We start from the raw sequence: 144,179 nt of genomic DNA on the forward strand, positions 1-144,179 counted from the left end.
GCTTTATTTTGTTATATGTTATCGATCGGAATCATAAATAAAATATATTTAATTCTTCTAACTCAATGTAATGGAACAATACTAAGATTAAAAGAGATCTAAATCTGGATATAAATATTTGTTATAATAACCACTTCTACATATCAGCAATAGCTTCACAGAGCTTTCTAGGAATCGTCACGTATTATCCCATGAAGAAAACAGCTCTTAGAACGTGACCTTGAAACCACGCACCTGTGTGACGTCACGTTATTGACTTTCCGGTCACGTGACTGCTGAACCCTCGCGCTGCAGAGCCTTACGGTTCACGCGCACTGTGGGTGACATTCACCCCCAACCACTATATCGACCGTGTCATAATAACTAATTTATAAATGGGCCTCTTTTCCGGGGGTGCGAGACCTACCCTTTATTCCGGGCATGGCAACACGCAGCCCCCGACGCCTCTTGAAGGTCGCGTAAATTCCGATTGATCTAAAACTAAAAAGAAAAATAATATTATTATTATCATTCGATTTAAAAGCCCATTTGTAGATGTACGTAAACCGTAATATGGGTTATTCCGCAAAATGATATGAGATACGATTAAATGAAGTGTTTCAAATTGAATCAAATTTCCGGTTATGAAATTTATCATATTTGCGTAATACAGCTTTAATGACGTACACATTTTATTTATTTATACAATATTTAGGTTTTTAGTACATTGAAATTTCATAGTTAATATACTATGTTTTTTCTACTAAAGTAATACTATATACTTAATTGTACATAAATACGACTACTTGTTACTTGTATGTAAACAGAAAATCAAAATAAGGCTGCGATTATATGTAAAGTACTACTATTCATATCTTACTAAAAAATAATAAACTTTTATATGTAGATTTAGTGTTTTGTACTGAATTTTTTTCCTAAATTATATTTTTTGTGGAAGCTAGTTAATTATGTGTGCATAAGTGACTAAGATTAGATTTCAAGAAGTGAATTTAATTACATACATCGATAGACTGCTTCTTAGAAAGATTACGTAGCATTTGAATTAATGTGTTTAGGGTGTCCTATTATAAAATTTCCTATGATTTTAGCAGTGTCTTAAAGGGTAACTATGCAAAAATTAGGGTTTAAGTAATATATAATTTGTCTGCGCGGCTAATTTATCCTCAATATTTTATTTCAATAAAAAAATAGCTTTACATCTATTTTTGCGCTGTAGAGCTAATTAAACTATAGAACTTTCATTTTGCTTTGTGTAATTAAATCTCGACATCTTCTTTACTAAAAATGACCTTAAGTATTTTTTTTATATTTAGATCTATCATGGACTGCAATATTAAAAATTGTTGACTGATTTGAAAGTTGAAAGCTAGAAAAAAGGTCACATGTTGAAATTGTAATTACAGCCGACATGTGAAATCTAAAAAAACATCTAGTTGCAGTATTACTTTAATATAAATAATGAAAAAATTGTATATTTTTATTTCATATTATACATGATTATACAATATATTTATATTTATCAATAAGTAGTATTATGTATATGGCATATTTAATATTTTCTTTGATTATATGAATTTATGGAACAGCGAGGAGAGTAAGGATGCTCCATGAATAATACGACTGTATGATCTTGTAGTTCTAGCGATTGATTGATACTTTATTTATTTAATTATATTACAGTTGTGAATTACGCGCATATATAATGATAATTTGATTAATGTGTTAAACATATATGTAATGTGTTATTATAACATCCAGAGTATGTTACAATAACTATATAAATTATATTTCATTCAAATCACGAGCGTCTTGAACCTTACTGTTAGTTAATGATTTAGTTTTAAATCCCATTAAAACTTACTATCGTTTGCGTTGAATTTTTAGCGACTGACTCATTAAACTGATTCATCTTAAGTTTCTGCACACATTCGTATTATTATTTTTTTGTTAATGAATAAATATCGATCGCAACCAGTCGTAAGGTATTTTTCCAGAGAAGAAGGTGTAAGTTTTCCTTGTTCAGATTTTTTAAAACCTCTGCTAGTATTAAAATACGTCCGGTTGAGTTATTTTTCTTTGACATTTTTATAGCATATTCTACTTTAGACTTTGACATGAGCGGTCCCGTTTCAAGTTTATTTCCATTTGTTATGGCTTCTCCTTGGTCCCCAAATAATGATTTTATTTACTGTATCCATTATTATTTTTTTTGATACTTTTATTATATTTTACTATTTATTTAATTATATTATTGAATTACACGCGTATTTAATGATAATTTGATTAGTGTTTTAAACATATATGTTTAATTAATTTGTAGTTTGAATTAATTCAGAAAAATTGATAAAACATTTTAAATACATAATTTTGTCGAATTTATTGTATATATAGTACATATATACAATAATGTTTTTAACAAATTTGAAGTACGTAAAGAACAGATCCGTATCGAAATTTGTTTTGTGCGGATTTACATATAAATAAAATAACTAGAAAATAATTAACCGCGATCGAATTATTGAACTGATTGAAATAAAATATCTGCGCCTGAAACAAATACATAAACGAAACACAAATTTCACAAAAACTTGCGACGCACACCTATTTCTAAAATAAGCCTTTAACGATAATCAAAGGTGCGCCTTTCCAATATTTTATATCGTTCAACGGAGAAATTCTGCGAATTTCGGTCATAGTAAATACCGTCAGCATAGATTTTATTCACAAATGTTTTTCGTATGCATAAAAGCATTTTTTTTTTGTTGAGAATAAGTGTGTTATTGTTAATAAATAATGATTAGTATGTGAATCTATATAATAATACAAATAGAAATAAAAATATTTTCATCATAGATTCGACACTGTTTTTTTTATATTTTCTTTGAGTAATAAAACGAGAATTTCTGGTTTAGAATCAGAATCATTTCAGCTTTCTCTATAAAACCAAAAGCGATTGGAAGATCCTACTATGAATTTCACAGTAGCAGTAATTGATTTAGAATATCTGGAATTATAATTGTTCTAACTCCGAGATAATGTATGCGAAAATTCTGGTAAAATATCAACAAAAAAAGTTCAAAGTTTTAAACAATATAATATATTTGATTTTTGCTGTCGTGAAAATTTATCTCAATGACATTCAAGAAATATTCACATAATGAAAGTATTCGAAAAATGTAGGACAAAATAAGCCGGAGAGGGGGTGTAAGTAATATTTCATAATATAATTTCTTAAACAAATAATAATAGGTATGAGTTAACCCTTTTTACGCTACAACAAATATAAAAACTAGCCACCGTTGCGACATATTTTCTGAAATCATATTTTATGCGAAATATTTTAAATATGTATTAAGAATTATTCAAAATATATACTCATAATATTAACTTGATAATTATTAGTGTTTTCTTTGCTGCTTATTGTTGAATTATAATTAATTTCCTGTCCAGGTCAAAAACAATAAAATCATGGCATCGTTATCAAGCGTTTATATTAAGACTTTTTATAACAATATTACGAGTGAGAATCGAATAAAGTACATCTAAACCGAATGTTGCCCAATAAGAGAGCGAAAAAAACAATTATCCCTTCTCAGAAGTCAAAAATCCACGTCAAAAGCAATAAAATCGTGTCGTCGCAGTCGCAGTGGGAACGCTCGTTACCGAGCGTTCCCACTGCGACGGCGCCGACACGATTTTATTGCTTTTGACGTGAATTTTTGACTTCTGAGAAGTGATAATTGTTTTTGCGGTCTCCTTTAAACCAAAATTCGGTTTAAATATACTTTGATCAGCCCTCTTATATTAGAGGTCCATAGTAAGATCGGAAAGGATAGCTATCATATTTTTAAAACATAGTGTAAAATCGAAATGGAGACAAACTGTGGAGAAATATATGAGATGCGATGTCTGTCTTTACTTATTCTTCCGCGAATGCACGATTTTATTGCTATTGACCTGAACTAGAAATTCACTATATGGCAACACTGAGCAACAAAGAAAACACCACTAATAATCAGATTAATATAATGAGTAGATATTTTTAATATTTTGTAATGCCTTCTTAAAATATTCTGCATAAAATATGATTTCAGAAAATATGTTACAACGGTGGCTAATTTTTATATTTATTTGTAGCATAGAAAGGGTTAAATCGTACATATTATTATTTATTAAAGAAATTATATGACGAAGATTTTTATAGATATATTCTAGCTATGATTTTTTTCAGAGCCGGGCCCTGGGAATTTGTCCCTTCCCCCCCCCCCCCTCCCGGTAGGCCTTGGTGCACCGTAATATTTTTTATTGCTTTTTAGATGTTTAATTGTATAATTATTGTTTGTATAATGGCAAACATGACGCACTGAAGAAACCTGTCAAGTCATGATGGTCAGTAAAAGAAAATAAATTAATTTAAAAACTACGTATTATATGATTCTTTTACCCAACTTTTGATTAAAATGTATTCTACCAGGTAGTTGACAATTGTCTTCCACCTGGTGTTACGTTAACGTTAAATATTTTTTTGTGAGAAAAGTGTTTTTTTACTAAATAAATAATAATTAGCGGTAATTATACGGTAAGTCTGATTTCGTGTGCTGCAATCTAAAATATGTCATCGCGCAAAACAGAGCTTTCTCGGAGGCTTTCCCGCGCCCCGGTCTGACGTTTCCGCGCCCCCGGTCACGTGACGGCCGATGCAAGCGAAGGTCGCGCCCGCGATCAATAGCGCCACCCCTCCAGCATCGACCCGGCACGTACACGCCAGCCCGACTAACGACCCGCCAGCGACATGCCAACGGGAAAGCTCCGTACTAACGATTCCGTTACGGCGGGGGCGGACTCCGTGCAAGCGCCGCGCTCGTGACGTCACCGGTGACGTCACGCGGCGCTCACACTCCGTTACGCGCGTGACGTCACCGCTCGCTCGCATATATGTGATAGCGACCGGCCGCCGCGCTCAGTAGCGAGCCGGTCGGCGCCGCGGACGCTCAGTGACGGATCAGTGATAACTCGGTGTGTGTGAACACACAGCAGATAGGGATAGGCACGATGTGCGAGTGAGTCGGCCGTTCGATTTGATCGAAATCGCGACCGCATGAGGATTCTTCTGAGCGAGCTGGGGCTGTCTTCTGGCCTGTCGCTGGCCTCCGGAGCCGCCCCGCTGGAGGCGAAACCCGGCAACAGGAGCCCTCGCCCCCGGGACTCGCCAGGTGATCATAGTGAACCATAAACAGTGAACAACAAACAACACCCGATACAAACACTATTATTTCGTTCGATTATTTGAGTTTATGATTTATGGTTTATTTATGTAAATCGGTCGGACTTGAAAAATGTCATATATGGGAGAATGCGTACCAAGAACACGCCGATAACTAACTACAAATACGGAAAAGAGACTTTTCCGACGTTGTGCGTTCCGATTCAGGCTGAAGAGCTTTCGGTTCGGAGTTCAGGAGCGCCTGCGTTCGACTCCAACAATAACCATTCAGCTCCTTTCGACCAGACGACTTCTCCTGTCCGCTACCAATTTAGCAAGCGTACGTATTTTATTTTATTTTATTCATTTATTTATTACTTTGATTTTGTTTTGTTGTTTTTTTTTAAAACACGTACACGTTATGAAAAAATACATTTAAGCGCAAAAGCACTGTTATGACTAACAAACACGCACACACCAAGTAAGCTTTAGTGATATATATTTTATTTTCTCCACCATATTTACCTGATTTTATACTTATTCTAAAAGTAATTTTAGATAAATATAAAAACGCCATTATATTAGATAATAAATAAACAAAAGAATTTAAACTGCTTTACGAAAAAGTAATATTTTTACGATTGAGTTTTTTATCAAACATAAATATTTTTTATACTTTTATTGTACACACATATTAAATAAATATTAGTTTTGTGATTTAATACGCATTCTTAAAAAATCACGTATTATAAAATAAATATTTCAATGGTTGATTTAATTTAATATGATAAATCTCTTACATGGATATTTTAAATGTGTAGCAATGTGTGTAGTTTAAATTCAGTATTATATATTTACAGATGATACATTTTTTAATAAATATGAATTTAATATAATAAATATATTCTTTTTGTATTTAAATAGTATAAAAAGTTTAGCGATTTATTAATTTATAAAAATATTATATAGTAGATGATACTATTTTTTAATTGAAATATTAGTTTTGTAGAATAATAATTATAAAAAAAGTATTTTATAGAAATAGCGTGATATTCTAATATGTTTTATTAAATACTTTTTAATTAATATTATAGATAGGAAATAAACTTTAAAAAACTAATATATAATTTTTAAAAGCTTACTGTATTTATATGGTAAAAAATATAAGTTCTGCGATTTAATACTCGAAACCTTTGTTTAGTAAATAAAGTGAAAACTGATTTTTCAATTTAAAATATAGTTTTGTAAATTCATACTGTTATATAAAATATCGTGATATTCAAAAAAAAATAGTAAATATACAATTTTGTAATATAGATATAAAATAAAAGTAAAAAGACTCGTCTATATATTTTTTAATGTAAATTGTATTTTTATATTATTAGAAGTTTTGCGATTAAATACTTAAATATGTTGAATAAAAAACATTTTTTAATGAATAAAAATATTGAAAAACTTCTTTTGTAAATGAATATAAATATAAAAATCCACCATTTGAGAAATAAATTAATTTTATAATTTAGATAAAAAAATATATAAAACTCGTCTATAGATATTTTTAAGGATATATAGTACAAAAAGTTCTGCCATTTAATACCCAATATGTTTAAATAAAAACATAAAACAGAACAGATTCTTATTTATTTTTCAATTTAAAATACCGATTCTGTAAATTAATGTTATGAAAAAAACTGAAATGAAATAACGTGATATTCTAATATTTTTATTAAATATGAATTTTGTATTATATATACAAAATAAGTTAGAAGACCCGGCTTTAGATTTTTTATAGTATATATGAAAAATTCTGCGATTTAATATTTAGTATTTATCAGTAGAAAAAGCATTTTTTTATTAAATAAAAGTATTATATAATATATCGTGATATTCTAATATTTTTTATTAAATATGAATTTCATATTATAAATACAAAATTTAAGATTTTTTTTATAGTGATTTATATAGTATGAAAAATTTTGCGATTTAATATGTATTATTAAAATTTTTTTTTTTAATTAATTAAAGTATTATATAATAGATGAAAACTGATTTTTTAATTTATTCTATTATATTTAATTTGTATTTAACAGAAATAATAGAAATATTACGATTTTTTTAACGTTTAAAGTTTTATTAACAAAAATTACCTGTTGCATAATTATTTTAAGAAATAAAATATTATGCAACAGGTAAATTTTTTATTAATAATACTATTATACGTTAAATAAAAATCGTAATATATTGATTATTTTTATTAAATACAAATTCAATTTAATAGTTAAATTTTATATGACATTTTAAATATGAAATGTAATATAAAAATACTATAGCAGTTTTGCGATTCAAAAATGCATGTAATTTATAATAATGTATTTACTATAAAATACTATTATATTATCTGTTTAGTTTTTGTATTAAATATAAATTCTACATCATTTTTTTTCTATTGTGCATACGTATAATAAAACTAGTTTTGTAATGATATATTAATTTGTATTAAACATAAATTTTGTATGATAGATACTATATAACAAGTGGACAAGTATATCGTTTTATTAAACAACTGTATTCACGATTTATAAAAAATCTTAGTCTTGTAATTAAATACTTATTCTAAAAAAACTACATTCATCGATTTGCTTTATTTTTTTACGTATAACTTTTTAAGTTATATTATTGAGAAAATAGTGTAAAAACAAGTAATTGATAAATTTATTTTAAATTGTTAATTTAAAATATTATGGATTATAAAAACATATGCTTCTAATAATGTTCATTTTTTTATCATATAAACTCGTACATATTTAGTTTTTATAATAATGAATATTAAAATAATAAATTCATAATATATAGCGTGTTTATAGTATATTATAATACATAAGCATTATATATTTTTTTTAACTTTAAAATATCAGTAATGTATGTTTTATATTTCACACCCACTTTGATAATATTGTTTTAAGCAAAATATTTTTTGTTGTTGCAAATGTAATATATTTTTACAATATTACAAAAAATTGACATATATAATTTAATATTCCAAGAAACACTTGTTTAAGTATATATAAAACCTATATTATACTTTATTTCTATAACCTTATAATAAAATAACTTATCCTTTTTGCCTCTGCATATTATAAGTATTACTATAAAAAAATTAAATATATATAATATATACAATAATAATGGTTTTTGATGTACTAAGTTACCGGAATCCACCTGAAATGCCCCATCATACCCTAGAATATTTCCTCTGGAATTTTTCCGTGAAATTTTCACACCTTCCAGGTGCATGCTGGGGGTTTCACACGAAAATAAATCCCGTCCGGGTACGTAGTACAGTGCCGGTCTGTTAATAATAGTTACCGGGTCAGACCGAGAGATGCTGGAGCTCCAACAACAATGTCCGTCCGGACTGACGGACATATACATATGTTGTATTCTCTATCTCTATGTGTTTGTGCAAGTAGTATATAGGTATATAAATAATTCGACCGCATCGAGTATTCCGGATCGTACAAATATACTCGCGGGACAGATGCATCCAGATGCGGTTTGCACCAGACGCGTTATGCAACCACTACTGTAGTGAAATTTGACAGTTAAATTCGATCGATTGAGTTAATAAAACTAGAGATTGCTAACCCAGTGAATTAAGAGATACGTTTGATTCGGGAAAATCGATGGCAATGTTAAAGAAAAGTTTTATTAAAATAAATGTCTTGAAAAAAAATATTTACAATAAATCGAATAACCAATATAAAATATGTTGTAAGAGAGATTTAAATATGCGTTGCATAATTTTTATTATATATACCTTAGCATATAAATACTATACTAACACGTGCAACTTTTCCAAATAACAATATTACAGCACGTAGTAGAAAATATTCGCACGTGACGATTCCACCACGAGACATTTCTGGCATCCATACAAAAAGTCCATACCGATAATTCTCGTCGCTAATTTTAACAAACAAAATTCTCAGCTAACCAACACTAGATTTAATCAATAGCAAAATAAAACACAGCAAATTTTGCCATAGGCCTTGTAAAAAACGCCCACTCTTCTATTTTCTAATATATATTTATATATATATATATAAAACATTTTTAATCTTGAAACATTTGATGATGTCGATAGTCAGAGTTCTGCTAGATGTGTGTATCGAGCCTTCGAGCGACTCAGACAATTAGTGAAAGTTCTTCGGATGCTGCGGATGTACTCTTGCATGCATCCACGTGCATTTTTCTTATAAACAATGCCCCGAGAGTGTCTCATTAATATTCGGATAATTTTCATCGCCCCGGGGCAATACGAGACGAGATGACGGCACATCAAATATTTTGCTTTTCACTCTTCGTGAATGGCCACAGGCTGGTGCAGAAGTCGGAAACAGGGTCAATTTTAGCTCTTCTATACACACAAGAGCAACATTTTAATATTCAACATAGTTTTGTTGATAAAAAAATATTAAGCAACGCTTTAACGACGCATAAATGCAAATACTACATCGGACGACTTTGTACGGCTTAGGCGGCGAAAAAAAACGAGCTTTATTTTATTTTTATATTTATGGGAAAATTGGTAGAGCCGATTGTTTATTTATGCATATTATTATGAGGTATATAAAAATATATACACGGTTCGTGTAATACGTCAATTTGACATGTGCGCTACCACCTCATCCTTTTATTGCTATCTGATTCAAATGGGCGGTAATAAAATATATTTTAAGATTCACGAATATGTTATTAAAATATTTTTTTAATACAGTTAATAATATGTTACTTTATTTATTTGCGTGGTAGTTGAGTTGTCACATAATAAAATAGTAAGTTAAATAAATTTTAATGAGTATTAAAAATTGATTTATTAAAAACTATAGACACTAAATTATTAAGTATGTGTTAATAATACGATTTGGTTATTTAATGTGACATATTCAAAAGTAGATAATAAATTATATTTATTAAATTGTCATTTTTTATTAAAAAGTAATTATAATAGTTTTTTTAATTAAAATTAAGCACAAAGTTTATATAGTACATACATAAAAAAATGAAAAATCATATCAATGCTTTTATTTTTATTTATCAAATAAACGCGCATTTATAAGTAGCATGATATTATTTAATATTAAATAAAACGCTAACAATTGCAGTAAAATAAATATTTAATTAGTAGTAAAATATCATATATAAGTTTTATACATGAAATATACTCAAAGAAAAGTAAAATCACACCAGATATTTAAAAGTAGCCTATAATATATTATTTTATAAAAATATAAAGTGCTTATAATTTATGCTTTTATATATGAAATTCACTTAATATAATGCAAAATATAAATATCGACGCATTTAAAAGTAGCCTCTTTTATATTTCATATTTATTTAGAAAAATATTTATAAAATATACATACATACATAAATATATCTTTTATGTGAAATACACTTAAAATAGTACAAAAATCACAATGGTTTTCTATTAAAATTTAAATAGTGGAGCATTTAAAAGTAGCCTCTTTTATATTTTATAATAATTGAAGTAATTGTTAAAAAAAATATTTCATTGAAAGTATTACAAAATAGTAAATATATGTTTTTAATATATTATATATTTCCCTTAAATTAATGTAAAAATCATGCTAATGTTTTTATATCATTTTTTTAAATAGCGAATATAAAAGCTTTAATGATATTTTCTATTAAATAAAGCGCTAATGTTAGAAAATTAAATAATTTATTGGTAGTAAAATATCAAATATATTATATATATTTTTATAAAATACCACAATTTTGCATTTAAAAGTAGCTCCAATAATATTTTATATTAATTAAAGTGTTATTATATTATACTTCGTATATATAATATAAAATTCATATTTAATAAAAAATATGAGAATATCACGTCATTTCATTTCAGTTTTTTCATGTTATTTTTTAATTGAAAAATAAGTATGAGTCTGTTCTGTAATATTTTTATTTAATACAAAAATATTTTTTTGTTAACATATTGAGTATTAAATGGCAGAAATTTTTGTACTATATATCCTTAAAGATATATATAGATGAGTTTTATATTTTCTTATCTATAATATAAAATTAATTTATTAGTTGAGGATTTTTATAATTATAGTAATTTACAAAAGTAGTTTTTAAAATTAAAAAATAAATTATCATATGTTCTATAATATTTTTATTCATTAAAAATAGTTCAAAATATATTTTATATTTATTTAACCAGTAATATAGCAAATATATTTTTTTATATATATGAAATACACTTAAAATAATTTAAAAGTCACAGTAATGTTTTTATATTAAAATATAAATATTAGCGCATTTAAAAATAGCCTCTTAATATTTAATATTCTTTAAAGTGCTAATAAATATTTCAATAAAAGTAAAATAAAAAATATATGTTTTTATTATAAATACATATATGTAATTCAATCAAATTAATGGTAATATTATACTAATGGCTTAAATCATATTTTTTATAAATGGCACATTTATAAGTAGCTTCAATGATATTTTATATATTTAAAAAAGCGCTAATTGCTGAACACTAAATATTTTATTTGTAGTAAAATATTAAAAATATATTTCAATTTATTAATTACACTCAAAGGAATGCAAGGGTTTTATATTAATGGCGCATTTAAAAGCAGCCTTTTTATATTTTTAATTTACCATAAATTATTAAAAAATATAGTATCTAATATATGTTTATACATATGAAACATACTTAGAATAATGCAAAAATCCAGCATTGTTTTTTATCAATTTATAAATAATGGCGCATTTAATAGTAGCCTTCTTTTGATTTTACATAATAAATAAAGTGCTAACAATTGTTTAAAAATAAATATTTCATTGCTAGTCAAATATCAAATATTTAAATTAATGCAAAAAGCACTTTACCCTTTTTTATTTTTTTTCAGGGAGCTAATTTTAAAGTAGACCCAATATATTAAATGTACGTTTTTATTACGAAATTTTGAAAAAGGCATTTCAAATACACTGAAATTACTTAAAAAATAACATCAACAGTTTTATATAAATATATAAAAAAATAATGTATGTAAAAATATTTCCAATACTATTTTATATAAAATAAGGCATTAAAGAAGGGTACTTGATAGTGTTTATTAATATAAGTCAAATATAAAATTACTTAGTGGATATTTTTTAATATAAAATTAAACAATTTTTATTGTATATTATATTAATAAATGTTACTTTTAAATTTAATAAACCGTTTAAATGAAAAGAAAATATTTTATATTATTTTATGGTGAAGTAAAAATAGTTCTAATAAAATAAAATTATATTATATGCAAAAATAATATAAAACCAAAACATTCAGCCTAATCCAGAGATAGTAATACGCGCATTTGTTATCTTACTCACGCCATCGTGCAAAATATATATGACGAAAGCTCTCAATTTGATAATCCCACAATAAACTGATACAACGCCAAAATGACGTCGGATCGATCGAAATAAACCCGACTGTGTATAATATTATCGCATCGCGTAATTCGTCCGTATCTGTCCAGATACGGCCGAAAGCTCTAATCCACCGTGAAAGCTCCCGGCGCCGTTATCCGTCAGATTTACGACGTCACGCGACGTAACAGCTGACTTCTCGTGTGACGTCACAGTGTGAAAATCGGTTTGCATGCGGGATATCGCACAGCGTCGTGACAAACGGCCGTAAAGCCTTCCCGGGGCTAATCGAATTCCAACTCCGTTATTATACATATAGACCCACAAGGTCAACCATTTCAAAATAGACCCTAGGGGGCGGTTTTATCGCACCGCAATTAAAGTTTGGATTGCGAGAGAAAGGGGCGTAATAGTATTGATTCCACTTGGAGTGCCTTCTGTTTTTATGAATATATAACATGGAGAAGGAGCAACAATTCTATTGATTGAATGCCTATTGTTTTAGGCTGCTACAAATATTTTTTTAAATCAATAAGAAGCACTTGGTTAATTTATTTATAAAAATATATCATTTAAATATCGAATGCCTAGGTGCTAATACTTTAAATATATTGTATAAATATTTAAAAGCACATATTCTGAATCAGCTTACTATTTTTTTTGTAGTATATAATAATATACAAGGAAGCCTACTTATTTTAAGACTACATCTTCATACGCGAATTAAGCGATTGTTTATAAATAAAAGCTTTAAGCTCAGTTACAAATTAGTGAAATTAAACTTATTAACCACATTGTGTTCAAAACAAATCATGTGTATACGTGCCAAATAGTGTAGTTTCGTGCAACATGACGCCTCAGTCTCTCGCCTACGTACGAAAGCTTCTTTTCTGCAGAAAGTAAAATTGGAAAGTCTATTTTGGTCCGTTATTTATGTACTGGGAAAGCGAGCAATTCCCGACGCACTCTGACGTCATCTCGTGCTCTCGACGATCCTCCCTCGGATATGACGTCATTGCACTACCACAGTCAACCGCGACCCACCCTTTTGTGATACAGGAAATGTATGCCAAAAGGTGTTCCATAACAAAATAATATTATTCTGCTAGCATTATTTAATATCCGAAAATTGTTTGATACTTAATTATTATATTTTCTATAGAAAATGCTTATTGTTGTATATAATTTAATCATGTGCAATTTTAGTCAATAATAAATTTAAGAACTATCTGTAGTATATAAAAACATAACAATTTAACAGTTTCCAATTATCCAATCAATCTATTAGTTTATTAAAAAGCAACCAATAATTTTAAACGACTTGCGACGTTTGCATTAAAGCGCCAATTGCTTCACGTTTACAGTTACGTTATATACGTTTCGCATATTGCTAATTGAGCTGCAAAAAATTGACACGAAATGTTTACATCTTCATACAAATTGCACACATCGCATCTAATGTGTATGTGTTTTTAATTTACCAGCGTTGCATACGAAAAAAAGTAATATTGAGACGTCCATCACGCGTCTAATTAAATCTACGTGAGAATTGCTTTACCTTTATTGAATGAACACGAGCCGTTTTGAAGACTCAATTAAGATCCGTAAAAGTAGTACATATTTTAAAAAACAATAATAAAGCGCACGATCGCTAAGCGCTTATTATTAATTAAATAAATTATGTTGGAGTATCTTTTTCGCGTGCTTTGCATGCGTTCGCTTTACAGCTGTTGTATCGACCCAAAGCTCACAAAAAGCTCTCTCACACACGAACGCTTTTTCGTTGTGTTAGTCTCTCGTTTCAATGGTAATCTTAACAGCACGTGTTGCTATCGCTATAGCGTCACATGTATATAATATATATACCGAAAATTTTATTTCACGCGATTTTTATCGCTATAATTAAGTAAAACGTCACATGCGATCCTTTAATTTTTAATATTTAATAAACTTATAACCCTGACCTATTTGCGACGTAAACAATGATTTTTTTAAACATTATTATTATTTTATTTAATATTTTTATTAACACTTAACACAGTTATCACCTCATATTGCATAATAAAATATAAATATACGCAAAAAATAGAAAGTACGCCATAATAGTGCAGTTGAATTTACTCATCAAACAATTTTATTAAACAAATAGAAAACAGCATTTGAGCTACTTTAAAATATTTTTAAAGCTATTCAATTTTACATTTTTATAAAATTTTCCTTATTGAGTATATATTTTAATACATATTTTACTTAAATGAGTCAAATATACATACATATATTTTTTTATTGAATATTTTTTCAACACTAAATCAACAATAGCACTAAAGATAAAATAATCTCAGTTAAGCAATATTATGATTTATGTATTTCAACCCAATATTCATGCAAAATATATGTAATTGTAGGTAGTCTTTAGGGGTTGTTAGTGAGGATATTAGGACTGACATCAAAGCAAATCCGAGATTAACGATACAGAAGCTAACATAAAAGATCAAATTACTCGCCTACATTAGTTCACAGTCATTTAAAAAATTAGGAAATGTGTTAATTTTCATAATATGGGCTTCTCATAAATCGTCGCACAGCAAATTTCAATATGTCAATAATTAATGATTTATTTATTTTTAAATCGAATTATTACTAAAGAAGTGGATTCTTCACTTTAACACAAGATATAAAAGTCAGTGGCTAAATGGCAATCAACCCCCAATTCCAACCTTGAGAATAGGATTACACCCCAATAAGATAATGTTATGCATTTAATGGAATATTAGGAGCATAATTCTTTATAGGCAGATAATTACAATATAGACATAATGCACTCAGCTAATTAATTTAAAAGCGAATCAGATAAAAAATACCTTCCCTTATGAATTAAAAAAGGGTAATTTTACACTAAAACCGCGCTCCTGATTCTAAAAAATCAATGGATCATCTTGTGCACTTCTTTTTCATCCACCGAATCATTCAGATATTGCTTCAAACGATTATTTATTATATTCCTGCAACATTTTTTAAGTGAAAATTTTTTATTGCTTCTAAAAATATATTATTTTTCGAATCAGATTTAAAAAATAAATAATTTTATAAGAAGATCAAAAAAATATATTTTATTAAAAGTATTGCATTAGCACCTTTAAAAACGCAAAAGCTTATGGAACAACCTGATATATAATATATCTATTCAGTTTCTATAAACAAGCATCCACCATATTGAAAGCTTGTGTAAGCAGCTTAACCCAGTACGATATAAAGTCAAGTTCTAGACACATTTTCATCTGCATAATTCCCGCAAACGTGTCAAGGTCTTCTCCCAGCCTCTCGGGAAAACTCTTACCCGTCGACCGCTGCGCCATGACGTCACGCGCGCGTCTGACGTCATCCCACCCCGCCCACGTGTCTCCCGCCATCGATCCATCTCCCCATGTGCTTTTATCTCTCTCGTCTTTCCGAGTCTCCCAAGCTGACCACGTAGTCGGCGCCCACGTAGATAGGCCATCTTCTATTTCCGTACGTTCGATTTTACGTCAAGCGCTACGTTTGACGTGGTTGGCGGAAAAGCGCGTCACATTTCGTCGACGCTGTTTGTATCACGTTAAAACTACGTAGGTGTGACATCACGTGCGAGAGAATACGTTTGGCGTACGTATACGATTAAAGCTATTTTCGATTTAGATATAATGAGATAAGAAGCGGCCAGACAAAATTTATGTAAACAATAATAGGCACTAAAAGACTAATATAGACTAAAATAATTTAAATGCAATGCAACTATTTTTCTATATATTCTACAACAAATCAAACTAATGTTAAGATTGATAAAAGTGACTCTTGAAATAGAAACAGGCACAAAAGTAAATGATAACAAATTTTATACATGTTATTCTATAAAACCTTTTATACATACATATGTTTTGAAATAAATTAAAACCAATTACTGTAGTTTACTATCTAAATAGCAACATAAACAGTATTTTGCTCTTAAACAAATCCCTTAAAACCTAATAAAATATTTACAGTTCATTATTTATTATTGATTTTGGATACGGAAATTTTAGAATCTGTATGTAATAAAACATATAACAACGGTGTAAAAAAAACAGTGGTGTTCAAAAGTTTTTTAAAAATAGTAAATAGTAAATGAGTTTCAATAATGATAACTAGATCAATTCGAAGCGCATAGTCAAATTCAGCCGTCTTTTCAAGTTGTCTACATTGAGGAGTTTGTTGCCTCGATGTTGACGTGCTGTTTGAGCCTTGTTTCATGTTTAGCAGCGAAACGTTTTATAGCACTGGTATGTCTCTATTGACTCTAGCATACCATGCAGCATTTACAATGTTTTGTAGCACTTTATTTTGAAACTTTTTTACCATTAATTTCATGGTTGATACACAGTATATATGATTTTAATTTTAAATTTTGGTTTTGTTTCGGGCTTTAAATTTTCATTTATAAAACAGTTTAAAAATAAGCGAAATAACAATGTTTAATATTCTTATGTTTTATTAAACATAAACAACGTATTAATTAAATTTAATTGCGTCAAAAATTTTAGTTAAAGCTTTAGGGTATTACATAATATGTATAATAATTTTTAAGTTAAAAAAAACGACAAAAAAATAGATAAAGTTAAATTATCCAAATCTTAAAATATGTTTCAATTTCTCAAAAAGTTCAGATACACGTTTTTTTAAATTTGATCAGCTGCTTTAAAAAGTTAAAAGTGGTTATTAAAAAATTGAAATTTATCTAATCACAGTTTGTTTGTATCTTATGAGTGTGAAAATTGCGTGATGATTATTTAAATATTATATACATATATTTATACTTATGTATTAAACTGTAAGTGATATTTATATTTATTGCACTAATACAATACTACTATTTGTTGATACAGTTTTTTTATGCAAAATGTATACATTTTTATGGTATGCCACAAGTGTAGGATATTGTTGTTTATATGTACTATATTTTGTGGTAATAACTCATGGTTTATGACTTATACAATTTTTTTTATTTCAATGTGTCTGTGAGTTATAATTAATGTTATTATAATTACAAATTCGATTCTTTGCCAATTTGACAGATGAAATGGATTTTATTGAATTAAACATTCACTATAATAAACCTATACTGTAGTCAGAATCATTTTGAACCCTGACCTCTCCGAATCAATCAATCAATCGACGACGATACAGATCGATACAGATCGCTAGGGTCAAAAACCCTAACGATCTCCCGAGACGCGACCTTCGGCGTCCGTTAACTCTTCGGTCCACTCTCGATCCGAAAATGATGACCTCACCAAAGTGTTGCCAAAGACACATGATGCAACATCATCTCTCGCCAATTACGCCACACGTATTTTAATGGGCGCCCGAAGATTCGCCCGTCGGTGATTTATCGTATTTACATACATACACATGATGTTAAGTTATGAAACTTAAATTGTAGAAAAAGAACGTCTTACGTGTGTATGTATGGATGTGTGTAATGTGTGTTATTATTTTTGGGAATTTTAACCCTGCGGGTTATTCCACTGTCATATTGTGATTGATCGATGGATCATTTTTTCTGCAGTGTATTATGATTGTGTTTATATTATATTGAAATATGATCTTTGAGTGCATCAACTTTTTATATCGATCAGAAGATGCACTTTTATAGACGATCTTTAAAACGAGTTTGAATTCATGAGATGCATTCTACAAGTTTTATTAGATCATAAAACTATATGGCAAAAACATGAGCTTACTTTATAACTATTTTTTATATATTTATAATAATATATATTTATTACTCATTTAATTTTTTTTAAATCAGTTATTAAATATTAAACTTTAATTTATATTTAAAACAGACTATATTATTATTTAATTTTAATCATAAATTTCATTTGCGAATAATGTTACGCGTTACACACGGATTTGGTTGTTTCTTATTTTGAATAAATTACTGTGTATAAAACAATTTATATATAGTTAACCTAACTGACATAGAACTGTAAATTGACAGCGTAATGTCTATATACAGTTCTTTCATTAAATTCATTAAATCAAATCCAACGTCTTGTTAGTAAGTTAACAAGATAATCAATTATACATAAAGATAATAAATTTGAATATGTAGACTATCAAAACGCTTTAATGGGAATATAAAAATAAATATGATGAACTAGTTTCGTAAGTCAAACGTGTATGGTAATTTATTTAAATCGTGTTTTATGTGAAATTGTTTTAATTATCTATAGGTTTTAATTTATTTAAGGAAAAATATAAAATTAAATAAAAAGTTCGTTTTGATTAATTTTAACTAAAACAGCTGTAGAAATAAATGTAATGACTAATTATTTTATAAATGTATGTACTTTTGAAGCAGATCAATCCAAGTACCACGCCTTCCTATCCTGACATACTTGAGCTGTTAGTCTCACCCTTACTTGTCAATAAATCAAAATTAATTATTCTCCACTGCTATAGAAGCAATGTTTCATTCGTTCGTTGCGCATACCTGTTTCACGCTTACCTTTAGCCTCAACAGCCATAAAATTATAGTCTAAGGTCTGAAAAACTTCCAACACCATATATAAACGTAATTGATTGTGACGCCGTGCAAAATTAACCTTCGACGACAGATTGTTAATTTCAATCCGTTGCCATTAATTTAACTAGTTGTTTCTCGGTATGTTAAATAAGTGCATACTTTAACTAACTTACCGCCTAGTTGATAGAGTGCCTTGGTAATGATGATGATGATTAGTGATCGCTCATCTCGCCGAGTTGATTGACAAGATCAACGAGCTGCGAACATTACTAATCTAAACTACAAATCGAGATAATATCAACTATTTTTTATCGTAAATTATTTATAAAACACAATACGAGATGGTTCTTAAATTTACATATTGACAATACTTGCTCTTAGGTTGAGCCTGTGCACAAAGATGATCGTAAAATGTAAACGTACAACTAGGTAATAAGCGATAACTGTTAAAAAGTATTAAAACTTTAATGGTTAAATCATTAATATGTGCTATTTTGAAATACTCCGTTAGGAAGTGTAATTCGGTACAAAAAATGCATCGTTGCGAAATTTTCTTCATATTCGAATCAATCATTTCGAAAGGAGAAGCACTAATAAATTGTATAAAAAAAGTTGAACAAACGTGAGAAACTTAAAATTTGTATCACATCCGTTCAGAAACGATAAATATTTACGATTACATTTGACTGGTATTAGAGTTTTATTAATTGATAAAGTAATACATTAAGAACTAATCTTATATTACATTAAAATTATTGCATTTCCACAAAAAAAAAAAACATAGTTACTTTTACATTTAAAAGTGTATGAATTGAGAAGTAGTTATGTTTTTAATTACAAAAATTATTAATTTTAGATGTGTCTTTAAGGCAACTTTTAATAACATTATACATATATATTTATACAAAATTATTTTACACAAAAAAAATTGAGGCTATTTTTAAGTGCTTAAAATATCTATTTTATATCAATTATTTTAAATAACACATATACAAATCTACATTATTTTAGTGTGCCGTCACCTTTTTTAGATAAAAGCAACTTACTGTATTGCAGTCATAGTTACACAATAAAGTTTTTTTAATGCGTTATTTAAAAATAAGAATAAACATTGATTTTTTAAGAATTATGTTGATTATATTGCAATCAACACTATCATAAAAATAATTCTAAAAATCCAGTGTTTATTCTTTATCACTAGCTTATTTATAATATGTCGACTTTGCATTAACGAAAACACTAACTAAAGATAGTAGTCTTTGATTTACACTTAACGATAATAAGTAGTAACATGAACGTTTTATAACCACTAACAAGTAATATATTGAGATATAAATAAAATTACCAGATTTCCGCATAACCATTAAAGAACACCTGATTTCATCAGCCAATAAAACTGCTATTGATCTACCCGCAATCACACAACGGTATTTAAATAATATAATATTGCTTTTAAATATTTAATTTACTTTTTATTATAAAAATATTATTTAAGAAGCGGCTCTCATAAAAATTTAAAATCTGCGCGAATTGCTCACTGAAAAAAAAATAGATAGTTCAGACGCTGAAAGCATTCAAATACATGGAAACTATTTTTTTTAAATATATGCTATGATAATATTTAAAGTAATATGTTTACGTTTTAAACAATTTTTTACTCAAATCAATTATATTATTAATAGGTAATCAATATAGTAAGCTTTCAATCACTTTTGGGCGTATTACCCGTTGATATTTCAATGGTTACGATATCAATTTATTATTAACCGAATTTTCCGGGCAAATGTATCGACCTCGGTCACGCTCTAGTTGTGTGTTTAGTGAATGAAAAGGGCGTGCGTTACGTAACTCGGGCAACAAAATGGCGCCCCGTGACGTCACCTGGCTTCGTCTATGACGTCACGTTTCATTCGTCAGCTGTTACAGCGCAGCATCCCCGAGCATGACGCGCTTTTCCGCGAATCTCGAAGTGGGGGCGGATTTCCCAGCTGTTGTACGAAATGTACACGATAACCGAAGCTATTTTTGCACGGTTCTATATTTGCGAAGAGCGTGTGTAAAATGCGAATTCTAAAGTTATATCATGGGCGTGAGTGTATTATTTATACACGTGTATATTGGTATTATGGTAATATGGTTATACTTAATATAAATATTATCAAATATTTTTTATAAGTCAGAAATCAATTGTTCAATATTTTATAAATGTATTTATGCTTAATTTATATATTAAAAAATGTTTATCTTTAAAGTTAAAATAATATTAAAATACCAACGATTTAATGGAATTGATATTTTCACACCAAATGTTTCACCAGAAAATACTAATCCATTAATCTTAAGTATTAGATATTTATGTAACCATAACACATTTAAATGGTTTCAAATCTATAGCTAAATATATTCGAACTTTAATGAAAATTTTTAGAATTATTGTTATATTAAAATATATGATATTTAAGTTATTTATGTATTAAAAATGAGTCAGACTCTTATAATAAATAATTTGTAACATTCTGATAACAAAATAAAACAAATATTTTTTGACTAAATTTAATATTAATTTATGATGGCAAAATGAAAAAAATATATTTATTTAACTACTACATTATTACAAATTGTTCAAGATTTAATAAAATAGAAATAATATTGTTTTTTGCCACAAATATATGATAAACATATTTAAATATATTAAAAAGTTTTTCTTTATTGTGTCATTGTTATTATGGAAATATTTATGTATATTATATAATTACACATATATACCTAACCTAAGCTAATCCTAATTTATTACACTAGTTATTTATTATTGAATAGAAATATCGATATAAATTGTTTATGATTTTTATTTATAAAGGAAAAGTTTGTAGAATCCTCTAATTGTTCCCAGTGAATTTTAATATATAAATGCTTTACAGAAATAGCTTAATATTCAATCTAATTTTACATATTTTTCTTAGAATTACAGCTTAGAATTAAGTAGATTTCAATTAAAAACATATCAGATGAAAGCTTTTCTGAATAAATAAGCTTGTAAAATCTCAGCTAAGTTGAATTGTCAATTTGTTACATTTTTTTCAAAAACAGTATTAACAATCTTATTAGTCATAATTTTTCAAAAAATTGGGAAAATTAAAATAAAAAATAATTAAGTTTTATTTATGGAGAAAGGGGTTAAAAAATAATTTAAAGCAAATAGATTTTGATAATAAAAACTTTTATAAAACAGCTTTTCTAAGAAAATTATATTTTTAATATCTTAGCTAAGTTTAATAGTTTAGTGTTTTTTGCCATTTAAAAAATTACAAATTTGATATTTATTTATAAAGGAATATTTGTTAAAATTAATTTTGCAAAATTTATTATAGATAAAAAAGATTTTTTTTAAATTATCATATAAATATCTAAACCAAGTTAAATAGTTGATCTTACTAGCCATATGTGTTTAAAACTGCCGTTTTTGAAAATACCTTAAAATTCGTAATTTTTACATTTATTTATAAAAAAAAAGGTTAAAAAAACATTGTTTGAAAATTTGTATAAAATAGATTTTGATGAAATAAATAATATAAAATAGATAATTTAAAGCATTTATAAATAGCCCCAGATTTTTTTGTGTAATATAAAAAAATAGTGAAATAATTTTATATGAAAAAAATGATTATAAAAAAGTATTTTTGTAAGATTTTTGCCAATTTTCTGCAATAAAAAATTGCCAAGTTTTTTTTTAAATATTCAAAATATAGGATAATTTAATTTTTTTATTTTTATGGAAATTTGATGAAATATTCTTTGAAAATTTATATTAAGTAGTTTTTTTAAAAAAGTGTTTAATAAGTTTTCTGAAAAAGTTACCAAATAAAAAATAGCCTTATTCACGAACTTTTTTTTAAATTGGGGTTATCTATAATTATTGAACTGTTAATGCGAATTTTTATATAATGAGTTATATGAAAAACCCAAATAATAATGTTTATTCAAAAATCTTTACTACATTAAAATACAATACAATCCTAAAAAAAACTTAAATGAACATTTTGCATTTTCATAGCGAAATCTATTATAATCTGATATAATATATTTTTAAAACATTTTTGTATTATTTATTTTTGTAAACATTTTTTTTCACAAAATAGTTTAAAAAGATTAAATCGTACGAAATTTTTTTTAAATTGAAAAAATTAATTAAAATTTTTTTAAATTGTAGTACATTGGTATAATAATTATTACACTTTTTTTGTTACAATGATGAAATTTTTGTTGTATAATATATTTCATCTATAAAAACTTGCTTTTTACTGTTAATATTTCACAAGTCCTTGCAAATGCTTTATGAATATCAATATTAAATTCTGAAATATAAAACTAGTATTCTTTACTTCAGTTGACTAAATTTTTTTACTATCGTTAAATTGTGATTCAAAATTGACATTTTTTTTCATATAATCCTACTAATTTCTTTTAGATTACCTTAATGTAAATAAAAGTAAAAAAATATCATCTCAATTATATTTTATTGCCTTTTACGCACAAGTAAATACTTTCGTTTTTATCATTCACATCATGAATCATCTATCTTATAAAAAATCATTCCAACCGACAATACTTTATTAGCAAACCGTTTGCTTAGATTGGACATGCACGCTCATGTGTTTATATACTTTACATATCGTGTACACACACATAGTATCCAACACATACCGGTTTTGCGAAACTGTAATACGGACACACAACACACGATCATTACCGGCTATTTCGTTTCTTTCCTCCCGGCCGATTACCACGGGCGATCCGTTTTAGACGAGACCATATTGTTCTCTTGGGAAGATGGTCAATTATTATAAACCGCCATCGGGTATATCACTTACACAACACGAGAGAAATCATTTTTTTTCACCTCCGTCTCGAGATTTCACATGCAAACGAATCCAATTTTAAAAATTCGCATTTGACACTGTGTGCAATTTTTTTGTGTGTGCATTTTCGCAACGTATTGGCAAATAATCAAATATTAACACTTTCGCGTTTCATCGATTGCATCGAGTGTAGGTGGTTCAATATTGATTTTTTTTAAGAAAAAAAATTGCACTAGACATATGAAAATCTATGCAAAGATTAAATTGTGCAATTTTTAAGGAAAAGCGTTGCCATCTGACGGTGAAAATTCGGACTAAGCGCAGCGACCTACTTTATCCGTTTTCCCTACAATTTTCACGGATTCTCCTACGTGTATTGAATTAATTTTCGTATAACGTTACAGGTGGCATTCAGTTTATTTACATATTAACTTATGATAAACTACTATTTAAGAAAAACATATGATTGATTCAATACAAACACAAAAAGCTTATTAATAAATTAAGTGATGTTAATAAATAAATTATCATATTATTATAAATATTTTTGTATAATATAATATTTTCATATTTTTATATCTTTACCACAAAGAACAGTAAATTTACTTCTTTATTTAAAATAATATATGTACATTACAAGTAAGTTAATCAGATTGAATCAACCAATAAGATACAAAAGAAACTGTCTATATGTATCACTTTGTTTACTATAAAAAAACATATAAATATTTTTAAAAAACTCAGCTTTAAATAATTTGGTATATTAAGTGTGTCAATGTCTTTCTTAATAAATTATAAATATGCAATAAAAATTTAATCTGCGTATTTTATTGAAAAATATTTTTTTTTTAAATCGGTTGAATCTAAAATATTGTATAATATAGCAAAAATATTTTACAGTGTTATTTATGTATTCATATTTGCAATTTATGTTAGTTTTTTTTTATTTTAAGCTAGTTTCATAATCATTAAATTAATAGAAAAATAATTTTGTTCAAGCTAAAATTATCTAAAAAAATCGATTGCATCTACTGTATTAAATATATCAAAAAATCTTTGACATTTGTATTTATTAATACAAAAAAAGTGACGGTTAGTTGCTTTTTATAATGAAATTAATCTCTGATTTTTAAGTTTTGTTAATTATTAGCTCAAATGTATATAAAAATGATTAAAAATATATTTTATTTGATCAATCGTTTTATGTCTTTTGCTTTAACAAAATACTTAAATTTTTACTAATATTTATCAAAAATTATATGGCAAAAATCTTTAACAAAGCTATTTATTAATCCATATTAGAAAGTTAATTAATATATTTTTAATTTTAAGTAGTTTTATAACCATTAAATCGATGGATAAATAACACCAAATATCTAACAGTGTCTTAATTGACAATTTACTACTTAACTCAAGAGTTATGATGGTATCAGTAATATGTTACATATAAAAACATATTTTAGTAAAATGTTTTAAAAGCACAAATTTGCTTTAAATCAAATTTAATGTAATCTCACATGCGTTGATATAAAAATATAATACAGTAGACACTCAATAACACGGTAAATTTGGGGCGTGCTATTTGGGTGCGTGTAGTTGGGGGACAAGAAAATACTCAAACATTTTTTTGCAGTACGAATCAGGTGCGTGTGGTGAAATATCCTCTTTGGCTCGCTCACATAAAAAGTAACGGGCATCATATTTACCGTGTTATTGGGGGGTCTACTGTAAATACAAATTTAAACATGCATAACCTTCTAGACCTTTGAATTAAATTTATAAAAACTGACATTTTTTTACAAATTAAAATATATATTTTTAGAATGATATATGTGTATATGTAAGAATTGCTACAATTTTTTTTTTTCAACAAAATTATTTTAATAGGGTAATTTATGGATTTATCATTTTATTTTTTTGTTATAATTTACTTTATATGAAGCATAGGTATATGTAATATTTAGTTAATATTATAGTGTATTATTATTTCTATGATACACTATGTTAAAAAAATGATATGTAAATATAAATGTGCTGATATAAAATCTTTCGTTACAATAGTGTGTGTTATTGAATAAGGAACTTATTTTTTAATAAAAATACTTTATGTAACTAAACAATCAAGTAAAAAATATTGTCGATACCAAAACATCATTAGCGAGACAATAAGGCCCGAAAAATACTCCCACGGAACACTTTTCGCCTATAGATAAGATCGGTTCGCACGTTTACACGTAATAAAATTTACACTATTTAAAAATGTGTACTTTCGTCCGTCCCGTATATTATTTTGCCACGATTAAAATGATTAAATACCTTGTACTTCATTATATCTCACTCCGACCGTAAACAACTTGCACGGACCGCATCGTGTTGAACATTTCTCTTGGAAGCAAAACTTATTCCGTTGAATCGTGCGAACGCTGTCCGACTATCGTATTAAAATTGTATATTATATTATATTTTATATATTAATAACAATACGTAAGATTATTGTAACGGTGCGTTAAGGATTCGAACGCGAGTCTGATACAAAAATAAATTGAACGTTTCTTCCTGGTTTCTCAATATCAAAGTAATAGATAAGGCGGACCGTGCTTATAGTATCCAAGAAAGTGCGGTGTAAATTGTGAACTTTGAACCTGTGCGCTATAGTAATTTACTTAGGTACTGTATTAGACCATGTCGTAAAGAGAAAGGTGCATATATAGTCGCTTGCGTGAAATAAAATTATATATTTTACTATAAAATTGTTTACGGGTTCTTTTCATATCAATTGTATTAAAATATAAAGCACAGAGATGCTACTTTATTTTTATTAAAAAAATCAGTAAATGTTTACTTATATAGATTCTAGGGGTACTATTATTTTAACTTAAATCTCCATATAATATTTCTTTACTCGTACGATTAGCCACTCTTAAATTATTTTTTTATTTAATCATATTGCTATTATTTTATCAATTTGCTATGCTTCTACCAAAAAATGTGCACAAGCTCGTTAATTGATGTTTAATCTCACAAAATATTATGCCACATATATAAATACCGTTAAAGACTTTAAAGAGTAGCTGATATTAATATTATCATATTCGTATTATAAGGCTTAGAAATTATATGAATGTAGGAAATTTTATTCCTAGATTGAATTAATTCATAGACCGTTATAATATTATTATACAGAACGCAATATCGTATTCTGGAATTAATGGCATAACATTTTATTACAAGGCAAAACGAGAGACCCTCGTATCGGCAAGGTGCATCTTAATTATGTTCACCCCGTGAGAATGGGTCTTAATACGAGACGCGTTATACATAAGGTGACCATCCTTATTGAGCTTAATGGGACGCGCTTTTAGAAAGGATGTATTGAAATGTCACGTAATAAAGAGCCGGCAGCTTAAGGTTACATAAATCTGATTTATTGCATCGTGAATCTACCCGAAAAATATTGCACAAGATGTGCTTCACATAAGTATTGTTCACGCGTGCCTTGCATGCCCGCTTTGATTGAAATGCATACAATAAATAGGTCGCGGTTTAGATATTATTTACATTACATTAATGAAGACTTTTTCCAAGAAAATTTTATTCCTTAACCCATATTTCCTGTTTCCAAATGATAAACAAATAACTTGCACTTCTTTAATATTTAATAATAATGGTACTCAGTAATTTAAACAAACCACAAAATTGTTGTTTAAAAGTTTTGTATTGTACTTGATGATTTTTTAAGTATCACGTTTATAAATAGTTTTTTTTTAAATAGTAAAAAAACAAGAAGTTTGTACAAATATACAATATTATTTAAAATAGAAAAACTAATATTTTTGTAAATGGCCTTATTTAAAAAATGCTTTAAAAATACTTTTCATTAAATTTTCATATTTTTTTATAATAAACTATTATTACATTTATATAAAGCTGAGTTATGTTTTATCGATAATTATTAGTAGTAATAGTTTTTTGGTTAAAAAAATTAGTATTGTTTATGAACTTTTTAATTATTTAATAATAATTGCAATATTTTTTGCTATGAAAGTAATTTACTAATGCATATAGTTTTCTAAGCTTAACATATATTTGATTTGTTTTGTATAAAATCTTGTTTTCTAGACATTGTCGATTTTCTGTAAAATCCATGGCATATCACTTCTGTATTGAAAAATACTTAAAAACCACATTATAATTAATTATAATAAAGTGCAATCAGTGGCGTAGCTATGGTAGCCCGCCCCGAGCGGCACATGCTTGGGGGCGGTATATTCGCGATGGGATAGTCTAGTGTGGTTCTTAACCCTGAATGCACTAAAACATATATAAATCCACGAATAAAAAGAGCTTAATAATAACGAATTTATTATTTTAAGAAATGCTGATTTTATGACCCTGCAAAAATTGTATAGGGGGGGCGGCAATTTTAAGGATCGCTCTGGGCTACACCACTGACTGCAATACATAAGTTATAGTTGAGCTATTTAAATCTATGTTTAGGCTTTGAATTTTTAGATCAGAAAAAAATAGTACATTTTTAAACTTTTAACAAATTATTATTTCTGCTTGTACATTTTTTAAAATTAAAAATTATATAATTTTTATAAATAAATACAATATCAAAAATATTCATATTTATCAGTATAAATATTAATACTAATAGGTTAATAAGTAAATCCATATGATCCTAATTATATATTGAATTATTAACTATTTCAAAAAATACTTACGTGAACACAATTCCAAATGTTACGTTCGAAAGCTTTTTTCGGGATACTTTTAAGTGCCTTTATGCTCAAGTTTAATCAAATTGAAAGATTAAATCATAAGTTATGTCATATGTTAATCGAAGTTATCAACAAATTTGACGTCTGAGTAACGTTGAATAGTCCAAACTTTCATGTCGAAGATGATTAGTCAAAAAATTGACCTCTCGGTGAAAGCATGCGTCTCCAAGTCGCGGTCCCCCGCGGTTCAGCAAATAACCATCATCCCAAGACTAGGACAAGCGGTGTTGTGAAAACAAATGATCGGTTGCCTAGAACAGGAATGATGCATTGCCGTCGCTACGTGGCCATTAATCTCGCCAATTTTTCACGAATACCTCGGAAACTCACACCTTAAACATTGTTATTATATATCTCGTGGTCGTTGCCTCACACGATCCAATCTTGTTTACTTAAGCCAGAGGTGAATGCGTGCGATCAATCTTCCGAGGTGAATTTTTACCGATTTTCTTATATTATAGATAGATGCTTGCAACTCTTATCTTGCGCAAACTAAAGCACCGCGTAGACCTCCATAAAGAAACGTAATTGGTGTGACGGTTGAGAAACTAAGCATAAAGGATTTAAGTCTAAAAACATTCCAATCATTTGTATTATTAACCCATTACACGGAAAGGTCTCAAATAAAATCATTTATATCCTTGTTATGTTGAAATTGTCTTAAATTTTTCACTCAGTAATTGTCTGATAATTGTAATTTTTAGTCATAATATTAATTACTGTTGATCAGCTTCTTTATTCGTGATGCTGATACTTGAGGTCTTGATGTAGTTTTTAAGTTTAGTTACTGCACTGTTTTTACAAGCATCATACATCAAAGTTCAGCTTCATATTACTACTGATGATGAATGCCATATCTTCACCGTCGCTTATAGAAATTCAATTTCTAACTTTCTGACAGCCTCGGGTGATATATGTCTCTGCGTACAGATAATGATGACGGAATTGATACGGTAGAAAATTAATTTGTTACCAGCCAACAAAGAGCGAGAGTTATTAAATAATTCTTCTTCTTGAACAAAAGTGCTTCTTTAGTCATCACGTCCTTTGTTTCCTGAGCTCGTTTGTAGAACTCAAGTTTCACATATGGCAACGATGAAATTATAGCAATTTCCCATCGGTCGTATATCATTTCCTATTGTATCTACATCCGGATATGGGTAGTAGCACATCTCGCATCGTCATATCCATGTGGCACGTTTCGCCGCGGAGGCTTTGGAGCCGCCAAGGGTCAAAGACGTGTTCGGCGACAGGACCTCTGCACTCGAGGTCCGCAACTTTCGTCGTGAAATCCGATATGCCATTCTTAGAATCCTCGGAAAACGCTCCTCTCTCGCGCTGTGCGATCTTGTACCAACAATAACGTCCTTTTCGGAATGCTTGATCCGCTCGACCTCCTATTTCGTGCTCGTTCGCAAGCTACGTAACCTCAATATGCTCTTGAGAGAGTGATTATTAATAAAATGGCAATACATTATGGACAAACATACGTACAATATGATTGCATGTACACTATTGCCATTTAATAGACATTGCCAATATTCTGTGATTAAAAACTAATTGGATTAAAAAATTCAAAATTTTGCCATTGAGTTTTTTTACTGCACAATTATATTAAAATTAATATTGCACTTATTTAAGAATCAACAATAAGTGAATACAAAAAATATGAATTAACCAAAAGTTTTATATATGTATTACATGTCGTAAATTTAGTTTATTCATGAAAAAACTGTAGATACACCAAATTGATTATAATGCGCAAAAATATTATTTTTGTATTTTATAAAAATAAATATTGTATTATTATCGTACATATTATGCTCTAATATAAATATGTTTTTATATTATTAAGCAGTCAGAAAAAAATAGTGCCGATTCAGACTGCGTGCTTTTTAGGCATTAACCCTTTGAGGAGTATTGCCGTATATGTATGCTGGCCGCTGGTTATATCATATATATATATATATATATATATATATATATATATATATATATATATATATATATATATATATATATATATATATATATATATATATATATATATATATATATATATATATATATATATATATATATATATATATATATATTACCTCTAATCTTTATATATTTACATATACATATAACAAAAAAAATAATAAATAAAAAACATATGATAATTCCACAATATTTTTTTAATTTGAATTATTGTAAACTATTTCTAAAAAAAATGAAGTAAAACAACACAAAAAAATATTTTATATTAATTTCATAAAAATAATCAAAGTCTCTTTATTTATAAAAAAATTCAATATATAAAACAAATTAACGAAATTGAATAATATAATATATTATTTACCGATCTGTATTTTTTATAATAATATGTATAAGAAATCAATCGATATTTAATATTGTGATTTAATTATATATTTCCATCCGCTATCATGATAGTAAATTTTGGATTCTTAAGAAAACACTGTTTTCCTTTCCATTATCTAGCTAAGTATTAAAACGATCTGAATAAATAAAGTTTGAGATTAAAAAGAGCAAAGTCTATAAACATAGTGGATGTTTGATACCAATTGTATTTTTTTTAATTTTTGCTTGAATTTAAATGGTTGTGTATTTTTATTGTGCCATTTATTTTTATTTACTGCGTTTACGTTTAGCTCTATTCTTTAAATTTGATTCTAGTAACTGATATTAAACAATAAAATATGGTTTATATAATATTTGTCAATTTTTTAATTAAAAAATAAAACTTGAAAACCGATCTAACAACCCAAATTATTATAAAAAAATTAGGGACAAGTTTAATTACAAAAAAAAATTTGGTTGAATGATTAAAAATCACGAAAAATAAATTTAATAAAAGGTAAATTGGAAAGAGTTTTTCTATATTTATATTAATACAATTTCAGAGACTTAAATAAAAACTAGCTTTAAAGTTATTTATTAAACTTGTGCTTAGAAAATATACAAATAAATTTTGAATATATTATTTAAATATTGTTTTGAAGAGTCCTTAGAATTACATTAAATTTGAAGACACTATAGATTAAATTTTAGATATATTGATATCAACTGAAATAACAATAATGATAAAATATTTGCTGCCCTTAAAATGATAAAACTAATAATATTAAGATATCTAATTTTAAAGTAATTTTTATGTATTTCCTGACAAAAATTACTAATTAGTAATTTATATTTTTTATTGCTTTCAGCTACTAATGTTTATTTTATATTGTTTAGTTTATTTATTTGTATATTTATGGTTACATAAATTAAAAATAAACAGATTTTAACAATAAACATCACAATTCTACAACACAACAATGTCTTGGCTTAAGAAAATATTAGCGAAATCATTATTTCAGGACACAAAATAGACTTTAAAAACCATTAAATATTATTAAAAACCAAAAAAACTCACTCTAGAGACGTTTAAAAATACTAATAGCATAAGCATTGTTTGAACCACTCTTTGCAATTATCAGACGGTCGCCCTACGCCCCATTAAAATTAGAGATAGAGCCAAACACTTGCGCGATTGTCTCTTAAATTTTTACTTTCTCTTATTTTCCCAAGCATTCTCAAAGTACAATAATAAAATATTGGTTACGTTAAGAATCGCTTATAATCAATTACTCACTAACTGCCTAAAAAATCATGCTCTTTAAAATAAAAATAAATATTTTTGCTAGTAAAATAAAAACGAAATAGATCTTGGAGACACTGAAATTAAAAAGCTTGTTTTTTTAAATCTTCATAATTAAATAACCCCTTTTCAAGCATTTTAATTATTTTTTTATTAATCTTCTGTTGTAACTAGACAGGCGTAAGCCCAATGCGTTACATCGGGGTAAATTTATACAATCTGAGTAAGTCAATCAGATATAATGAATACCTATAATATATACTTTAAGAAACATGAATAATTCTTAACATTTCACAGGTTAAATGGAGTTATAAATAGAAATGTTTTATATAAAATAATAACCAAAGAATAGACGTTTGTTAAAATAATTTTAGAGATTTTTTGTTTGTCATTTATTAATATTAAAACTAAATAGCATATGCTTAAATAAATTTGATCTAGTTTAAGGTATTCTAGAATCGAATATTATTATAAAGTTATTAATACTGTACCCCTAACATCGAACTGCTTCACGCCCAATCGCACGTAGGAGTTGACAATAAATACTTTCATTCGCACAACAATTAATTTCATTAATAATATGACACTAATAAATGTCAGATATTGTGTGACAACGCGACAAACCGTAGTAATTGATATCGTTTGTAGTGATTTGCATAACCATAAATCGCAAATGAACATTACGAAACAAGGATGTGAAAAACGGTTATATTATTTTCGACTTACAATAACAACCCCTGGTGTATAAATTTCATATACACACTCATGATTAAGGCTAACTTGTTTCACCTCTGTTTGTTCCACACATCACGGTGAGATTTATCATCGGCCACGCTTTTCAACTGTATATAATACAAGTTTGAGTACAGATGAATAAATATATTTGAATTACGTTGGAATTATGGGTAATAATTTAATCAATATTAAATATTTGCAAATATTGATTATGATTAAATTCATAAGTGGGTTTATACGTGCGTATATTTACAAAATACCGTTTTATAGTTAACACTTAACAACAATGAATTATGAATCATGCTGTTGGGAAATTTTCCATGCCTCGTCAAAACCGATTGGACACCATGTACCATAAAATGGTCAGTAATGAGTAAGCGCATAAATTCTTGCTCACTTGCATTATTTTTATCTTCGACATAACTCAAGAGATGTAATGTGAAAAGATATCATATCCCGTAACTAACAATTTCGAAATTCCACTTAACCGTCTCGGTTAAATTTAACAATGAGCTATTATTTTTGCGGCCAGATTTTGCGGTTGGATGTACTTAAATAGCATATTATATGTATAGGATATCCCCAAGTGTAAATAATATAAATAAAAAGCTATTAATAATTAAATTCAACGTGTCGAAACCGCCAAACTAGTTATTGTATATGTACATTCAGTCGGATGATAAAAAAATAATTATTTACATTTTTTGCCATCTTCAACTTTCAACTTGGACATTGGCCAACCGTTATTAAAAACGAATTACGTCGAGAGCATATCATCACACAGCATCTTTTGCAAGATAAGCGGTATTTAAGTGTATGAAGATTATACGTCTTGTTGGTTTACTGCATTTTTAAATTTAATTTATATAGCAAATTAATTATGGATTCATATGATATATATAAATACATTTTAATTGTTTAACACGTCGTTAAAATAATGCAAATACAATTTGTCAATCAGAATTATAAAAAATATTTATAGGAGTCAATTTTTTGCATTCAGATGTGTGTATATTCATAAGCAACCCACACATGGTGGCCAGTATGAATTATTAGCGTTTGATCGATAAGATTTGCAATTAAAATCTACACTTGCGAAACCCACTGCGTGTAAAGCGAATTATGTGCGGCAATTAAACGCTCACTATGAGAAATGGTGAAATTGTATACTGGAACCATTTTATTTTCGTTAGAAAACGTCCGATAGTTTCCCACGGATGTATGACACGTTTTTTATATACACAAGCGAGTGTAATTATCTCAGGAACCGGCATCTCAAAAGTTTACCCTCGAGCTACGAGCGAATCTTCTCCGAGATAGTTGTGAATAAAGCATGTTTGATTAAAAATATATATATAATAGTAATAGAGAGTATTGCCTAAATATTATATTAAAAAATACAGAAAATCGTATTTCATTATTTACTATATTTTTGGGTACTAAAGATAACTGTCGAAAATAAATGTCTGATCTCTAAACTTGTCATCTGTCAAACTTCATCAGTATATTTTATTAACTATGTAACAAGTTTGACCGAAAAAATATATGTATCTAAAATGTAAATATTTCTTCTACGTGATGATTTATACTTGGTTAATTTTCAATTCATAAATTTGCCAATTTAAAAGCCTAGTCTATAATAAAATTCATCATCATCGGATTTGCATCGAAACGACCGCGATCTGCATGTGGAATTCTCCAACGCAATCTAGCTTATTCTATGTATAGAAAAAATCTTGTCACGCTCCATTATCTACAAAATACGACCGTGTATCGATGCGTCGCCTTCGTCTCGATATCTTCATCTCTGTCTAGATCTGCCAGGATAGCCTCTTTGTCGCCTTCGTGGCAACGGACTAGCACCAATATTATACATATAGAAGAAGTCGTGTGTCGTAATAACGGTCCACGTTAATAGACGGTGTCGCCTTGCGAAACAAACATAAATCAAACCGTATTAATATAATTAATTCCTGCACATTATGTAAATATACAGGACTTTTTTTTAATTAAATAAAATAAAATGCTTCTGATTAAATCATTGCTTCATTCGACATTACCACATTTTAAAAATTCTTAGACTTGAATCTAGAGATCGTCTATAACTGATTCCCTGTATTGCTTTCATTGGTTCTAGCTTCATAAACTGGCATGATAAAGTTGTTTGTTAGTGTTACAATGTAAATGTAAGTAGCAGGTGACGGCACCCTAAGAAAAATAAAAAAAACTATCCTTTAATGGCTCTTGGTTCACTACCCATGTCATTAGTCGGTATCTATTCGTGAGTTAATTGAATTCGTGTCTGTTTAGTAAGGCATTAGATTAGTTATCTCGTGGACCTGTTACGCTGGATGCTTGCCTCGAACGCCATTAAGAATCTTTAATCGAGTCCTTGAGGGACGAAATTGTAAATGACATTCGCGACGACTACGTGGATCGATGTGAAAATGCATTATTTAGATTTTTGGACGACCTCCGATTGATTGATATGCTTACTAGTTTAGAATTTTAAATAATTAAATACATACCTACACATATTTTGTTATAATGGCATATAAAAGTAGCCCTGAATATAATAAATAAAATATTAATAATATATAATTATCTTTAAAAGAATTGTAGAGCATTTAAAAGTAGCGTAAAACTTGTATATTTTAAGTACTTAAAGTAGCGTTTTTAATAAATTTATGTAAATTAACACAATTGTAACGAATACTGAATTAACGAAAATCCCAGTATAACGAATCTTCAATTTGTCCCCGAAAAACTTTCATACAAAATGTTTTCATTGTAACGAAGACTGATCTCAGTATAACGAAATATTTTGATTCGAATTTAAAAATCACGTTACAACTTCCGAATTCAATTCGTCCTTGAATGCCTGATGTGTTCACAAGCGACATTTTCTCAACAAATTTTATTGTTTTTATTACAGTATCATTAAAAATGGACAAAAAACAAGCTTTTAATATTGCAAGAGGTTATTTTAATGCTGTAGTAATATTATAATTAAAAATAAAATACCTTCCTTACATTCAATATAACGAATTTTTTTCTTCGGTCCCGCGAGATTCGCTATACTGAGATTACACGTATACACGTATAAACTAAATAATTTTCTTCATTAAATTACGTCACAAAAATAAATTAGTTATCTTATATTATTAACTATTAAACGTTAAAAAACAGTTTATTTATTTAATATAATGCGATAATATTTTATACATTATTATTATTAATATGAACTACAATTTTTTTAATAAAAATTTGCTATAATGTCTAAATAAAAAAATAATCAGATTATGCTTTTTTTAAATATTATTTTACACGTAATCAGTCAATAAACATTTCAATTTTTTATTGATTAACAAATGAATATTAAAATAATAACAATAAATACAAAATACAATTAAGCGTTACAAAACAGTTTTATTTATAAATATAACACGTTAAATTTTAAATATTACTATTATTATTAATAACTTTAATTTTAAGAACTAGTTTTTTCATAATAACTAAATAAAAACATTTTGAATATATTATTGCGAAATAACATTTCACAAATATTGTATAAACTGGCTAATAATTTACAACATCAATTATCTTATTTTACAAAAATTATTATATGTCAAAAAACAGTTTTATTTATAAATTAATGCAATAATTTTTTTAAATTACTTATGTTGAAAAAAACAATTTTTTCTAAAAATCAACTTTTTCTATAATATCTATATCAACTTCGGTAGCTTTTTATATGAATATTATTAAAAATGCTTACAAAAAATTTAAATTAACCCTTTTCAAGACTGTAAATAATAAAATGTAATTCACACTAAACTGTTAGGTGCAAAAATTAAAAAAAAAAAATGAGTAGAATAAAATTTCTCAAACTGTTATAGTACGTTTTTGAAAAATATTATAAATAGCTTATTGTCATATAACTGACTTTAAGTAATTATTAAATATAAACTAATTAAATTTGCTATATTATCATAAAAAAGTTTTATTTATAAATACGACGACTTATTATTTTACATATTAATATAAATAATAATAATAATAAGACGAAGAAAATAATAATAAAAACTTTTCTCAAAGCAAATTAATAACTCAAAATATTTATTACTAATAAGTTTTTATAATAAATATAATCTAACTGATAATTAACTCACAAATATATTGTTTTATTTATAAATAGACGTTTTAATTTTATTATAATAATATTAATATTGAGAACTTTTAAAATTCGAAATATAATTATTTAAAAGTTTAATGTCAAATATTATTTCACAAATTTAAATAAAAACTCAATATTAATTGTGCTACAATATTCATGTTGCAAAAAAATACGTGAAAATATATAGTATAAAAAATGTCAAAATATAAGTTTTATTTATAAATTGGATGCATTAGCTTTTTTTGTAAATTTAAAATAAAAATCACAAATATTTAAAATAACTAAATTAAAATCATATGAAGAACAAAATTTGTAAAATTTTAATAATCCATTGAAAACAAAAACTGTTTAGTTTTACAAAAATATTATTAATTCTAAGTTTAAAACCAATAACATTCGCAACTAACTTCATGCGCTCTATTTAGATAAACATATAGTGCGCCACCATAAATTTTTCATTGCTCATATAATTATAAAATATAAATTCAGTATTTTCTTAAAAAATTAGATTATAGATTTTTATGAATTTTCTGAGTTTTTATGGTATAAATTTTATTTAATAGATTTTTTATATACCATGTAGCTAATAAATTTATTTCATTTTTATCGATCCCAGAATATCGAGAATTTGCGAAAACACTTAATGTCCATCAAACACCATAAGCTTTACGTGGGAAGAAAACACGAACGCCATCGGCTTATATAGACAATAAATTAATATACAAACACTAAAAATATTATGTACAAAAAATGTAATAAATAAATAAAATAAACAAACGGGCGTAGCTGAGTTATTCTATAGAAAGCGAAATTTATTGTCTGTGTCAAGCGGAACACAACCCGTTTTTAACTTTATATTAGCATATGATCATAAGAAGAAGCCTAAACAGTTTAACCAATTAACAGATCCCACTCGCAATCTAAGAACAATATTAAAGTAATTATTTTCATCACGGTCGTGTGGGTGTTGAAATGTGTAACGATTCAACTTTTCATAGTCGAAAAAATGAGATTCGGCGACCTTGTCTAACATCAGGGTCTTGGACGTTAGATTTAATGAGATCTTCAAGGTCAATATGCATATGACAAAGACTTTATAAGAAGAAAATAAGTGTATTCGTTAGATAAAATAATTATATAAATTATGGAAGATGAGCATGAATGCTGTTTCATTACAGCTTATTAATCAATAGTGTGTAATGCAATATTCATTTATAATTTATACGTCCATTTGTAGGCTGTAAGTAGTTCTATACCTTGTTTGAAATTACTCAATGAACAAGATTCGCACTAAAGGCCTTTTGATTATATGTTTGAATGTATGCTTGGTACAAATAAATAGATTATAATGCTGCCACAGCAATAAAATTAGTAAAAATTTTAAGATATTCAAATGATTTAAAATAATACTTAATCTATAATACAAACTATAAAAAATGGGTTTATACGCACAAATACATATACATAGGTAGGTGTTTATCTGTATTTTTTATGTAATAGCCGGCAGCTTCACAAAAAAATTGTTATCCTTGAATGAAATAAAAAGCAGAGTTGGCCCAAAACGAAAGTGGAATGCCGTTACGGCGTCTGCCTACATTTGCTGTCAACCCGGTGGTCAAAAACCAGTTCCGTCCTCCAAAAACCATAGGTGTTAGATGTTGGAATATTCAATGGAGGAACATGTGAGAATACACACACATACAAAGTTAGATATACGATAAAAAATCTTGTCGAGACGAACGTGAATACGTTAACAACGTCTCGTTTATGGCTATTCGATTTAGTATACATGTGCAGAGACAAGCTAATAACAACAATGGTTTGTATTGCAGTTTTGCACATTGAGACTTTTTAACGCCTCAAAAATATTAATAGTATTTTTTTGTATACCATATATGTCATAAAAATATTTTTTATTTTTATAATAATGTTTTAAATATTTTTAACTTAAATTTTAGTATTGTCAATGTAGAAAATCAGTGTAAAAAAAATCTATGTATAAAATACTAATTTTGGGTATTTTTTGATATAATGTAGTTAGTTTTACATATGCAATTTTTATGCTATAATCTAGCAACTTATATTTGATGTATTATAGTTCAGCGAAGTAAGACGCTTGCAATATTTTAATATAAAATAAAAATTACTTAATTTATACATAAAATTATGAGTAGCTTTCAAAACTATCGTAAACTTTCTCTAACACGTATAGCATTTTTTACAAATAATATCTCGTTTTTCAGATATAATTTGTCAAAATAATAATTTTAAAATATTTTTAAATCTCATTTTAATGATTAATTATATTACACAATAATGTGTATTATATATTTTAATTAGTTTTTGCTAGTTATATGTATGTTAAAGACATTATTGTTATTTAACGACTTACTTATATTTTACTGAGGTTTAAATTGACTGCAATATCTTAAGCAAAAATACAATTACAATTTTAAATTACCGGTATTTTTTATCGCATACATTTAATAACAAATATAATATAAACTAAAATAAAAATACCATCGAGTATTTAAATACTGACAATTGATACAAAAAACAATTATTTAATTTAAATTTATTATTTATTTATTTTTATCAAATTTTTCGTTGTAACCTTACGGGCGTAAGCCCAATGCGTTACAATGGGCAAATCTGTACCAACTGAGTAAGTCAATCAGACATAATGAATACCTACAATAAGTATTAAAGTAATAGGTGATATTTATATTATTAATTATAAATTATTATATGCCATAAAATTTATAATCAATAAATGTCACTGCAGCTGGAGCCGTTTTTTTTTAATAATAGCGCATTTTTTATAAATAAATTTCGAGTGTCGCTGCTGGGGCTCGAACACGCAACCTCAGAGTTACTAGTCTAATGCTTCCTCCACACTCTCTGGAAGTAGGCCATGGTTGGGCAAGGACGGAAAATATAATGTGTTAATTCGGGGCTACTTCGGTCGAGCTCGGGTCTGCCCGCTCTAATGTCTCGGCGACCTCGACCATATTCGGTAGACCTTTGATTCGGTAACTTCCGGAGAGTGTAGAGGAAGCATAAGACGTTACGGGCTACGCTATTCCGTCCTTATGTATAATTATGTATTGTTTTTACAACTGTAATTATTTGATTTTTACATTTTATTTATCAAAATATTATAGAAAAAATTAAATAATGCATAGCACATATTTAACAAAAAATATGAACCTATGTGTAAAAAGTTAAAAAAAAAACAAAAATTAGATGTAAAAATTTGTAAAAATATTTTATTTTAACTACAGATTGTAACGACTTACTGTGACGTAGGTTTGATTGCAATTATTTCATTTATTTTGTTTTTAATACTGTTTTTTTTTTAATATTTTGCATTCTATATATTATTCGACAATAGCCATTAATCGAATTACAGCAATAGAATATTTCAATAGTAAAAATCAATTAATTAATACAATATAAATCTAGAACCCAAAACTATATCACAAGAAAAAAAAATTATTTAAGCATTTTAATAAAGCAAAAAGTACACGTAAACTTAAAACTATATATATATTGACCTCACTTTTCTTTTCATTGACATTCATTAACCATTACATCATTACAAAGAAAAACGTATAGAACATTTTGGCATCCATAACTCATTTATGCGAATATCCGCCTAGTCGCAGATTTTCTCTTCTATTCGCAGCATCTGGACCAGATATCCTTGAAATCCGTTCGGATCGTCTCGGACTATTTCGTCGAAACAACTTTTCTCTATACCACACCTATATGCGTACAGCAACGATTAAAAATAAATCTCGTCATTTAATTAACAAACGTCATAATCCTTTTGAAAGGACGATAATAAACCTTCGTCTTAACAAATCAGAGCATGTCAAAGATATTATCTCATATGTACATAAATATTAAACGCAAAGTCGATGACTGAAAAAGCGATAAGAAACCTACATTAAAATTGATTTTTTAGCGTCGAGCTTTCGTCGAAAGCTCAACGATCTCTATTGCTCACGTTTTACAATATTTCATTATTAACAACTCAGTTTTGTACGTCGTAAAATTATCGTGAAATTCAACAGTGATTTAGTGCGAGCTAAAATTTTAGCAGATTGTTTAAAATCGTCCTAGTTTTGACTTTCTAAATGTTAGTTATATTTTGAAGGTTTGCCACGATAAATCACAAGCTAACCTTTTGACCGCGCTCTTGACTGGCGTGGAAAATTTATTCAATTTTCAACTATGAGGAAACGAGCTTTTTAATAATAAATTGCTATAAACAACCATAACGGCGATGCAAGGATAACCGCTTTGGTCATACCTTTTAACCAAGGATATTGAATTTTAATGTGCATTTTTTTCGCATTAGATGCATGCTCGTATATCATAATGAAGAATTTCATTCGCAACCTATAAACAATAAGGCAATAAAGCATCTCCTAATGAAGTCATTTCATCTATCTCTCATACAAAATGGACTTAAAATTACATGGCCCTTGGCGTACGTTCGCCATTCTATCTCAATCTATCCTACGAATCACCATTATATCGTTTGCTTTATTTCTTCTTGCCTTATATGGCACACCAGCGGTCGCAAAACGATTACACATTAAATTACCGCAATAATAAATCCGACCAATTTGGCCCACTAAATAATTATATCACATAATGCATTAAATAATTTATGGCCGCCATATAGTATGAATATCGAAAGCCGAACGAGTTTAATTAAGCAACCGGGTACATTACCATACAATGAATACTCTAAATTGCCATTACCGATCCGGCGCTGGAATTTTCTATTATCCACACCATCCACAAACTGGGTATGCTAATGGGGACACCGTTTTATTTACGCGTACACAATCGCGATATTATCTTTGGTAATTTAATATACAATGAGAGTTTTAGGGGGGAGCTGAGAATTTACGTGTGTGTTTGTATTATGAACACAATGATGTTTCACATCCACAAAAAATACTATACCCGTTTTGTAATAGACTATTAAGATATTGCCTAATGAGATCTGAGAGGAATTAGACTACAGTGTACTGTAATCGTATAATGCAAATTTAACAACTTTTATTGACTATTAAGAACCACTTTTCAATGCTAAAAATTGCTACTCTAAACTTTTGTGTTTTATGTGTATTTTAAGCAAATCGTTTTCTAGTAATATTCACAATTTATATGATCTAATTTTATGTTTTTTTTTTTAATATTTTTTGTATATATTTTAAGATAAATATCAAACAGGTTAAAGGTCATAGCATTCTACGAAATAACATTACGGTTTATTTTTAAACTTTATTTTTAGAAATTATAAGCAAAGAATTATTTTTTAAGAAGAATGAAAAATACAAGACTTACATACATGTTTCTAATTATAAACATATATTAATATACCTTAAATATTATATTTTTAGCATTGCTTATGGTATCTAAAAATATATTATTTTAAGTCGTGTTACAACAAAAACAATATATATTAAATAACTTTGATAAAAAATTAAAATTTTAAGTAATTACATACATTTCAACGTAACTGACATTTAAAAAATAATATAATGTTCTTTACCTCTGATTTTATATTAAAAAAGTTAATCTCCTTGTTCCTATTTGATTAATTTAATTTAATTCGTAGCTTAAAACTTCATCGTTTCCTGATTTATACAAAAGTCACCCCGATCGATAAAAAGATTAATAATTCGTGTATCGATAACTTAACAGCGGTCGCTGTTTTTTCGGCACCTGCTAACACCTGGAAAAAAATATATGAGATAGTGCTTATGTGCACAATGACTGTTTTTTATTTTTATTTTAATGGCCATCATAACGCATTTGGAAAACCTGTCAAAATATGATGATCAGATTTGTTATAAAATTATACTAAAAATTGTATACCTTATATTTTAATTTCCATACACTTTTAAGCATCTCATCTATATATTTACCATATAAATTTATTGAAAAACCTAAACATTAATATATTTATATAATTATGCGATTTAGATCATTTATATTTAGTAATAAAAAATATACTAATATCATAATATATACATTTAAAAAATTATTTTTAATATTATTAAGCAATTATTTATCACATATTTATCTAGATTATGAATAACATTAAAAACTGATCGTTTATATTTGATTTAGGTTTACGTGGGACTATAATTTATAGGCCATGACCGAATTATTATAAACATATTTTTGGTGGTATCACGTGATCTAATTTATAACAGGTTTATTTAACAAAATCACGAGAAAATCCAACATTTTCCTGTCGATTGTAAATTTTATTTTCTAAATAATTTCTACTTTAGAGTCAATAAATTGGCTATTCGAATGTCCGTAGCGTATTTTATTATGCATAAGCACAAAGCGCAGACTGGCGTACAAAATAGCATGGCTAAGTATATAAGACATAATCTTATAAGGCGGCACCATCTTACCGAAGTGAAAGTTGGTCAAGATGCGATGCTGAGGGCTCGCCGAAAAATTCACAGATGGAACGCTTCGGCGGTGCTGTCATAACATAATAATAAGCGAAGATGAGATATTGTATCGAATTTTTAATAAGCACAAAATATAGCATACAAAAATCATTATCGGTTTACACAATTTTATTATATGAAAATATTTAAGAAATTGTGGTTTAATATCACAATTTAAATACAAATCTAATGAAGGAAGTTTCTGGTGTGATTTGCATCAAAAGATCGTTTGAAAATATATAACGAAGATTAGAAAATGGTGAAATTCGCGACAAAAATATGCAATGGAAAGTGTTTAGTGACTTGTTCGTGTATTTTTGTTAATAAATAATTCATATACATTAATTTAGAATCGTGTGAAGTGTTTTAGACTAAATTAAAGTGCTTTTAATGATATTGAAAGTAAAAGTTTTTATCTAAGGTGATATAAAATGATGGATGCAGTGTGCAACTCTCGACAAAAAAAGCCATTAGATGATTCGGCCGATTTTTCGTAACAACTTGTGCAATATGGCCAAAATAAGATAAAAATTGATATCGAAGACGCACATGACGTCTTGCTCGATGATCAATGATCATAATTGATGATTTAATGATCCGGTGGATTTTTTTTCGTCCGATTTCGTTCGCAACACTTGTTACCGGCGCGCGAAACAAATGTGTTTAATGAACGCTTCTTTCGCAATTGAGGAATTTTTCCATAAAATATATTACGGCCGGATTTCGTGTCGAAACCTTTCGTATGCATATACAAAGAAATGAGCATAAAACTGTTATTTGTCGGTGAAAAAAATAGAAATTTAAAGGAAGCCGTAAAGCGCGGAGAAATTTTAATGGGGGTTATTTTATTGGTGCAGTTAAGTGATTAATTGAATTTATTTGTATGCTAATTATTTTTACTAATGAACACATCGATGTTTTGATAAGAAACCAATCATTTATTTTAATTTGTTTATGTGTCATTGCTTCCGAAACTGGTACTGATTTTAGGTAAAATAATGAATATAATATTAACAATATATTTTATTTTTATTTTATAACAATTTTATAAAATATACCTTAAAATGATTTTATCTGTAAAAAATATTAGTAAATTTTATCGCAGTGATATAACATATATATGTAATTTTACATTAACTGATAAAAGTCAACTCTAATGCTAAAAATATATATATTTTGCTTAGCATTATTGCTATGACTAAATATATTTTTATCCTTAATTTCATTTTTTAATGTTAAAATAATTTAAATTTGTATCAATAGTTTCAATATAAATATAAATGAATAATAGTTGTATTAATTTATTTTATATATTTTTTTTTTTAGATTTTTAAATTAGATTTATACTGAACTATGTTAGTTTAACAAACAACAATAAAAAAGTTGCTCAATATTATGCAATATGAAATTATCCTAAAAAACTGTTTTTTGTTACTTTTAGTCAATAATTTAAATAAATTTTTATTACGAGTCAGTGGAAAAATACAAATACAAAAATAATTTACGTACCTATTAGGAACATTATTTTGTATTTATAAAACATTAATAAATAATAAAGCAATAAATTATTTCAATAACTGCTTTATTATCTAACTTTATTAAAACGTTTAAAACCAGATTTAAAATAATTTACAGTCCCTCCCTAGACTTTTTTAATTTAAAAATCTACAGCGATTTTAATACAAAACTAATCCGTGGTTGCAAAAGACAGTTAATGTTTTAAAAATAAAATTAAAGAGATGATAATCTCGATCACTGTACCTCAAAAATATTAAAATAATGGTGCCCTGTGTACTTACACGTACTAACACATCCCTCACGGCTTTCGACTAATCATAGTGCAGAATTTAAGTATCGCGTTATGATTACATTTTCAACGATGTTATTGTGCATTAATATTTTGCAGATGAATTATGATTAAATGTTGATTATATGCGTTTCTATTACACGAAAATGACATATAATTAATATTTAAAGTGCGTTATAAAAAATAGATATCGACTAAAACTGACAGGCGTACCTTAAGAACAATAAATGAATAGTTCTCTGTGTACTTATATGTAACGGTACACCCCTCATAGCGATTGATTAATCACAGGGCAGAAAATTTTTATTACGTTATTTTGCATTAACTAGCAAAAATAAATATTCTACTTATTGCTACTTTAACAATTGCTTTAGTGCTTAATAATTTTATACAAATATGACAATATAATTAGTATTAAAAGTATGTAATAAAAAAATCGATAACAATTAAAACTGATATATATTTTTTCAGTGGCCATATACTAATAATATTATTGACACATTATTTTTAAAAAAAAACTAGCTTTATAACATAGAGTCACAACTTTAATTGAATGTATACACTGTATTAAAAACTATCATGAGCAATCATTAAAATGCAATTAAAAATTATTACATTCTACCAAAATTTAATTGCAGCAATCAACTTAAAAGTAAAAATATCACTTTTTTCTATAAAAACTCATAATTATTATTTATAATATAAAACTACTTTGTTATTAAGTACATATAGTACTATATATTTATTTAAATCTAATGTAATATTAAGATTCATTTAAATAAAATGAATTTTGTTGAAATAAAACTAATAACACATTTAAATAATATTTACAAATTTATTTTGTATATGGTTATGCTAAAATATGTTTCATAGTTCGTATAAATATATATTTGTGTGTATGTACATATAATAAAACTGTTGAAGGTAATGGAAAACCACAATATATAATTCCTTTCCATGAAACTACTCTCATGAGTAATATTGCACACTATTTGCAAAGAATAAAATAAATACTCAATCATATATGAATAAAAAATTATTCCTAATATTCTATGTCCATAATATTTTTTAACAAATTTACAAACGCATTCATTCCTCAATCTTTTACATGATTTTTCTTCATATTTATGATAAGTTCACACGAGGCGCCCACACGCGAAATTAAAAACAGGTTTAGCAACCGTATTTTTATATTGTGTTAAAATTAATAAAACACACCTTTCGACTTGTATATTCTTCGGTCCATAGATGCAACGATATCGGTCAGAGCAAGAGCATTAAAATATACATATACTCTTGCACAATTTTCGCAATCGCTTAATGATCTGATATTCCTCCCATACAAATTTCTCGCATCTAGATGCACCCAATTAGGTCATGCTGCATTTCGGCTCGTGATTTCAAACATGTCATGATGGGAAAAAAACAAGTTCTTCTGTGGGCGATTACGGTTTTGTTGTCACATACACTCGCCTGATGTTTCAATTTTGGAATGACAAGAAGACGCTGGAGCGTCGAAAGTGCAATACTGCTTCGACCATTTTGGGAAAGTCGCTAGAAAGTCTTCACGGTCGGCAAAATGCGTTTTAGGCGAAAAAGCATAATTTGTGGAAGATGTGAAAGAATACTTAATCTGATGACACGTGTTAAATTCATGAGGAACGAATGCGGTTTTAAATTATCTTCTAAATTATTGAAATTAATTTCCTGTTGAGTTGAACGTACGATCAATTAATAATACAGTCGTATTCGAAAAGTATGCAAATTTTTTTTTAATATCTAAATACTTTTAATTAAGGCACTGATAAAAAATATATCTTATGAACTTTATTTTCTTTAATGTGTCTAATCAGCTTAATATTTATATTTTATTTAAATACCAATAACACCTTTTTTAAATTAAGATTGTAATAGTAGATAATATTATAATATTATTATACTTATGAAAATAGTAAAAATAAATAGATTGAAAAACTATGCAAAATAAATTGATCTACATATTTTTTACTTTTGCTATATATCAAAGATATTTCACCCACGTTTTCCTATGCATCCCACTGTAATAGGCTACTTTTAGATGCGCTTTAAATATACATTGGATATTTTAAGCACTCTGATACCTAAGCTATTAAAATTTCACATCATAAAATAGTGTTTCAAGAACAATTGACTACTCTATTGTCAGTGAAAATTGGACTAAAAAATAGTTTAAAATTACTCCAGTCGGAAATAAGTAGATTAACTAATACAAATCTTGTGAAAATAAAGGGAGATTTTATTATAAGAGTTTTTAATTTATCCTTCATAATATACATACATACATATATATTAAGATGATTCTTATAATAAATACATATTTTTTATGTATAAATTGTATTACATTAAAATAATTTGATTGAATATCCAATATTTTTGCACTCATACCTATTTACCCTTTCATCTGCAGAGACAACAATTTTTAAAAGGTTTCGAAAGGGTAAATATTTAGACAAATTGTCAGATGTGAGAATTTCTCTTCAATTTTGCATATCATCCTCAAACAATGGGCGTCTGATCAGAAATATTTCAAAGTCGTGCAGATATTCGATTGCGAGCCGCTCTTGCCTTACATGAGGCGACTGCGGGTACATCTGGGTCAGAGACTGGGTGCCATTTGTCCCTAGGTGTGGCACTGAAGAGGTCTGGTCCCTCTCTACACAAGTGTGCAACACAAGAAGATCCGACGATTAGAAATCGACTCACCGTGTATTATCTCCGTAGAAATGGGAATTTCTTCCTATGTGCTGCAGACTTTTATCGATTTTTGCAATCGCTATCTTTAGCAGAATAGATAAACATATAAAATGGCGAAGGAAGCCATAAGTGTGCGGAGTATTTACATCTCAATTTTACGAGTGTGTAAAGTTGCGGGTTTGCAACTTGACCGCTCGTTGAAGTCTCCCACGCGCTTGTGTGAAATATATTTACGAAATTGCAGAAAATTTTATAGAAGAAATAAATTTATATTTACTTAAGATTATTGTCAACAGATCAATAATAATAAAATATATAAATTAAAAAATATTTTTAATTATTAACAAATACAAGTTTATTTTGTATTTTTTATTTTTTAATAAGGAAACGATATTTCTGTATTTTATATTAAAAAATAAACATCACAAATAAATTTAATTAAACAATAATTAATATTTGTAAGTAATAAAAATGTGTTGTTGCTGTGAGAATTAATTCATAAAAATATTTTTATTTATATATAAAAATGGCTTAAAATTTCGTAGTTATTAACCATTCAACTACAATATATATAAAATATTAAAATAAAGTGACACATTTAAAAATAGCCTTTAAATTAAAATTGTATAAATATATTTCGGTATTACTTAATTGTGAAAAAAATATTTTTATTCAAAACATAATAATTCTAGAAATCATTTAACAGTAATTATTATATAACTAAGATCTGTCAGTTAAAAAAATTTAACTAGAATATTTGTTTTAAAATTAAAACATAGTTTTAATAATCTTAATCATCCGTAAATATTATTTTCAAATATAATAGTCTTAGTATAAAACTCTTCTAAATAGTAGGTTAGTATTATTGAGTGCCAAAGAATACAAATATAAAATATTGATGACTAAGTGTTAATTAGTTAATTAAATTATTAACTGAGTTTAAAAAAAGACAACAAATATAAGGGTTTAATTTATTTTATTGAAATAAGTAATAGTATGTAAAACTATGTGGAATAATGAGATTTTATTAATATTAATCACTTATTTTAATGATTTAATTTATTGTTGTATTTGTTAAATATTATGATTATTAGATATATTTTTTATTCGTGACATTTTCTCATACACGTAAAAAGTATTTATGGCTACAATCCTCAAGGAAATTTCTACACATATTTAAACAAAAGTTATATAGTCACCCACGCATGAAAATTGCATCTAAAAAAGCGCCAGCATCGCAAATATTGTATATTTATCCTTGATCGAACAGGATTCAGCTCGGTTGGTGAGTATGCAAACTCAATTTGAACTAATCTCATACTCATGCCTTAATGCACGAAGGAATGCCACAACCGGGTCAGCGCTGATAAAATACCAATTTTATATATAATATAAATATACACATGCATATAATCTATAATATAATACACACAGTAAGAATAAGAAAACGGCCATTATTATTCGAAACGTTTCAACTTTGTCCGTGACATGTCGGTCGGGTTCGGCACGGTGATGCAATTAATCATTCGAAGAATACGCCATTGTTGTGACTGGCGTGGCTAAAAATGAGCTTTAATACATATAAACATCAAAAGATCAATTGTATGTTGCGAAATTTAAAAAAAATGGGTTAAGAGCATCATCATATTTAAAGGAACTTATATTCCATTTCTATGAATGTTCGATATAATTATTACATTAGACATAACTCAACTGTTTGCACACCTTATATAAAAAGCTATAAATCAAGCGTATTAAAAGGTACACTGTGGGAACAGTCGGATAACAAACGAGCGAATAGGTCAATAAGAATGGGCGGCGCCTTCTTTGAATGGAAAGCACCTCCAGCGGCACTCCAAAGAGCCTGCAACCCCAAGTGTTGTGGAAAAGTGGAGTGAAGGTACACAACTCAATCTCATTGTTGCATACCGAAACGATTTGTATGGCGATCGCTAAATTGCTCCGATTTATTATGTGTACGGGATGTAGTGGACGTAAATAATGTGACCACGTTTTCAATGGGACTTCACCCACGGGTTTAAATTGCTTGCCTACGCCTTATTTAAAGTTTTGCTTCCAAAAATCAGTCCCTTTTTATAGTCTCTTCATTGGTATGTGTGTATATTTTTTTCTCATTCAAAAGTTGATCTATAAATCACACATAATTAATTACACAATTACTATTACAAGTTCTATAAAAGCACACAAAGACTTGTAATACAATCTTTAGTAGTCATGTTTAACAATACAAATTGCTAATTCTGTTTAACATAAGATTGTTATCAAACTATTACACTTCTAAAAACACGATGTATATATGAAAAGCTAAGATACAAAGTACATAAAATATTTATATTTTAACATTGGGACGAGCTTATTAATTGCATCGTCATATAAATAAGTCCTACGCCTGCTTCCTGTTTCGGCACTAAATAAACCCAGAATTTAAACTTGTATAGTTTTTCATAAAATACAGTTCTGAACATATCTTGACATCGTTTATAAATATGTATATAATTGCTCGTTAAACATCTATCAAAACCTTTTTTAATGAGATCCTCAGTGAGACCTAAAACTAGTCATGATTAAAATCGTAAGTGAATAAATATTTTTAGCATTAAATTATTATTAATACAATATATACCAAGTTATGAAATAAAAAATATTTATTTAAATTTAAAAATGTTTATTCAAACCTTTAGAAACATCATTTGCTACTATTAACTATTAATAGATCTCAATAATTTTAAACGCGTTACGCAGATCCTTACGAAAACGCGTTACGCAGATCCTAACGAAAACGGCATCATTCATCATTTAAATGAATTTAGCACGCTAATGACTCAAAATTTTGAGGTCAGCGCTGAAAAAACAGCCGTACTTGATTGCTTTAAAATCCTTTATCCTCCTATGCCTAAACGACTGTGAACTATTGACAAAGTTCGCCTGTAGCATTCCGCGGCAATTTTACACTACGCCTAACGTGTCTAATTTGCATATTGGCTTCGTGTTGATCAGCTCCAGAGCTTAATTAGTCTCCTGGAATTGTCTTGCGTCACATCGATTGGAATCTTGCGACAAGAGCAGATCTAGCGGGCTACATCGTATTTCAATTAATTCTTTGTCAATATTGTACGAAAATCACTTAAGAATACGTCTGTGTACTTACATAAAATGCCCAATGTAGAATAATAATACTCAATTATTTTAATAAAACTGAGCTGAAAGTGCATTTTTAGGTTATATTTACACAATTACACATTATGTCATTTTGACGTTTAGTGCGCGTGTCGATGATCAGGAAATCTACTCTACCGACACGAACTGTTTACATTCGAATTTTCCCATTGTCTGCCTATTTTGTTTTTTGTCGACGCGCATGACTGTCAAAAACTGCTCTAAAATGGCACAAGGATTTTTTCATATCTCAAACACGCCTAGACATTGCAATAAATTCTGCAATTGCATTCGAGTGCAACGAAATCGGGTCGCACCATTTTGACAGTCGTTTATTTTTTTAATTTGGTCTAAACGCGTCGCTCGTCCGACCAGTCGATTGTTTCGTTTGCATTACAACCCGCTAATTATCAAGTCAGTTCAATTAACAACGTTGCGTTATATTAATAAAAAAAACGTGATTGAATAATTATGCCGATTTTTTACTCACTATAAATTATCACCTCAATAACGTACGCTGCTATTATTTAATTTTTAGAAAAACGAGAAACGAGCGTCAGGGTTGCCATGTCAATAAATCACGCTAGCTCAAATATTCTAATTAAGCACTATTTGATTAATCGCTCATAAATAAGTAATTTATGAATTTTCTATTAAAAACGGATTCAATATATAAATCAAATCAAGACCTTGTGAAATGCTGCAATTATAATTAGAATACGCAATAAAATGATTATTTTAAAGGGGAGAGCGCTGCATAAATAAATCCATTAAACTTTCAACCGATCCACCTGCAGCCGTTTCAGACTATTCTCACGAACGATTGTGGCAAATTGTTATTTTTACAAGGCGCGCAATTGTAGATGGATAGTAACGATTAGAGCGAAATTTATCGTTCTCCCTTGTTTTGTGTATGAGAACGAAATTTGACCCGATTGCCGTTGCTCCATCCGAGCTTATTGATTTAAGGGCATCACGACTTCATTGTACCGATTCGTACAAACAAACGTTTATCAATCGATGTTGCGTTAAAGCCTCCGAGCTCTAACCCCGCAATTATGTCGCAATTGTTCTAACCTTTCGTCCGTGGAACGAAATAAAATCTAACGGAGATCGGATCTTGACAGCAGGAACCATATCTAAGCGGCATCTATGAAATTTTATTCAAAGCAAGGAAAATCTTACTATGGATATTATATAATGTGCGAACACAAAACGTAGAATTAAACATCTTCAATTATTCAATAATGACATGTTATTACATAAGCATTAACGGCATTAGACAACTACATTAACTTTTTTGCTGTACATTGCATTAGCATATTACTATATATCTTTACCTCATTTTTTTCAATTATTAACTAGTTTTAGAGCGTTTTCTTTCTGATAAACAAATCAGCCTGCTTTCCGCGTAACTTTTTTAATCACAAAACATGTTTTATGAGAAAACGCTGAGAGGCATTAATACATAAAAAATAAAGTGTAAAGAAGTTGTAAAAAAATAATAAGGTGAGCTTCCGCCTCGAGCGTCTTTTAATAAAGCATAAATCTCACACTCCCACAACACTAAGATATGTTCAACTTCTACAAAATTAAATAAATAAAAACATGAAACAATGTCTCATATTTCTTTCTAAAATACGAGTCAATACATCATATTTTTATAAACATCCTGTATATCTTATATCGATCCATATTGAGACAAATGATCCCATAGTCCGTGATCTACCACATTAGAAAATCAAAGATCGATCCATCACGTCAGTTAAGACACTAATGACTCTTCAATCGATCAATCCAAAAAAAGCTCAATTTAACAGCCCTGACCCGGTGTTAAAATTATGAATTGATCGCTCGTGCGTTTATATGTATATGCAGCATCATTTTATCATATACATATACATATATAGTATATACATACTAGTCGGTAGAAAAAAAGTGAAAGTGATGCACGCATTCATTATCATTATTTTCCCATTTTGAGACTGTTTTTCGGCGACAGGAAAATGTACTGAGTCACGACCGTGTCGCGTGTGACGACAGGATTGACACGCAAATCGTTAAGCTTAAAGATTTTTTATGTAAGAAAACTTTAATCTAATACGGTTAGATTTTCTTCACGCTCTCAAGTTATACATACATCTAGGGCCATAGATAGCTTGCCTTTTTCAGTAGTTACATAATGCTCAAAAGTATTGGTCTGTTAGCTTCTAATCTAGACCCGACATTTATAAAAATTGATATTTATAAAAAATAAATCCCAATATCAGAATACAGTTAATTCTTGTTTTTTTTAATATTATTAATAAGATATTTTTTGTTTGAAAAAAATAAGTGTTCATCGTTTTTAATAAGATTGAATCGCTGCGCTATTTTAATAAAATGTTTTACGATTTTTTTATTCATCGTTTAACAATTTTCCATGAAAGCAAAAATAGTGAGAACGCCACTTTAGAATTAGTCAACAGGTTAGGCAACTTAATATAAAGTCAACATGCTACTGCTTTACCGATGCTCAAACGTCAAAATTTATCTTAGTGCGTGTAATTTCTACAGACTACTGTTTTACCGACGCTCAAACGTCGAAACCGCTATCTCGATAGTGTGATATCGATTTCAATGAGGCAATTAAACGGCATTATCGCTTCGGTTATATCGCCGCCGATTAATTACGCAAAGTCGATCGTTTAATAATAATAAAGAGCGCTCGTTTGGCAGATGCGATTATTGTATAATTGGACGTTATCAGGCATAGGCGTCGCACACGATCGAGGGCGAGCGCTTTACCGGCAATTTTCCGTTTTGCATAACAAAGTCTTGATATACGAGGCCGGCTAGCTGCGCCATTTGCATGCATACGTTTTGCTGGACGCCGTAAACGAGATCAAATTATCCACGACAAGAGTCGATGGCTTATTTATGGCTTATTTACCGGCGCGAATTGCTAGGAAGCGAAGAGGACGAATGGCGGCGTTTATAGAGCGATGAATTAATCATAAACGCCGGCGTCGTTACAGTATACAAGCGCCTGAACGTTTCATTCGCAGCGTGAAAACTGGATGGTCGGCATTTGTCGCGTTATGGCCGTAACGAATGTAGCTCGTAAACAAAACAAATTGTTATGACAGTTCGTTTGATTGGATTAATCAAATTAGTTTTAATTAAATAATAATTTAAATTTCAACTATTTATTTAGCAAATAGGACGGATGCTTGCCATAAACGCGCCGATTTGTTGTGACGGATCTATCCGGTTTGAATCGTTCGATTGCGCATTTAAAAGTAGCCCGCGACTTGTTTGTCTGTGCCGCTCAGTTTGCGTTTCTTTTGTGTTTGCGTATTTGCATAGGCGCAAGATCACGTTTCGTTGTGCGGCGGATAGAGCACAAGTCAAACATTAGACATCGGCAAGTCAAACATTCGAAAAATGTTTTCGGAAGCGAATCGTGTGCGGCGGGCTTTTTTTCAAATGTGGAAATTTGGTACGTGCACATATTTGCACAGCGCTCGTTACTTCGAGTCGCCGCATCACTATTTAGCCTATGCGCCTAATTTGACAGCTCTTGATTTTAAAATTGTATTAGCAATATAAAATAATATTCAAAATATGAGGAAGTGTAGCTTCCCACGTGCCGGATGGATTCGACCGGCACCGAACCGGCGCCGTGTAATGGGGGTGGTGTTGTATGGGCTAGTACTAACCATTTCAGACGTGCCGGACGCTGGCTGCCGGGTTGTTGCCGGCTGCGCTCGCTACAACTGTCCGGCGCCGGTACCGGGCTGAGTGTGGTGGGGGTAAAACTCAAACATGGCTGTCAACCGTTGACAATGATTGTGGTATCTTGTAATAAAACTATTAAATATATTCATCGTATTTAGGCAATAGCGGAAGGAACAGACCTCGAAATTTTAATTATATTAGTAGAATACATACAAAAATAAAATCCTAACGCGAAATGCGTGGAAGGACTTATGTGAAGCCGTTAATCCTAAATGACTGGCATAAGTTGACGGCCATAAACCGGCTAGATACCGGCCAGGTGTGAAGGGAAGGAAAGTGTTTTAAAAATACATATAGTAAATTTGACCAGAATTGAAAATGCGAAAAAATAATAGGCTTTTTCCTTGCCTTAATCATTTAATAACTGATATTATAGATAGATTTTCGATATATATGTACATATGTTATGTATGTAGATGTTCTTACACTTGAACTAACAAGTAACAATTTAAAATAAAATATCTGAATCATTAGAAAAATTTAGTTAATGTCACAAATTATATACACCTACATATACATATATAAGGAAACATGAATTATTTAAAACAAAATTATTTTTCCCTTGTTTGTTATGGTATGCATTAAATTAGAAGACAACATGTCGGGCACATTGAGTGTTAAATCCCAATCAACGCCACTGAGAAAAAAATCGGGCCCCGTCGTTTAATCATGTAAGTGACATCTAAAATATATTATTTAAAGATTCACTGTTCGCATAATGTGTTTTCTTATAAACAAAAGCTTTATAAATGGAAATAAAAACAAGAAAATATTTATTAAAAGCATTTCATATTTTTCAAACTCATGAAATATTTATTTTACTTAAAAATATATTTCGCCCGAATTTCGAAAAAAATTTTCGACATTTTTCCACTTTATAAAAAAATATCCAAGCCCAAGTTATTTACGTCGGCTGTCCCCCACCCCTCCCTCCACTCTCGTCAAGCCTGATCGCAATCTATGAAATCAACACCAAATAACCGATGGCGCACTTGGATTTTTTCATAATCAAAATTTGCCGGATACTGGTACGCACTATGGTGCAATAATAATTTATTTAATTGATATTTTACCGTACTGAATTTTTCGGGTTTTCCCAATGCGTCATGTTTGTATATTAATTGAAAAATTCTGTTATATTCTTCTTGTTTTTACATTTTTGTAATGCACTATTATGAAATAAGTTTATTTTTGTAATTCACTATTTGGAAATAATTTATTTTTATTTATTTATTTTAAATTTACGGAAAAACTTATATCTTATTTATATAACGAAATTACGTATATTTTAATTGCTATTGTGAAAAATAATTTATTAAATGACCTTTTTACTGATTTATACTGTAGCAATCTCAAAAGAAATTTAGTTTATAAAGAAATATATTTTATAGTAGGAATAATTCTTATCTATCTCTCTAAATAAATTATTTGTACTAAAGTTCATGAATAGTTTTACGCCGTTTACTCGACTGCGATTGTCACTCGCGACAGCCTAGGTAGGAGGTCATACCTAGACTTAGTCCACGCAGTGTAAGGGTCGTAATTGATAATGCACAAATACTCTTGGCTGTCCAAGGCCCAAGTATAAAAAGTAGTATTAAAACACTCTCAATTTTCTCGCAGTATGAATTAAAATATAATAGTATAAATGAAAATAACATTTTAATTAATTTTCTTTTACTTTATACCCTGGTTGTTTAAATTAATACAGCAGTAATGGTAAAATTTTAATCGTACATAAATTACTTTTACAAACACTCGTTACGTGCTGTACTTTTGTTCTTATTTTAACATTATTTTCGGTCTTTCAGACTTATTTGAATAGCGTGATTTTATTTAAGAAAATGGTTAGATTAACGGTTCTCAAATTTCCCTGCGCTCCATAAAACTAAATTCAACCAAAATAACGGCGTCTGCACGAAATCGAGAACTATGGAAGACGATTTTACATAATGAAGAGACTTTCCTCGGTTGGTGGGCGTTTAATGGCCGACATTATGTCTCCGGTGTCTAATCCGGTTTTCACCGAACAATATCCCAAAAGATTACAGTGTTTACGGTGGATATAAAAAAAAGACTCAGACACACACTTGACGTGCGGCTATGAATAATAACGTTACGCCATCGTAATTTGGTCACGTAAAGCGTCTCTCGAAATAATTAAAGTCATTCTTCTTCGGCTTGTGGTGGTCATCACGTGTCGGACGCAAAACCGGGTCGCTGTGCAATATGCCATAGATCCCCAAACTTTCTAATATTTTTTGTCTCCTATTTCGACTCGACTATCAGTATAATATCCCGTGTGTCATAAATACATGAAATCTGGTGTTATATTATTACTCAAAAATATTAACCAATATATGATTATTGACTATTTGTTAACAATCAATTAATCAACGTTTTTAGATTCAAGGACAAAGATTGTGTGTGAAAATGCAATTTTTAATAATAATAGTGCTCATAAATCTTATATTAGTTTATAAGTATGGAATGTAATATATTAAATCTGAGCTTTTTATTCCAATAACATGCATGTAAGAAAAAATACAATGCACTGCTAAAAAAATATTTACTACATGTTTGCCACAAAGATATGACAACTTTATATATATTTATGAATATTGTTCGATTTTAGGGCTCAAAAAATATTTTTTATTATTTTAATATCTTTTTAAAAATTCGCAATTATAAGCTAGAGTCTTATTATCTTAAAATTAACTTTTAGTGAAATAAATATTTATAAAAAATATCTCATAGGAAAAAACTTATGGTACAGTCTAAATAAACGTGTAATTTACTAATACTAATAAAACAATATTTTATATTCATAGTAAAAAAAGTTTATGATATCTATTTTATTGAAGACAAAAAATCTTACTCAGAAATCTAGTCCAAAAAATAGCTTGAAATTATTAACTTTTTATACAGATTTTTGTGCATTTAAAAGTAGCCTATTAAGCTTTTTTAATATGCTCTATCTAGTATTTGTAATGGACTTGTTTTTCATAACGAAAAAATGTTTACTAAATCCAATTAGCTTACATCATAAGCGATAAATTACAGTTTTACGTTACCTTGGTGCATACTTAGCCTTTTATGACGCAAAATCCTTGCTATAAATAATGTCAATATAAAATTAGTTTATGCATATATTCATGATCGATATATGTACGTTTTATGATTCGTTACTAGACTTTTCCTGCAATTATTTACTGTCACGTCATTTAAAAACATCAAGTGTGTTTTCCCTTATAAGTTTTAAGAGTCGCACCATTGGAAAACTACTCAAGGGGCGTTTCATTAATTTGCTGGGTTTTGGTTTAGTTTCAGACCACAAAGTGGGAGTCGTAAACGCCCATTGTCAATGCAAAGCCAATGCCAACCGTGCGTGTATGACAGAGGAACGCCTCTCTAATGCACGCAACAAATGACACCTCGACACGTGTGTGATTTGTCACTCAATCAGTGGGTAAAGTCTTAAAAGTGTACACGGAACGAAAAAAAACTTACTTGCATAACAACCAAAGTCGTGCACTATGATAAAAAAGTATCAAATTAATTTTTCGCCACAACAATATGCTTTTATCGAACAAACACATCGACTCCCCCGTTACGACCTTTCACTTTTTTTTAACGATTTAAATAATAACAAATCATCGCCTTCGATCCGCGCCGCACACTATGTTTCTACGTACAGTTTGTTGTGTATACGTACGGAAAAAAAATACACTCAGTGAAAGTTTGACCCCATATTCGCATAAATCGCGCGATGACCCGTGTTGAGCCATGAAAGCCTCCGAGGCGCTTCCACGATCTCAACGATTAAAACCAGAAACTTAATCGCGACGATAAATCAATTACTTAAACGCGGTACGAAATCCCGCGTGTGTCTATAAATGCACTCGAAGGCGATAAAATAATATACTTTACGATTATTAAAAAATAAACGGTCTTTGCAACTCAATGAAACGCCATAAAAATTATGGAGTGAAGTAGTAAGAAAGAAGCTATAGACATCTATCGCGGAGCGGTCGTATTAAAAAAAATCTTACTGCACTACCGCTCGTTGATATCACTCGAAATCAATAAACTCTAGATTTAATATAACAAAGCCCACATGCGTTTATAAATTAAATAATACGTCGTTTCATTGCAACAATGTATTTGATTGCTTTGGATTCCAAAAAAAGAACATGCGCGTTTATATTATATGTTAAAGAGCAGTGTTATAAATCAGTGACCAATACATGAAACACCTGGATTTAATCCAATACAGATTTTTTAAATGTATATCGTGTCTAAAAGATCGGAATCACTGTTTCATATTTAATTATAATTTCGATCAATCATCACAGATTATGTTTTCCTAGATTTTTTTTCTCTCAGTGATGCATAATTAAAATAAAATTGAGCTAGATCGTGCATGGTGACATTTATTGATTTATTGAGCTGTAATAATAGTTCATAAAAATAAAATATATGTCACTTATTTACAGACTTTGATTTCAGTCTGCTGTCTCACTACTTACTTCATGGTTGTTGATTGTGTTGACTTCGTTGTCACGCATTAGGTTAACGCCTATCTAATGATAAATTCATATTTTTATTTCTACATAGATATTTGTACTATATTATTTTATTTACATATATTTTTAAATTACTATTTTAGTAAAATTACTGATATTTTAGAGTCATACAGTAAATAATATAACAAATAAATAATATGTACTATCAATAAAATACTTAAATATTTTATTTTTTTAATGTACTACTATTTTTATGATGGGAAAACAAAATTTGTAACCCCGGACAAAAACACCCATCGCCCGTCATAAAAGCTTGAATCGCCCACTAGTAGGCAATACTAATCAGATTGGTGACCACAGATTTAAGAACTCTTTGAGTTCGAAACACAACAGTATTTTATTTAGATAACAAAAAATACTATATTCTAAAACGACTAGATTAAAGATTAAAATTCTAAAAAATAGAAATGTGGCATTCTGATCGGTTAATTGTGCAAAATTGCAAATAAAATAATTGGAGCTTAAATAAGTACACAGTGATTTTTATTTTAATTAAATAAATATAAAACATACAGTTTTTGACTTATTGTTCAAGTGGCAAACCTTTCGTGAAAAAAATGTTAGTAGGCAAAATTTAAGTAATGCTTTATAAATTTATATATTTTATTTATTTAGCACTATAATTTGTAGAAATGTTGAAACTTAGAAACTTGTATTATTAACATATTCTAATTTTGAATATTTTTTTTACGTTTAAGAAGCAATTATATAGATAGGTATTAATTCATATTTTAGAAAAAAATGCAACAGAATTTTTCGTGGTTTATTCTCTGTAACTCTCCTAATTTTAAATTATATAATAAGCTTGTTCATATTCATATCCATATTAAATAAGACACAAAAATAATTTTAATTGCCCGATATGCGATTACCAATAAAAAAAACAAGCATAATTTTAGAGCTGCGCCAGCAATATATGGCAACCGGCGGCGACCGATACACATTGCGACTCGTGTCCAATTTTTTTCTTGTTGTTGTTCTCGCAGTTGCAATTAACTATGCAGCAGCAGCATAGTTTCGAATAATTGCAATTCGCCAATTTCATACGTTCGTAGGTTGAGGGAATTGCAAAGACAGCACCTGTCTTGATCCGACTGCATCCAATTATTATCAACGCTAACAACCGCACCGCACCGGTCGCCGTTTTATCCCATCTTACGGTAGTCGGGCATTGTAATTAATTATATTACAATAAACAATAATGCGAGCCTTATCTCGAGTGGTATATGGAATACGCCGACGCATAAATAAGCAAAGTGTCGCCGATAAATGCGTTTTCGCACTCGCCGCTGTCGTGTCACAATGTTGAATGTGTACGATTGAATGTCTGCGCACAGCTTTCAATTAGTCAACAATGCGGCTTTATCGGTCGCGAATTCCATTGTGCGTTTTATTTGCTGTTCTAATGGGAAACGTGACGTTTTTTTATTCATTCATAGATTGCCATTACTAGCGCGTAACGCGCAGAGTCGCATTATGCGATAAGATCAATAAGGTGGCGAATATGTTTCGTGTGATCAGACTTTCAGTTAAAAATGTTGTAGACGTAAGCAAAAATTTTATATCATATACAGATCAAAACAATAATCAAAAAATATGTCATATGCAGTTATTACAATTTGGGTATTCGCACACTCGCTAGCTTCGGTACCTCACGACAGTGAGGTACCGACAGCTAGTTTACTTTAATTGCTTTCAAGAGATTAAGGAAATTTATCCGCAGATGATATTATAATATTTTTTTAAATATTTATATTGTTAAATATATTCATATGTTACTTTTTTCTCATTATCGTTGCAATCAATGGTCCTTTTAATGTCTTTATCTAGATGCGATCGACTGAAAACTTATCCAAATTGTATCCGCAGCCTACCTGGTAGTGTCATGTCATTACAGGGTGACCATTATACGGACAGATGAAACGATTATGATAGTTATCTTCGTTGCGTCACGGCCGATCGGCAGCGAACAGGTTATTTTCAGCGCTTTAACAGCAGCACCTTACTGTATATTATACCTACTGGTTCAATATTGAACATTTGTTCTCATCACCAGGTGATAAGCCTGGAACGTGACAGACCTGATGCCAGGTGACATCTATAAACTTAAACGATTTTACGCACGCGCCCAATTTAATCATTAAATAAGGTTATTAAACGTCGCGCTTAAGATTTCAACAACTCTCGTTATGTAACTGGTCAGTTAAACAGTTAAAACATTATTTTTTTTAAGTAAATTGTTTGTATTGTATTCAATATTCAATGTTAAGAATAAATGGCGCATTTAAAAGTCACCTGAAATTGTTTCTATGATACTTAATGAGGAAATAATTCCACTTAAAAAATAGCCCAAAAATAAACCACTTATAAATAAATTAAGTAGGTTATAAAATATTTTAAATGTCTGTATCTCTATCATTTCTGAATATTTAAAAAATCTATATACAATTTCTATTGATCAGTAGCTTAATTTAATGACACTGGTGCTTAACTAAAATTAGACTTGATTGTATATGTATGCTAATGAGATATCTAATAAAAAGTTGAATATATCTGATAAAATATAAATATCATATCATATTTTTATCTGTTTCTTAATTATTATATTTTTAATAATGTGCCTTAATTCTTTTTTTATTTACCGAATATTATTTTAATTCATATCAATAATAAATTACGCATTTAATAGTAAAATACTATTTTAATGATACTTTAAAATGAGCCAAAATAATTCCACTCATTAAATAGTAGACCAAAAATGATCCACTTAGGTTATTAAATATTCTAAATATGCGCATCTTTATTATTTATAAATAATAAAATATTTGAAATACAATTTCTAAAGATCATTTGCTAATTTTGATCTCTCTGTTGATTAACTAAAATCAACCCTAATTGTATATGTATGCTAAATATCACATTTAAAAGTTATCTAAAATTGCTTAAATGATATTGGAAAATAATCACAATTCGATACGTTTATATATATTATGCTAATTTATATAAATAATTTAATATAGTGGCACATTTAAAAGTAGCTCTGAAATGTCCTTCTTAATAAATAAATAATAAATACTTTAGGTATGTACATATTAATTTTAAAATCATTTCATTTTTGTTAAAATATTTTTATACGGATTTTACAGAAGTTCAAAGTAAAATAAATATAATCAATTATTTATTTATTTTATTCGATATTGTAATGCATTTTTTTAATAGCAGCGCGATAGAGCAATAGTGAGAGCCATTTTTCCTTATTGAGATTATGTGTCAATTATGTCATATATACCAAGAACGTGATAAATGTCAATTTTATTTGACTTTCCATTATTCAATAATCTAACATCTATGATATATAAATTTATATTTATATGATCTGATGTCAATATAATATTTCCTTAACTTTTTAAGTTTCCATTTCCCAAACGATATGGTAAACCGCAGTGTTTTTACAATGTAAAATATGTCACAGAGACAAATATATACGTAATTCGATAATCAGTCGCGTGCAAACAAAACCCAATTAGCCGAGAAGAATTCTTAATAGCCGGGTGCTGAAGACAATTATAGTCAAGGTGGGTTTCTGTCGTCGACCATTATAGGAGAAGACCACAGAGGAGGAGAAGTCGTTGCTTGGCCATTTGACCTATGCTTCCCCATCGGATATCCATCTCGCGAGTCACCTGTCTTTCGCTTCCTGCGAGACAGTTTCCATACTAGGAATGTAGATAACGAAACTTAACCAAAAACAGACAGCGAATATAATTTCGAATGTTTTTATTGTTGTAAGAAAGAAGCATTAAACTATCAGTCAGACCGGTCCATGAAGGAAATGTGGTCAGACATAAATTCGATAAGTTGTTAGCCTCGCTGATGACAATATTTCGTCCTCATATTTAATGTATAGATGCATATAAAAATTGTCGCAATAAATTATCTATAGATGTGTGAATTTTTATAGTAATTTTATGCACAACTTTTGCAATATTTTTGTTTATTGGCACGTTGTCGTAGAAATCTATATATTTCAACAATTCAGTAACTTTTTATTATATTTTAACAACCTGTAGGTGTGCTTAGAATTTCACAGCTTATGAATAATTCCTCTTTGAGTTAAATATAGACAGAAAACATTGTGAAGGATCTTACATAATAAATTGATCTGCATAGAAAGGTGATTTGCTAAAAAAAATATGAAGGGAACTATATTATAATTTTTTTATATTTTACATAATATATACGTATATGATACATAATCATTTAGATTTAATAGCTTTTAATTTCAAGTATATAAGACTTTTAATTAAATTTAGACTAATGCAGTAGTACTGGATAAACACAATCAACGACTACAAGGTATTCAGCATGATAGACAAATACTATTGCCTTAAAAGACCTCTTACATGGATTAAAATAACACAGAAATTATTACTTCTTAGAAGTCAAAAATTCACGTCAAAAGCAATAAAATTGTGTCGGCATCGTTGCAGCGGGAACTGCTCGTTCCCGCTGCGATGGCGACGGCACGATTTTATTGCTTTTGACGTGGATTTTTAACTTCTGAGAAGGAATAATTGTTTTTTGCGCTCTTCCATTAGTCAAAATTCGGTTTAGATATACTTTAATAGATTCTCACTTATTAATAGTCGTAATATTATTATAAAAGTATTGCTTTTGACTTGAATTCTATTCCTTGAATTTGAAATGAATTACTATGAATTTTAATGAAATCAAAATATTAAAAAAAACGACCACTGACTAGCCAACTTTCGCCCTATTCTGAAATATGTTATATGTAGTTTTTTTTTTTCGGGAAAAATCTCAAATTGAGAATTCTCATATTTCATAAAGCATTTTTATTATATAAAATTAAATTTATACGAATATTTTTAAAAGGTTTACAAACACTGCTTTATATGTTTATTCATGCTTAATATGCATACTTCATGAAAGGTTTTAATAGTGATCTGGGAATGACCAAAATTTTTTTTACAAATTTCTAAGACACTCAGATAAGAAATCTTTCTGAAGGTGTTAGTGCCAGATGTTTGAAAATATGTATACTTTTTCGGAAAATGGAAAGTATTTGAATGACCAAATTTTTGCGATTTTCTATTACTCTAACCGGCCGGCGGTTTTATCTTTGCTTTGGTGATCTAAGAACTCGCTACGATAAGAATAAATTACGCATGAGAATCGGTAGAATGCAGAACGATTTAAGGCTATATATTTTTTTTCAATAATCCTAAAAGGTTTTTTTATATTTTTTTTGTAAAATAAATTATTCGCAGATTATTTAATGGCTCGATGAATTCTAAGGACTATCGCGATTCTATTAAATCATTACAATCTATTGAAAAAAAGCTGAAATGCCGTACATTATGAAGGCCTTCCGCAGGCAATGATACACAAAAAATATTTATAAATAAAATAAATCTAATCTTGCGCAAGTGCCAAAAAAATAAACAAGTATTTGATCTTTAATATTAAATATCTTTTATTAAATTATGAAACGGTACTTGACTATTTTTATATATTAAAGAGTTCAGTATTATTCTGAGAGACTCGATTATTTTAATACAACTGATCGCATTTATCTGATTTATAAAGTATATCAGATTATTGAGAATCGAAAACAAATTATTATTTATTGCACATATAATATATGTTTAATTGGAAAAAATGCGATACAATCAAGTTCTTAAGACCTACCAGATCGTTTTGCTCGAAAGTCGAAACGTCAAAGGGAAAACAGGTAGCTCTTAAATTTTACGATGCGATTGCAGGAGGAGGTCCACTTTTTCCAGTCTCAAAAATCCCAATTTCACATTGTACCGCCCCAAGGTCCGATCTTAACTCATTGTCGATAATTAAAAAATCTCAACGATCGATTGAATTTTTTCTCGTCTCTTTAAAAATGCATCGCGCTATATATAGAATGTGAAGCAGTAGTGCAATTAGGCATGTGTTTATATCGATAATTATTATGATGCTTTCGAGCACATGCTGAAAATTCTTGATATCCTTGGAAAAGTTCTAGTAGCGATTAAACGCCCAGACAGATGCTTCCCTTTGACCGTTTAATTATATGCATTTTAAAAACACGCCTTTGAGAATGAAAATGTAGAACAACCTGCGATGGTATGATAAAGAAAGGAAAATGCCAAAGGGTGAGTAAGGTGTTACATCCCTTTTTATTTCTTTGGACATTATTATTCATGAGGAAAATTCCTGCGGTTAGTATCCGTGGAAAAAATTAACATTCTTCACGCAATCATACAAGCGAATGCTTGTTATATTTTTTAATTACAATTTTATGCCATTTATGTAATATAATAAATAATGATGATTATGCATCATTTAATAACTTAACTAAAAATAATATATCTTTTGTACACCGTGTACTATAATGTAGTATATAAAATAGATATATATATATATACACCTAAAGAAAATTAGGTGCTTCTAGTCGTTCCGGGCTATAAGGCAAACAATATCAACTGTACAAAAGCGCGGTATAACAAAACGGTTCTATAATCTGATACAGGCGTCGAACACATTTTCGTTTATTAAATTAGAAAGCGCAATAATAATATTTTTATTGTTATTTATGAGACATTCTTATGTCTTTATTTCTGCAGGATAATAAAATATTATTATTGTATAATGAAATGCTAATCTTGATGACATTCAACAGACAGGTGCAGAATCTTCATAATATAAGCAGTTAATATTACAACTATGAGATAATTTGCAAATTTTAAACATAGATATGTTACTAATGACCATTTAATTGTAAATAGCACATGTGTAAATACAATATTATCATTTTACTTTGTCGTCGTGAAAATTGTTTCGCCTCCCTGATCGATGCATGCAAAGCTATATTTCTCTGTAGCATCACATCGACACACATAATTCATAATGACTATGACTATTATGGAGGGTTGCAAATACCACTGATTTCATAGCCTCCCTTGAGATTTACCCCTACCCCTATCCCATTTTATGTATCGCCGCTTTTGCCTTTCACTAATAAAATAGCTTAAACGCCCCTCGCATAAGCTCAGCGATATCAACCCCTATTTTTTTATATTTAAAAGCTTCGGCATATACTACCTTTTGGCGACTAGGCGCAAATTTAATTTAGCTTTATGAATACACAATATAAGCTATAAACACCTATTTAGGGTGGTGTTATAAAACAGAGCATCTCTTTTGCATGTGCAATCACTATCGTTTGAGCATCGCCACTGACAACATTAGATACGCGAACAAATAAACAACTAAAATCAACATCGAGATTCGGATGAAATATAATAGATATTACTGTGCTAACATCGGTATGAATGTATAGTATCATTAGTTAGTGTGTGTGCTTTTTTAATATAATAAATAAGTGATATTTGTTTTAGTGCGTAATTTCACAAATAATCCGTTGATATTCATTAGCTTTTATTAAACGGTGAATTTATTTATTTTTAATTAAAAGAATTATGCGAGAATCATGCAGCTGAAATTATGTATCGTCCCCCACTTGCCCTTTAGAGCTTTCGTGAACTTTGGAATTTTGCTCGAATTATTACATGAAATGGGCCACACCATTGCGTGTGATCGTTGAAGAAATGTCGTTGTGCTAATTTGCGGATTGTTTCAGGTCCTGCTCAGCCGCCGCCCTCGGTGGAAAGGGGCGAGCCGACAGAGCCTGAGCCCTGCACGGCGCTTCGCCCTCAGCGCGCTGCGACTGGTCCTCAGCCCTCAGGAAACACAAGTATGCTGCTTCTGCAAACACAGGTAAATCAAACACCATGATTATATTAGGCATGTTGCGAAATATTTGAGATTAAGGACAAACTAAACGCATGGGTCTAGTCATCGTCACTGTCACTGTCAAAATCGGATCAATGAAATTTTTAATCAGCATTATATTGTTTTACAATTGCTACTCTTAAAGCTTTAAAATACCCTAATATTACATAAGGGTATTAATTAATAAAATATAGGTTATGAAACTAAAGTTTGCAGCGTCTAAATATATAACCGAGAATCTATAAGCTATTAATTTTATAAATCATTGATGAAAGTATTTTTTTAATTATAATAAATAAATTCTTATATATAATATATGTAACATATTGATTGCCGAACATAAGTAATCTAGACAATATAAATAGCATTAAAACTATTTAACTAAAAGTGTAATTATAAATAACTTTGGTATTGAAATTATATGATGTTTTAAAACCAATATTTGCTTATACATGTATGTTCCGGAAAATGTTAAAAAAACAGAGATGATACTAAGTAGTTTTAATGACGGATGATTAGATGCTTAACGTCAGTGTTAAGTTATTAAAATTTATTTTGATACAAATGCATTTTATCCAGATTAAATTTTTTAAGTGATAAATATAAAAAAATGTGTTTTTTTTAATATATTTTTTAATAATTGAATGCAAATAAGTTAATTTCAGAATTTTTTAATAAAAAAAAAAATTTATAACTACGCACATAGATCTAAATGTGATTCTTCAGAAAGAGTACACAAATAAAGTTCATTCATTAACTTAAAATGCTAATTTTAATAAACTCATTCGCCATATACACACATAATATATATAATAATAAATAATTGTTATAAGCCGCTTACGCTTCCGGACGCGCATATTTTAAAATAAAACATTCTCCGTTCAATTTTCTACTCTGTAAATCGTATCTCTTTGTATGAATGGTGTATATAATAATACACGTAAGCAAAAGAAATATATTTAATTATAATAAAAAAAAAAAAAAAAATTTAGCTCGTATAATAAATTTTAATTTAAAGCTTAATTATAATATAAATTTATTTATTGACAAATATAGATTTTTTAAATAGCTTATTATATATTTAAACCTTTATCTATTTTTTCTGTATTTTACTAGTATTCATATTTAGAGATTTTTTTGCTATTCTAGTTTTAAATGTATGTATGTACATTAATGTCTTAACTTAAATTAAATAATATTTTAGTAATACCATAAAAAATTAATAAATTTAAACTACTATTTTCAATCATCAAGATAAATGTAACAGCAAAATAATTCTACTAATCGCTAAATAAAATTTTAGTTGATTAGTCCAATTAACAAAATATTTTTATTGTGCAAATAAGTATTCATTAAATATATATTTTAATACAATATGATATAAACTTCCGTACCTTCTTAACCTCAAAAATGTGATCGAGGACCGAGGGGTAGTATTATTAAAATAAAAGGTAATATAAAACTAGCTCATTTTTTTCATATCATTGAGATATTTAAATATTAAGCAATGCATATTTGGGGTTTAAATATACCCCGCTTAGAAATAGGTAAGATAATTTCACTTAAAAATATTTGCAAATAGTTAATCTTTCATATATTCATTATTAAAATATTTTAATTTTAGATACTGTTTGTAAATTAATCGTCTGTATTAAAAAAAATCAGTTTATGAGAAAAACATCACAATTATTTTTAAGTAGCAATAATAACAGTTTATGTTTTTCAAAAATAAGCAGTAGTACAAGTTTATAGATAAACATACTATATTTTTTATAAAGTAATTTAATTTATAATACTTAAAATTTTGCAGCCCTTTGAAAAATTATTCTCGTTTTTTATTATATTATTTGTAGAACTACAAACTAGCTAGAAAATATATTAACTTTTAATTATTTTAAGGAAATTGGCAAAATCCTAACTTAATCAACGCTACGAATCTATTTAATATAGTTAAAATTTTGTATTGTAAATGTCTTTTTTTTAATGAAACCAATAGTTGTTGATGTCTGCGTATGAAATAAAGCACTTATTTCGTAAATATTTGTTGATAATATGCTTAAATAAAAAGCTAATAATAATATTTTAAAATGTACGAAACGCGATGCCTGATATTAGCACTTATCTGGTTCTTTCTTCTTTCATTTTATGTGCTTTCTATTTTATCATGGTTTTTATATAGTACATTAATGTCCAAAGTTAAAAGACAGTAAAAATAAAATAATGAATCGTTACGAAATTTTACTCTTAACAAAAAAGTGAGTGTAAGATTTCGAGCGCAAGGCGTGCGATTATGGGGTTTAATTATTAATACATGATTTGTTGAAATCAAAACATTTAGTACATATATCAAATTTAATAAAATATATTTTGATACAAATGCATTTTATCCTAATTAAATTTTTCGTTTAACGTTTTGAAATAATGGATGAATTTAAAACGTTACAAAGTTAAACCTTTGTGATTTAATTAATATTTTTATTATGAAATTCGCAATTTAATGGTATAAATATTATTTAAAAAATAATATACAGTACAATACAAATACATTAACACTCGTTTCAATAGAAGTGCGACATATTTTTAAATCATTCAATTGCTTTATCTTTCATCAAAAAAACTGACATCTATTCACACATGCGCACAAAAGGATCCATACACAATCAACCCTTTAATCGCCCCCCAGATGTAGAAACGCTGAATCGAGATAAAAATCTCCGCAAAGCTGCTCCATCCCAATTAACGTCTCTCTGGTATGATTTATAGCAATTTTCGTTATTTATTAACGTTGACTACCCCTGGCTGCCTTAAAGACGTCGAAATATTGCAACGAGACGCTTATCTCCGTTTTTGTCAGTGGCTAATGGATTTATTTCGCGCGTTTAATTTACGCCCGCGGATATGTAATGGCTTCTCAAAGATTTATACGTTTAGTTTATAATATACGAGCTTTCAGTGCGTAATGATATGCATTAATGCGAAAGAGACGTGACAAATTTGCTAGATATCGCAAATATGATGGTGAAGTAACACTTATGTAATATTGTGTAATTAAGTGATTTTAAAAGAAGCCTAGATGTGAGTTTGATTAACATAGTATAATAATAGTAGCAGTAGTTAAGTTTACTCTATAAATACCACATAATTTTTAATCAAAGGACCAAAATAAGGGTTGCATAAAATCGTTTAGAAGAAGATGAAGATCCATGTCGTTATGTTAACTGCTAATTGCATAGGTATACTGATTTTTAAAGTGATTATAAATATACAATTACTTTTATAGACATCATAATATGAAAACCACTTATGTGACCCATACAAAAATATAAAGTAACCCTATTCGTGACATGAAAACGTAAGCCGGTGTTAAAAAATTTATACCACAATTCGATCGAGCCTTCGTTTGGTAGTCGAAATCGATTGGTGGGAGGAACAGTTCTAGTCCCACCACCATTCGAACGTCAGTGTTTCCTCACCCGTTCAACAGTAGTCCTCCATCGGCGCCTCCCCGACGTTGACATTTAAACGGAAGCTCCCCCGGGGGAGTCGCTAACCGTGACGCCATAAACCTGCTTCGTCAAATTAATATTATTTTTTATTATTCGCCTCTCCCCATGGAGCGGTTTGTTTATCGAGCCATGCGATTCTACATAATGGGCACCAATTGAGGGGCATAAGAGCGAAAACGGATATATCCATGGCTAAAGTTTTGCCAAAACGCAAAATACTGAGCTAAGAAAAAGTGCCTAATTACTAAAAAAATATAGGTAATACCAAAGATTTTATTATAAATATATAAATTCATTACGGAAAGAAACCACCAGGAATTTAGATAAACAAACTAATAATAAGACTTAATTACAATTTTATTTTTATACTTAATTTATTAGTTTTGTCCGCAACATCTCTAGCTCTAATCACTAATTTTGTTCTATAATTATATATTTATAAAAACGATTTAATTATAAATATAGATCTTACTAAAATATAAGTTGATTATGAATAGAACATCAGAAGTTTATATGAACAAAATAATAATAACACTTGATTCTTTACATTTTTTTATTGTACTGTTCTCAATTCAATGGTTTTTCTTTTATCCTCAACATCTCTATTTCTAATCATTACTTGTATTCTTTTAATAGATTTTAATAGAAACGATTGGATTATAAATGAAAAAAAATATTAAAATGTAAGTTGAACAAAACAAAACAAAGACAAAACTTTTCTGAGTAAAACTTACTTTTGTACTGTTTTTATTTCAATCGTTTTCCTTTTATCCTTAACTTCTCTAGCTCTAATTATTATCCAGTAAGATATTTTTATAGAAACGATTCGATTATAAATAAATTGATTAAAGAAAGATAATATTTGGAGTTTATATTATATGAATATAACTTATCTATACCATACTCTCCATGTACCATTTTCAATTCAATGGTTTTCTTCTGATCCTCAACATATTTAATACATCTAATCATTACTTGTATTTTACTATAAGATTTGTAAGCATATATTTTTGGTTAATAACCTTCATTCTTTATCATCAAACAAAAATAGCAATAAAAAAATCAATTATTGTATATAACAATCTGCTTCAACTTTCCTTATTATTTCAATCAGAATTAAAGACTCATGTGACCGTTTTATTTATTTTTATTTTTAATCAGAAATATATAAAGAAATGAAATTGCTTGATTTGATACGCTGTTAATAAAATAAAAAATTTAAAAACAGATTCAGGTAGATTTCTGTGTATAAGGTATTTTTATCAATTATTTCATAAAAATTGATATATAACATTTTTATAATATATTATTTTTCTAATCATAGATTAAATATTTTTTATAATTAATAAATATGATATAAAACACTTCAAACCTTATATGATTTATTAACAACAGAGTTGCAATTTTTATTGCTTGTGACGTGAATATTTGAATTCTGAGAAGTGCCCTCCTATTGAGCAAAATTTTTAATTTTTAAATAGATGCCATTTTAAAACAATCCGAATAACAAACTCAGCTGAGATGTTTTAATTATTATACAATTTTTATTTTTATTATAAAATATTTTAGATCTCTAAAAATTTTATTATTGAAGCTACAAATTTTTTAGTTTGCTTAATAGCCATCATTTTAAAACAAGGTGGCGGATCAGGCTTAATAACGTTTCGTGGTGACATAATTGAAACTAGGACAATTATTGTGTCTTCAAATACTTTTATATATTATATAAATAAGAAGAAAATCTTTTATTACAATTATTAAAACCGATTTTTTTTATCAACTCCCATTTTAAAATATTATAAAATGGCGGATCAGGCTATTTATAAAGTTCATTTTTCAGTTACGCTTGATTAAAATTTTAATAAATTAATAAAAAAAATATGTTTATTATATTTAAATTATCAAATCATAAGTAAAATGGCTAATCAGAAGAGTTTATAAGAACTTAACCGAGATATTTAGAAGGTTCATTTTTCAAAATTGTTTTATAAAGATCTGATTAAAACTACGGTAAAACTCGAAAAATTTTATATACGTTATAAATTTATTTTTATAAAAACGCTATATTTTAATTGTTATACAATTTTTATTTTTATTATAAAACATTTTTGATCTCTAAGAAATTTAATCGGAGATACGATTTTTTTACTTTTTTTGAATAGCCGCCATTTTGAAACAAGATGGCGGATCAAGCTATATAATGAACATATACGGTCTATTTTTTTTATGGCGACGTAATTTAAACTATGATAGTTATTGTGTTTTCAAAAACTGTTATATCTTTTATAAATAAGAATAAAATCTTATATTTCAAGAATTTTGTTCAACTCGCATTTTGGCGGATCAGGCTATTTATAATGTTTATTTTTAAGTTTGATTAAAATTTCAATAAAACTTCGACAGTTTTTGTGTCAACAATAGCATCAAGTAAAAATATCATAAAACTTAATTATGAACTTTTATATACATATACTTGATTTTTTATTTACCCAATATTTTCTATCATAAATTGGGACAATTTTGTTTTTTTTATGTTTTCATTTTTATAGTGTAAGATTTTATTGGCACTGCTAATTAATTTTCGTGTTTGTTTTTTCTTCTTCGTGGATTTATTTTCCTCTATCCTAACAAACTTCAAAATACTAAATTTATTTTATTTTATTTTTTTCATATAAAAGTCTCCATTTTTACGCCGTGCAACCCTACGCTATATCGGCGAATCGTCTGAATAATTAAATTAGGGGAAAGTAGAGCGCCTGCGTGGCTCCGCCTCTACGATATAGGAGGGCGGTTCTGTTTACCCTACAAGTCCTATTGAATTATACAGATTGATTCAATGTACGCGGTTCTATGCCGATCATAATATTATTTAATATATAATCTTATAATTATAAACTAATCTTTGGCTTTTTATTGTTTCAGACTTCATTTGGGTCTACATTTGCAGATTTGCTCTCTTTGCCGTACGGTGACGACGCTTCGAGTGTTTTGCACGAAGGTTTAGATCCGTTTCCTGACGTCGAGTTCAGCCATCAGGACACCAACAGCGCTATACCCTCGCTGAGTCCGGGCCTAAGAGCTCCCGCGTCTCCACCCTCTGTTTTACCGAGCTTCGAAGAAACGTATTCCGTAAGGTATACCCGCCCAGAGCTGGCGGCGAGCTTCGGAATCAAGATGGACGAGGACTGCTATAACGTGGGTCCTGCGTCCTACCACCACCCCGCGCACGGACACGTTCCGGCGCACATGAACTATGACTTTCACCCTCAGCAGCATTATTCGCCGGCTGGTTACTACATAGGCGCTCAGCCTTGCAGTCCCGGCGGATATGAGCCCGTGCCGGCAGCCCCAGCCGTGCACCCACAAGACACTTACTCGCTGCCTCCTTTCCCGAGCGGTGCTGAGATGCTTGGTAGTTCCAGTCTCAGCCCAAGGCAGAGGCGAGCTTCACTTCCTCTTCAGCGGTCAGAATCGGCGAGTTCTAGCGAAAGTCCGAGACTTCGACCACCTGGTCCACCTCCTTCAGCATCCAGCTCAGCTTCCAGCTCTCCAGGCGGAGGTCCAGTTCCGGCGCCGCCATCTCCCTCTCAACTATGCGCCGTTTGCGGCGATACAGCCGCGTGTCAGCATTACGGCGTCAGAACGTGCGAAGGATGTAAAGGATTCTTCAAGAGGACTGTACAAAAAGGCTCCAAATACGTATGCCTCGCCGATAAAGCTTGCCCGGTAGACAAGAGGCGGCGGAACCGATGTCAGTTCTGCAGATTCCAAAAATGCCTAGCCGTCGGAATGGTAAAAGAAGTAGTACGCACCGACTCCTTGAAAGGCAGAAGAGGAAGACTACCCTCCAAACCAAAATCTCCGCAAGAATCACCCCCGAGCCCGCCGACATCTTTGATCACCGCTTTAGTGCGAGCGCACGTCGACACTTCTCCGGACATATCTAGCCTGGATTATTCCCACTACAGAGATCCTAGCCACATGGAGCCGCCGATATCCGAGGCTGATAAGATCCAGCAGTTCTACAGTCTGCTGACGACTTCTGTGGATGTTATAAAGCAGTTTGCAGATAAACTGCCAGGATTTTTGGAGCTGTGCCAAGAAGATCAAGAGCTGCTTTTCCAATCTGCGTCTTTGGAACTGTTCGTCTTGCGCCTAGCCTACCGCACCAAGATGGACGACACCAAGATGACCTTCTGCAACGGCATCGTGCTGAACAAGCAGCAGTGCCAACGGTCGCTCGGAGATTGGCTGCACGCCATCCTGGACTTCAGCTGCAGCCTTCATTCCATAGAAATCGACATATCGGCATTCGCTTGCCTCTGCGCCCTGACGCTCATAACTGGTAAGCTTACTTAACAACCGATCTTATTAACACATCATTCAATTCATTAACTTCTTATCACAAACATGCTCCAATTTTTAAGAAGCAACAAATTTAATGGACAGTTTTTTTTAATAATAAATGGTCAGTAAATGTATAAAAAAAATCTCTTAAATTTTTTGACAAATTATCAATACTCAAATTTATTCAATATGCATTAAGTATATATTATAATCAATTTAAAAAACAAAATTTTTTCTTAAAAATTTTAATGTTATATAATCATTGTTTTATTTTTTATGTTATATATACATATATGCATATATATGTTTCAAACATACTATCAATATAAAATAAATTATTTTATTTTTTACGCATATATTTAGCCATCTATATACAATATGTAAAACTTTAATAAGTTGTACATTAAATTTAGCCAAGTTTAACATCAATAAAAATATAAATATTATACGTGCTATACCCATATCTGTGTGTTTATAGATATGTATTGATATTAAAACCACATTGTTTAACTTTTTCCAGATCGCCATGGCCTGAAAGAGCTTTACAAAGTGAAACACCTCCAGTCCAAAATCGTGGACGCGCTGCAAGACCACGTGACTTACAATCCGGAAGCTCAACGCAAACCGCAGTATTTGAGTAAATTACTCAGCAAACTAACTGAAATCAGATCTCTATCCGTGCAAGGTCTCCAACGAATATTCTACCTGAAACTGGAAGATTTAGTTCCGGCTCCGCCTCTCATAGAGAACATGTTCGTTGCCAGTTTACCTTATTAAGTATTTTTATAATAATAATTTTAATCAACTTAAATAATTTTACCATATCAAATATAATTTATATTTAAATTGAAAAAATTAAGGTCTTCATTTGACACTAGTTTGTAAGTGAATCTTTTATTAGTATAAAATTTAAATTTATACTATAGATCCTATAATTTTTTAAGTATTATTATCATAATAATGTACGACTATGGAAATCATTAACGTTTCGTTAAACGAAATCATTCGGGCCATAACGAATAATAATGTAATGCGTGTAAGTTAATTATTCTAATATGATACTCTTTTATGTTTGATTATTTATTTTAAAAGAATTGATTATTTTGTATATTTTTATCATATAAAAAACACTATGTAAAACGGTACGTTCCGTTACAAAAAAAATCGTTGGCTAATCACTTAAGGATTTAAGCTTTTAGGTTGTCGTCGTTTTGGTGCTTCAAATTTTTCGGGATCTATATACAATGTCCGATATACGCAGTCAGTATTGTATCTTTTATTAAAATTCATTAGTAAGAAGGATACTTTTTATTAATTAATTATCTTCATCATTATTTTTCTTTAAATAATAATACATATTATTAGTAGATATGTTTTAAATTACAATGAGGTAAAAAGCAAATCGATTCTTAAAAAATATTTTAAGTATACTTTCAGTCAAAGCTTGAAATTGTATAATGACTGTTTATAACGGACAACGTATGGAAAAGAATGTGAAATAGAAACAGATGGTGACGACACTTTGTGCCTTTCTTCATCTCGAGCATAAGTTCTCCTGTGCCGTTACTAAGATTGTTCAGCGACGATGATATCGCCGTCGTTTTTCAACATGTGACCTTCTAACTTAGGCTAATCTATTGCTTAAACGATATTTTTTAAAGAAAATATTGTTAAATACGTCCCGGAATGCGACGATGCACCATTGCGATGGCCAATCATTCGGATAAGTGATATTTTGTATAATGAAAACCCAGTTACCATGCAACTGTTATTTAAGACGTTGAAATGTTGCAAGAAAACTATTGCGATATAGCTAGTCACTCGTGCTAGGTGATCAAAATTAAAAAAATAACATACGTTAGGTGTTTATTTAAGTGTATTAAAAGGTTTCGGTATGTAAAACTTTACGTTTTTAACTTAACGTCCGCGGACAACTTTCCAGACTAACGAAAAATACACTCGGTGTATCAAAAAAGTGATTGATTTATTTATAAGTTTAATTTTAATGTCAAAGCAAAAACGGAAATAAACGATAAAAGACCAATTTTATATTGAGATCATATTACCGTGATTTTTAAACGCTACTCGCACTCTCCATACTTCAAAATAAACGATTAGACCTACAATTTGTTTCAACTCAATATGCTTCACATTGTATTTTGCACTTTAACTAAATATTAGCACACAGGGCTGAAATGTGATGTATTCCCTATTCCCTTCCGTTATTTTTATACGTTTTGTTATATACATTTAGCGTAATGAACGTCCCTCGTCAAAGTGATACATTAACATGTGCCCTGTACGATGTCCCTATAGATTTAATGTTAATTGTTTAAGTGTAAACCTTGTTAATTAATACGAATCTGGGTATGCAACGTGAAAAAAGGCTCTGACGTTGACGAGCTGATTCGACGACAGCGACAAACGTACGCCACGTACGAACGAACGTTAAAAATGATAAGCCTTTTTAGTACCTGGGATACTTTCGACATACTTGTACCTTATAATGCAAATGATATAAATTATAATAGTAATATATATTAGCTTTTTGGATACATTTACTTGCCATTTATATATAAATACATATGTGTCAGTTCAAAACGGTGCCATCTAAGACATAGGTATACTATATACGACGTGCACCTGAAACTTTCAATCACACAAAATGTCGAAATTTATTTTTTCAATACGTTAATTTGTTATGATATAGTTAAGAATATTTTTATATATTCAATGAAATGCATTTAAGAGTCGTCGTCGTTTCGACGCGACCGGAATTAATACTCCTCTTCGTATATTATATATATTATATAAAAAGATATGACACGTGCTCTACTTTTGATAATAATTTTCATCTTTTTGACCCTAAAGTAATGCAAAACTTGAGAGAGCCACTCTATTTTCAATTATATTAGTTATAGCTTTAAAACGATGCCTTCGAATGTATATGAAATGATGCGTGAGTTGCTAGAACACAACTGGAGGATGAACAATTAGACTGATTGATATTAAGCGATTGGATTTAGACGAAAAAACAGGGGTTATTTAAAATTGGAAAAGTCATTAAAAAAAATACACAATGTCTTTTAAAAATTAAAATCTTATATACATAAAATAACAATTTTTAACTTTTTTATATGAAGCGACGTGTTACCATGATTTCGAACTATTCGGTGTTAACGTTAGTTATTTATTACTTTCGGACGGTATTTTCCTACATTGTCTAAATTGTAAAGGAGGATACTGCTATATACATATATATATATATATATATTTATACGTATGTCATTGAAATGTAAGAAAACATATCAAATATTTTGTATCGGAGTGAAAATATTATAATTCTGCAACTTGGACGACTAATTTTTTAGTGTTTTAAATGTTTATGTATTGTATAAAGTGCACATTTTTACTATTAAATTATTTTTAAACACCTGCAAAGTATAAATGTACGAACAGAACAATGTTACCGTCCCCCAAATAATAATCGTACACAATAATAGTTACCTGAACGATAACATTGGACAAGTTATGTTATATTTGCGTTTTGAAATGTTTAGGTATTTACGCCGCTAACGTACGCTGAACATATAGTATTAACGTTTATCTTACATTTTCTTTGTAATAAGATAAAACAGATTTTAAATTTGATTAATATATACATTATTAAATTATATAAAAAAATAAACATATTTTTACAGCACAACATCCACTTATATAGATAAAAAAATATATATTGTAAGGTTTTTTAGTTCTAAGAATGTGTCTCCCTGAGTTACCTTTTTATTTGAATGTTTTGATGTTGTATATCTTAGATGTCTATTGTTAGATAAATTAAATATATTGCGTAGCATTTTTTCATTTACTTTTTTTTATTATTTTTTATTTACATATTAGTCTTAATACTTTTTCAAAGGCAACTTGTTATCGTTTACTTAACGTAATGTTGTATTGTTTACATTATATACAATTTTTGTCCAATTCGTTTTTGTCTTTTGATTGTTTCGCGTAGCCAACGTGAAATATCATCCCTCTGAGTAATATGATTAATTGAAATATTATGTACTTTATTATTTGTATGATTCGACAACATATGAAAATTCATATATTGAACTAAAATAATAAAGTCTTTTATTTCTACTTCCTAAAAAATACCATATACAATTACGTCGTAAGAATCAATGGTGAGTATCTTCAATGATAAAAATACACACAAAGAGTAATAACAATCCTAAATAAAATGAAAAGATTACATTCAAGTAAGTATTTGACAGCATAAAGAGAGATTAAGAAATCACGATAGAGATGGCAACATGTATTTGAGTTACACCTCCATAATTTACCTTACTATTGACTCACTGCTTTTTAAAACTTACTATTGACTCACTGCTTTTTAAATATTATAAAATCAGTTATCTGAATCAAATTAATTTTTATTCTATCACAATGTTGCGCTGCTAAAGAGATCATAAAGCTATTTGTTTTTATAAGTTTTTATTTTTATTCGACGTAAAATCATCAACAGAACCAACGCTATGAACCATACTTGAACAAAGACATAAGTCATTCGATGCCCATATATCTCCGTCAAACAGTTACAGAAATCTCTGATTACGCATTCCACAAAAACTGTCTACATGTACCAAAAAAAAATCTACTACACTCCATTATACATGCCAAAGCATCTTATAAGGTTTGTATTAGGCACTAACAAAGAGTCCGGTTTCCCCCCCAATAATCGTCATTGCTTGAAAGGGATGTTAAACTACCCCCAATTATCAAGGGTATATTAGCCAGAACACTACCGTACTCCGCAACCACCACTTCACTTCCAGCTTGGAATAAACGAGTGTTCATGCGAACTGGCATCAAGTGGAGATACGCCGAATCAACTGAGATGAGACTTTTTTAGATCTCAATTTGAGTTAAAAAGATTTTATTTTTTCAAATAGCCTTTTACTATTGCGACCGTTTGCCATACCAAAAAAGATAACACCGTTTCTCGGAACCAGATTAAAAATATTTTTTTATTGTTTTCTCTGTTTATTTTACATATGTTACAAGCAAAATGTGAATTTCGAAAATACATACATTAACTAGGCAATCTATGTACTGTCAAGTTACTTAAGTTACAGTACACACAAAAGAATTTATGAACAATGTAATTAATTATTGTATGCTCTTACTATTTGGTGTTTGTCAAAGTATTTCAAATGAAATAATTTATATATTTATTAGATTTTTTTTAACCATTTATACAATGGAAATCTTGTTACCAATTCATACAATCTTATATAATATTTATATAATCTTAAATTATAATAAGATTCGTTGCAGCGAGTTATTCATGGGGTGTTCACTGTTCTGACCAACGCTAAGTATTTTTATCTACATATTGACTCTACGATTAGGTTAGTTGTCAAACACGCTCGTCTATCAAATATTGGTCGTTGACGATGTAAAACTAGCTCACGTCAAAGTTCACAGACCCATTAGTTAAAGCATACATTATCTAGTGAGAGTATACACGAAATGTAGCATTAAAAGATTTTACTAAAACCGTATTTTTTTAACACGTCCCGCAATTTTAACTCGATGGTCACTCGATCTTCTTTAAGTATAAATATCTTCTTTGATATCCCGTATACAAACAGCATTATTCAATTCATGAAGCAAAGCATGTGTCATAAATGATGACGTCATGATACACAAAATAACGACCACTAATTAAATATCCACGGAACTTACAAAAACTCAACATTTACAGTTAGCAACAAAGAACACGAGGTGACGCAAAGACCTGATTAACTCTGCTTAAAACTATTTATATACAAGTGAATCACTATGTATTGTCATTCAAACGTTAGCATCCGTTAGCACCCGTCAGAGAGCACGTGTCAACGATTGCAGCGCCTCTGCCGGTCGATCCGCTCGCTAATGTCAAAGTGCTGTCACTTTATTTTTATAACTTGGCATATGTTAATAAGTTAGCAACAGTAGATTAAAGGACAAATTCATCATACATTGATAATCAAATACGTTCGTGGCCCAGCTGTGTGTTCAACGATGACGACCGTAGAAATTAATCGCATTGCAGAATTTATCTCCTGTGTTGCCATTTAAAAATAAAGAACCGTTAAAATATAACAAAACCCGTAGTGAACAATATGGTTTATCATTTTGATGGAATCATAAGAAAAAACTTTACTGCGCGAATTGGATTTGAAATACTACTTTTAATTGAAAAACTCCTAAAATTATAGTATGATTTTGTAGTATGTTTCGTTTTAGTAAACTATAAGATAATAAATATTTTATTATAACATTATGTATAAAGAACTAATTTAAAATTACAACTTTACAACAAAGTTGAGCCTTATACATATTTGTATTTATGTAAACATTAAATTGTGTGAATACCTCTAAAAAAGAACTCGTTTAAACCTATATATGTCAAAACAAGTGCAATTTTACCATCTTCTGGTCAGCTTTTGTAAATATCCACACAGTAAAAAAAATGTACGGACGTCAAAGATAATGCCAAATCAATCTAACTTGTTTTTCCAAAATGTAAGTAATGTAGTAATGAATTATCCTCGGATTCTGCAAACTTAGGCAACAGTTGATCAATAATAAATTATGTACTCTATTTTTTATTTGTAAATTGCATTTTATTTCATAAGATTTCATATTTTAGTGTTATGTGATATAATTTATATCATATATTATATATATATTTTTTGGATTAAGTATGACATTTTTTTATATGTATCATATACAGGACCGGATCGAGAGATTGCATCAACACGGGCGATTTAAATATGATGACCAGATTTTGAGAATATCAAAGAACACTAAAAATAATGTCATTTCGGACATTTATATTCGTAAACGAACAAAAAATTTCGAAGGTGACCTTTTTTAACATCCGTCACATCGGTTCATCGGGCAATCCGCCTCTGATGATATATAACATATTTTTGATATATGTTAAATAATGGTAATAAAAATAGCTATTTTAATGCAAAATATTTTTTTTTAAGCTGTGTTTAAACATTGAACTATGTCTTTATCATTTTATTTTGAAGAAATAATGATAAATATCATGCTAAATATATTTTTTATTAATTTTCTGTGCTTTTCCCGTTCTTTAAAATTTTCTGTTCCAACAATTTGTAACTCAAAATTTTATTGAATTGTCTCACGCATATGACGTAAAACTGCATGGTAATACTAATCAAACAAGTTGATAGAAGATTGTCATAACCATATAAACATATGGGGGCCAATATAGATTTGTTATGGCCAAAACTGGTCGGCGCAGAAATAGCATTGTTGTGACGGTTTTCGCTCTCTCGACCGGCAAGCTTGTAAGGGTTCGGACGCGTGCCGTCGCGCGTCCGCCCCATTTTTGTAATGTAATCACTGTAACCTTAAATAAATATTACTGCAGCGGCTCAATCTGTGTCTCATTGCCAACCGCCATTATCACAGCCCCAAAAAACACAATTCGATACATATTATTAGGTGACCAATTTCATTAGCAATTAATTGATGCTGCTGTTTTTATTGAAAATTCAGGTTTTGGAACAAATTCGTCTGCTAATTGTCTGCGTCGTCAATGATTGACTGTCTACATATACAGCTAACACCAAACTAAGCGTTCAATATGGCTGAAAATTACTATTTGCATCACGCGAGAAAAAATATTATTTTGTTAATATATAACATAAACATGTTATATATATATATATAAGCAAAATAATTTTGTATCAATTTACAAAAATATTCTGTATATCCGAGACCGTTGTGGCTGCTAACAACGTATTCCATCCAAACTTTGTGACCATTAAATTAATTTAAAGTTACAGATAAAGGAGCACTAGCTCCAGGACAGCTGCCTCTCCCGAATGAACGCGTAAAAGCAATTACCGGGAAGGCGACAGAAGAAGAGGGGAGTTTAGTGGATAAAAATGTCACACAACCATCGGTCGCTTTTACAGTCGTTTATACAGATTTCTTTCCTCAAGAGCAAAATAACAATCACAACTATGTTGACAGTGTGCGAAATAGTTCACATTCAACCAAGTGTTGTAATGTATTTTAAAATATGTCAATCTGTTTTTAAAGATTTTTGTTATTCTCTAAATTTTTCCGATTGGCGCTTTTTCTCACAAAAAAAAGTTTTTATTGGGGAATAAACCGGAGGTTTTTCTGCCGGTTATTCCCTATTTTGACACAAGCAGGCACACGGAAAATTAAGAAAAATGCCAAACATTAAAATTCTTACACCATTACATGTTGAAAATTATATTAAATTGTCCGTAAAAAGCAAGCCTTTCAGTGAATCTTATTGAATTAAATCGATTCATATTTATAAATGTGATATTTATTTTTGTATTCGTGTTACTGTATAACTTAAATGACATTCATATGTTTATTATAAATTTCTTTAAAACATAAATAGTATTTGGTTTAAAAAATATATAAATTTAAAAAGTCAAATAAAGCGGAGTGGCGTAAAAATCTAGAAACGGCGCTATCTGGCAACACCTGGCGGAAGTTGTCGACCGCCATCGGAGCCCGCCGTCGTTCGCAGCCTCCAAGCCGGCGTCGGCACCGGCTACGGCTTCGTTTCCGCAGGGTTTCGACTCACGGCAGCTCACCATGCAGCCGGAAGGAGCGCTGCCGCTGGTGCAGCTCGTGCTCGTGCTCGAGAAAACCATATCTCCCGGTAACGCGCAGACTCCTTCTTTCGTCCCGCTGAAGCCTGCGCCCCTCGAAATCGCGCTCCCCGAATGCCCGCCGCAACTCGTAACCTCGATTGTCGCATTTGCGGCGCCGCCCTTTAACGACGCGCGCGCGACTGTCAAACGGTCACTTTTTAATTTTTCCCACACATCCGCCATTCGAGTTATTGCGTAAACCTAACCTCAAATGTGTCGTGACGTCATCATTTCAAATCTGACATTTTCCCACAATATTCTTGCATTTATTCATTTTTAAGGTTATGTGTGCTTTTTGTCAAAATGTAACGTTTTCATAAATTTATTTTGTATAAAGTAGAACGTTCCAAACCTTCCAAATTTATTGCGTCTTGCTTTCTCTACCTGGCGTTTCGGTATACGATTTCATGTGAAAATTGATTTAATGCCGAGCTCTAATGTTGATATATTTATATTTGTAAATGACATTATTGATTATTTTATTTAATACATTTTGCTCACAAGAATCTTATATATTAGCAATATATTCTAATAAAAACCCTCTTACCCAAAACAGGTAAGTTGTGCAATACCATATTTATGGTATGTGTCTATCTTAACACTTGAAATGTGAATTTATAGGTGAGATGAGAATTTTATTCAAAGTAGAAAACTACATAGCATAAAACTACAATCAAACTAAGAAAATTATATTAACTGTTCTAATGCCATGTGCCGCATTTCAGTCGCTACATGCCCATAGTGCCAAGCGCCCCATACAATGCACATACAGAATCTGTTACTAGTCATCTATTGAGAAGTCTTTAAAATTATTACCGCTTTAATAGCTGTGTTAAAAATGACTAATATTAATGTGCTTCTTTTCAACGTCGCCAGGGTTGCTACTAGCCACTTACACCTTTGTAATATATTAAACATAATTATTAATAATAAATGATAAAATTGGTGTAAACATTTTTTTTTAATTTTAAAAATAGCTGATATTAGGGGACTGTTAAGACAATTCTATTTGACTGTAAATTAACCGCTTGAAGTTCAACTTTGGAATTTAACACTTTAATATTTAACTCATAATTTCATGTTTTTAAATTTCACATTTCCGAATTTTCTTCTGTCAAACGATTCTTTTAATTAATACAGTTCATCATTGAAAATGTTTGCTCACAATGCTTTTAGATTTTTTTCATATATATTAAAATCTGTATGGGATTTTATTCCATGTTTTTAATATTATGTCAAGATAGCATGTTTTATGTCTTACCATTTTTGAGGTTAAATTTCCAAACTTCAGAATCAGTAAATTTGATAAAATCTCGGCTCAGTTTAAAAATAATTTTTATCTATTTTGTAACTGTTACACTGAAAAATATATTTAAATATGTATGTGTTTTTGTAAAATCTATACTTTCTTTAAGGGCAATTAAAAAAAAATGTTCCATAAAACTAATTGGTTGTGCATTGCTGTCATTAAACAAACCATTTTTTATTAATTCCAGATGTTGGAATGAATAGGTATTTGGTCATAGAATAATACATTTGTCTCTTTAAACCATAACCTAGTGTTTCCGTAATTAAAAAATATAATAGATGTAAATTATTTAAAATGCAGCTTTAAAAATATTTCAATATGTTAATAAAATATTATAAAATTGGAAATTTTTAATAAACAATTATATGTTGTTCTGTTTTCAAAATCATCTAAATTCTACTTACATATTTTCATTCACAATCATGACATGAACATTGATACTAGTTTCATATTGCTCTTTGTATAGGAGATTACATTAATGAGAGATATGTACATTACTTTTTAAACGAATTCATTTAATCACAAAAATAGTGATTACACAACTATTGATTTTGAGGACTGTTCAATAAGTAACTCATCCAGGAAATCACTAAATCAAATGTTCATGCTTGTATTGCTATAGTTCTCGGTCGTAGGTCGTTATAGTTCTCGGTTGCGTCCACTGTTCTTGTCTGTAAAGTCTAGAACTGGAGCACTTGCCAACTCTTCTCTGGCAATGGCCGTTCGTCTGCTCAATACTGTGCATAAGTATTGTATTGTATTGCATTATATTGTCATTTTCTCATGCACATATGGGGTTTTGGTTCAATTCATGTGAGACAATGAACACTTGTTGAGGTGATTTGTGTCTTCTTTTATCTTGTTTTCGTGTTTTTACTTATATGTGTGTGTGCGTATATGAATTTGTATATATGCATACGTATATTTGTATGTATTTTAAAATTGTAATATATTTGATACTTTTGGCAATCGGGACACATTAGGTTAACCTGTCAGGTCATGATGGTTATAATTTAATAAATTAACATGTATGTATATGCTTGCACTAATTACAAATTATTGAGAGATAGAAAGTAGTTCAGATTGTTCGATCATTACAGCATCATGTATTCGCTCTCTGTAAATTTTACATTGAATTTTTCAGACAAAAATGAATTGGAACAAGCTCAGAAATACTTGGAAAATGCGGCCGCCGTCGACTTTGCCATGTTCATCAAGATGCTCTCAGACGTGCTCGTCTACGGGGGCAACAGCCAAGTCGCTCGGATGGCTGCCGGATTGCAGCTAAAGAACCATCTAACATCCAAAGACTCCACATTGAACACGCAGTATTCAGAACGATGGTTATCGTTTCCGCCAGAGATTAGATCATACATTAAGAAAAATGTTAGTGTTCAAATTATCTAACCGTATATATCAGATCTTCGTATTAACAATATATTTTTCAGATTTTAACCGCCATCGGCACCGAAAGTTGTAGACCAAGTTCAGCGGCCCAATGCGTCGCTCACGTTGCAGCCGTAGAATTACCCGTAGGCGAATGGAAAAACTTAATCAGTCAGCTAGTAGAAAATGTAGTTAACGCTCAATCGTCTGAATTGAAAAAAGAAGTTTCTCTGGAAGCTATTGGTTTGTTTGCTTTAAATTCGTTTAAATCCTTTATGTGTATAATTTGTAATGGTAAAATATTAATATTCTGTTTTGTCGCTTCAGGGTATATTTGTCAAGATCTGGATCCTGAAGTGCTCGTCGAACAGAGTAACCAAATATTGACCGCTATTATTCACGGTATGAGATCGAGCGAGCCGAGCACACATGTCAGAATTGCTGCGACTACGGCTCTCTTGAACTCATTAGATTTCACCAAAGCGAACTTTGACAAGGAGAATGAACGTAATTTTATAATGGAAGTTGTGTGTGAAGCTACCCAATCGCACGATACTAGAATTGGCGTAGCGGCCTTGCAGTGCTTAGTGAGTTTCAAGTAGCACTAATAAATAAAATGTGTTTTAATTTATTAACGTTAATACTTTTGTAGGTAAAAATATTGTCATTATACTATCATTATATGGAGCCGTATATGCCGTCTGCATTGTTTCCCATAACCCTCGAAGCTATGAAATCTGACGTTGATGAAATTTCTTTACAAGGAATCGAATTTTGGTCCTCTGTCTGCGAAGAGGAAAGTGATCTTGCCGGATATGGCGATCCTTTAGATGAAATGGACGAAGAAAGTAAGTTATTCACGTTAAATTATTTTAAAAATAAGTACGAGTGTCTCATGTATGTTTATGCTTATTTATTTTAGCGATGATTATTCGTCAGTCCCGTCATTATGCGAGTGGCGCCCTCCAGTTTATAATTCCAGTTCTATTGCTCAAATTAACACAACAGGAAGATGCAGACGATTGGAATCCAGCCAAAGCTTCCGCCGTGTGTCTTATACTCTTATCGAACTGCTGTAGCAACGATATACTAGGTCATGTATTACCATTTATCGACGAACATATCAAATCTGAAAATTGGAGATTCAGAGATGCTACGCTCACCGCTTTCGGCTCGATATTAGGAGGTTTGAAAGTCGAGACGTTGATGCCACTTATAGATCAAGCGATGCCGATAGTTATAGAACGAATGTACGATTCCACACCGATGATCAGGGATACAGCGTCGTGGACGCTGAATCGAATCGCCGACACGTGTCCCGAAGCCGCGTTAAACGAAAAATACTTTAAACCACTCATGGAATGCTTGTTAACGTCCTGCTCTGCCGAACCGCCAGTAGTCTCGAACGTTTGTTACGTCTTCGCGAGCTTAGCGGATGCTGCTTTTTTGACGGCCAAATGTCACGACAACTATCCCGATACTTCTGTGATGTCGCCGTATTTTAACATGATCGCACAGCAATTGATGGTAAATGCAGATCGACATGATGCGTCACAGAGTAATTTGAGAACAGCAGCATACGAAGCATTGATGTCAATGATTAAAAACGCTCCGAACGATTGTTACGCCACAGTGCAACAGATCACCATGGTAGTGCTGGACAAACTCGAAAAGGTTCTACAGATGGATGCTCACATATCTAATGCCGATAGAACTCAGTTCCACGACGTTCAATCGTTACTGTGCGCTACTTTGCAAACAATCTTGAAAAGAATCACCAAAGAAGACGTCCCTAAAATAGCCGACGCCGTAATGAACGCCCTGTTGGGAATGTTTGCGTCCAGCAGCGGAAAAGAAGGTGGAATCCAAGAAGATGCAATCATGACCGGCGGATATCTGGCAGACGCTCTCGGTGAAGGATTTATAAAGTACATGGACGTTTTCAAAAACTATTTAATAATGGGCCTCAAATCGCACAATAACCACAAAGTTTGCGCCGCAGCCATCGGCGTCATAACTGATATATGCCGAGGATTGAAAAACCACGTATTACCATACTGCGACGAAATCATGGCAATCTTATTAGAAAACCTTAGAGATAACACCATAGATCAATCTATAAAGCCGGTGATATTTTCAGCTTTCGGCGATATCGCAATGGCCATAGGTCCCGAATTCCATAAATATTTGGATATTGTAATGAAGATGCTGTTACAGGCCTCTCAGGTGCCTATGGAGTATGCGGATATTGACGTACGAAATCATTTGTTAAAATTGAGAGAAAGCATCTTGGAGTCGTACACCGGAATTCTGATGGGCTTCAAAGGAGAAGATCGCCAGCCCGGTCCCGAGATTGCTATGTTGGAGCCGTACGTGCCGGAGATCATCACCTATATGGTTGCGACAGCCGAGGAACCCTACCATACGGACAATCAGACCGTGCTGTTGGCTGGTTTAGTGGGCGATCTTTGCGTGACTTTCGGTGCTTTGGCCGTACAAATGTTGGAAGTTCAACCCATCAACAAAATTTTGCATTTCGGCAAACAGTCTGAGCAGTCGCGCGTCAAGACTACGGTTTCATGGGCGTCGAAAGAGATGCGCGACGTTAAAAAAGCCATGAGTCAAGGGATCGTTAGCTGGTCAGCATGAACGAGTATTTTTTCTTGTTTTAATTTGTTTTTATTTTATTTTATTTATATTTTGTGTTCATTTCAGAATTTGCTACATAGAGAGAGGTCTTTTAAGGTCAGTCGCGGATTTTTTTCTCGAAATTATGCAAGTTCTGTTCAAGGCCTTTCGGTATGATAACGTAGTCACTGATCTCTCGTTTGCAACCTTCACTGTTTCTGTCTGGAAATGAATAAAATGGTGATCTAGTTAAAAAAAAGTATATATAATAAAAATAAATTAAAAAAGCGAAAAATTACATGCATCATCACCTGATCAATCGTGGATTAATCCAAAGTCATTGAGACTAATTTCTGTTTATTGCTCTCGTCAGCAGTGGAAGTGGTATCAAGAATCTTATTCAGCAATGAATGAAAATTAAAAACCAAGTCATCTTCTGAAGGTTCCTGTGATGAAATGTGTTTATACGTGCCGTGGAAGTTGAAGTAGCGTTAATTGCGATTGAATGACTGCGTGAGATTTTGAATCATAGCATGAAATACGACTTATTAATGTGTTCGATGACTGAAAGGTAACTCGGGGTTGTTTAGTTATGCATTTCTTAGTGTTTATGTAACGCGAACGGATAATAATGTTTCGCGCGGTCGATTCATTTGAGGATTTCAGTTGAATTGCCAGACGATCGGTTTTTTTTGTAGTTTGTATTCGCACTGAGACTCATACATCACATCGTTTTTATGTCGTCTTTTTTCGAATTTTGAACATATTAACGAGCGCCCGCTCGGTCAACATTCCCTTTACAAATATTTGACCGGCGGGCTGATCGATCTGGAGGCACAAAGAATCCCAGCTGGCTGGTTTCTCTTTTTTTTTATCGTTATTTTATCTTAATTTATTAAACGGAGAGTGAGAGCTGCTCGTCCGTACGACTTCTCATATGCTTCCGTTACTCAATGCCTCTTTCGGTGTGTTGTCTTGAACTGACTGTTGCATAGACCGTTAACACTTGAACCAGTGTATTTATTTTTAACACGTGTACGTTCGAAGAAAATTGGCAAATTATATTTGACGCACAACTTTGTATAGTCCAATCGTATTATTAGAAGACGCCAGGGAATTAACCGAGTAAATCATATTTTGATATTTGTTCATAGTATCTACCATATTTTCAATTGCTATCATAATCATGATTTTATATATAATTGTATTACTAATAACATTTGATAAAATAAACACTACAACTTTGCTACGAAAATAAAATAATTATTATTTTTCTTATAATGTCTCGTTTTTTAGATTGTTTTTGAAAAATGTTTTTTTTTTACATTTTTCATTTTAAAATTATACATTACTTATAATAAACTATACATAATGTGTATTTATTTCAAGGCTGAGTTATTAAAATTGCTACAAAAAATGCTCAGTATTTTTAGAGGTTTAAATCAGTACTACTCCAATGGTTTTTCGTAACAGGATGAGTTGTTGTCAATGTTGCTGTTACTTGGATGTTAACCATGAGTTAAAAATGTATACATTACTTGTATCACACTTAGCCATAAAATTACTATGAAAAAATATTTAAAAAAAATACTAAGCATTTTTCAGCTTTAAAAATTCATAATTAAAATGTAGTATGCGTCATAGTCCATTATAATCAATCACAATAATTAAATTAAAAAATTAGAATTGTTATCTAAAAAACGAAATCTTATTGGAAAAACTGAGTGATTTTACTTTGATTTATATAACCTTTATGGCAAAAATCTTGTACAGGGTTAATCACTTATTTAAAATCAATTGAGATATATATTAGCGATTTATTATAAAGTATTCCAATTAAATTTGGTTGTATTTTTTCCCCCTGACGTCTTCAATTAATACTGCTTAAATCTTACGATAGATTTGACTAAACAGAATTGTCTGCGATGTGTACTTTGTTTTATCTTCACCACTGAATCCGATTGTAATGCTCACTCAAATATGCGAGTTCAGGCGTTGAAGTCTATGATGTTCATACTTTAGAAAACTACATTTTTGCTTTAACTAAACAAAATCGATTATGTGAAATCTGTGATTTGGGAGGGCTCTGATTTGTTGTCCACTCGAATGCATTTGTCGAGTGTATTTTTTTAATATAAACTAATTTTTAGATATTTTGCAGGGTTTAATAAGAGGAGCCCTCCCAACGTTTAACAATTCCTGATTGTGTGATATTGCGTCCTATGAAAATCTAGTGAATTAAGATGTACGAATGTGTAAATATGGTTGAATATGTACAGGCGACGGATGAGTGCGATTTTTTTGTACAAGTGTGCATGCAATACAATAATAAAAAATCGATGGTGACTATTAACAATAAGACGAGCGAAATGTGTATTTGATCAAAATCACAATTGTGTATGATGTTACGTTTTAGGGGAGAGGCGATTTGTTTGTTTATATGGATGTTACGTATTTTCTGAAGCGTTTTATAGTGATTTATGAAATATCGAATGCATGAAAATGTTTTTAAATTGAATCTTGTCGGTATGATTGGGCATCGAGTGCACGGTCTATCGTCTGATGTCTTATTGTGCCATGTGACGATTTGAATGTAAGAGACTCGTTCCAATCTTACACTTGCTAATTGTACCACCCACTTTAACATATTGCGTAATTTTAAAGTCTTTTTTTAAATATATATCTATATATATATAAATATTTTTCCTCTTTTTTTTATTATATTTTAATGAAAAAAATTTAAATTCATCATTTTTTCGTCGTCGAGAAAATATGTATATTTTTGTTTATAAGATACTGTTTTGATTATTATCATCATATGTACGTAAATTATCGGTTTTTTCTGTATAATGAATGCAAACTCAATAAATAGATCATTCATTAGCCTATAACAAATCTTTTTTTATAAAAATCCTACCTTATCATTCGATATTCCCTATTTTAAGTATGTATCAATATATTAAGACCAGTTGAAATGAATCACCTGATTGAGTTTTAAACAAAATATTTGTTTTATAATACAATTTATTTATTAAAATACAAACAGATCAACATAAATTGCCAGCGCATTAAGAAGCTGGTTGGCTATTGCCATGGATGAGTTGGCAAGTGCAGAAGTCCTTCAACTAGGTACATATAAAGCGTGTCATATTTATACACATTATTTGCATAGCCCCATTTAACCCCATTCAGATCATTTAACACATAGCCAAATAATTGGCTTTGGATGAGAAGCCAATTTATTGGCTTGATGCCAAAATTAATTTAAAATGGTTTCAAACTGTTATTTTTTCATTTCGGTTTTCCTTCCAGTTCAGTTAAAAAAAACGTTTTTTTTTTGTTCGGCTCCAAGTGATATTTATTTAAATTTTTTAAATGTTCTTATTTGTATTAAAAAAATATTTTCTATCCTAATTTGGAACATTTTATTCCATCAATATTGTTTTTTTCCAAAACTTTTTCAGCCAAGTTTTTAATATAAATTCCAGTATGTTTATCTTTTAACTCCATCATTGCCAAAGTAAATAAATTTATTTTACTGTCGATTATCAACTGAGTATTGCTTCCCAAAATTGATCTACTTAGTTGAGTAGCCATGTCAATTTTTGAGTGCTGTACTTATTTGAGCAGTACTTTTAAAAGCCGTCTGCCATTAGCAATTTAATAGTTTCCGAATTTACCGTGTTTGAATATGTACTATATAATATTTTTTTCGTTCTGACAAAAATAACGTTTCTTCCGGTTATTGGTTTAGTTCCAGTTCGAAGTCCTATTTAAAGGTATATTAAATTCATTGACTAATACCAAAATCTTTATTTTAAATATTTATGCGGTATGTATTTGAATATGTCAATAAAAAAAGTCATGCTTACATTATTTGCGGATCCCAGAATTTTACATGCGACAAAATTAAAATATTATTAATACTTGTACAAAAATATTTTATTAATGTCGGGTTTTCGGATCTCTTGCCGGCACAAAAACTGCAATGGAATCTGATACATAATAAATTATTCATTTATATTAACAAATGTATTTTTTAGCTTTATCGATTTTAGCAGAATTTATACAAAGGTCAAGGCTCCACTGATGACCTTACTGCTACTACTACCAAATATAAAAATGTATCCGATGGTGAGTCAAATGAAAACTTTCTAATATATTAAACCTCTTGAAATCTCTTGAAATCCAAGAAAACTGCTCCAATGATTTTGTTTATACCTTGGCCAACAACCAATCATTTATCTACTGTAATGCAGTCTCGGTGAAAGGTTTTTCTCTGAATCCCGATTGTTGTTCACATATGATCTTTTGAAAAAAATCCTTTGTAAATTTTCTATACAAGGCAACATGTTGATTGGTCTCAATTCCTTAACCTTTTTACTATTTTTTATTTTAGGTATAGGTACAATAGTTACGATCTTCAAATTTTCAGGTATTTCTCCTTCGGAAAGTTTTATTTAATTAATAATTTAATTAAGTTTCTATTATTTACCAAGTATCTTTCATTACATTTACTTCTAATTCATCAGTACTGATTCTTTTTTTATTTCATATATTATGTTATGAATTAATTTTTATAATACTGATTTAAATTTACTATATTTTACATTCAATGCTTCATTATTGTACTAAATTACTAAACTTAGGTATTGAATTCACAATTTCTTCTATACTCTCAATGTAGTATGTATTCATTTTTTCTGTTATTATATGAAGATCTTGATATATACTCCCATCAATTTCCATATTTATTATGTCGTTTTTCTGAATTGCATTAATTAATTATTTTATGGTTTCCCACATTTTATTTCATCTATCGACTTTTTATATCATTTCTTTTTAGCTATTCTTAATGCCTTGGGAAACTTAAATTCTGGTCACTATATACCTATTTTTAATGACACCCGTCAAATTGATGGGTTTATTCCCGTAAACCTAGTATTAAACCGGTTAAGGTTAATAAAACATGTTTTCATTTTTTACTTAGTATTGAATTCGTCGAAAAAGTGACTTGATCAAATTTCGGTCATTGGTAGGTCATACAATATTGTGTTTTTGATTGTAAAAAGACTACTCAACCGATTAAAGATCTGAAAAAATCATAGTAATCTTTTTGCATTATCAAGAAATGTCAATTACAATAATTGTTATACATTAAAAATAGATTTTTATAAATTTATGATGTTACTACCGGTTTACACCTTTATATATACTAGTCAAATTTTTGTCAATAAAGAAATGAGGGTTTCTAAAAATTCTGTACTTAAAAAATCATACTAATAGATCAATCATAATTTAAAAGCTATTATAATAACACATTTAATACAATGATTCTATTCTGTTCATAACCCATTATTGTGAGAACTTTTATGATAGTTTTTTTTATTATAAATCTCTTAATAAAAAAATACATATTAGTGATTATTTTAAAACCAAAACTATTAAAATCACGGTTTGGAGATTTTTTCAATGCCAATTGAATAATACAAGGCTTTTTCACACTTACACAAGGCTAAACACTGGTCAATTATATTCATGATAATATATAATAGTGATTCTGTGTCATTGTGAAACACACGTATATATACTTTAGCTGAGCCCACACATGTAATACGACAGTTATAGTTAAAAATGCAAATTCAATGACTAAACCATGTTTATAATGCTCGAAACAAAAACCACAATGTGTGAAAATTAGCATAATTTTTTTGCATAAATACTCCCTACCTATCGGGTAAGCTGTTTAAACTCAGCCTTCGTCTCTTATAATCTTGTATTTATTCGTTCGTGATATGAACTGCAGTTGTGCGTGTTTAAATATAAAGTTTTACAAGTTCAACCTCAAATTAGCGCGTCGACGGTTGTATATTTGTGGGGTTTCTCATTGTGGAGCGAGCGACAGCGTCACGTCATTTCATCATGGAACAATCCCCTAAGTGTACACCGCAGCCGGACGCTAATGCTCGCGACATTGTAAGTGGATTTCACTTTTGCGCGAACTTCATCGCTTGACATAGTGATCTTCGCATTTGCGTGTCAAGGTTTTCATGTTATTTTCCACTTCGAGAACAATGGAATGGACCTGGACGATCTGCTGCCGCAAGTTGGAGAGTTTGGCACGTATCAAAAGCTGTTGCTGTGGCTTGTGTGCCTTCCGGCTTGCATTCCGTGCGGATTCTGCGCCTTCAATCAGCTCTTCATGACGGACACTCCGGATCATTGGTGTAAAGTGCCGTTGATTGATGCCAATCTTACGCAAGAACAGATAAAGCAGATATCAATTCCAATTCAGGTTAATTTCTTCTCATTTTATACCATACTATATAGCAATGAGGTTCAATTTAACTGTTGTTGTTAACTCCATCATAATATCCATTCAACATAAAAGTAGTAGATGATGCTATTTTTACTCATATTCTTTGAATCATGTGCATTCTATAAAATTGATTATGATAGCGATTCATAAAAACAGCCTTATCCATTGCGTGGTACCTAAAACAGTTACCTAGATTTATCAATAGGTTTTAGTTAAAATACTGTTTAATTATAATGATACTAGAAAAGTGCTATGTTTTTATTTCCCTTGTACCTCATGATATAAATAAATTAAAATGTAATTTTAATAACTCATTGTTAAGATTGAGACCAAATAATCATGTTATCAATGTAATACATAAGTAATAAATAGTCTGTCATATACAGTGGTAACACAGATAACCGTAAATATACTAGGGAGCGAGTTACAGATTGTGGTTATCTATTTAACCTTCTACACGAAGAACTCTTGTTTATTTCAAGCCGGAAACGAAAGTGATTGGAAGGTCAAATTCTGATTAGAAGTTCTTAAATGAAATGAATTTAGTACGCCGTTTTCACTTTTATATACCTTATCATAATTAGAGCAGATCCCTCACTCTGCCTACTCTTGATTCGGGGCGGAAACAGACTATTTGTTATTGTCTTTTAACTACAGTAGTGTGCAAAAAGAATATATTTTCAAGCTCTTTTAAGTATTGAAGTAATACATACACATAAAAAAATTTAATGATAAAACAGTAAAATTTGGGCAATATGTCATTTTGAGAAAATCATGTGATAAAAATTATTTTTAAATCGTATATTACCACCAATTAACAGTAGTTACGTAAAATATTATTTTTTGCACCCCCTTCCGCTATTATTAACCGCTTTAGCTGAATTTACCGATTCAACATGCTCATAGTCTATAAGTTTTTGTTTACTTGTTGAGTTGTGCAATCGTTATTTTTTCTTAACTATAACACAAATATATATTCTGAAATATTTTATTTATCATCATTGAACAAATTGAAAAAAAATTTACTATTTTTACCCGACAACAGAATGCAGAAACATCTATGATTTTTTTACCAAATTTGAACCCACGAGCTTTTCGATCAAACAAATGAAAAAATATCCAGGACAATATTAATTATTATAATTCACAGCTTTTACTGTTTCGTGGGTGAAGTGAATACCTTCCATTTCGGAATATGAGAAGCACACCCATACCATTGTTTCTCTAGATTTCACACAGTTGCCTACATATTTAGCTGTATCTTTCGCCACATTGAAGACGATCGTACTGCACCACATCTGACCCATATAAACTTATTTTATTCTCGTCAGAGGCGTCACTCTTCTGCAATCCAAAACAGTCCAGTTTTTGTGTATTGGCTTATATCATGCACGTTAGACGCATTTCTTAGGGCAATAGCGGATTTTTGGCAGGCATATCACTGTATACCCCTTCTCTCTCGCATATTAAAGTTGTCCATATTTTTTTCATTATCAAATGTATCTACATGGACGAATTTGCCCAGAAAAGTCTGTCATTTAATGAAATACTGTGGATCTTAATGAAATCATATCGAACTATATTTTCACAGGTAGATATTTATTTTTAATAGTGAAAATATAATTTATCTGGCAGGTGCTAGTAAAATTATAAGATTCTAACTTTTCCATACATAGTAGTATATACATTTACAATTTACATACTTATCGTTATTTATTTACATGCAATATACAAATGCTACAATGAATGTCTATTTTTTGGGTAAAGTTATATTTTCACTATTATAGTTCAAATACATTTTCACCAGTGGATATATATTTCTACTGGCGAAAATATAATTTAACAGATAAGCTTTTGTGAAATTATATGCTGTTCTAAAATGTATATGAAACTCAATCTGACAGTTTCGAAACGTCCGTTCACTGTTCAAACCCAAACCCAACTTTCATTAGGTCAAGTTCAAAATAAAAACTAACCTAATTTATCTCTCAGGGGGGAAAAATCTCTAGAAGTACAGACGTACGCATTTAACATATTGCTCCAGTTACTCTGCACTTGGATATTACATAATGTTTTAAAAATATTATAGCTATTCTCACCGATATTATTGCGGACTTGTGATATAAGAGTACTGGTCAAAGTATATTCAAATCTAATTTGGTCGATTGGAGAGCGCAAAAAACAATTATTCTTTCTCAGAAGTCAAAAATCCACGTCAAAAGCAATAAAATCGTGCCGTCGCAGTGGGCAAAAGCAATAAAATCGTGGCGATGGCACGATTTTATTGCTTTTGACGTGGATTTTTGACTTCTGAGAAGGAATAATTATTTTTGCGCTCTTCTATTGGTCAAAAATTGGTTTAGATATGTTTCATATGATTCTTACTTATCGTAATATTGTTATAAAAAGTCTTAATACTGACTAGACAACTTTTGTGTCTTCCCCTATGTACACTTAATAATTACGCATTATTTTTTTGTTATTTAATATTTAATTAATTTAATCTAAACCCTCTTGAATTTAGCCAGAAAATTGCATGTCATTTAATGAAATACTATGAATCGTAATTAAATGGAAATAATAAAAAAAAACACTCTGGCCAACTTCTCCCCCCCCTCCCCCTGAAAAATTGACATCCCTGTGTATTTAATAAGGATTTTTTCCGAAGTGGCGATAATTTAAACAGCTAGAGAGCTGTAAACGTGGCTCTTGTTTTTCAAGTTACTTCATCAACTTTGTATTGACACCGACTGTAACCTTTGTTCTGGTCCTTTTGGCCAAGTGCTTCTAATCCAGCCAAATATGCTATTGCGCTTGCGCTTGTAAAATACCGACGAGAAAAACTTATTAAGTCGCAAATAATTAAAGCAATTAGTTTCATATAAATGTCCCGACAATAGTTTTATTTTATTTAAATATAAATATTGTACTTATTATTTTATCACATAGTGCAATTTCTTTTAGGTATTTTACTCTAAGCTGTCATGTAAATTTTATTTATAAATTAAGTTTTCCAATCATTTTCTATGGATTGCCTTAATCATCAATTAAAACTATACTTAATTCACTCTAGAGACAAATAAAAACAGCATTCCAATTCCATTCATTAACCTTAATCAATTTTCAGCTGACTGTTGATGTTTACACGGTAGTTGTATACTAGTGTTAAAATGGTATTCGTCCACCAATTCATATGATCGTTATCTCACTTTTGACCAAAATATGATTTACAGAGTTATTCTACTTTGACCCCAAAAGGAAGCTATTTTTAATCTAAATTTAATAAAAGTTGAAAGTAATAACTGTGATAAGACTGTATCTATATTGAATGTAAATTGTAAGTTGATATCCAAAGTTGTACCATAATATTATAATGTATTGTATTTTTTTATTGATTTAATATTATGTAAACTGTCTTTACTTATTGATTTACTTATCCTGTGTTTTTAACTAAAGCATGTTATATATGAACTGTCTATTCTTGTTAAAGAAGTATCAGTTAATCCTCTTTTATCAGTATCCTAAATTCTTAAATTGGATTAACACCGCTTATGTCAGTGTTTAGCCTGAAGCTGAAAGGAAATTGTATAAGCGTATAAATTTTACAGATATTTTTTATAGGATAATTCCAATGGCAGTTATAGCAAATGCGAAAGATACGTCTCAAATTGGACGTCGATAACTATGGAAAATTTCGAAGAGTTATTGAAAAAGGAAAAAAAAACCGAGCGATGCTTGGACGGTTGGGTGTACGACACGTCAGAGATTACTTCATCCATTGTTATAGATGTAAGCTAATTATTATAATAGTATATAATTACAATGTTTAATAACCACATCTTTTAATCAACAGTACCATGACTTACTTATTTAATGCTGGTATTACTTTTTCATGTTTAAGTTTGATTTAGTCTGCGATCGTTCCATCTATCCAACTCTCGGTTTAGTTGCTCTAAACATCGGAGGCCCCATCGGAGTATATTCTTTCGGTTTTTTAAATGATAAGATAGGACGGAAGAAATCATACTTTGCTTGCCTTTCAACTTTGATATTTGGAAGCATTTTAACTGCCTTTGCTACTGATTTCACCTGGTGGGCGTTGAGCAGGATAATTGTAGGACTTACAGTTCCAGCTGTTTATCAAATTCCATTCATTATATGTAAATATTTTATTATTATTCTTATATAAATATTTATAAATAATAATTTATTTGTAAAAATATTTTTAGCTCTAGAATTGGTCGGTCCTAATTACAGATCGTTCGTCACTGTAATGACGTGCTTGAGTTACACAATGAGTTTAGTATTCCTGTCTGGAGTCACATATTTAGTACGTGACTGGAGATACTTGTGCATAGTTACATCAGCTCCATTCTTCCTCTATTATTTTTACGCTCTAGTAATGCCCGAATCTCCCAGATGGTTATTAGCAAAAGGTAGATTGGAAGAAGCGTTAAAAATATTGGAAACTTTGGCACGTATCAATAAAAAAGAATTACCAGAATCGTTTAAATTAAGATTGAAGCAATTAATGATGATGAAGAGGACGCAGAGCGAAGAAGCACAACTTAAAAGCTCACCAGGACCTTTGGCACTCTGCAGAACACCGAATATGAGATTGAAAACTTGTTTAATCACTCTGAATTGGTTCGCCAATGAAATGGTTTATGTCGGATTGAGTTACTACGGGCCTGCTCTTGGGAGCAATCAATACATCAGCTTCTTTTTGTCGTCCGTCGTTGAAATTCCAAGTTGTTTGGCTTGTTGGTTTATAATGGACAGATGGGGAAGAAGATGGCCCATGTGTTTATCAATGATGCTCAGTGGACTGAGTTGCATTATTACTGTGCTGCTTCCAAAAGGTGATCCTTTGCTTTTTAATATTTTTTTATATCACTAATTCTTATTTAATATTTGTGTTAAACAGATGCGATAGTAACGACTTTAGTTCTCTTTTTAATATCAAAATCATTGATATCTGCTTCGTTCTTAATCATTTATCCGTTCGCTGGAGAGTTATATCCTACTCAATTGCGAGGTGTTGGAATCGGAACTTCTGCTTATATAGGCGGTCTTGGTTTGATTGTTATACCTTTCATTACATACTTAGTAAGTACATATATATCAATCATAATGACATCAATAACACAACTTATAATAATATTTCTTTAGGGTTCTGAAAACTTGGTGATGCCATTAGTAATAATGGGTTTTATATCTGTAATCGGTGGCGTATTCGGTCTACGATTACCTGAAACGTTGCATCATAGATTACCGCAGACAGTTGAAGAAGGAGAAGAATTCGGAAAGGATTGGACGTATACGGATTGCATGAGATGCATACCAATAAGGTTAACCAGTAGAAAAGAAATTTAACAGTGGCTTTTTCAAACATAGGAGATTGATTAATTTAGTTAGAAATTGGTAGAAATGCTAGTTTTGTAGATATGTAAGTATTTTGTATTATGTGTTTATTTAAAAAGATTTTGTGTAATAATTTTGTTAATTTTTTAGACCTACTACGTTGAGTGATTCTTACGAAGATCTCGATCAATTGGAAATGTGCCAAACGTTTATTACCGTCGAAAATGATGAAAGTGAAACTCCATTACCTAGAAGGAATTCAATGCGTCGTTTGATAAGACAAACTAGCATTGTGGATACGCAAAAAGATGCGGATGGATCTATGAGATTAACATATTGGTTTTAGTTCTAATGTATTGATTTTTTGTTAATATTGTGATTAAGATAGACAATTATATTGTAGAATATTGAATAAGATAGAATCAATTAATTATTTATTAACCCTTACACAAGTTAAAACTAAAGAAGATTTTTTACTGCATATATCATAAAAATAGATCGATTGTAAGATGTAGTTTTTACATGTATGTATATGTATGCCGAGATTATTTTCAATAGAAGAATCAAATAAAATTTCATCCCATAAACCCCTCGTTTGGACATAGCATTTGCACTTTCTACAGCATTTGCACCGCTTCACTGTACTTTATACACAGAATTTCATTGCAAATTATTCGTTCCATCATTTTTAATACAGGGTTATCCAAATCAAGTTTCCTTTTCAAGTTCAAAGTGACAAATGTTAGTTTGCAACAACACATTCACGAAATGGATCGCTTAACCACCGCTCAATGCGTTCAAATTGTTCAATTGTTCTATAGAAATAACAATTCTGCACGAACCGTGTATCGAAATTTACAATCAATTCCATTGTTCTACTGAGCGAAAAATTTCGCAATGTAGTGAAAAATTTGAAGATACTGAAAGCATTGGAGATAGAGTGAGGTCTGTGCATCATCGTGGCGCTCGTTCAGCCGAGAATATTGCTGCTGTAAGTGAAAGTGTAGCCGAAGACCCGGAATTGTCGATTCATCAGTGTTCACAACTTTTGGGTTTTTCTCATGGCTTCATTTAGCGCATTTTGCATCTGGACTTGCACCTACATCCGTATAAAATTCAGATAACACAACTAAAACCCAGAAGAATTTATGCATATTGGGTGTTAGAGCAGCAGGAAGTTGATTCTATGAATATTTTCAAATCAAAAGAAAATATACAACACACACACATAAAGCTGTTTTCCGTTTAATAAGTTAATTGCGACCCGAATGTGCCCTCCAGTGATATGTAAACCAGTGTACGCAACGGCATCCAATTTTTACACACATACAATCGCGCGGTTAAAGCCGAGTCAAAAGAAGAAAGTTGTATATGTCGCACGAAAAAACGATTGTGTGTTGTTTTTGTTTCTACCTACTTTGCAATAGCTGTAATTATCTGCAATGTATCGGCATACTTCGGCGAGTTTATGCGGAGGTCGATAATAATGTTACACGTATGATATATTATTTAAAACCTGTAACTAAAATTATCTCAAAAATTAATAAAATATTTTTCTTGCATAGTGATACAAATTACATACATAGTAAATATAATAAAGGTGTATAAATATAGTAAATGAAAACACATTTTTTAGTCTTTAGATTGTTATTTTTTTATTGAATCATAAAGTACATAGGATAGGATTATTTATGGAATAACACATCAGGCAAATGGCCTCCACAGCTTTGCTGGCACATAGGCACTCTGTGGATATTTTCCAAGATCATTTTGCATAAATGTGGCTGAATTGACGAACTTAAAACACTATTCCGACCATATTCAATTTTCGAATCGCGGCCGCCAAGCTTTCATTATTTTTGAGATATCGTTCAATAATGAAAACACGTTCTTGTATAGTGTAGAGTACGCTCGGGATAAGGATGCCAGTTTGTTATTGTGTGCGTGTACAATGTACACGCACACAATAACAAACTGGCATGTACACTGTACACGTATATGAGAGGGACAAGCAATGTAACGTGTACTTCGTTTTCTCGCTTTCTCTTTTAAAGACAGTCGCTGATTCGTCAACGCTGGTATTCATCATTAAAGTGCAGTGTGGCACAGAAGTTCGACCTTCCCTAGTGATTTATTTTAAATAATTTTGTGTCGATATTGGTTTAACCCATATATGCCCACTGTCCCATGGGTAGGTCACTAAACTCGTGCCACTGTTTTTTATTTATAAATGAAATTTTAAGAGCAAAATTTCTTGGGCATATATGGGTTAATTGATATCAAGGCAGTGGCGTAGCTATGGGGGGGGGGGGCAGAGGGGGCGGGCCGCCCCGGGCGGCACTTGCTTAGGGGCGGCATATTCGCGATGGGATCGTCTAGTGTGGTTCTTAACCCTGAATGCACTAAAACATATATAAATTCACAAATAACAAGAGATTAATAAAAAACAATTAATAATTTTAAGAAATGCTGATTTTATGACCCTGCAAAAAATGTATGGGGGGGGGCGGCAATTTTAAGGATCGCCCTGGGCGGCACATACCCTAGCTACGCCACTGTATCAAGGCTTCAAATATACACTAAAAGTTATTCGTTCTCTTACCCGTGGATTAAAATATTTTAATTATTTTTGCATTAATCCATACGTTGTTGGTTTTTTTACACTATTCTCTCTAAGGCTTAAAAAATTTATTATTCTTACCGTTGCGCTAATGATAGTTTTTTAATTTATTCAATGGACTCTAATGATTTAATAGAGTCGTCGAGCCATTAAACAATCTGCGAATAATTTCTTTATCCATTTTATATCTTTTTGCTTTTGAAGAATAGCTAAAGACTTAATTATGTTATTGACTAGTGTAAGATTTTGAATTTTGCAAATATTTAATTAATGAAATCAATGTCTGGTTTCTTCGATTATATAATATATTTTTAATAGTCCGTTGAAATTTTTAACTTAGCTCAGATGTATGTATGTTAAATAAACATATATTTTCTTTTAAAATAAAAAAAAAAAAATATTCTGTGCGAAATATTTTTGAGCCACACAGTTCACGCACACAATAACAAACCGGAATCCTTATCCTGAGCGTACTCTAACGATCTATTTTTACTAACCCTAAACTCTCAGCTGTCAAATTTTTTTTCAGGGCTGCCAACATTTAAAATACGATTAATTACATTTGAAAGATAAAAAATCAAAATAAAATCACAGTTAAGTTGAAAGTAAAAATAACAAATATATTTATAAAAATCTACAAAAAATATTAAACAAACAATTGAAGCGTTCTGGTTAAAGATTTGTGAAGTTGATGATTTGTGGAGGACGTTTGTACAGCGAACTGTACAAAGTGACCCTTATGAATATCTCCTTCTGAGAGGTGTCAGTGCCTGTCTTTGAGCGCGTGTCCTGGAGGTGATTGCTCATACAGAAAGTGAGGCGTAAGTCTGAGTCCGTTCAGCGAAGTTGTTCTTGGAGCGAAGAGGTAATCTGAGGTCGAAGGTGATCTCACTTACAGCACTTAGCGGAGCTAGACCCAAACACCATCCCTCACAAGCTGTCCTAACCCGCCAACTGCCAATCACATCCCAACCCATTATCTCAAATTCAGTACAACTACAACTTTAATTTAACAATCATCAATAATCAAACAGCCAAAAAACTAGGAACACCAAAAACATTAGTATAGTACAATGATTAAGGCGGAACCTCAGATTCGTGTCTGATGCATAGAAGTCGCTATACAACTAACTTCATTTTGTACAAAATCAAGAGCAAATGAAAGAGTTTTAATGCGCCATAAAAAGACTGTAAATTGAGAAAGTAAATTAAAGGTTTTGCTAAATCTAATCCCATTCAGTAGGATACTTGGCTTTTAGCAATTCTGTTCGAAAGCATATATGATAGTTTAATCATATGAGATTCACTTATGTTTAAATTATTCCTAATTGAAATAGATTCCTGTTGTTTAAAGAAATCAGTGTCTTTGTTTGCCAATTCAGGCGTTTTTTTTAAGTAATAAAGGTTTCATCGAATTATTTGAGAACATATTTTATAAAAGCGGAATTATATATTAAATTAAATATAAACAAATTTTTGCTAATAAAAAGAAAATAATCCAAATAAATTATATTAGCAATGTTTAATAAACTTCCTTTGGGCAGTTTTCTTTGGTTTCGTTTCAACAAGACTATCACTTTCTAATGTTGTAGAAGAAGAAGATTGGCAGTTCATTTTTTATTTTCAAAAGTCACTATGAAAAGTTGTGAGAGTACTGAATCCAAAGACAATTTCGTATTAACTGATACATTAAAAAATCGTACTGCAATAGTGTGAACACTATCACTACTGAGGGGTTTATAAATATATAATATTTTATTTTGATAATTTTCTGTTTTTTTTTGCAATAGCAACACTGGAAAGACGAGACGACTGTCGGCAACAACCGGCGTTGACGTCACAGGGCAAAGTTCTCCGTTGCCGGCGCTCAAATTAGTTATTCGCCATGGCCGCACGACAGCTGTTGTGTACTTTGCGTCCCTACCGCCCTACAGGTACGATTACTCCTAACCTCACCGCACCTTACTAAACTTGGTCAATTTTCATAAAAATATAACCTACAAAAACCTGTCAACTTTCTCTTCGATATATAACTTTTCATTACTTGGCGATTCACTTGAATTTACTGTGTGGTAATTACAGATTCGCTTCTAAGATGTTTTTCATCCGCGGCCAAAGAAGGAAAGCATTTCAAAGCGAAGATAGTCAACGGGGTTTACGTCGTGAACTACAACACACCAAATGCAAAGGTAAAATCAATGAGATTCTTAAATGAAAATATAATTTTAATGGAATATATCTGAACCATATTGATTGTAAATATCATGGTTATTTTGAGACTCAAACGTGCGTTTCTATATAGGTCTCCAGTACTAAAATATCTTATCTAATCAACTATAGTGTATCCCTAAAGTGCAGTGTTTTTGTATTGGTTTGGTCCCCAATAAGACAATTGTAAACTGGTTGTATGCTATATTTATTGCACAAATGATAAATATTGGTGGAACTTTGACATTGAGAATCTAATAAGTAATAACGAATAATCGTATTTTACATAGACGGAAATTAAAATTATTATACGTAATAATATGTGCATGTCCACTTGAAAAACAATTGCACATATTAAAACTTTTTAAAATCATATTTAAATAATTTTGTTAAAATTTTCTACTTGGTACTTTAATTTATTCTTTCTTTCTTTCCTGATTTTGGTTTGCGATAAAACAGTGGAATTACTCAGTTTGTAGTGGGGTTGTCAATTTTTTATTACAACACTTTTTTTTAGGACTACTTGTTCTAGAATTCCAATATAATTCCATAAAAAACATAATTTTTCAATACACATAGAAATTGATCATGATTGAAATCAGACTTTCAAAACAAAATTATGGCATGAGAAATAATGATTCTAGATTCAATGTTATTGCCATATAACAATGCAAGTTTTATTCATTAAAAAGAGGCAGACAATACAATTATTTATGGTGGTTACCCAGGGACGTCATTTGGGGGGGAGGGAGGGGGCAATTTTAAAATTTAATTTAAATAATACTATGAATTTGAATGATCTAGTCAACTTTTGCCCCCCCCCCTCCCGGAAAAATCTGAAACGATATCCCTAATTCTAAACCAAACATTTTCGGGGTATCAATCAAAGAAAATCTTAAAAAATAGTTTCGAATCTATCCTGAAAATATTTTGTAAAATATGTAATTTCAGTGAAATCATATCGGAATACATTTTCACTGGTAGATTTTTACCAGTGAAAATATAATTTATCTAGCAGGTCCTAGTCAAATTATATTATTTCAACTTTTCCATACTTAGTAAAATATACATTTAAAAACTTATCATTATTTATTTACACATGATGTACAAATGTTACAGAGAATGGGTATTTTTCGGTGAAGTTATATTTTCACTAGTGAAGTCCAGTAGATATATATTTCTATTAGTGAAAATATATTTTAACTGTATAAAATTCGAAATGTCTATGAAACTCAATTTGTTCAAACCAAAATCTAACCTAACAAAGGTTCTAAAACTAATTATAGTTTTAGAACTTTCATTAGGTCAAGCCTAAAATACAAATTAAGCCAACTCTTCTCTCTGGGAAAAATAAGCGGAAAAAGAAGTACAGATAGGCGTTACATAACTCATATTGCTCTATAATCAATAATTTCAATATTTGCAGTGGGAACGAGCGTTCCCACTGCAACGGCACGGACACAATTTTATTGCTTTTGACGTGAATTTTAGACTTCTGCGAAGTGATAATTGTTTTTGTGCACTCCTATTGACCAAATTTCGGTTTGAATATACTTTGAGCAATATCAGAAGTCCATAATAATATTTGAGGATAGCCATCATATTTTTAAAACATAGTGTAATATCGAAATTATTGATTATAGAGCTATTCTAATTAATTTTAGAGAATTTTCTCCGCCTTGAATTTGGCCAGAAAAATGGATGTCATTTATTGAAATCAAACATTTTTCTGGACATTCGACATCTTATCAACATTACATTTTCTGTGCATTTATCTTTTTAATTATGAAAATATCCTGAGCTAAAAATTATCTAAAAGTCCGAAAAAGGGGAGGGGGGTGTCAAAGAGTCCTAACTCACTTGCATGCACAACGGTAGACAATACAATTATTTATGGTGGCCACCCCTAATATCAAAAAAAGTTCACATTGACAGGTATATTTTTGATCCAAAAGGGTGTGAATTTCTTCTTTTTCATAAAAATACGAAGGAGATAGGTTCTCAAGACTTTGGTAATTTCTCTTTTGGGAATGAAGCATTAACACATTTTATGCAAGTGTTTTGCAATTATCAAGGCTTGTTCTTGTCTTTATTTCTGAAACACATTAACACGTCTTATTTAATTGTAAATATTCAGATTAAAATTATTATTTTTCATTTTTATTCACCATTAACATTTTATTTATCCATAGATGTAAAGATCTGTTATAAAAATTATAACATTTTAAATCTAAATATTTTTATTATATTTTTTTTTATCCTTCCTTCATAAAAAAAGTTTTACGAGGACTTAAATATGGTTTTTAATAGTTCACTTTGTGTACCTGGTTTAAAACAGATAGCTCTCTGAAGGAGAATGACAGAATGCACAAATGTTTTTTGTGTGCCGGAAAGTGATCGGTTTATAAAATAAATCTATGATGTCTGTAGATTTTTTATTTAATATTTTGGTAGTATGTGTGCCCCGTAACTTACATCTAGAGTTAGACATATAAAAAGGGTGGAGTCAGAGTCAAAAATATTTTTAATATCTCCCCAGTCCTATAGAACATTTTTGTATCATCAATTTAAAATTACAGGTAAACTCAATAACTGGCGAAGTAATTGATGAAATGGCATCTATTCTGAAAGAAGTACAGTCAAATTCATCTGTGGTGGCCGCTGTTCTCATATCCGGAAAGCCAGGTTGCTTCATAGCTGGAGCCGACATTGGAATGCTAGGGGCTTGCAAAACATCAGCCGAGGTCTATGAAATTTCAAGATATGGTAATTGCATTTTTATTTATAAATATATATGCAGTCCAGTGTTCTAATTCATGATTGTTTATAGGTCAAGAGATATTCAATCAAATGGAAAAGTCCAAACCCATTGTTGCAGCGATACAAGGAAGCTGTTTAGGCGGTGGATTTGAAACAGCTTTGGCTTGCCGTTATAGAATTGCCGTCAAGGATAAAAAGACAGTCTTCGGACTTCCCGAAGTAATGCTGGGACTCTTACCTGGCGGTGGCGGAACTGTGAGGTATTTATCAATGTAACCTTTATATTAGGCTCAAGGTTTTTAAAAATCTTAATTGCATTCTATTATTATTATTTTAGTATGTTTTACGTCTTATAATTATGATACATAGATAAGATATATTTGTGATAATTTTCATCACAATCAAACATTTACAAAATGGACTTTATCCAATTTGTTTATTTATGTTATAATTCGCAGAATGATGTCTGTCGTTCTATTTCTTATCATATATTTAATTATATGACAATGTTAGTAAACTTTCTCCCATAAATTAATTATTGACATATGAAGACCCCAAGACAAGAGCATAAAAGTAATGATGATTGAAATTTAAATAATTACAAAAATACATCTTTAAGGTCAAGTCATTTGAACAATTTTCTTAATTTGTGAAGACCGTATTTAATTTGAAATTCTTATCGGAACTTTTAATTATGATTGAAGATGCAGTTAACATTTATTATTATAATCTATAGCTACTAGTTATTCAACCTCGATATTAATCCATGACATTAAGAAAATCTAATCTGAAGTGATCGATCAGAGTTAAGATTGTAATATGAATTATTTTGTTAAATGTCATCTTCCATACTCGACGGGGCCCTCATAGGTTTGAGTCCATGACCTTTCAATTGGTACACAATTTTCGTTTCTTGTTTCATCACTTTGTTCCCATTATGCACATATGTATATTGTATTGTGTGATGAGATCAATGAATTGGAAATTTAAGTCACTCGAAATATAGAAAAAGCCTTTGTCAATCAAGATTGATGCCACAAACTGGAGAATTGAACAAATCATAAACAGCATAATAGGGCTACCAACCTTAAGGGTTGGTGTGTGCTATATAATTCACTTGAATTCAGGGAATTTGACTCCTTTTTTATTTTATGTTTGTAATACAATAATTGATACCTATTATTATCAATAATATTTCGATATTATGATAAAAATAAATAAATTTATTGGGGGAAAAAATCGTAAAAATTGCGAATATTACATATGCACTATTTTATGTATATTTTTTAGTAAATGTTTGTAATTTCGATAACTCGGCGGAACATATATTTACCAATAATATTAGCATATCGTTCGTTTTTAGTGAGAAAAATATGTACAATAGATGTATATTATTTATTTGTGTCATTATCCATATAAAAAAATTACAATAAAATGTTGAGAACCACTAATATTTTTTATCGATAAAGCAACATTACTCTAATATATACGTGAATTAAATAATAATCATAACTTGATAAAAGTGAGACCTAAATAAAATAATCATAAGTAGATAAAAGTAAGACGTGAATTAGAAAGTCTTGAGAAGCACTGAATTTACTTTATCAATAAATAAAACTTTACTTTTATATAAAAGTAAATAAAATATGCATAAGTTGATAAATGTGAGACATAAATTAAAAAAAGCTTAAAATAAAATGTTGAGAACCACTGAATTTGCTTCAAAAATAAATATGCAATAAATTAAATTAAACAAATTTAAAAAAAAATGTAAAAATTAACTCACTCAACGATGTATGTATGTATATGCTGAAAAAATAACTAATCAAATGGTTAAGTAAAATGAACATGTTGCAACTGACATCATCTTTTGAATAGAAAAAAAATATTTCATCGATCAGGTTGTTCCATAACTTAATTTATAAAATGGGATACATTTTTGCAAATGTAAGAAAAAAAACCGCATAGACTAATGGGACAACCCGATACATTGATTGGTATTATACTAAATTTAAAAAGGTAAAGATTAATATTAAATCTATATTATATTGCTATAATTTAACGCTCATTGTATCCAGATATGCTAGAAATACGTTATTTGCGTTAACACAGTCAGTTCGAGAGCTATCCATTTCATCATTATTCCTAATTGAAAAAGAGATGGTAAGTTTGGGTTTACACGCCTACTATTAGCTCTAAAGCATATGATATGGATATACATTTGATGTACTTAAATATATGTTCGATATACTAAATCCAAACTTGCCATCTCTTTCTCAATTATGAATAATGATGAAATGAATATCTCTCGAACTGACTGTGTTAATGCAAAAAGAGTATAGAAAATGTTTGTTTTTAAAAAAAATATTTTATTTTTGAACACAATATTTTTATAGACTAATCTTAGGATTATAAAATAATGAGAAAAATAAGAAACAATATATATTAAAAGCCAATATATCGACTCAATTTTTTTTGTCGGTTCTATAAAAGCCAAAATATTGGTTCTAGGGCTAAATAATTATTTTAGTAGCTACTTATTATATATAATATTTAAAAAAAGTATGCAGCAGACTTTCTGTTACCTTTTTTAAGTGAGTTTTTAGTAAGACAGGCAAACTTGAATTATATATTATTTTTTAACGCTAATGATAAATAACGCTATCCATTGATATTTTTTATTTATTTAGATTGCAACAATTGACGTCTATTCCCAACACTCTCGATTTGGCATTAACAGGAAAGATGATCAAGGCAGACAAAGCCAAAAAAATGGGTTTAGTTGACATGCTAGTTGAACCTTTGGGTCCCGGTAAGAATAATTTTAATCAATCTCAAGTACTTTGATACGTTATTAAATTTTGTCTTTTGATCTTGCCACTTTGTAATGTACGATAAAGCGACCAATCCAGTTTTAAAAAGATTGCAAATTTTTATCACGATGACATATTTTATTATCGGTGTTGATAATATATTCATTGATAAGAAGCTATTTGAGTACAAATTCTTAATTCCAATATACAACGATTGTTTCTATTTTAGGACTCAAAAGTGCCGAAGATGCAACGTTCGAGTATTTGGAAAATGTCAGCATTGAAATTGCAAGGAAAATAGCATCGGGAGATCTGAAAGTAGATCGCACTCGAAAATCTCCAATGGATAAAATATTAGCTTTTGCTTTGCAAAATAAATTTGTCAAAGATCAAGTGTTTGGCAGAGCGAAAGCTCAAGTGTTAAAACTGACCAATGGACTTTATCCTGCACCTTTAAAGGTTAATAGCAGATTTTCTTTTAAATTTGTTTCCATTCTATTTTGCTATCTTCAATCTCATATTTTAAATATTAATTATAGATTTTAGAAGTCATCAGAGCCGGTCTCGATAAAGGTCCTGAAGCTGGATTCGAAGCCGAACGCAACGGTTTTGCCGAATTAGCTATGACTCCCCAATGCAAAGGATTGATCGGGCTCTTTAAGGGTCAAACTGAATGCAAAAAGAACAAGTTTGGCGAACCAAAAGTTCCGATTAAAACTGTAGGTGTTTTGGGAGCTGGTTTAATGGGCGCCGGAATCGTTCACGTCAGCATAGACAAAGGATACAAAGTGATTATGATGGATTCAGCCAATGCTGGACTTTACCGAGGAGTCGGTCAAGTTGAAACGGGGCTCAACGGAGCCGTGAAGAGGAAGAAGATGACCAAGATTGAGAAAGATAAGCACATGTCGAATTTGGTGCCATCGCTGGAGTATTCTAAATTCAAAACGGCAGATATTGTAATCGAGGCTGTTTATGAAGACATCAAGATTAAACATAAAGTTGTTAAAGAGCTGGAAGGTGTCGTACCTGAACACTGCATCATTGCTACCAATACTAGCGCTCTTCCGATCAAGGATATAGCTGTGGCGAGTAAAAGACCTGAACAACTCATTGGTGCGTTTGCTAGTATTCATTTTTGTTGCTATTTTATTTTAATATAATTTTTATTATAAAAATCTGATTTTTTCAACAGGTATGCATTATTTTTCACCTGTCGATAAGATGCAGTTGCTAGAAATTATCACACATCCCAAAACTAGCAAAGAAACTATTGCCGCGGCAGTAAAAGTAGGCCTTAAACAAGGAAAAGTAATTATAACGGTCAAAGACGGACCTGGATTCTACACCACTAGACTCGTATCTTTCTATATGTCTGAAGCATATAGGTAAAATTAATATATGTCTTATATTATAATATATTTTTCTTTATAACAGTGTTTTATTCATTTGTTCAGAATATTGCAAGAAGGCGTAGATCCTAAAGAGCTCGATAAAATCACGAAAGGGTTCGGTTTTCCCGTAGGAGGTGCTACTCTAGCCGATGAAGTAGGAATTGATATCTCTAATCACGTAGGAAGTTTTATGAAAAAGGTTAGTAGTTATCTTTTATATGTATAATATAATAAGAATATTTTTTAATTAGTATTATTATTTAGAGTTTCGGCGAGAGAATATTAGGAGGTTCCACAGATTTAGGTGTGGATTTAGTCAAAGCTGGATTCCTCGGTCGCAAGTCTGGTAAAGGAATGTATATTTATGAGAAAGGATCTAAGAATAAAGAGGTCAATGTCGAAGCTTTGGAGATCATCAAAAAATATTCGCTTGAACCGAAAGGTGCGAATAGTGTCGAAGACTTACAATTGAGATTGGGATCAAGGTATATATATGAAGTAATAATTAATAATACAAGAACCAGTATTAAATTCATATTCATTTTCAGATTTGCAAATGAGGCTGTTTTATGTTTAGAAGAAGGTATTCTTTCGAGTCCATTAGAAGGTGATGTCGGAGCTGTTTTCGGACTCGGTTTTCCTCCATTTACTGGAGGTCCATTTAGGTAGTAATTTCGTATTATTTATATTGTTATATGTGTATGATTTATTAAATAAATTATTATTTTTATTATAGATGGATTGACGCCTACGGTGCTGGAAACCTCGTCAAGAAAATGGAGCATTATCAAAGCCTTTATGGAGTTGCGTTTAAACCAGCTTTAACTTTGATCGATATGGCTAAGGATCCAACCAAGAAGTTCTATAACTAAACATGTAATTGTAACAGATGAAAGGAAGATAAATTTTGGATTGGCATTCATATAATTTTCAAAGACTAAAATATTACACAAATTAATACTCAGTTATTGAAGTGAAAATAATTTGGAGTATTTCCAAAATACTCATCAATGATATGTTTAATGATCATCCATTATTGCATTTAAATATATTTAATCACTTAATATTCCGAATGCAGGTGCCTTTCAAGTGTCAAATAATAAATATTATAGATTTATACATTATTTAAATATAGGCTATAATGTTCATTATTAATAAGTGTTATACATATATTTTTAAATATAATTTTATATGCAAAAAAATATATTATTTTATACCTGATATACAAAGCTTTGTAATTAATACAATAAGTTATATATGTGAGATTCAGAATGAATGTTTATTTATATAGTTTCTTTAATATGTATACAGAAAGTATGATACTTTAAATATAGACTTGTCCTTGGAAAATAAAATAAAAACTGCAAGTTTAAGGCTGGGTCATTTCTCTATTGAGGTTGGTCGTTTATATGACTCACTGCTTTTCAACTCCATTATTTTATATTTATTATATTTTGATTTTCACATAAACAGAAGTCCAGTAAAGTTAGTTTCATTCTTAGACATACAGCAGACCCCCCAATAACACGGTAAATTGAGTGCCTATTACTTGATGTGTGAGCGAGCCAAAGGGAGGATATCTCACCACACGCGCCTGAATCGTATGTATGTATTGCAAATAATTGTATGAGTATTTTCTAGTCCCTAACTACATGCATCCAATTTATCGTGTTATTGGGGGGTCTACTGTATATTATTACTTCAAATGAAGGTATATAAGGGCTAAAAATTTTGTGGTGAAGTAGTTGTAAAAGTGTTTGCGAAAAGCCGTTTTATATGATTGATGGCTAGCAGCTTTGGTGAATGGTAAATAGATTATTTTTTTCAAGTAGTAGATGGGAAAAAAACTACAGGAAGACATGCTTTATTCAACGTAAATTATCTGTTGCAATATGACAGAGATTAGCCCAATGCGTTACAACAAATTAAACTTAATCAACTATTAGGTGGCCAAAATTACTCATCGATATATACAGATCCACATAAGACGCATGAGGTCAACTGCAAGTGATATAATAAATATTTATGGTTTTAAACTTGACTTAATTTATTTATTAATTATTCTAATCATTTGGTTGTTCATAGATGTCTACATAATTATCCAGAATATTTATATATATTATGAAACACATAAAATATTTAAAACTAAATAAATTAAATTACATAGATTTTTAGCTTTATTGCTTAAAAAATCATTTAATTTAGTTTAGTCTTTCTTTTTATTTAAACAAATTTTATGTAGTCTTCGTTGATTACTCTAATATTATTTTATATTAATTCTAGATGACATAATTATAGAAAATATTAGTTTATTTGTTAAATTGACATGATGTCTTCAATATATTCCCTATGATAAATTCATCTCTACGGGACATTTAATAATACATATTAGCATTAAAATTTTGCTTTTTTTGAGGACTACCGTGGTACCTCGACATACGAACTTTTGTGGTTCGTATCTCGAAACCCAATTTCTCATTACGTCTTATTAATTATATAAATACCGAAATAGATGTACAAAAAAGTAAATATGTACGTGCAGCTGGCGTCGCTCACACCACTTTGCATGGTATTTCAGATGCGACATAGTAACAACAAAAACCTCTTGGATAAATAGTGTCGGTGCGAGTGCAAGCGCAGTGCATCGTAGTTCGTATGTAGAGATCAAAATGAGATATAAAACAGTTCGTTTCTTGAAAATATTGTATGTAGAGCGGTTCGTAAGTCGAGGTACCGCTGTTCACAGATTGGTAAGCATATTGGTAACGCTTACCTTAAAACATGACACTGAGTAAGACACTGCAACACATTTTACATGATTTTCAGAAAAAAAAATATTTTTTGGATAAAATTCTATTATATAATTATCATTTTAACCATTTTTTATGTATATTTTAAACTTTACAAGCAATGTGAAAAAATAGCTTTTGGCGACAAGAGGTGACGGGTAGCAATTAGACACAGATTGAGTCGCTGTAGTAGTATTTTTATTGTAATTTTAAGTTACATGTTAGAATATTATTATATACAAAGTATGAGCGGACGGTGCGCGAGGCACGCACCATCGTGCGATGCTCAGGGTTGCAACGAGAAGAGTATCCGTTACGCCAGTGCTACCAGAGTGCCACCAAGTTTTGGCCATAACAAAATCTAAATAAATATATATAAAAATAAGCTCCCTAGATGCTTTTTAATTATGAAGCTGAAAATTAAAAAGTATCAATTAGGTGCTCCTTAACATTTTTTATTCTATATTATTATATTTCAGAATAAAAAAATCTGTTTTTTTTTACATTTCATCAAACTAACATATAGTTTACAAAAAAAGATCAAAATAATATTATTTTTCAACCAGGGACTGCGAACTGGATAATTTTTTCTGGCTGAGCGGAGAATTGACAAATTGACCCGATCCAGATTTTTGTGCTAATGAAATATATTGAGTAAGCAAGCAGCGTATGAGTAAAATATCCAAAAATTTTGCGCTTCGCTGTGAAATGGGCCATAAATACAATTGAGAGGGTTCTTATTTGTAAAATAGCGCAGTAAATTACTATAACAACGATAATTACTTGAATGAACGTGACAATAGTGTAATATAAACAAATACTGTAACTGAACGGACCACCACAATTGCCCTTGTTATATCCAGATGGAGAAATATGATACTCTGGACACAAAGGAACAAGTAAACAATGCTTAGTAATTACCCTAGAAATAGAGAAAAAGTTTTTTTTTTGGTACATAACGATTGTGCAAACAATACGCCATCGGGCGACAAAAAGCCGTTAACATTCAACCCGTTACATGATTTGACCTTCAAAAATGTCCATCAAGCAAAGTTCACTCTTTAGAGGCGTGTATATATTTCATTGGTCGAAAAAACGAGCACAATAATTAGTCGAATTATCTCTGCGTTGTTATGATTCGTCGGAGAGCTTTCCAATCTACGATACTTCGAGTCAGTCTCCAAGGGACGATAAGGGAGAGAGGAACTGAGAGACATCTAGACGATCGATCACGACCACGTTCTGCTAGTTGAGACTTCAGAGGAGATCCTGAGGATATCATTTCTCCGACAGCTTCTCCACCAGCGCTCGGAGAAAAACAATAATCTTCCATAGCAGTTTGCTGCAATGTATGTTATACTAAATAAATCATTTCCAACGTCTATTTATGGCTGCAAAGTCACACCCCTTAGAGCTGGAAACCTTAAATAATGCAAGAACTACACTTCGCCACAAAATGCCAATTTGTACAATTCGCTGTAAAAACATGATCCTCAAAATCATCGACCGGCAGTGCAGAAAAATCAAAGCGACAATAACCAACGATCTGTAACGCTTCATCTCTTAATAACCATTTTATTAAGAACAGTTTTAGATTATAAAACATTTTTTTGTGAAACTAGATGGCCTTTTACTTCTTTCTTTATCACAAACTTTACTTTTATGGATTATACAAAAGTCGGTTTTCGAATAGACACAAAATTTCCATAAATATTAAATACTTTCTTACTATAGTAGTAGATTTTCGAAACTTGGCGGGATTTGATACTGATACGGCCATTTTAAGCACACACTGCAATTACAACGTTGTTACGAACTCTGGCATGTCAAGTGCCTTGTATTTGTTTTCAGGTTCTCCATGCAGTATTATTCACATCGACCGCCAGGACTCGCCGAACAGGCTCCGTCCAACAGCATCATTGTGGCGTCCGCTTTTAGCCGCGAGGTCAGGGGAGTCGTTCGACGTTCTTCGGTCCATTCTAATCTCATTAATTGATCGGCCGGATTCTGCCGGCCTGACGTGACACGACACAAACGTCGGTCGGCGGTCGTCTGCCCCGCGTGTGCGGCTGAATTGATTTCGCGAAACTTAAATATAGTACTACTGCCAAAGCTCGAGAGCGCCGCTAAAAGCTCGCGCGCAAAAGTCGCACGGGAAATGGAATCGTCCGTTGGCAAACGTCGATTTAACACATTCGCGGCCGGATGCTCTATCTATATTTTCAGATGATTGCTCAGATGAATTCGACGACGAAACAACAATGACGATGAATCATGTAGGGGCTCATAAACTTTTTTAAATCACGACTTACTTTTAGACATTTTGAGTGCTGTGACTTATTCAGCTAATTAGGCGCCGGAAGAGCTGCTTGATCCAGAAAGTTATAGCAGGCGATTAGGAGCGATGTAGTCTTTATAATATATAGTCCTTGGTATTGTTATATAAGTGGTAATTCTCGCAGAATGTGGCATGTGATCTGCTCATGGCGCTTCTGAACTGCAACGGCGCTCTTTGACCCTTCGTGGTGCTAAGCTATGTGCTCAAACATTTCGGGTATGTCGGCGTAGACACGATCTTAGCGTAACCTCACAAAAAATTTAATAGCGTTAAATCTCATGATTTTGGCGGCCAGGTGGCGTCACCAAAACGTGAAATAATGCAACTTGGAAACTTTTCACGTAAAACATCCAACGTTCACCCGATGTGTGGCAAGTTGCGTCATCTTGTTGACACCACATGTCTTCCACATTAATATTTTCGACTTCGTGCCAAAAATAATAAGATATCATGCACCTATAGCGCTCACCATTGACTGTTACAGTCCGACCGTCATCGTTTTCAAAAAAATAAGGCCCAATGCCGCCACCTGACCATAATGGCACCAAACAGTCACTTTTTGGGCATTTAATGGTCTCTCGTGAATCACATAAGAATTTTACTCGCTCAATTTTACTTATTAACATATCCAGAAAGTGAAAATGTGCCTCAACAGAGAAGAAGATTTTCTTTGAAAAATTAGCATTAACTTTCTGCTACTCTAACACCCAATCTGCATAAATTCTTCGCTGTCCATGGTCTCTGGGCTTCAGTTATTGTGTTTTATGACTTTTATACGGGTGTAAATCTAGATGCAAAATGCATCAAAGGGAGCTATTAGAAAAGTCCAAAAGCTGCGATCTGTACACTCAGTTTGGACGACAAAATTGACCACAATCTTCCCGTAAATTTCAGTTCGTATAAAATTGTTATTCTGTATAACAATTAAACAATTTTAGTGAGTTGAGTGGCGGATAAACGATCCATTTCGTAAATGTGTTGTTGCAAGCTAACATTTGACACTTCGAATATGCGTGATTATTGACAGCTGTCCGATTTACAGTGCTGCCAGCATAGGAAACTCAAATTGGATCACGCTGTACGATAAAATTAGTCTCTTATTACAAGTTAACATTAGTTTTCTCTTACACAATTTTTTTAAAGCATTTAATGCTGTGAAAAGAGATGTATTATTATTGATTTTTAAAGCTATAGAAAACGTCATATAATATATATTTTCTCTTGCTAATAATAAAATCAGTAGTATCTCAAATTATATTCAAATTAACTATAATATTAATATACATAGAATACATGTTTTAAATACACTTTTATTTATCTATTTATTCTTTACTCGCGATTTAGGGAGATGTGTATATAACTAAAACCGTGATTCTCCATAATTTAACGTTTGCTAAAATTTTTGTTGTAGCTTATTGTGTCGCATTACCAAGGTGAGATAAATGGCTAATTACTTTGTGCTAGTTAGTTAATTAAGAGTGCTGTACCTAATGAGATTTAGGTCGAAGCTAGAACAGAGGAATGGAATGAGATGGGAATATCAAACTCTTATAGTGTAAATACTGTCAGAAAGCTATATTAATGAAACTTTGAAAAATAGTTAACATAACAAAGTTTCGCCACATTAGATAATTGAAGAGTGCAAAGTTGGTTTAACGATTCTTGTTTAATATACGACTAACTGTAACATCATAAAAAACGTTTTATACAAAAAATACTGAAGTGTTTTTTATTGTCTAATCAAAAAAAAGAGTTTATTAAAAAAAACGAGTTTTAAAAAATAATAATAAAATAAAGAAATCAACTTTAAAACCATTATTAAAATATTATTCATTTTTGTGACTATCTTTGCTATTGTCTCTGGGTGCTTTCTATATTTCATATCATTTAAATAGTGTCAGTGAATTTTATTAGTGTTTATTTTTATTATGAAAAGCTTTACATTTTCTTTAAATTGTATATTATTAAAATTTATCTTTATGCCAGAAAATATGCTAAATGTTTGAGGTGCATTGTTTTAAATTGCAAATACATTGATGTTGGATGATGATTTTTATAATTAGTATATTATTTTACTTAAATCTACTATTATAATGATTTTGTAACAGCTACAAATAATATTATGGATTGAATAATAATTTTGGGTCTTCCGCGTGAAAAACATATGCCAGACATCCGCTGGCGTTTCATAATTTTTATGTAATTATTATTATATTATATAATATCAAATTGTATTTTTTTGCATAATTAATTAAATAATAATATTTATTAGAATAAATACGAAAATTAATCTATTTTACGAATACAGTATGTTTCGAATTACTTAAATCAAAATTTAATTTAATTTATCGGAAAGTTCGCGTATCTTGATTTTATTAAAAAGAATATCACTTACATGTAAGGTGATCTGGCACAAACTCCCAGAGAAATTTCTTGCATCTGTAGGAAGACGTATACATTTTAGAAACTCTTCATTTATCATTAAAAACAATATGCAAGAGATAAAATGTAAAACATAGTTATTTTATTTTATATCGAAAACTTACTTTTATGTTCGTAATAAATCTACGTCACTCGGATGATGTTTTTTGTACTTATCAGTTATCTTCTTGGTCCACGCCTGTCATAAAGAGATAGAAGGTATTACGACCCCTAAAATGTGGGGTTCGACCCTTACGCGTTAAAAATGATAAATCGCGTTATCCATTGTCGAAGTTAGCTATCTATTATACTAAAGACAGTAGAAGAAAACGAGACCCTTTCGTACCCCTTTTTTGCCCTAGTCGACTTTCACAAAAGCCGAACTTTTCCGAACGAGTTAACAGAGTTTAAATTAACCGTGTTAATTTACCGAAGAAAAAATGTATCTATGTATATAAAATACTCGTTTAGATTTTCCGAGAGAGGAAAAGTCAAACGACGCATTGCGCAATCAGAGAGTATCTTACAAATTCGCATAAAACAGTAAATCTATATTTCTACTAAATGATCAAACGAATTAGACAAATGATTCACAAATAAATATTTTCTTAACAGTTGATATTGAGTGCTTAACCTTCAAATTTAAATTTATGTTGTAAGAAATCCTAATTTAATTATTATCTATTGTTTTAACTAGCTAATATGAAATATAAATTATTATATAACTGACCATGTAACCTTCTGTTTTGTAAGTGAGGTCTTAAACAAATATGAAGTATAAATCTACACATAATATTATGTGTGGGGGGGGGGGGATTTATTTGGCCACAAGCTAGGAGGCCCGCTGGCAACACAGACGTGGCGGTAGCGAGAGCAACATTATGTTTTGGTTGAACACGACGGAAGGCAGTGCCTCGTTAGCCGATCTCATTTATATCATTCTTAACAACTTTAATAAATACTACTGTAGCATACTAATCTGTTTATAATTGTCATCCCATCCCATCCGTCAAAATTTGTGTTATATTATATCATAATATATTATAATCGATCATAATATTGTGTACAATATAATTTTACACTATTATTAAATACATAAAAAGAGATTACTGTAAAAAAACTGCTGCCAAAATTTTATCTTTATGGTCAGAAAATAATAATAATAATGAGTAATAATATATGCAGATATTTAAAACTCGCTAGTGAATTAATAATGGTTTTAAAGCTGACTTAATTTATTTATTAGTTACTTAATCAAAAATAATATAAGTTTTTATTAACTTGTGTCTGATTAAAAAATACAACAATATTATTCTCATGTATTAAAGAGATGAATAAGCAGATTTTTTTTAAGTTGTAGTTCATTAATACATATGATCACATTCTATTTTATTTTAAGTAAATCGAACGAAAACAGAGCATGTATTATTAAAATACATGGCATTTTTGTCTTGTCAATTAAAATTAGTAGCGTAGCCATAATATGGAAGTACGAATCAAGCATGCAACACAAAAGTACTAGTAGCTTAAAATGGATACTGTATTTGTAGTATATGCTAAAGTAAAACAACGTTCTGTCGTATATTGAAGTGGTGAAGTCAATGAATGAAAGTGCAGTATTGTGATGCATGTCTGTCCCTTCAGCAAGTGCGCTAATGGACTAACTCTTCTCGACTCAAGTTTTTAAGGCGCTTGAATTTTTTTTATTAGGCGTTGTTCACCTTTTATAGGGAATTGTATATGTTATTATGTTTTTATTTTTCAGTATAAACTAGGAATACTGAATAATAAATGTAGTTCTTTTCAAGTAAAAAAATCTGCTGCAAAATTTTTTTTTTTTTTTATATTTTTGTATTATAATATTTTAATATATAAAATATGTAAAAGATTGAATAAAACACAGAACCTGATTTTGAAAGTATTATATTTCATTAATTATAATATAATTTGATATTCATTTGTTAAATATTAATTGCGATAATTGATTTGTTGTTGTTGTTGCATAGCAATGCCACCAAAACGACAATATATTGATCGTCGCACAATTATTAATTGCATTGCATCAAACATTGAAAGATTTACGTGGAAACAATCAGCCATTCGGTGATGCACTAATATTATTAGCAGGTAATTTTCGTCAGACATCCTGTTATATCACGTTCAATACCAGCTGATGAACTGAATGCGTGTTTAAAAGCATTAAATTTGTGGAGACACGTTAATAAATTTATATTAACGTGTTCAATTGCAAAACGTTTTGAAAAACAATTTTTGGATATTGGAAATGAATCAACAGGTTGCGTCAAATTATCAACCGATTATTATGGTATCACACACTCAAAGTAAGAATTAATACAATACGTATTTCAAAATATCACATAACATTATAAAAGTCTTGTGATGTGATTTTAGCTGCAAAAAACGTTCATCATCAACATGTGTTACTATGCGAAATGTATACTTATAAATCAATAGATACTGTTTTGAAACAAGATGGAGCAGTAAATTATGCAACTGAATTCTTGAATTCATAATCGTTGTAATCGTTGCAAATATGTGGATTGAATTGGGAGAATCCGTGTTTTTCTCATGGTCAATTATACGTTGCATGCTCCCAAGCGATTTGTTTGTATATGCGTCAAATGGAATCACCAAAAAAATCATATATCCCAGAGCATTGTATTGATCTTTAAGGTAAATAATAATTAATTTCAATTTATTTAATTCAAATAAAATTAATATTGTATATTTTATTGTTTTCGTAAGATATCCGGATGGTGTTGAAGCTGAAAAAGAAGAAAAAAACTAAAAAACAAAACAGCTGTAGCGACCACACACAGATGACCATGTTTGAAAGGGTCATTGTCTCAAACCTTTAATTCGCGTTAATGACAGTGACCAAAAACGATCATTTATTAACATTGGAGGTAAATAATATAATGGTGTAAAGGTTTGGGGACCGCACACAACACAAGTTCACAGTAACTATTTTCCGTCGTTAAGAGAATCCCTTTGAGGCGAAACCAAAACCGTGACCGTTTCCGATAAATTCAATACGATCTTGGATGAGCAAACGTCGCTTTCTAAAGGCGGAACTCCCGAACGAGCAGCCTCAAGAAGAACTATCTCCTGACACTCGTTGCAGACAGCCACAAGAACCCTGAGGATCATCCACTGGCATCATCACATGCGACAGCTTCAGCTACAGTAAATGTAAATATATTTATAAAAAGTCTTACTAGATTCACACCCGTCTCACTGGTCGCGAGGTCAACCATCCCTAGGACAATAATTAATTGATATCGAACTTCAATTGTATTTATTTAATTTATATACAGTCCGCTAGTAAATAATTAAAAAAAATCGGTGTAGACGACATCAACCAAAAAGACAGTGATCGCACAAAAGCCGTGTTTCTGGTCCACTAAAGCCTGCTGAGAGTGATTATGTATATGCAATTTATATAAATAGTTGTTACATACATATTTATCTAATGAAAAAGCATACATTTTTTAGTATTTTTTAAGTCTGTTCTGGATGATGCAGGCAATTCTGCAACGATGTCTCTTGATCAACTGGTTAATGTTCCCGGGCGAAAGTTTCACAAAGTTTCATAATACGCATAATAACCGCGTCGAGCTTTTCAGGCGCGCTCAACATTTTCCGACGCGGTTTTCTTCTCCGCGCAGCGAACCGGTTAAAAATTACACCGCAGCGCCTCTCAATCTTTCGGAATGCCCCCGCCGCCCATCGTCGCGATTGTGAAAGTTTTTCGCGCCCCCGTCCGCTCCCGCCGCCAATTTGTCGGCTCGTCGGTTATTTTGAAGACTGCGTGTGTGAGTGTGCGCGCGCCCACAATAATACGCACGGTGGGCGGGTGTGTGAGTGCGCGCGCGGCGCCAGTGGGCGGCGATGTTCGGCGCGCGACGCCCGTGCGCTGAGGCCGCCCTCGAGCCCGGCCGCACGTGTCCCGCGCTGTCCCATCCCGGCTGAATCGCCGGAGCAGCCACCATGCAGCAACCGGAGGAGCCTCCGCCCCCGGCCACCGGCCAGGGCCAGGGGGCGCCCCTCAGCGGCGGCCGGTTCGACTTCGACGACGGCGGCACCTACTGCGGCGGATGGCAAGACGGCAAGGCGCACGGCCACGGCGTCTGCACCGGCCCCAAGGGACAGGGCGCCTATTCCGGCTCCTGGCACTTCGGCTTCGAGGTCTCCGGCGTCTATACGTGGCCCAGGTGATGATAAACGAGACCGGTTCCCGGAACCGAAACTCCGGTTCCGAGGAACCGGCGCTTGAAATCAGTGTCCAAATAGTGTCGTGCGTCTGTGACAGTGTCTGGGTAGTTTGAGAAGCGTCAGATTACGGATTTACGCGCTTTAAATTCAGTTTGCTCAAACTTATCTGTGTTATCAATTGTTAAAATATTATTTGAGTGGAAGATTTGGCTTCTGAAGTTTTACGAGCCACAAAAAGCTGAGAAAAGTTCAACGTGTGGTGATCGTCTGACAGTGGTTTCCAATATTTGTGTTAGGTGGCTTAGGTTCAATTTTGACAATGAATTGTTAAGTTAGACTTCTTGGGATACTTACCCAACACATTTTTAGTTAGCTTTTGTTAGATTTTGTTATCAAACGTTGAACTAGTTTTTCAAGTCCATGTTTCAGATGTTTTGATTTATTTTTCTTTGATAATACTATTATTTACGTATTCTGCAGATGTTTATTTACTTGCACATGTTATTTAAAAGTCTCATTACAAGAATTTCTATGTAGAATTATTTTAGTTTGAAAGTTTTTTTTACTCTTCGACTGACAATTGATTATGATAGTAAATATAAGTTTTGAGCTCTAGATTGAAGTTAAAAAAAAGAAAAGGGATTTTTGAATATTTTTTTAGCCGTTCTTAGAGGTACTTGTGACATATGTCTATAAAAACTAAATTAAACTATTATTATGCAAAGTAATTACCTAATCAGTACTAGTTTACTTCTAATATATATATTTTTGTTAAAAACAAACATAATCAATGATAACGTTTATAGATAATATATTGCAATTTTTGTGACAAAGTTGTTATTAAGCTATCTGTATATCTATGTATCACATTATTAATGGACACAAAAAAATATAGCATATGTTAGCAAAAAAACTAACTATAAAAGTAAACTTTTACATCACTACAACAGCAAAAATTATAATTTTGTTATGAAAACTGAGCAGTTTTTTAATTTAAATTAAAAATATATAATTAAAATCGAGAGCATAAAACTATTGGTTTTTATATTATAAATTTTATTGTCGTATTTTTACCTTATCTTTGTGGCAGAATCTTGTTTTGCGATGTATTCATCATATACTCGCAGAATTTCTCGCTTATAGTCGTCTATATCGAATTTTGAATTTAAATAAGTTTACTTAACTGTTCTTTGACACGAAGAATGTCTTTGTAGACTGTTCTAATTTTATTTGTCTACTAGAAAATCTATTCTCCTGGGTCGTAAAGCTCTCTATTTTTAGTTAGTTCAAAGGTTTATATGTTATCAAACGTTGAACTGGTGATTCAAGAACATCTGCTCGACTTCAAAACAATCTTGAAAGGCAAAGTTGGCCTTTGAACGGTTCGCGTCTCTTTGTGATAGAATCTGACGTTGTTAGGGTTTAAATGACAGTGACCTAATCGGCGATTATAATGAACCTGAAATGGTTTGAGGAGCGCTGAAATTTGGATTAACACGCAAAACAGGCACGTGCTCTCAACGCGCGCTGGCCGCGCCAGAAGACATCAACATTTTACTTTGATTATGCGCTTCTAAGTCGAAAGCTCAGATTTAACCGCTCAAGTGCCGCTCGCTTTTATTTTATCTTTTCTTGCATTAAGGCGAAACGGGAAATATGACCAAGATACTATCGATTCATTATAAAATTTATTTCTAAATAATCTCATACGATCTTCCATTTTTAAATTTTGCATATAAAATATATTTTATGTTGAAGCGCACTAGTATTTTAATTAATTAGACGTATAAAGTGATTTAGAAGTTACTTAAACTCATTTCTGTTGTTGACTTACCATTCTAAATTTTATGAAAAATAGTAATTTTAAATAATTGAAACATGTTACAAAAATACAATGTACCAAATTATTTAATACTTATGCTCAAAGTCAAATAAGCGATTAAAAAGTTATTGTTTATAATAATGACTTTGTATGCAAGATATATTAATTAAGCTCAGCAAGGACTAAAGAGTGGAGAGTTTGGCATATATGGCCCGATTGTTTCATTTGAGAACATCACTGTTTTTGTTGACTTATTTATATTGAAATATGGTTAATGAAGTACAGTCATTGCATATTCGATTTTTTAATTTTAAAGTTTTAATTGTGAGTAATAAGTTTTAATTCATAAGTGATTACTCAAGATTTTTCGTCGAGTAAATAGGTTAAATTTATTATTTTCATAAACATCCGATCAACATATGTTTGATTTACAGTTTTAAAATAATCTTGAGTTAATATAACCTAAATCAAAATTGATAATATACAGATAGTTATTATGATAATTCATAGAGAAAGAAAATGCTACTTTCTTTTAAAGGTCGTATTTATTGATTGTTACTTTTTGCTTTTCACCTTAGTAAAAGTTTGATAGGTATTGGATTGAATTCGGATATTTAATATCATATTTCATCGTAAAAGTATCATGACAATATAACATTTTTTTCACTTTTGCTGTGAATTTCAATTATGATTTAGTTTTCAATTTTCATGTATTTATAATTTATTTTTGTTTCACACATACGTAAAAATAAATCTTATTAAATTAAATTTTAATAATTAATCATTATAAAAATGTAGGTTATATTGATTTATGTTTTATTACAGCTTATTAACCAAATATATATATTTTATATGATTACAACTTAAAATTAGATATTAAGTTTTTTAATCTTGTTGATGTTTTTTTAAATTATATCATTAAATATAGAATAAGTTGGTTTAAGTTTAGGACAATTAGTTTGGGTTCTAATTGTTGTTATTTTAATTTTTAAATAATTTATTTTATCCATATTTTTCTTTAAATTCCGCATATTAAAGTATCATAAAATTATATATAAAAGTCAAATTGCTTATTCAAGCATAATAAATCATTTTAAAGTTAAGAAATAAAATTAAAATAATGACACAAAATAGCAGCATCTAAAAAAGATTTTTTAGTTGTGTTACGAGTCGATATTCTATCTTTATTAAATCACGTAAATGTATTACTTTTTGATATAACTAAATTTATGTTACTATTTCGATTACAATAATTGTCTCTCTAACGCGTGGACAGTGTGATTCTGTTTTGTATTTTAAAACATGTGATACAAATTATCTTAATTATTTCATTGATTTCTCGACAATTACATAAAAATTGTTTTTTTATATGATGACTATATTTTATAGCTTTTTATTATTGCTGTAACACTATCCAAACAATTATAATATATATCATATGAAATTCTTATATCTCCAAAATATAAATTAATCATAAAAAAATTCATTAAGTTGTCAATTATGGGATCAGACTATTTACAGCTAAAGATTATTAATATATGAAGAAATGATTTATTTTATTTAAATTATTTTTTATCAATACTTTCTCCATAAAAAGATATATAAAAAAATGTATCTGTGCGGCGATCATTAAAAAAATGAGCTACAAGTTTTCCGATAGGCAAATCCTATGCCGAAAGCCTTTATACATTTTTGCAATCTTCCGACTCCCACGCGGATCTGATTATAAATGTAGTTATTAGATTATCAATACAAGACGGATTAATTGAAAAAATCCTGAATAAATTCTTCCGATCTCTATTAAAAGTTTCCAAGAAAATATGCATATTTTTATGCAGCAGTAAATAATTAAAAATATTCGTACAAATAAATACGATAAAAATTTGTTTATTACTAAAAAAATGAGCTTTATCGATTTGGTATTTTTCTCGATAAATCTACGAGAAAAAACACTAAGCAGATTTAATTTCTACAATTTAAAAGTGAGATATCAGACATATTTTATTTATTATTTAATATTATTACAGTTTACATTAGATTATTTATCTTTGAGATAAAGAACATCTATGAAAACTTAATGTGTGATATTTGAACAGAATTTAATTAAATATTATTTACTATTTTTGATCTTATAGATACGATTCAATTTAAAAACACTAGGTTTTTTAATGATTTATTTTCATATATGATAAATAGCTAAATATTATTTCATAGAAATAGTTTAATATATTTCACTGAATCAGCTGTTTAAGGTAATTATTTCTGTATTATTTTATACTTTCGCATTGATATGATATGTATTTAATGTATACAGTACAATTAAGTGAGCTGTGTAAAACTTTTGAGAACATTTCTTTCTTCTGATGTATTCTTTAATATAAATTTATTTAACCAACTATTCTCTACAGAATATTTTTATAATTATTATAACTATATAAAATATCTGCACTATAGTAAAACTGATATTTTCATTAGACTAACATTCGTATAATATATATAAAGCATATAATATAAAATTTTAATAATGCTTTAAAGAGACACTGTATTAATGAAATCGTTATTCTAAAACTGTTTTTTGTTATGTGTATTTATATATTATACATATATACGTATTTTTAAAAGTTTTCTGTTAAAAGTTATATGTATATGTATATGTACTATAACTAGTATTTTAAGAACAGGGTTTCATCATGATTGAGACTTGCTGTTTAATATATTGACAATGATTGCTCTACCATGATCACGAATTCGAAGCATTTTCTATGTACGAATTACATTGAATTTGTGATCATGAAGGGTCCATGGTTTCTGAAATATCAGACTTAATCGCGAAGAAATCTGTCTTAAAAAATATACGTATATTAGGATCTGGTATGAATTTTGTTTGAGAAACGCTGCTTTATTACTTTATCTATTAAAAATTATTTTAAAACAATCGATTTAGTGCCGATGGAGCGTATTGACACGCGTTAGGGTCCCCGTACAGTGACCGGGCTCTATAATTACTGAGCCGCGTATAAATACTTGGCGCACACCGGTGCCTGGCCCACCGCTTATAATTAAACAGACTCAACAATGCGGGTCCGGTCCCGGGAGACCGGACCTAGGGCCGCAATCGGAGAAAAACGGCAGAAAAATCGGCGTCTGAAAAAAAAATGATTTGAAAAAAAGAAAGCTTTTAAGCTCTCGAGCGGCTTTCAAATATGCATTAGCATAAGCTCGCGCCTCAATTTGCAATACAATCAAGGTTAATCGCTGTTTGGCATTGCAAGGCGGTGGTGAGATTCAAGGTTCGATGTCCTTTTTAATCTTCTGCCTATTGCTGTCGAAACGTCGATAATAATCATCAGCGTGTTTCGGTCTATTGACTATTATTTGTTGTAATTATATCTCAATGCTGATGTGTGAATGCTTAGATTGCTTAGAATACGCGAAGGTCATGTCCATTTTGTTCAAACTCAAGTTATGTATGTATGTAAAGTACGTATATATTATACAGAACGTTTTTTATGTACATATGTATATAAACATCGATTCGAAAATAAGTTTAAACAAAGAATTTCTCAGTAACATGCAAACGCTATAAGATTTTAATGTATTAAAAATAATTTTGTGTCAAATGTTCACAAATTGTTTTGTTATGTCATTTTTTCTATTAACACAATTTAAAATGATGCATTTGTGGGATCTACTCTTCCTATTTTTGAAAGAAGCATTGAAAGAATATTACTGTATAGGATATTTTTTATTATCTGATAACAATTGTTAGTATTAATGACAGTTTGAAAATCAGTATGATCAGAAATGACGTAGTTTTATGGAATATAGGCTCGATCGGTTTCTTTGAATTGAATCGGTAAATCGAAATATGCTCAGACGTAGACGAGAAAAAATCTACGTTCCTATAGACTAAAAAAAAAATCAATTAGTTTTACGAGCTCGTAAAAATTCGCAACGACAATGGGTGGTCCAGCCAAATTTATTATTATTAAAAAAAATAAAAAAAATTGCAGATATTTATTGTTATGGTTTATTTTATCACAGAACTAAATTTAATGTAATTTATTTATTTATATTATTTACTTGAATTTTAATATATTATTTTATTTAGAGATATTATTCACTATACTTCTACTTGGTGATGTTCTAGAATTCTTTCTCAGCAAATGTATTTTTACATTTGATTTGACCGATTAGCGATAATTTTTTAAAAAGCTGTTTTTTAAATGAATAAAATGGATCTGCGCTGAAAACTCACTATCTTTTTTAAGACTTATGATATATTTAACACACAAAAAACAAATAGCTTGATACATTTTAAAATAACAAAGTAAAGGAATTTCAAGGACGATTTTTCTAGGATATTAAATACTTCAGTTTGCCAATATTGTAAAAAAATATAAATAATAGTTACATATCGAGTATTCAAAATAAAATTGTAAGCTACTGAAATAATTTTAAAATAACTTTATAAATTATACATAAATATTTTTTTATACGTATAGTATGAAATAATAGCGATATAATAAAAATAAAAATTATACAAACTGATATATAATTTAATTTTTATAATGGTTCAAGTATTTATTGGATAAGTATATAAATCAGAAACTATTTTTATTAAACATGCTATGTTTTAGTTTATTTTGTTATAAACTTGTGGTTACATAAACATTAACAAACTTGAATTTTTTTAATAGAAATACATACTGTTTTTACTGTTTTTTTTTTGTAAAAAATCTGTTTCTCAAAATACTAAAATTTAGAACTGGCTTTTTTAAAAGTCAGTTATCTTATGTTAGCATACAACTACAAAGTATAATAGTAGAATATTCATCAATACCATCACAAAAAAATAATAGCATATTTAAAATTAGTCTGTAATTTAATTAACTTGAATAAGGTCAGTATCATTTTATATTTTATGAAATGATTTTAATTTAAATGGTTAGTAACATCTTGACCGAATGTTAGTATTTTAAAATCAATTAATAAATATTAATATTCAAAAACGTATTTATTAATTAAGACCATTATAATGTGTCATTATGGTTAAGAATAATACATAGTATTATTATAAATTATAAAATAGAAAAATAATGCACAAAAAAATCTACAAATATTAAAATTAAATGATACGAACTGCGTATTAAATAACCGGAGGAAGAGGCGAGTTGGCTATTGCAGACGCATTAAAAGAGGACGCGATCGTGATTATTGAAGACGTTTCGGATACCAAAACTGGAATTCATCGCAAATAGTTTGATTGACAAAAGTACCCTACGATAGTTTGTAGAATTGCGACTTACAACTTTCTGCAAGAACTTTGTGAATTATATCAACGCTGATAAAATAAAGGCGCTGCTATTCAAGAATGGATATTGGACCAAATATTTTCTTATAAATTTTCTGTGTATTTGGTTATTCGGGAATTCTAAATTATAGATTCTGATTTAAGAACGCGAATAATAACAAAGCCGAGCATCTTAAAAGATTAATCGTAGATGTCATTTACGTGCAGAGAACCTCCACTTGCTCTTAAAAATCATTACGAGATTTTTAGTGGAAGTTTCTCTAGGCAAATTGATCCCACTGAGATCGCAGGAATAAACTGATGACGAACAGGAGCAAGAAAATGCCACAATATAGCACTCTCCGATACTAAATGATCCATCTCCAAAGTGAATCTAAATTACTTTAGATAAAGAAGAACTATGCAACAATTTGAATACATTTAAAACAAATTAAATTATCTTCATACAGAAGAAAAATGGAATTTATTACTGTCGTATTTGTGTCATTAATAAATAACACTAAGAGCAGAAGGGGCAGTTTGGATCATTAAGGACCCCTCGAAGAAGTGAAATACTCTTTCAACAATCAACAATCGACCCCCACTGTCGAGAATTACCGAGTTAAATCATCCGAACATTTTTTTAAATAATAACCCATGACACACCTTGTCAAAGGCCTTCTTTATATCCGTATATACGACGTCTACTATAATTATCGTATCGAAAGGTTACCGTTTTGATGAAAGATAGAAAGTTAACAGTAACAGTTATGAGCTTTATTGCCCATTTGACAAAAATATACTGAACGCTAATAATTATTAATTGATCATATAAAAATAATATATAGTCAATTTATTTAAAAGGTATTGAGACTTGCCATTTTATTTTTGGTTACTCAAATTTCATTCAGTTAAATATTGCTATCCATTTAAATTTATTTTAAAATATTTATACTTTTTATTTCATACAATTCTATATTACACAATATATTTAATACAATTCTCGATGTTTAGAAAACCAAAATAATATAGCATCTACTATATAAAAAAAATAGTTAAATCTGTCTCGTTATATATATAAAAAGCACATCTCGCTTTTTTATAAACATTTCACTAATTAAAATGCACAATCTTTGAAACGGATCGGGTATTAGTCATTAGACAGATTTAAAGCTGAACGTAATGTCTTTCCAATAAAAACACCTATAACGTTTTCTCGTAAATAAGACTATAAAAATTAAAGTATTTTATATTTTTTTACTAGAAAAAAGTTTATATTAATATTGGATTATATTCAAATTAAATTATTTGTAAAATTAATATGTTTACGTTCGAAAGCTCGCGCAGTAACAAAAGCTTCGTATTTACAACTGGCAGATAGCTATGGACTATCTGACGAGGAAGGATGTTTAAATATAGTGGCACCAGTTGTTGTTAACCATTAATCTCAGACGGGGAACAATTAAACTACGAGTATAACGAATATTCGAGACGATATGTATTTTTATAAGACGATTTTTATTTTTTTTTGTCTCGGAACGTCGACGCGTCTCATCAATCTTTGAAACGAAGTAGTTTAGTCATCAAATTTAATAGTAACACACTTTAAAATATAATAAATAAATACATTAATAAAAATAATCAATAAATATGATAAAGTAAAAATCTGTAAAATTTTATTATCTTTAGATAGATAATTATTTTTTTAAGATAAGAGTAGTTTTTATTATTCAGTCATGTTATTTTTTTATTTTAGCAAATATTAATTTGCATAGCTCAAAATATTTTTTTTAGCGACAAACATAATTTTCATAAAGTAATGTATTAATTGCGAACTTTTTGTGAAAATGTAATATAAAAATTCATTCACTCCTTAAACAGTTTTTTATTATAAAAAAACGTTTGTGTAATGTTACAGTTTTTAATTAATTTCACCATATGTTCAACAAGTTAACTTTTCATATGAAATACGATGTCATTTAATATGCGACGCAAAATATTCCATAAAATAATTTATATGTTAATTTAATTCGTACGTTTGACTTTGAAAGCTTTGCGTGATGTTTTTACGTAAATTTAACCTGAAAAAATTACCTTATCAAGTCAAGATCGCTTTAATTAATATTCATAATTAAAAATAAACGTTTCAGCGTTATTGAAAAAATGCGATATAATATCTTTATTTATTTTGATCAATCAGCTGATTTTGACAGACGTCACTTTGACATTTAGATTGAGAGTGAATAAATTGCTACTTGTTGACAATTATTTTTCGCTTACGATGCCGATGGTTGAGGGTCACTGAGCCGATTGTGGTGACATCCGATTCCTCTCCTCCGGCCTGGTCCAGCGATCTGCCGAGGTTTTATTCCTGGCCGCGGGCCAGAGCTAATGTCATCGCTCGAAAAGCTGTATGATATAATAATGTATAGATAAGAGGTCACACATTAGCTTGACTCTGAGGTCAGATATTCTCTAATTAACCCAATTATAAGACGATGATTAAATAAACAGAAAAATTATGGCAACCAAAGAGCGCAATTTATAAATTATTATATAAAATAAATTTATTTTAGAACTATATATTATTTATTAATTGTTTTATAAAGGTTTATTAAGCATATACATATTTTAACCTTTTGTATACAAACTCTATATATTTTATTGCCATTCATGTGTGCTTACCTCTCCAAAGTTTTTCTCAAGCTTCACTATAAGGTATAAAACTAAAACTTTGTACAATGATTACTTAAGAATTGTAGTTACCAACAAAGTTAATATTGTTTTCACTATACTAATAATTATTTATAGATTAAAATTATAAATGAGAAATAATATTAAAATACACTTCTTATTTCGCATCTTATGAGTATATTATTTTTTGCTAAAATGTATCACATAATAAAAAAATTATAATTTTATAAAATGATATCGATTATTAATATAAACAATTGTAGCTGTGATTTTTAAAATATTGTCCAAAAAATAAGACTTTATAGAATTTTTTTAGACACTATATTAGAAGTAGAAATACTACTTTCGCTTTGTAAAGCTTTATGTTTATTTAATAAATACATTTTATCTAATAAATCATAGTTTTAAAAAAGGGTAGTACATTTTTTTATGTACTGAGTTATTTTTTTATTTAGTAAATAGTCATATTCTTACAGATTAATTTTTATATATTACTATTAAACTATGCTTTAGCAATTTTTTTTTTTGATTAATATAAATTCGTTTTATGGGAATATAAGATCAAGGACGATTTGAAACGCAGTTTTTTGTTCATTGTATTGCGGAATCCTGCTGATTTCATTTTTTTCTTGCATATTTTTTGCTCTACCAATGTTCTCAGATGGTTTCGATCACCCGCTGAAGTCGTTTGACTGATATATCTGGATTGAAACTGTTTTTGTCTGCAGCCGTTCGACCCAGATAAAAGCTCGCTAAGCTCTATAAATTGTGAGCGGCGAAAAAATATCATCGCCTTTGTATTGTATGTATGTATGTATGTATGTAGTGAATTTTACGCAGGAAAAACTTGGCGAAAGGAACGCGGAAGTGATAAAAATCGAATTGTGCAATCGTCTATGAGGGCTCTTGGTTGATTTAGGGAGCTATTCCTGCGAGGAAAGTCGGAAAAGTGTCGTTAATCTTATCATTTCGACTCTTGGAAATAAACTATAAAATTATAGCTATATAAAAATAATAAAATTTTATTACACAAATAATTCTGTTTGATCTAATATATTGAAATTATTTTATGAAATACAAAAATAATTTTTTCAGTGCATTTTTCTTTTTAAACTGATGAAACTATGTACAAGCTTTCATTAATTATAGATAAATATCTAAACATATTTTTATATATTAATATAATATATTTTTATATTTTTAATCACATTCTGTGATTAAATATGTAGTCATTATTATTTATTTAATGGAAAAGTCGTACATATTATTGATTATTAATAAATTTGCAAATATTACCAGGGCCTTTTTTTAAACAAAAAAGGTGCTGGAACTCACTTATCATGCGTTTCACTAAAAAAATTATGTTCAAATATCATTTACATTAAATTTAAAACAGATTTATTTATATGAGAGTATTGATCAAAGTGTATTCAAACTGAATTTTGGTCAATAGGAGGGCGCAAAAACAATTATCACTTCTCAGAAGTTAAAAATTCACGTCAAAAGCAAGCAAATCGTGTCGGCGCCGTCGCAGTGGGAACGCTCGGCAACGAGCGTTCCCACTGCGACGGCGCCGACACGATTTGATTGCTTTTGACGTGGATTTTTGACTTCTGAGAAGGGATAATTGTTTTTTGCGCTCTCCTATTGGTCAAAATTCAGTTTAGATGTTCTTCATTTGGTTCTTACTCATTTAAAATCGTAATTGTGACTGAAATTTTCTTTCAGTTTTGAACTTAAGGATACAATTAAAAATAAGTAAAATGTAAAAATGACGTCATATTTACTTAAAAAATAAATATATATAATGTTACGCTGATTGTCAATGTTTTTTAAACATTAAAAATATTGAAAAAAAAATGTACTGGAACGCCGTTCCACCACGTTACATTACAAAAATTACTATTGATATGTGATATTTTTGTAACTTTATATGCGTTTTGTAGAATTGAATTGGACCAATGTAAACTTAAAGTGAAAAGCGTCTGCTTCTTTGGTCTTATTGGTATCTGGTGAATATTATTGATGGAAGTTCTTGACGAGAGTGTAGATGGAAGTTACTGACAATAAGTTTTTGATAGATATATGTGACGTTAGCTATATACACTGTGCGCTTTTTGTGATTAGAGAAGTGCTTTAAAATATTTATGACTAAAAACAGATTTTTTATTGGCTGTTATCATTCCTATAAGAACAGCTGAAGATTTGGCAACACTGCCGCAAGGTAGTATAATTCAATTATCCGGCGCTTGTTTAGTTTAGTTTAGTGTTGGGCCCAGTCAATTTGCCATAAAACTCGTTTAAAAAAAAAAATTAAATTTAAAACACTTTTTGCATACAACATTTTTCAGTAAGATTTTATTTTACATTGGCCGCCATATTGTAAAAAAAAAATTTTTTTTTTCATACAGAACGTATAGGGGGTGCTCAGTAGTTCTACACGATACTAAAAATTTAATTTTTAATTTTCAAAACCAAGCAGTTAAGAGCGTTAACTCTTCTGAAAGTCTCAAAATGGCTCGTATGGGGGTCCGATCGAACTGATACATCGCTTGTTTTGAAGCAAAAAACTATTTTTTTATATTTTATTTAGATGAAGTTTAGTGTATTTTATTAACAAGTTAAGAAGTTTAGTGTATTGAAGATGCATTTATTTAATGCGTCCAAATATTCAATCCTCACATATGTTAGCGAAACAAATACACTTGTTCGGCAAGTCACAAATTTGGTTAAAATAAAACTTTTTTACATATATGGCGATATTTATAAATGAATTTGATTAAACAATTTACGCGATAAACTATTGTATATGAAATGTTTTTTTTTATATATTATATATGATTTTCCGAATGTAGTTTTTTTTAATATGATAAAAGTCTGATACAATCTTATTTAAACAAAAGTTAAAGGACGTGCATTTAAGCATATTTTCTATAACCGAAAACAAAATTTTATATTTATTGTCATACGCAATTTATATTCATAGTTGACAAATAAAAGTAGTGATATCACAAATTTGAATTATTAAATTATTTTACAGACATACTAAATATATATTATAACTGTTACTGTTTTATAGCTATTTTCATGCTTAAACTTAAACAAAACATTTGTGGTTTTAATTTAATGGGAAAAATACAAAATACTTAACTATTGAAGCAAAAGAAAATAAACTAAATGAATATTTGAGTAAATTTCATTGAAGAACCCAGTTCTTGATAAAATAATAAAAACAATTTAAAGACTAAGCTTAGTTCTTAATAAAAGACTAAACCCAATTTTTAATAAAAGACTAAAGACAACTTAACAATAATTCCAAATTACTGTTATGTTGTCTTTAGTCTCTAAAGTAATATATGCTTTGGCATTTTGTGCTTGTTTTTAAATTTAATGTTGTTTTTATCGTAGTCACCTATACACAAGATTAGTGGGTTAATGTGATTCCCAAAATATTTTTATAATATTATTTGGTATGAGAATGCCAGTGTTCTTTAATGATTGGTATTTGAATTTTTTATGATTGGTATAAAAAGGTATATTGTATCATTTTTTATAGCTTTGTTTCGAATGACTAGTGTTACTCTACACCAAAAAGGCATATGTTTCTAACTAGTTGTTTATGGATTAGAATTTTATTTTTTATAGTAAGTGTGCTTTTTCTACAATAATAAATATTGCTCTAGGGGTCGCGATGGCGGCAAGCCCTTTAGAGCGAAGTTCTAAAATATATTTATTTAATTTAAGCTTAGAGTCTAGGTGTAACCCCAAATATTTTACGTTTTTGCCTTCTTCATTCAGAAAATGTGGTAACAAAATTTGTCTACGTTTTGTAAAATAATGCCCTTTGTTTTAATTTGGTCGATTTAAATTTTTCACCTCTCAAAATATTTATTTAAGATATCAAAAGATTTTTGTAATTTATTCGCAATTGATTTAAGATCATAAGCATGACATATAATATATAGCGAATATCGTTCGTATACAAAATAAAGAGGAACGGCCCGAGCAAACATCCCTGAGGAGCTCCAGCTGGAATTTTACGCGGATTAGAGTGTCCATTATTTAGTGTAATAAAATAGCTTCTATTTTTCAGGTATGAGCGTATTCAGTGTAGCAGATAGTCAGGGTTTTTGTTTTTGTATAGTTTATGAATCAACCCATCATGTCATACTGTGTCGAAAGCTTTTTCTATATCCCGTACTCTTTTTCATATTAAAATTTGTGCATATTTGCTCCGTTAAGCTATTAAGTTGATGTGTTGCCGAGTGATTTTTGTGGAAACCAAACTGCTAGCTACAAGATTTATTTAAAGTTAACCGCTTTGCAGGTTTCGAGTCGTCCATGTTAGATGTAATATTTTACCTTTTTGCAAATATTTTTTTTAGTATTTAGCTTAATAAGTACCGAAATAATATAGTTACGAGGCAGCAGAAGTTAAACATTGCCCGATTCGACGATCTGGCACTACCGATCTGTTAATTTCAAAATACGCACATTATTTTCTTATGCATTTTTACGCGCTAAGCTCTTTCTGGCTCGCTTTGGACCCGATCCAAGCATACGACACAATACCTTTGCGCTCATGACACACACACGCACACACGCACACACGGCCCTTGGGCCTGAAAACTTCGATAGTTTGACTTTGCCGCGCTAAGGTTAAGGCTTTTGTGGGGCAAGGTGAACAGCGGGTGGAGGAGGAGGCGGAACGAGAGCGAGCTTTCAAAGCTCGCCACTTGACTCATATTCAAACAGGTGGTCGTCAACCTTGCCTCTCGCTTGGGGACTTATCGATTAGTAGATTATCAATTCACTCGACTCTCCAGCCATCTGCTTATAAGATTTTTCTCCACACATTCTAGAACATGTGTATGTATATTTGAGCACGTAAAATTTATTGCGAAGCCGTAAAGCTTATCGTTTGTTCTAACGTTCGGCCATTAAATTTTTACGATTTTATACCACGTTGCACATATTGCTGTCGATTGAAAGTTTTTTAACGATCGAACGCATGTTACGCATTTTTATATCAACAATTTCTTTTTGATCCTAATGTTTAATGAGGGTTGTATTTAAAATATTTATATCGAGTAAGACTTATTTAGTGCGTGAAAATAAATAATCATGTACTGTACAATAACATTGCTACTACTAAGCAATATTATTTATTTGATTTAATGATTGACGATTTGTGAATTTATTATAGACATAGTCATGGGACCCTTTAAATAATTTACTGAAGCATAAAATTGCTTTGTTTGAACACCGCCACTATTTGACACAGTATATCCTGACAAATTTGCTTGACGAGATCAAGCAATTTGTCAAGATAGACATATTAGCAAACACATATATGTGTGTATATCAGTAGCGTGCCGTGATTTTTTAAAACAGATATGAAAAAAAATCAGTCAGCAAATAAGTTATGATGAATTTCAGATTTACATTAATTTTTTTGTGTATTATGTTTCTCTATTTCAACCATACATTTATTTATTTTAAATCTTTCATTGTAACTGACAGACATAAGTTCAATGCGTTACAGCAGGGTAAATCTGTACCAACTGAGTATAGTAATCAGACATAATGAATACCTACATTACGTATTACAACAAGCTAAAAGTGTATTTAAATTAGTTGTGATGGAATTTAAACATGTTGTAACCGATCATCTAAATATAGTTAAAACGACCGTTAAATATTTTTAACAAATGTGAAATATGGACAATTCGCGATCCGAAAATCTTTAATGACTATCGAAATGACCGTCTATTGTCATGTACGGTCTGCATCGGTCGGCGTTAAAAAATATTTATTTTATGATTTATGCTGCTCGTGAGAGGTTTTTTCCTTTTGTGAAACCCACAATTTTATTTAAAAAAATATTTAACAATTAGCAAATTTTTATCTGTAATTTTATAACCTTAAATTATTTCGTAGCTGAAAGAATTACTTGATTTAAAAAAATTATAAAACATTTAAAATAAATTATATATTACTAATGGTTTACGAAATACCGGTTGACAATCACTGATCTTTAATCTAGATGACTTATCGTGCTATTGATTTTTTTGTCTTTGTGACACATGTCGGCCGCCACAATTTTTTTAAGGATTTAGGACATACCGATAAAATTAAAACCGATAACAATAAAAAATCTAAAAAAACTACTATAATCTTGATATATCTAAAACTTCTATACAAGTAGATTCTGTTTAATCTTAGCTACGAGTGTATCATTTAATTTTGATATTTTTATTTATATTACATATAATATATATATATTTTTGTGTATTGAAATAATACAATTATTGTTTTCGACCATTGTAACGCATTGGGGTAACCTGTTAGGTTACGATGGTCTTAACTTAATCTAAATAAATAAATAGCGGAGGTTAAAAAAGCTTTTAGCTAAATTTGGCATAAGCATGAGTATCTGAATGTTACATTATTAAGTCATAAATGTCGGCGGGTATCTGATTCAAAACAAGAGCTTAGCGCTCGTTCCATATCTTATTAATTAATTACTCTGACACTTCCTTCAGAGACTTCCACTTGAAACATACTGTTTGAATTTCAAGACATCAAATCTTCACGAGCCAAGAAAAGGTCGACCCAAATCAGATAATCGAAGCTACCGCTTCTCTCTTCGCATCCCCTGGTCTAGCTCGACATCCGAACCCGCTTTGGAAACGACTGGATGCTTTCACGTTTAACTAACATACAAACTACGTGAATGATCTTATTATTGCATAATAGCAAAAAACAGAAAACAGCTTATCGTATAAAGAAAAACACTTCAGATACGAAGACACATATTTTATACGATATGGGAAATGGGAGGCGATCGTCGACCCTTACTTTATGTCATGACTCCTTAAATTAATCTGGTTGAATTTTTAATTCTAAATATGTTATAAAATTTTATAGCCGTTTTAAGTTGCATAATTTTGGCAGCACTATTTGTGCTGTTCAAGATATATTATTTGTCAAGGAGATTTATGCCGGTGTCCCATTATATTTTTATTCAGACCGCTAAAACGCTGTTTCTTTGCTAACGAAAGGGACTTTTTAAACAGATTATGGGTTATCACTAGAGTGTTTAATATAATCAAGTTAAATTTAAAGTACTTTGTTAAATATACATTAGTTTCTTAGGTTCATATTCATACAAATATTAAGAACTTATTTAAAATAATTTTTATTTAAAATGTAAAAAGTTTCTGTCGATCTTTAATTTTTATATAATTTTTAATTGTAAGCTAATCTTTTATAAATTAAGTGTAGTTTATTCCGTTAATTTTTTTTCGACAAAAGCTCACCTGTATTATTACGTTCGTTAATTGGCGAAATTGTCGGTCGAAAAAGCTATGTTTGAAAGATTAATTTTCTCCGCTCGGTGTCGCTGCTGACTTTGAACAAAAGTTCAAAGCTAAATTCGTAATATTTGACATTTGTGTGTGTGTTTCGGCTTTAGGAGCCCTTCCAATAGGAACAGTGGCGAATAAGGTCAAACGGGAAAGCACTCCGTTAATCCCCACAGAATGCCGAGCACACGTTCAATTGTTGCCGAAATTGAAACGTGTTTTCACAGAATTGCCAATTCGGACCCCTGGAGAGGCTTTCCGAATGGATTTGAACCATGAAAACGGGAAAATTCCGCGAAAAGCCTCGTTGAGGGGAGATCTTTGGTCAAAATTAAGGTTTCAAAATACAGTCTAAAAATTAACTGACTGGTAATACTGTTGAAGTATAATATAAACATTGCTGAACAAGTATGTTTTAAGCAATAATACCTATTACATTTTAGGCCGCAACATTCAAATAATGAAATGCTTAGCAACATAATTTATTTATATTGTTTCGTTAGTCATTTGTTTTAATTAAATAAAACAATTCAGTTGCTATTATATAAAATATCATAAACCTAAATTAAAATACGTTAAATTTTTTTATTGTGCATATTTATTGTTAATTTACTAAAAAAACTTACTTGTTCAATTCAATCCCTTTAAATTGATATAATTAATAAATCTATAGGTTGTTTTAAGTATGATATAAATATTTATAAATGTGTTACACCGCGATAACAAATGATATTTTATAAAATCGTAGCATTAAAAATAAGTGTACCGTTATATTTGTGTTCCTTAAAACAATACACGCGAAAAAAATTTAAAATGTTTATAATATAATTAGCTTAAAGTTATTATCTCGTTACCAAAGTGTTCCCATTTTATGAAGCATAATATAGAAGATTCATCACAAAGGTTAGACTATTTATTTTATTTTTTAAAATTCATACATAACCGACATTTTCACTTTAAATCATATTTTATATGTATAGTTATTCGTCTTAATAGCAAATTAGTTTATTTTAGCTTTAAGCTATATCTTGTTTATTAATGTCCTGAATAAGAAAAAAATGTTCTTTCCAAATCACTGCCGAATATTCTTTATTTTATCTTGCCTATATGATAAGACACATTATGTGACCAATGAAAGACAGTTTTCTCATTTTATTATTTTGTCCATCTAATTGATCCATATTTTTATTGTTATTGTTAAATACATAAAATATATTTTATAAAAAATTCACTATATAATTTATGTACCTAATGTACGACCTATCTCGATTTTAATTAATAATCACGATATTGATCCGTGAGAATAGGTAAATTTAGGAAATTTTTTTGATCGTGTTTTGTGAAATGATCGTATGCGATTATGATTATTTAAGGGGGTGGTCGACCTCGCAGCCAACGAGACTCTTCAGTGAATCCTATTAGATTGTTTATTAAGTTATAATTACAATTTTGACTATGGACGATTACGGCATGACGTTTCTCGCGATGAAGGTGTGCAGTTGATGATGTCTCAGGGCTTTGTGACTGCGTGCGGCGAGTGTCAGGTGTGATCTTCTGGTCTGTCAGTGAGGGCGCGTGGCTGGGTTCCTCCGGATGGCTGCTGGTAGATCTTAGCTCTCTGGTTGTATGCGTCGCTGGTGACGTCTCTTGTCTCGTATCTCGGACCGTCTGCCTTGGGCCGTCTGCCCTCTTCTCGTCGGAGTTCGGGCTTATATCCTTTAGAGCAGAGGTCCCTAAACTTTTTTGTCTCGTAGACCAGTTGCTATGTTTTTCGGTTTTGGGTAGACCCCCTGCTTGCTTGATATTGATTTTTTGCAAATTCATCAACTTCAAATGTGTTTTTGACAGCTGGTATCGTGCTACTCGCTTTGAAAGATTTCTTCTATCTGTGTATGTGGATTATTCCATTCATTGAAAGCCAAAAATAAAGTCATCCACATTTACATCTCATGGATCCCCAATTTTATTTTTTACTGACATGGACCCCTTGCAGGTGGTCGTCGACCCCTAGGGGTCGATATAGACCACTTTGAGAATCACGGTGGTATAT

General features: G+C 30.1%; 5 protein-coding genes across 10 annotated transcripts; all 5 read left to right on the forward strand.

The window, feature by feature from the left end:
- The first annotated feature begins 4,962 nt into the window (after positions 1 to 4,962).
- Hr38 (Hormone receptor-like in 38) lies at positions 4,963 to 80,932 on the forward strand. Of its 2 annotated transcripts, none has more exons than XM_088195127.1 (4): positions 4,963 to 5,543; positions 67,638 to 67,774; positions 74,218 to 75,640; positions 76,163 to 80,932. In XM_088195127.1, the coding sequence occupies exons 1-4, from the start codon at positions 5,354 to 5,356 to the stop codon at positions 76,417 to 76,419; spliced, it is 2,007 nt and encodes a 668-aa protein (XP_088051253.1). In that variant the 5' UTR covers positions 4,963 to 5,353; the 3' UTR covers positions 76,420 to 80,932. The 2 variants fall into 2 exon arrangements, with proteins under 2 accessions (XP_088051253.1, XP_088051255.1); XM_088195129.1 differs by having other exon boundaries at positions 4,981 to 5,213.
- A 3,261-nt stretch (positions 80,933 to 84,193) lies between these two features.
- On the forward strand, positions 84,194 to 89,950 carry Fs(2)Ket (Importin subunit beta Fs(2)Ket). 2 transcript variants are annotated; one of them, XM_088194072.1, is made up of 7 exons: positions 84,194 to 84,376; positions 86,822 to 87,063; positions 87,126 to 87,306; positions 87,391 to 87,650; positions 87,716 to 87,911; positions 87,986 to 89,702; positions 89,779 to 89,950. In XM_088194072.1, coding segments are annotated over exons 1-7 (2,664 nt in total). In that variant the 5' UTR covers positions 84,194 to 84,309; the 3' UTR covers positions 89,780 to 89,950. The 2 variants fall into 2 exon arrangements, with proteins under 2 accessions (XP_088050198.1, XP_088050197.1); XM_088194071.1 differs by having other exon boundaries at positions 87,986 to 89,950.
- A 5,313-nt stretch (positions 89,951 to 95,263) lies between these two features.
- Positions 95,264 to 101,791, forward strand: CarT (Carcinine transporter). 4 transcript variants are annotated; one of them, XR_015810917.1, is made up of 9 exons: positions 95,264 to 95,428; positions 95,498 to 95,667; positions 95,762 to 95,986; positions 99,632 to 99,799; positions 99,912 to 100,170; positions 100,240 to 100,872; positions 100,938 to 101,119; positions 101,183 to 101,459; positions 101,525 to 101,791. XR_015810917.1 is itself a non-coding variant. In XM_088194073.1 (8 exons), the coding sequence occupies exons 1-8, from the start codon at positions 95,614 to 95,616 to the stop codon at positions 101,718 to 101,720; spliced, it is 1,896 nt and encodes a 631-aa protein (XP_088050199.1). In that variant the 5' UTR covers positions 95,471 to 95,613; the 3' UTR covers positions 101,721 to 101,791. The 4 variants fall into 4 exon arrangements, 1 of the variants encoding a protein (XP_088050199.1); XR_015810918.1 differs by having other exon boundaries at positions 95,520 to 95,667; XM_088194073.1 differs by lacking the exon at positions 95,264 to 95,428 and having other exon boundaries at positions 95,471 to 95,667; positions 101,183 to 101,361.
- Positions 101,792 to 105,779: 3,988 nt separating this feature from the next.
- Mtpalpha (monolysocardiolipin acyltransferase Mtpalpha) lies at positions 105,780 to 114,133 on the forward strand. The gene is made up of 12 exons (XM_088195052.1): positions 105,780 to 105,928; positions 106,077 to 106,183; positions 108,782 to 108,968; positions 109,033 to 109,222; positions 111,653 to 111,774; positions 112,005 to 112,234; positions 112,315 to 112,891; positions 112,971 to 113,163; positions 113,233 to 113,368; positions 113,434 to 113,654; positions 113,718 to 113,834; positions 113,906 to 114,133. The coding sequence occupies exons 1-12, from the start codon at positions 105,880 to 105,882 to the stop codon at positions 114,039 to 114,041; spliced, it is 2,265 nt and encodes a 754-aa protein (XP_088051178.1). The 5' UTR covers positions 105,780 to 105,879; the 3' UTR covers positions 114,042 to 114,133.
- A 10,463-nt stretch (positions 114,134 to 124,596) lies between these two features.
- LOC148230366 (junctophilin-2-like) lies at positions 124,597 to 124,956 on the forward strand. Its single transcript, XM_088195609.1, has one exon. The coding sequence runs from the start codon at positions 124,729 to 124,731 to the stop codon at positions 124,954 to 124,956; it is 228 nt and encodes a 75-aa protein (XP_088051735.1). The 5' UTR covers positions 124,597 to 124,728.
- The last annotated feature ends 19,223 nt before the right edge of the window (positions 124,957 to 144,179 follow it).

This window comes from Plectrocnemia conspersa, unplaced genomic scaffold, assembly GCF_051122295.1.
Source record: "Plectrocnemia conspersa isolate PC_06_02 unplaced genomic scaffold, ASM5112229v1 ptg000010l, whole genome shotgun sequence".
Lineage (NCBI taxonomy): Eukaryota > Metazoa > Arthropoda > Insecta > Trichoptera > Polycentropodidae > Plectrocnemia > Plectrocnemia conspersa.

Excerpts from the sequence above, each read along its gene's own strand:
- Hr38 (XM_088195127.1), top strand. The coding sequence starts at position 5,354 with ATGCGTACCAAGAACACGCCGATAACTAACTACAAATACGGAAAAGAG. Across the intron at positions 5,544-67,637 it reads CCGCTACCAATTTAGCAAGC|GTCCTGCTCAGCCGCCGCCC; the intron begins GTACGTATTTTA and ends GGATTGTTTCAG. Across the intron at positions 75,641-76,162 it reads CGCCCTGACGCTCATAACTG|ATCGCCATGGCCTGAAAGAG; the intron begins GTAAGCTTACTT and ends AACTTTTTCCAG.
- Mtpalpha (XM_088195052.1), top strand. The coding sequence starts at position 105,880 with ATGGCCGCACGACAGCTGTTGTGTACTTTGCGTCCCTACCGCCCTACA. Across the intron at positions 109,223-111,652 it reads GGCGGTGGCGGAACTGTGAG|ATTGCAACAATTGACGTCTA; the intron begins GTATTTATCAAT and ends TTATTTATTTAG. Across the intron at positions 112,235-112,314 it reads TTTATCCTGCACCTTTAAAG|ATTTTAGAAGTCATCAGAGC; the intron begins GTTAATAGCAGA and ends TATTAATTATAG.
- CarT (XM_088194073.1), top strand. The coding sequence starts at position 95,614 with ATGGAACAATCCCCTAAGTGTACACCGCAGCCGGACGCTAATGCTCGC. Across the intron at positions 95,668-95,761 it reads ACGCTAATGCTCGCGACATT|AACAATGGAATGGACCTGGA; the intron begins GTAAGTGGATTT and ends TTCCACTTCGAG. Across the intron at positions 99,800-99,911 it reads CTTCATCCATTGTTATAGAT|TTTGATTTAGTCTGCGATCG; the intron begins GTAAGCTAATTA and ends TTCATGTTTAAG.
- LOC148230366 (XM_088195609.1), top strand. The coding sequence starts at position 124,729 with ATGCAGCAACCGGAGGAGCCTCCGCCCCCGGCCACCGGCCAGGGCCAG.